The sequence below is a fragment of the Pleurodeles waltl genome, chromosome 3_1 (assembly GCF_031143425.1).
Source record: "Pleurodeles waltl isolate 20211129_DDA chromosome 3_1, aPleWal1.hap1.20221129, whole genome shotgun sequence".
Classification (NCBI taxonomy): domain Eukaryota; kingdom Metazoa; phylum Chordata; class Amphibia; order Caudata; family Salamandridae; genus Pleurodeles; species Pleurodeles waltl.
The window spans coordinates 683,340,533-683,484,711 of record NC_090440.1 but is presented as its reverse complement, the minus strand read 5'-3'; the positions used below and the strand labels follow the sequence as shown (position 1 = coordinate 683,484,711).

At 45.4% G+C, this 144,179-nt stretch overlaps 1 protein-coding gene across 1 annotated transcript; it reads right to left on the bottom strand.

Moving 5' to 3' along the window:
* Window positions 1–44,855: 44,855 nt before the first annotated feature.
* On the bottom strand, window positions 44,856–121,028 carry HCRTR1 (hypocretin receptor 1). The gene is made up of 9 exons (XM_069223291.1): window positions 120,426–121,028; window positions 93,725–93,871; window positions 79,049–79,383; window positions 73,838–74,016; window positions 64,723–64,966; window positions 57,933–58,048; window positions 55,809–56,029; window positions 53,395–53,516; window positions 44,856–45,695 (listed from the first exon to the last, which is right to left on the bottom strand). The coding sequence occupies exons 3-9, from the start codon at window positions 79,326–79,328 to the stop codon at window positions 45,523–45,525; spliced, it is 1,335 nt and encodes a 444-aa protein (XP_069079392.1). The 5' UTR covers window positions 79,329–79,383; window positions 93,725–93,871; window positions 120,426–121,028; the 3' UTR covers window positions 44,856–45,522.
* Window positions 121,029–144,179: the final 23,151 nt, after the last annotated feature.

Sequence of the window (144,179 nt, the reverse complement as noted above, 5' to 3'; positions counted from 1 at the left end):
ATGTTAGGCGGCCAGACAGCTAGTGTGGCTAAATCCACCCCACCCTCAGAAACTAGAGTAGCTTCAGTGTGGACCCTGATTTGCTCTGGGCACACTGTTGATCCCACTTGGAGACTAGCCATACCAGTGTTACCTGGATGGGAGTTTGGAGTGGAACCTTTCTTGGGACAGGCCTTGTCTCCAGTTTGGTGTCCATGCTGTTTACAGCTATGACACCAGGCCTTTTTGGGATCAAAGTTTTTACCCTTGTACCCATTGTTTTGTGAAGAGGCTCTGGGCCCACCCTCCTGTGCAGGTTTTTGGGGGCCTGTAGAAGACTCTTTACTATTTTTAGTTTTGGTTGTCTCATCACCCTTCTGCTGGGGAGTCTTTGTGACCCCTTTCTTTTGGTCACCCCCTGTTGAAGTCTTGGACACCCTTGTCTTGACCCAATGGTCCGCCTTCTTTCCCAATTCTTGGGGAGAAATTGGTCCTAGGTCTACCAGATGCTGATGCAGTTTATCATTGAAACAATTACTTAACAGGTGTTCTTTCACAAATAAATTGTACAGCCCATCATAATTACTTACACCACTGCCTTGAATCCAACCATCTAGTGTTTTCACTGAGTAGTCAACAAAGTCAACCCAGGTCTGGCTCGAGGATTTTTGAGCCCCCCTGAACCTAATCCTGTACTCCTCAGTGGAGAATCCAAAGCCCTCAATCAGGGTACCCTTCATGAGGTCATAAGATTCTGCATCTTGTCCAGAGAGTGTGAGGAGTCTATCCCTACACTTTCCTGTGAACATTTCCCAAAGGAGAGCACCCCAGTGAGATCTGTTCACTTTTCTGGTTACACAAGCCCTCTCAAAAGCTGTGAACCATTTGGTGATGTCATCACCATCTTCATATTTAGTTACAATCCCTTTGGGGATTTTCAACATGTCAGGAGAATCTCTGACCCTATTTATGTTGCTGCCACCATTGATGGGTCCTAGGCCCATCTCTTGTCTTTCCCTCTCTATGGCTAGGATCTGTCTTTCCAAAGCCAATCTTTTGGCCATCCTGGCTAACTGGATGTCCTCTTCACTGGAGTTATCCTCAGTGATTTCAGAGTTGTTGGTCCCTCCTGTGAGGGAACCAGCATCTCTGACTATTATTTGTGGAGTCAGGGCTTGAGAAGCCCTGCTCTCCCTAAGTAGGACTGGAGGGGGGGAATTTCCCTCCAAGTCACTATCTTCATCCTCTGAGTTGCCATCCTCAGAGGGGTTGGCCTTTTCAAACTCTGCCAAAAGCTCCTGGAGCTGTACTTTGGTAGGTTTGGGGCCCATTGCTATTTTCTTTAGTTTACAGAGTGACCTTAGCTCTCTCATCTGTAGATGGAGGTAAGGTGTGGTGTCGAGTTCCACCACATTCACATCTGTGCTAGACATTTTGCTTCTAAAAGTTGGAATACTTTTTAAGAATCTACAACTGGTTCTAGAATCTAATTCAAACTTTTACAAACTTTTAAACTCTAAAAGAAATGCTAAACAGGATCTAACACAAGGCCCTAGCAGGTCTTTTAAGAATTTAGAAAACTTTTCAAATTGCAAAAATCAATTTCTAATGACAATTTTGGAATTTGTCGTGTGATCAGGTATTGGCTGAGTAGTCCAGCAAATGCAAAGTCTTGTACCCCACCGCTGATCCACCAATGTAGGAAGTTGGCTCTGTATGTGCTATTTCAAAGTAAGGAATAGCATGCACAGAGTCCAAGGGTTCCCCTTAGAGGTAAAATAGTGGTAAAAAGAGATAATACTAATGCTCTATTTTGTGGTAGTGTGGTCGAGCAGTAGGCTTATCCAAGGAGTAGTGTTAAGCATTTGTTGTACATACACATAGACAATAAATGAGGTACACACACTCAGAGACAAATCCAGCCAATAGGTTTTTATATAGAAAAATATCTTTTCTTAGTTTATTTTAAGAACCACAGGTTCAAATTCTACATGTAATATCTCATTCGAAAGGTATTGCAGGTAAGTACTTTAGGAACTTCAAATCATCAAAATTGCATGTATACTTTTCAAGTTATTCACAAATAGCTGTTTTAAAAGTGGACACTTAGTGCAATTTTCACAGTTCCTAGGGGAGGTAAGTATTTGTTAGGTTAACCAGGTAAGTAAGACACTTACAGGGCTTAGTTCTTGGTCCAAGGTAGCCCACCGTTGGGGGTTCAGAGCAACCCCAAAGTCACCACACCAGCAGCTCAGGGCCGGTCAGGTGCAGAGTTCAAAGTGGTGCCCAAAACACATAGGCTAGAATGGAGAGAAGGGGGTGCCCCGGTTCCGGTCTGCTTGCAGGTAAGTACCCGCGTCTTCGGAGGGCAGACCAGGGGGGTTTTGTAGGGCACCGGGGGGGGACACAAGCCCACACAGAAATTTCACCCTCAGCAGCGCGGGGGCGGCCGGGTGCAGTGTAGAAACAAGCGTCGGGTTTGTAATGGAAGTCAATGGGAGATCTAGGGATCTCTTCAGCGCTGCAGGCAGGCAAGGGGGGGGTTCCTCGGGGAAACCTCCACTTGGTCAAGGGAGAGGGACTCCTGGGGGTCACTCCTCCAGTGAAAGTCCGGTCCTTCAGGTCCTGGGGGCTGCGGGTGCAGGGTCTCTCCCAGGTGTCGGGACTTAGGATTCAAAGAGTCGCGGTCAGGGGAAGCCTCGGGATTCCCTCTGCAGGCGGCGCTGTGGGGGCTCAGGGGGGACAGGTTTTGGTACTCACAGTATCAGAGTAGTCCTGGGATCCCTCCTGAGGTGTCGGATCTCCACCAGCCGAGTCGGGGTCGCCGGGTGCAGTGTTGCAAGTCTCACGCTTCTTGCGGGGAGCTTGCAGGGGTCTTTAAAGCTGCTGGAAACAAAGTTGCAGCTTTTCTTGGAGCAGGTCCGCTGTCCTCGGGAGTTTCTTGTCTTTTCGAAGCAGGGGCAGTCCTCAGAGGATGTCGAGGTCGCTGGTCCCTTTGGAAGGCGTCGCTGGAGCAGGATCTTTGGAAGGCAGGAGACAGGCCGGTGAGTTTCTGGAGCCAAGGCAGTTGTCGTCTTCTGGTCTTCCGCTGCAGGGGTTTTCAGCTGGGCAGTCCTTCTTCTTGTAGTTGCAGGAATCTAATTTTCTAGGGTTCAGGGTAGCCCTTAAATACTAGATTTAAGGGCGTGTTTAGGTCTGGGGGGTTAGTAGCCAATGGCTACTAGCCCTGAGGGTGGGTACACCCTCTTTGTGCCTCCTCCCAAGGGGAGGGGGTCACAATCCTAACCCTATTGGGGGAATCCTCCATCTGCAAGATGGAGGATTTCTAAAAGTTAGAGTCACCTCAGCTCAGGACACCTTAGGGGCTGTCCTGACTGGCCAGTGACTCCTCCTTGTTATTCTCATTATTTTCTCCGGCCTTGCCGCCAAAAGTGGGGCCTGGCCGGAGGGGGCGGGCAACTCCACTAGCTGGAGTGTCCTGCTGGGTTGGCACAAAGGAGGTGAGCCTTTGAGGCTCACCGCCAGGTGTGACAATTCCTGCCTGGGAGAGGTGTTAGCATCTCCACCCAGTGCAGGCTTTGTTACTGGCCTCAGAGTGACAAAGGCACTCTCCCCATGGGGCCAGCAACATGTCTCGGTTTGTGGCAGGCTGCTAAAACTAGTCAGCCTACACAGATAGTCGGTTAAGTTTCAGGGGGCACCTCTAAGGTGCCCTCTGTGGTGTATTTTACAATAAAATGTACACTGGCATCAGTGTGCATTTATTGTGCTGAGAAGTTTGATACCAAACTTCACAGTTTTCAGTGTAGCCATTATGGTGCTGTGGAGTTCGTGTTTGACAAACTCCCAGACCATATACTCTTATGGCTACCCTGCACTTACAATGTCTAAGGTTTTGTTTAGACACTGTAGGGGTACCATGCTCATGCACTGGTACCCTCACCTATGGTATAGTGCACCCTGCCTTAGGGCTGTAAGGCCTGCTAGAGGGGTGTCTTACCTATACTGCATAGGCAGTGAGAGGCTGGCATGGCACCCTGAGGGGAGTGCCATGTCGACTTACTCGTTTTGTCTTCACTAGCACACACAAGCTGGCAAGCAGGGTGTCTGTGCTGAGTGAGAGGTCTCCAGGGTGGCATAAGACATGCTGCAGCCCTTAGAGACCTTCCTTGGCACCAGGGCCCTTGGTACTAGAAGTACCAGTTACAAGGGACTTATCTGGATGCCAGGGTCTGCCAATTGTGGATACAAAAGTACAGGTTAGGGAAAGAACACTGGTGCTGGGGCCTGGTTAGCAGGCCTCAGCACACTTTCATTTGTAAACATAGCATCAGCAAAGGCAAAAAGTCAGGGGGCAATCATGCCAAGGAGGCATTTCCTTACACAACCCCCCCCCAAACGAAAGAGGATGAGACTAACCTTTCCCAAGAGAGTCTTCATTTTCTAAGTGGAAGAACCTGGAAAGGCCATCTGCATTGGCATGGGCAGTCCCAGGTCTGTGTTCCACTATAAAGTCCATTCCCTGTAGGGAGATGGACCACCTCAACAGTTTAGGATTTTCACCTTTCATTTGCATCAGCCATTTGAGAGGTCTGTGGTCAGTTTGAACTAGGAAGTGAGTCCCAAAGAGGTATGGTCTCAGCTTCTTCAGGGACCAAACCACAGCAAAGGCCTCCCTCTCAATGGCACTCCAACGCTGCTCCCTGGGGAGTAACCTCCTGCTAATGAAAGCAACAGGCTGGTCAAGGCCATCATCATTTGTTTGGGACAAAACTGCCCCTATCCCATGTTCAGAGGCATCAGTCTGCACAATGAACTGCCTAGAATAATCTGGAGCTTTGAGAACTGGTGCTGAGCACATTGCCTGTTTCAGGGTGTCAAAGGCCTGTTGGCATTCCACAGTCCAGTTTACTTTCTTGGGCATTTTCTTGGAGGTGAGTTCAGTGAGGGCTGTCACAATGGATCCATATCCCTTCACAAACCTCCTGTAATACCCAGTCAAGCCAAGGAATGCCCTGACTTGAGTCTGGGTTTTTGGAGCTACCCAGTCCAGAATAGTCTGGATCTTGGGTTGGAGTGGCTGAACTTGGCCTCCACCTACAAGGTGTCCCAAGTAAACCACAGTTCCCTGCCCTATCTGGCATTTGGATGCCTTGATAGAGAGGCCTGCAGATTGCAGAGCCTTCAAAACCTTCCTCAGGTGGACCAGGTGATCCTGCCAGGTGGAGCTAAAGACAGCAATATCATCAAGATAAGCTGTGCTAAAGGACTCCAAGCCAGCAAGGACTTGATTCACCAACCTTTGGAAGGTGGCAGGGGCATTCTTTAAACCAAAGGGCATAACAGTAAACTGATAATGCCCATCAGGTGTGGAGAATGCTGTTTTCTCTTTTGCTCCAGGTGCCATTTTTATTTGCCAGTACCCTGCTGTCAAGTCAAAGGTACTTAGGAATTTGGCAGCACCTAATTTGTCTATGAGCTCATCAGCTCTTGGAATTGGATGAGCATCTGTCTTGGTGACAGAATTGAGCCCTCTGTAGTCCACACAAAACCTCATCTCTTTCTTTCCATCTTTGGTGTGAGGTTTGGGGACCAAGACCACTGGGCTAGCCCAGGGGCTGTCAGAGCGCTCAATCACTCCCAATTCCAGCATCTTGTGGACTTCCACCTTGATGCTTTCCTTAACATGGTCAGACTGTCTAAAGATTTTGTTTTTGACAGGCATGCTGTCTCCTGTGTCCACATCATGGGTACACAGGTGTGTCTGACCAGGGGTTAAGGAGAAGAGTTCAGGAAACTGTTGTAGGACTCTCCTACAATCAGCTTGCTGTTGGCCAGAGAGGGTGTCTGAGTAGATCACTCCATCTACTGTGCCATCTTTTGGGTCTGATGACAGAAGATCAGGGAGAGGTTCACTCTCTGCCTCCTGATCCTCATCTGTTACCATCAACAGATTCACATCAGCCCTGTCATGGAAGAGCTTAAGGCGGTTCACATGGATCACCCTCTTGGGGCTCCTGCTGGTGCCCAGGTCCACCAGGTAGGTGACCTGACTCTTCCTTTCTAGCACTGGGTAAGGGCCACTCCATTTGTCCTGGAGTGCCCTGGGAGCCACAGGCTCCAGAACCCAGACTTTCTGCCCTGGTTGGAACTCAACCAGTGCAGCCTTTTGGTCATACCAAAACTTCTGGAGCTGTTGGCTGGCCTCAAGGTTTTTGGTTGCCTTTTCCATGTACTCTGCCATTCTAGAGCGAAGGCCAAGTACATAGTCCACTATGTCCTGTTTAGGCTCATGGAGAGGTCTCTCCCAGCCTTCTTTAACAAGGGCAAGTGGTCCCCTTACAGGATGACCAAACAGAAGTTCAAAGGGTGAGAACCCTACTCCCTTCTGTGGTACCTCCCTGTAAGCGAAAAGCAGACATGGCAGGAGGACATCCCATCTCCTTTTGAGTTTTTCTGGGAGCCCCATGATCATGCCTTTTAATGTCTTGTTGAATCTCTCAACTAAGCCATTAGTTTGTGGATGGTAAGGTGTAGTGAATTTATAAGTCACTCCACACTCATTCCACATGTGCTTTAGGTATGCTGACATGAAGTTGGTACCTCTGTCAGACACCACCTCCTTAGGGAAACCCACTCTGGTAAAGATACCAATGAGGGCCTTGGCTACTGCAGGGGCAGTAGTCGACCTAAGGGGAATAGCTTCAGGATACCTGGTAGCATGATCCACTACTACCAGGATATACATATTTCCTGAGGCTGTGGGAGGTTCCAGTGGACCAACTATGTCCACACCCACTCTTTCAAAGGGCACCCCCACCACTGGAAGTGGAATGAGGGGGGCCTTTGGATGCCCACCTGTCTTACCACTGGCTTGACAGGTGGGGCAGGAGAGGCAAAACTCCTTAACCATGTTGGACATATTGGGCCAGTAGAAGTGGTTGACTAACCTCTCCCACGTCTTGGTTTGTCCCAAATGTCCAGCAAGGGGAATGTCATGGGCCAATGTTAGGATGAACTCTCTGAACAGCTGAGGCACTACCACTCTCCTAGTGGCACCAGGTTTGGGGTCTCTGGCCTCAGTGTACAGGAGCCCATCTTCCCAATAGACCCTATGTGTTCCATTTTTCTTGCCTTTGGACTCTTCAGCAGCTTGCTGCCTAAGGCCTTCAAGAGAGGGACAGGTTTCTTGTCCCTTACACAGCTCTTCCCTTGAGGGTCCCCCTGGGCCTAAGAGCTCAACCTGATAAGGTTCAAGCTCCAAAGGCTCAGTTCCCTCAGAGGGCAGACCTTCTTCCTGAGAAGAGAGGTTCCCTTTCTTTTGCTGTGTTGCAGTTGGTTTCCCAACTGACTTTCCGGTTCTCTTGGTAGGCTGGGCCATTTTTCCAGACTCCAGCTCTACTTTTTCACCCTGTGCCTTGCACTGTGCTCTTGTTTTCACACACACCAGTTCAGGGATACCCAGCATTGCTGCATGGGTTTTTAGCTCTACCTCAGCCCATGCTGAGGACTCCAGGTCATTTCCAAGCAGACAGTCCACTGGGATATTTGAGGAGACCACCACCTGTTTCAGGCCATTGACCCCTCCCCATTCTAAAGTAACCATTGCCATGGGATGTACTTTTCTCTGATTGTCAGCGTTGGTGACTGTGTAAGTTTTTCCAGTCAGGTATTGGCCAGGGGAAACCAGTTTCTCTGTCACCATGGTGACACTGGCACCTGTATCCCTCAGGCCCTCTATTCTAGTCCCATTAATTAAGAGTTGCTGTCTGTATTTTTGCATGTTAGGCGGCCAGACAGCTAGTGTGGCTAAATCCACCCCACCCTCAGAAACTAGAGTAGCTTCAGTGTGGACCCTGATTTGCTCTGGGCACACTGTTGATCCCACTTGGAGACTAGCCATACCAGTGTTACCTGGATGGGAGTTTGGAGTGGAACCTTTCTTGGGACAGGCCTTGTCTCCAGTTTGGTGTCCATGCTGTTTACAGCTATGACACCAGGCCTTTTTGGGATCAAAGTTTTTACCCTTGTACCCATTGTTTTGTGAAGAGGCTCTGGGCCCACCCTCCTGTGCAGGTTTTTGGGGGCCTGTAGAAGACTCTTTACTATTTTTAGTTTTGGTTGTCTCATCACCCTTCTGCTGGGGAGTCTTTGTGACCCCTTTCTTTTGGTCACCCCCTGTTGAAGTCTTGGACACCCTTGTCTTGACCCAATGGTCCGCCTTCTTTCCCAATTCTTGGGGAGAAATTGGTCCTAGGTCTACCAGATGCTGATGCAGTTTATCATTGAAACAATTACTTAACAGGTGTTCTTTCACAAATAAATTGTACAGCCCATCATAATTACTTACACCACTGCCTTGAATCCAACCATCTAGTGTTTTCACTGAGTAGTCAACAAAGTCAACCCAGGTCTGGCTCGAGGATTTTTGAGCCCCCCTGAACCTAATCCTGTACTCCTCAGTGGAGAATCCAAAGCCCTCAATCAGGGTACCCTTCATGAGGTCATAAGATTCTGCATCTTGTCCAGAGAGTGTGAGGAGTCTATCCCTACACTTTCCTGTGAACATTTCCCAAAGGAGAGCACCCCAGTGAGATCTGTTCACTTTTCTGGTTACACAAGCCCTCTCAAAAGCTGTGAACCATTTGGTGATGTCATCACCATCTTCATATTTAGTTACAATCCCTTTGGGGATTTTCAACATGTCAGGAGAATCTCTGACCCTATTTATGTTGCTGCCACCATTGATGGGTCCTAGGCCCATCTCTTGTCTTTCCCTCTCTATGGCTAGGATCTGTCTTTCCAAAGCCAATCTTTTGGCCATCCTGGCTAACTGGATGTCCTCTTCACTGGAGTTATCCTCAGTGATTTCAGAGTTGTTGGTCCCTCCTGTGAGGGAACCAGCATCTCTGACTATTATTTGTGGAGTCAGGGCTTGAGAAGCCCTGCTCTCCCTAAGTAGGACTGGAGGGGGGGAATTTCCCTCCAAGTCACTATCTTCATCCTCTGAGTTGCCATCCTCAGAGGGGTTGGCCTTTTCAAACTCTGCCAAAAGCTCCTGGAGCTGTACTTTGGTAGGTTTGGGGCCCATTGCTATTTTCTTTAGTTTACAGAGTGACCTTAGCTCTCTCATCTGTAGATGGAGGTAAGGTGTGGTGTCGAGTTCCACCACATTCACATCTGTGCTAGACATTTTGCTTCTAAAAGTTGGAATACTTTTTAAGAATCTACAACTGGTTCTAGAATCTAATTCAAACTTTTACAAACTTTTAAACTCTAAAAGAAATGCTAAACAGGATCTAACACAAGGCCCTAGCAGGTCTTTTAAGAATTTAGAAAACTTTTCAAATTGCAAAAATCAATTTCTAATGACAATTTTGGAATTTGTCGTGTGATCAGGTATTGGCTGAGTAGTCCAGCAAATGCAAAGTCTTGTACCCCACCGCTGATCCACCAATGTAGGAAGTTGGCTCTGTATGTGCTATTTCAAAGTAAGGAATAGCATGCACAGAGTCCAAGGGTTCCCCTTAGAGGTAAAATAGTGGTAAAAAGAGATAATACTAATGCTCTATTTTGTGGTAGTGTGGTCGAGCAGTAGGCTTATCCAAGGAGTAGTGTTAAGCATTTGTTGTACATACACATAGACAATAAATGAGGTACACACACTCAGAGACAAATCCAGCCAATAGGTTTTTATATAGAAAAATATCTTTTCTTAGTTTATTTTAAGAACCACAGGTTCAAATTCTACATGTAATATCTCATTCGAAAGGTATTGCAGGTAAGTACTTTAGGAACTTCAAATCATCAAAATTGCATGTATACTTTTCAAGTTATTCACAAATAGCTGTTTTAAAAGTGGACACTTAGTGCAATTTTCACAGTTCCTAGGGGAGGTAAGTATTTGTTAGGTTAACCAGGTAAGTAAGACACTTACAGGGCTTAGTTCTTGGTCCAAGGTAGCCCACCGTTGGGGGTTCAGAGCAACCCCAAAGTCACCACACCAGCAGCTCAGGGCCGGTCAGGTGCAGAGTTCAAAGTGGTGCCCAAAACACATAGGCTAGAATGGAGAGAAGGGGGTGCCCCGGTTCCGGTCTGCTTGCAGGTAAGTACCCGCGTCTTCGGAGGGCAGACCAGGGGGGTTTTGTAGGGCACCGGGGGGGGACACAAGCCCACACAGAAATTTCACCCTCAGCAGCGCGGGGGCGGCCGGGTGCAGTGTAGAAACAAGCGTCGGGTTTGTAATGGAAGTCAATGGGAGATCTAGGGATCTCTTCAGCGCTGCAGGCAGGCAAGGGGGGGGTTCCTCGGGGAAACCTCCACTTGGTCAAGGGAGAGGGACTCCTGGGGGTCACTCCTCCAGTGAAAGTCCGGTCCTTCAGGTCCTGGGGGCTGCGGGTGCAGGGTCTCTCCCAGGTGTCGGGACTTAGGATTCAAAGAGTCGCGGTCAGGGGAAGCCTCGGGATTCCCTCTGCAGGCGGCGCTGTGGGGGCTCAGGGGGGACAGGTTTTGGTACTCACAGTATCAGAGTAGTCCTGGGATCCCTCCTGAGGTGTCGGATCTCCACCAGCCGAGTCGGGGTCGCCGGGTGCAGTGTTGCAAGTCTCACGCTTCTTGCGGGGAGCTTGCAGGGGTCTTTAAAGCTGCTGGAAACAAAGTTGCAGCTTTTCTTGGAGCAGGTCCGCTGTCCTCGGGAGTTTCTTGTCTTTTCGAAGCAGGGGCAGTCCTCAGAGGATGTCGAGGTCGCTGGTCCCTTTGGAAGGCGTCGCTGGAGCAGGATCTTTGGAAGGCAGGAGACAGGCCGGTGAGTTTCTGGAGCCAAGGCAGTTGTCGTCTTCTGGTCTTCCGCTGCAGGGGTTTTCAGCTGGGCAGTCCTTCTTCTTGTAGTTGCAGGAATCTAATTTTCTAGGGTTCAGGGTAGCCCTTAAATACTAGATTTAAGGGCGTGTTTAGGTCTGGGGGGTTAGTAGCCAATGGCTACTAGCCCTGAGGGTGGGTACACCCTCTTTGTGCCTCCTCCCAAGGGGAGGGGGTCACAATCCTAACCCTATTGGGGGAATCCTCCATCTGCAAGATGGAGGATTTCTAAAAGTTAGAGTCACCTCAGCTCAGGACACCTTAGGGGCTGTCCTGACTGGCCAGTGACTCCTCCTTGTTATTCTCATTATTTTCTCCGGCCTTGCCGCCAAAAGTGGGGCCTGGCCGGAGGGGGCGGGCAACTCCACTAGCTGGAGTGTCCTGCTGGGTTGGCACAAAGGAGGTGAGCCTTTGAGGCTCACCGCCAGGTGTGACAATTCCTGCCTGGGAGAGGTGTTAGCATCTCCACCCAGTGCAGGCTTTGTTACTGGCCTCAGAGTGACAAAGGCACTCTCCCCATGGGGCCAGCAACATGTCTCGGTTTGTGGCAGGCTGCTAAAACTAGTCAGCCTACACAGATAGTCGGTTAAGTTTCAGGGGGCACCTCTAAGGTGCCCTCTGTGGTGTATTTTACAATAAAATGTACACTGGCATCAGTGTGCATTTATTGTGCTGAGAAGTTTGATACCAAACTTCACAGTTTTCAGTGTAGCCATTATGGTGCTGTGGAGTTCGTGTTTGACAAACTCCCAGACCATATACTCTTATGGCTACCCTGCACTTACAATGTCTAAGGTTTTGTTTAGACACTGTAGGGGTACCATGCTCATGCACTGGTACCCTCACCTATGGTATAGTGCACCCTGCCTTAGGGCTGTAAGGCCTGCTAGAGGGGTGTCTTACCTATACTGCATAGGCAGTGAGAGGCTGGCATGGCACCCTGAGGGGAGTGCCATGTCGACTTACTCGTTTTGTCTTCACTAGCACACACAAGCTGGCAAGCAGGGTGTCTGTGCTGAGTGAGAGGTCTCCAGGGTGGCATAAGACATGCTGCAGCCCTTAGAGACCTTCCTTGGCACCAGGGCCCTTGGTACTAGAAGTACCAGTTACAAGGGACTTATCTGGATGCCAGGGTCTGCCAATTGTGGATACAAAAGTACAGGTTAGGGAAAGAACACTGGTGCTGGGGCCTGGTTAGCAGGCCTCAGCACACTTTCATTTGTAAACATAGCATCAGCAAAGGCAAAAAGTCAGGGGGCAATCATGCCAAGGAGGCATTTCCTTACAGTGGGTCATAATGTGGTGGACGTAGTTCTGTTGGCGTAACGGTGTGGATTTTGCTACCGCCATTTTAGCACTGACCTTTGGTGTGGCGGATTTGTGTATGTGGCTGAATACTGCCGGATTGATGTGTGTGTGTCATAATACGGTGAACGGATATCCGCCACGGTGGCAGTAAGTTGGAGGCCGTCAACATGGCAGTAAGTGGGTTTTACTGCCAATGTCATAATGAGGGCCTAAATGTAATTCTCTACCTCCAGGAGTGCTATGACACCTTATACTATATCTGCTAGGATATACCTGCCTGTTTTGGAATGTTTAAACCTCTATAAATATGTATATGAGTGGCTGAACATTTACCTCATTGACTCTGTTAGACTAAACAAGGGAATGTAAGTGCATCTGTAATTGCCTTTCTTATTTGCTAGACACAGAACTACTTAATCACTATATTAGTGAATGTGGAACTGTCTCTGTTTCTCTGTCACTAGTTGAGAAATAGCATTCATGCTATAAAAATATGAATGTGAATTTGTTTGTGAATGGTACACTGTATTGGGCTAGGACTGTGAATTCGGAGTACTACTTTCCCAAAACTAAAAAGTACATTTACTAATCACTTGAACACATTGCAGCAGGTTTGATGGCATACCTATACTGTGTAACACAGATAAGATATTTGCACTAAAACGGGAGTTTGAGACTTCACAAACTAGTTTTACAGGGCAATTTCAATGGCCAGTGACAGAGAACACACAACCTGTTCACTACTAGGCTTCATCCAGTAGAAAACTAGTTTCTGTCTAGATACATGAAAATATTGTGTCAATGCGTGCTTATATATCTGAGTGAACATAGGTCTCTGCTTCGAAGAGCATTGTGACACCTTATAGTATACCTGCCAGTATGTGAATTCCTGTTTTAAAATGTATATCTCTCTATAAATCTCTACATGAGTGTCTCAACATATACCTCAGTGACTCTGTTAGAGAATATAGAGGTATAAGAGTGTATTTACAATTCTCTTCCTTATTACTAGAAATAGAACTCCTTTGTCAGTATATTAGTGAACGTAGGGAGACACTGTCGCTGTTTCTCTGTCGCTGACTGAGACACAGCATCCGTGCTCTGAAAACATCCATGTCAGTTCCTTTGTAAGTGGTACACTGTATGTAGGAGTTGGAGTAGGGGTCTCAGACCACATCAGAAAGTTGCCAAAACTGGATAGTTCATTTTCTAATCAATTGAGCACACTGCAGCTTCTTTCATAGAATACCTACAGCATGTCACACAGCTAAGATATTTGCACTGAAATGTGACTTTGACATGTCATAAAGCAGTTTTACTGGGCAATTTCAATATCCAGTAAGGCACCACAAACATAAATGTCACATATATTCAGTATGTCACAGATGTGAAATATTTGCACATAAAGATGACTTTAAGACTTCAGAAAGTAGGATCACACTTCAATATCTAGCTTCAATGCCAAATCTTTATCACCTAAATTAATACACAGTTACAGTGCATATCATAAAACAGTTTTGGCTTTCACACCCATTACCAAATTTTTTAAACAAACCACTCCACAAACCACAACCACTCACAGATCTTCTTTCTATACTATTATGTATATTTTAATCATGTCCTATTTTTAATTTTCTCTTACAAAAATATATTTAAGATTTTTTTCTCCCAATAAAATACAATTATCTTACCTGAAACTTGGGTTAGTTGGTGAAAGATTTGTTTTTTCTCTCTTATCAGATACATTAATTGCTCTCAGCACTTGTGAAAACCAAGTGTAAAAATCGGTCAGCACTCTTACACTTAGCAACCATGAATGGCAAACTCTTCAACTTTGCACTGTGTGTTAATGTACGTTTCAGCAAATTAAAGTATATCTTTCATTTTTTACTTTTGCACTCTCCTGAATGGTTAATATGTGTTAAACCTTGCATGCACTTTTCTGCAGAAACTCAATATGGTTGACCTTTTTTTTTCTTTCTTGATCGCGAGTTAGTTACGATCGTCACGATCAAACCGCAAAACAAACAGGGGTTTAAAATACTATTTAGCTTACTACTTTTAAGACTTAAATTACATAGTACACTTTTTGGAACAATCTCTGTATAAGAAAGTAACCCCTACTCACACAATATTAACTACAAAGCCTTTCAGTTTGTCTAACTCTTTCTTTAAGACATTTCCCCAATACACTGTTAGCACTTTCTCCCCAGAAACCCACTAGAACCAGTGAGTCAAAAAATTGATGCACATTCTAGAAGAGGCATATTTGTTATAAAATGAACTGCAGCAGGTGTGGGTTACTGTACAGATTAAAAAGCATATGTAAGCCTGCAATACAAATTATATTTTTACTTCCGCCAATCAAAATAGATCTTACTTATTATTCCAAGATACTACCTAATAGCAGTGACCTGAATATTTACAGCATTCAATGAAACATTTTTTTTCAAACCAGCAGCATATTTACATTTTAACAGCATCCTGTTTTTAGAAGTGCTTATTCAGCTCCAGCCATCTCCTGATTGCTACCGCTGCTTCACTTCACAATGGTTAGAGTGTTGATTGTTGGACACAGCTATGTGTTTTGGCTTGGAGGGGCTGCATGAAGGAGTGGTATTGACAGGGACTTGGGTTTGCCTAATGTGGACATTAATTGGATTGGTCAGAGAGGGTTAAAGTGGCATAAGTTGCTGCCTTTGGTTAAAATCATTAGCGGTACCCAGCATCCTCACCTCATGATTGTGCACTGTGGTGGTAATGACTCAGGTACACTGACCGGGGTAGGACTGGAAATACTAATAAAGGATACCTTTGCTCAATTGATGAAACTTTTCCCACCAAACTGTTTTGGTATACTCCAACACATGGTCAAATCAATTCTGTCCTCAAATTGACAAAGCCAGGAAGCATACTAATAAAACTCTTCTGAATTCCTCCTGGACCATAACATGGACTGCACATAAAACAAAAACTTGCACTTTGACATGAACGATAAGTATAGAAGTTACAGTGTCCATTTTACAAATGAAGGCAACAGAGGTTTTCTTTCCAACCTAAAACTCTGCATCCGCACTTACATGTAAATTTAACATACTTTCAATGAACTCAAAGGCTCTTCTTAGGGCCACCCTATTACCCAAAGCTCTTCTTAATTGTCATTCTAAATTTCTGTGTTTTAAGTTTTGAAAAACAATTGCGACGACATCATGATCATCGCAATTATATTTTGAACATGCAAAACAAAAGTAGACATCCAATGCACACCAGCGCATTCAAAATTAATAAGCATACAAATATATATATATATATATATATATATATATATATATATATATATGAACATTTGACAAACATACATCAATTATTACTTTCTTAACAAATCAACAAACATGTATGTGACTCTGTCACTACATATACCCAAGTTTGAATGACACTGTCGTACATAACTAGCTCACAAACTCTTTCAGTGTGTGTTGCACTATGTCCAACTCCGTCTGTGAATGGCCACATGACTCTGTCACTGGATGGGTGTGTGAGTGGGTCTCTCAGTGGGTGTGTGAGTGTCTGGGTGGGTCTGTGAACTGGTGTGTGACCGTCACTGGGTCTGTAAGTGGGTGTTTGAAAGTCTGATGTGTCTGTGACTGGGAGCATAAAGGTTTGAGTGGTTCTGTGAGTGGCTGTATAAGTGTCATTGGGTATGTCAGTGAATGCATGAATGTGTCACTGAGTCTATGAGTGGGTGTGAGTGTGTGTGGGTGGGTATGTCAGTGGATGTCTTAGTCTCTAAGTGGGCCTGTCAGTGAGAGAATCAGTTTATTAATGCTAAAATAAGTGAATTAATTAGTTTACAAATAACTCTCTCATTTGAATTTTTTTGTTGTAGCCGTTAACCACTAATTCTTCGTGACATCACACAGTGGTCTTCGCTTTCTGTTGTGAAGCATTCGTGAATATCGGGTGTGTTGTCAAAAAAGTATGTTGATTTCATATTTACACCTCTATAGTTAGCTATATTACAACTCTGTGGTCGGGGTAACTCCACCCTGACCCCTTATGCTATTTTTCATAATTTGTTTCAGCCCAAGGGACCATGTCCAGGTCCCAAAAATGGCAGCTGCAACTTTCTACTCAGGTTGCGGCCAGCCAACGACAGCATTCCCATTGTCGCATGCATTCTCGAATACTTCGCGAATGTTCCAAAAAAAGTCATGTTCAGAGGTATACAAATTTATTTTCCCTTAAATATCCCACAAACTACACAACAGATTTACACCAAATAAGCTAAAGCACAATCTGCCTACTGAAAGCTAGCTTTCTGACAAATTTGGTGGAATTGTGTCTAATGGTTTGGGGTATAGCTGTATTCAAATGTCCTGTGGAACTAACATGGGAAATACTACTTTTTAGACCCCCATCCCCTTTTGCTCAGCACCCGCTTGACGGGTCACCCTGAAACTTTCCATGCACAACAAGAATCACTGGAACACTTTTTTTTGGAAAGTTTTGTTAAGATTCGGCAAATGGTGCCAAAGATATAGGCAAGTCAAAAAAATGTGTTTTCTATGGAAATATGGTCCTAACTATAACTACCTAGTTGCGACCGCCACTAGTTAATACATACATACATATATATATGTATATATATATATATATATATATATCAGTACCCAATATTTTCTCAACCATTCACACTTTGGATGCAAGTGGAGTAGGCTTGGTCCAGTACTTTCTCAAATTCATAGAAAAGCAGAGCAGACAGTTCCCTTTCATTCTGTTCACTGTCCTTGGCAGAGAGAAACTACTTGGTTATTGAATGTGAGGTGCTGGCTTCTGTGTCTGGTGCTAACTACTTCTGGGTGTTTTTGTTTTGGAAGTAGATTTGTCTTGTTTACAGATGATGAGCCACTTGCCTGGGTGTTGAGTCCTGGTGGGACCAATAAATGTTCTGGTAGGCTACCCAGACTGGTGATAAAACTTCAAGATCATGATTGCATAGTGTAGAACATTCTAGTGTAGAAGAACAGTGTGGCTGACTGCCTTGCTTACCTGATGGTGCAAGTGAAGCGTGTGCTCCAGAAACCCAAAAGGTTGTGGCTGGTGTGTCTGACGCAACTGAAGAGATGCACAAATGTGCATCCAGAGAGGATTAGATAGCTGCAATGTACGCTGACAGTGTGATGTCAGCAGTCATTGAACTTATTAAAGATGTTGTAAACAGAAAAGGTTCTGTGCCTCCTGGAGTGCGTCCTTTTGCGAACATAAAGATAAGTTGTTATTGTGTAGTGCTTATGTGATAATAAAGGGTACATTTATTTCCTCTTCCACTGCATGTGGAGTTTGTCAAAAACTCGTAGCTTTAGCCCATGCAGGGATTTTGGGTCAGACCATAACAGTTAAGGGATTAAGAGAAAGGTTTTGGTGGCCCAAAATTGCTGAGCAGGTGAAGGCTTGCATCACATATGCAATTCAATTCATGTATTGGAGAAGTTATGTTTGGATTTTATTGGACTTTTCTTCAGTTTGGGAGAACAAGAAAGATATGCTGGAGTCCTTGTAGATGCTGTGTCAGGTGGGTGGAGGTGTTATTCATGTGTAACAGAAGAACTTATTCCACCATTGCTGTTCTTGGGGAAATTTTCTCACAGGAGTCCTATCAATTTTAATATCTAACAATGGTATACACTTAGGGCCTTATTTATACTTTTTGGTGCAAACCTGCACTAACGCAGTTTTGCACCAAAAAGTTTTGCACCAGTTTGCACCATTTTTTAGCACCAGCTGGGCACCATATTTATGGAATGGTGCAAGCTGGTGCAAAGGGTAGGCTAGCTTAAAAAAAAAATACGTTAGGCAGGTTTGAGTCAAAATAAATGACTCTAACCAGATTAGCATCATTTTTTTATGCTAAGGGGCATATTTATACTCTGTTTGCACTGAATTAGCGTATTTTTTTTTTTTTACTGTAATTCAGTGCAAAACTAACTCCATATTTATACTTTGGTGCTAGACCCGTCTAGGGCCAAATTTATGGAGTTAAAGTCATTTTTTGGAAGTGGAAACCTACCTTGCCTTAATGAGATGCAAGGTAGGCGTTCCCGTGCAAAAAAAGACTCTATGGCCTTAACGCCATATTTATATTCCCATGCAAAAATGGTGCAAGGGAGGGAGGAGGGGTCAGAAAATGGGGCAAAGCTTGCTTTGCCCCATTTTTTAAAGCCTGGGTCAGGGCAGGTGTTAGGGGACCTGTGGGCCTATTTCCATTTTGGAACACCATGGAATATGCCCACAGGTGCCCTCCCAGGGCCCCAGGGGCACCCCCACCCACACCAGAGGGACTGCGGAGGATAGGGGACCCCATCCCAGGTAAGATTGCATTTTATTTTTGAAAGTGCCATAGGGGACCCTGAAATGGGCCCCCATACATGGCACAGGGTGTAATGGCCATGCCCAGGGGACCCCTGTCCACTGTGCTGGCCATTGGGGTGGTGGGCATGACTCCTGCCTTTTCTAAGGCAGGAGTCATGTGGCATGGTAGGTTTAGCACCATAAAATGACGCTAAACTGGTTAGAGTGATTTTTTTTTTACTCTAACCTGCCTAAAGTCATTTGTTGGTGCTAAACCCTCTTCTTCTATACTGCCAGCCCCACCCGACTAAAGTCATTTTTTTTTACTCTAGTCTACCCTTTGCACCGGCTTGCACCATTCCATAAATATGGTGCCCGGCTGGTGCACAGAAATGGTGCAAGCCGGTGCTAAACTTTTTGGTGCAAAACTGAGTTAGTGCAGTTTTGCAGCAAAAAGTATAAATAAGGGCCAATATTTTGTACGTTTGCGCCACTTTTGCGTAAAAAAATGACGTTAATGCGGTGCAAAAAAAGTATAAATCAGGGCCTTGGTGCTTGACGGGTCTAGCACCAAAGTATAAATATGGAGTTAGATTTGCACCGAATTAGAGTAAAAAAAATGATGCTAATTCGGTGCAAACAGAGTATAAATATGCCCCTAAATATGGCGTTAAGGCCATAGAGTCATTTTTTGCACAGGAATGCCTTATGTCTTATTATGAGCCAATCATACCACTGAGAATCCTATTAAGGTAGATTCACTGGTACCAAATGAATATCTTTGTGAATTAAAATCCCTAAGTCACACAGGGATAAGCAGCACAGTGGTAAGGTGACTGTCATTTGTCACACTGTTAGAGGCGATAACATGAAGGTCAACTTAGAAGGTTTGAGTAGGTGTCTTTCCAAATATAAGGAGTCATATAATGTGAGAGACACAGATGGCAATTGACTAAAACTGGATAATGGGCGAAGGTAATTCCTTGTTAAAAGGGGGTTTTGTTAGGAATAAGAAGATGCATAAGAATATAGAGGTTGGTTCCTGATGACAGATTCTGATTTTCAGCTTGACAAAAGAAGAGGTGTGGTGCTTTTCTCAGGTTCTGTGAACAACATGCTCAATGCAGCTGGTGATTCCCTTCCAGATGCTTGCAAATCATTTGAACTGTCCACTAATTCTGTGAGGAAACAGACCACCCATTGAATTACTTTGTGCGGAGGTAATGTCTTACTGTTTTTAGTGTTGCTGTGTGGTGTTCAAAGGTGTACATGTTTATTTCTTTGAGTTGGCTGTTTTTCCCTTCTGCTTTGTGAATTTAGTGAGTTGTCATGTAGTGTATCAAATGTGTTGTTGCGGGTATGTCGGTTGTGTCAGTAGCTCATTGTGTGCCTAGTCAGTGTTTCTTATTAGCGACGGAGAGAAAATATATTGGAATGTCTTATTGTGAAACAGTGGCTTACTGTTGAATACTTACTACATAATGGGATTTCAGATGCCTGTGTCACTGGATTTCATTTTTGTTTATCTTGGAATTGTATTAGCCACTTGAGCTGTGATGCCTGGCTTCAAGGTGTCACTCAGTTGTTGCTTATTAAACTACTTCTACAAACGGAGAAAATACTTCTCTACCAATTAATTGCAAGAAAATTACTTACCCACAACTGTTGATTCTTGTCGCTCGTCAAAGCAAAGTTGCTAACTTCTTTCATTATCCGTGCACATGCAAAAGATGGAAAGCTTTTATAAGATGCAGTAGTATTTTCTCAAGCTACATACTCACATGGATACCACACAAGGTCACACTGAACTTCATGATTAGCTATTGTGTACAATTGCACCTGTGGCTTATAAATCATGGTAATCAATGTCAGGTATTTCATGGATCATTAATGTGCTTGAGTCATAATATTCTGACATCATGCAGGATAAATATAAATCCTCCGAAAGTCTTAATCAGATAAGCTTTCAAAGAATTAGTTTAATGGTCCTCTTTAGAGCATTTGACAAGAACTGTCCTCTAAGGCAAGTGTGAAACTAATGGTTCAAAGCAATTTTCATTTGAGATACACCTTCAAGTTAGTTTCTGGAAAATAGGCTATCGCATCCTAATGTCTTGGCTATAATGGTCACTAATTTGTATTCATAATCAGAAACTTTGAGTCCCCATGAATGGTATTAATCAAAGAATAGTAAATTAATGAGGAGCCACACATTGAAAAAAGTTAGTCTGTAGAGGAACATCCTCTACAAAATGTCCATTTAACATAAGCTGCTCAACTGTCAATCGTTTCATCATGTCAGATCTATTTGGTACCAAAAAATTAATTATAAACAGTCCTGAGAGACCTACATAGTTAATATTCGATGGTACTTTTTCAAACTATTGAATAAATATACAATAAAATCCCAACTTTGTAACTCATATATGTTGGAATAATTCATCCAAACCTTGCCAACTGTCGTCTCTCGAAATAAAATCTACCATACATTAACCTAACTTGGTAGAAAATAAACCTACATTTATGGAAACCTTAAGGCTTAGTTTTCAAGCTAGCAATAATTATTTCCCCACTTCAACAATTAAATAGTTACTAAGTAAGAAGGCCAGGATGTGCTGAAGTATTGCAGCATACACGTGAAGATGATGAAAAGAGCATTTTATGTTAGCAGGCAATAATATAATTTGTTTGAAAGTAATTGACTTTTTATTAGAATTTCGGAAACGTTCTGTGGGTCTGAAGTGTATAACCTTAAGTGACAATATCAATGTCCTTTTTTCTCCTATGATAGGAATAGAGAGCATTGCTTTCCTGTTTTCATCTTATATGTTGACTTCAGTTTTCAATAACATTGTGATACGATTTTAATCTGACGGTTTTTACTGTGAAGAAGGCACTGTAGATACACTTCGAAATGCTAAGTAAGCACACTACAAAATGCAATTTTTCAGAATGCCTGATCGTAACATGCCCCATCATCTAAGTATTTTTTTATTCAGCAATATTACACCTCATTGTAAATCTGACAACTGCACGCTACCAAACTTCTGCATTCTGGTTAGCTTCTAGCCAGCCAAAATCTATCAAAGAGAGACATAACCAGTACCTAAGACAAGCCTAATCACAGTAACAACCTTAAATGACCACAAACGGACATGTGCTAATTAATAAAGCTGCTGCAGGGGATTAAGTCGAAGTTACCTTTATCATAGATTCATTACTCCATAGTCTATGTCTCTGGTTAGATATCAATACCACTCGGTACCATACCAGTCAACCATTTGGCTCTCTAGTGATGGGGAGTCCAGATGTTTAAGAAGGTGATCCCATTCAAGTTAATGGACAAACATGTTTGAAGGGTGTTACAGGTTTGCAAAGAGGGTGACCTAATGGAACTCTCTGGATGCATGTTGCTTTTTAGGAGAGTGTGTATTATTGAAAAGAGTGTGAAGCCCGCCAAATAAGGATGGTTTGATATGGATGTAGTAGCAGGACTGGAACCTAATCTGAGTCTTTTGAGGGGTTTATTCTTCTCAGTGATGGAATGGCAGGGAAAGCCACAGGTCAGGACTGATGTACATAAACAGAGCTGTGTGCACCTTATTGTTAATATACATAAGCAGAGCTTTTTGTAGCTCTCTGTTCTGTGGTATAGGGTCCATATATGTAAGGAGAGTTGGTTTTACATCTCCAGGAAGGGTTGGCCTTTACTCAGATAGAGCTGTGGGCGGAAACCAATTCTGGCACCCTTGATGAAGCAACAGGGTTCACAAGTCAGTTAATGACTGATCATATCAGTACAATGACTGGACTCCAAACACAAACATCCTGTATCCACACCACCTTAATCCAAATAACTCCCAGGTTAGCTCCTTCCCGCTGGTTCCAAGTTGTTGGTGAGGAGTGGAAGGGGAGAAGGCTAATGGTACTCGGGTGAGAAGGAGATGAGAGGGGAAAGACAAATGTGTTAAACGCAGATTTACATATGGCTGGGTCCAGACTTAGGTGGCATGGTGAGAAAAGAGTGATGCATTGTGAGGCTTCCCGAAATGATTGCCAGTGGTTAGACAAATTGCAAGCATTCCTCCCATCACCTTTTTTGTGTTTGATGTAGTGCCTAAGGGGCAAGAGTATGCCCAGGCACGATTCCCATCCTCACTCTGCCACTGGAACCAAGCTTTATTTGACTGATGATCCCTAATCAAGGCGAAACCTGTCTTGGGCTGCTTGTTTTCCAGTTCAGGGAAGACCTGGCTGGCAGTTCAGGCTGGACTGTTCCTCAGTGGTGGCCGGCAGTTTTAGGAGGGAGGTGGGCGGGCGGGAAGCACACTCACACATTCACACACACACACACACATGGACGCACATCCATTAACAACAATCATCAACATTCAAACATACATGCACGCACCAAACATTCATCTTAAAAGATCACACAAACTTACCTTCAGCCTCGGAGGTCCCAGGAGGATTAGGACTGCTGCCTTCCCTTACTGGCTGACCTTATGTCAGCCAATGAAGGAAGGCAGCAGTCACAGCTTCGTTACAGAGTGGGAGGGAGTCAGTGAGACTGCTGATCCCACCTCACTCTGTGACGAGGTGTCACTGATTGACACTCGCCCTGGGCACTTCAGGGCTTAAACCTGAAGCGTCCAGGTCGAAGTCAATGGGTGACGCTTCCCTCGTCAGAGGGCTTCGAGGCACCTTTGCTCAGCAGAGGAGGTCATGCCCACAGGAGCTGTGACCTCTTCAGCCCAGCAAAGTTCGGTTCAGGCAGCCAGGAGTCTACACAAATCATGCATGTCTTGCTCCTGGCTGCCTGACCTGAACATGAAGAGTGTCTGTCAGGCTGACCTTTGTTCAGCCTGACCGGCACTCTTCATGAAGGGCAAAAGGTGGGGGTGTGTGGCCCCTCCACCCTAAAGGACGGGCAGCACCTGCTGTTCCTACTGGAACAGGGTCAAAACGGATTTGCATATGGCTGGGCCGAAGCTGAGGTGGCATGGTGAGTAAAAGAACAATAGGTTGGAATGCTTCCTCAGGCGATTGCCAGTTAGACAAAATGCAAGCATTCATCCCATCACCATTTGTGTGTTTAGTTAAACATGGGTGTCAGCGGGTTATACTAAAACGTAATTGAAAGCATTTTAGGGTGAATCGTTGAATCCAACTTGAGGTGACTCTGTGCTTAATTCATATAAATATAAGTGCCATGAGCTAAAGAATTTCTGAAGAGACCATCAGGGTTGGCACTACCTGTTGTCATTGCCAGCATTATCAAATACTAAGCATCACACAATACAAGTGTAATGTTTTGGCCTATTCCAGTTCAACTCAAGCTAAAAGGATGACCAGAGCTCCCTAGTTTTATTATTTTTAGGTATGTTATACACTTTAGTGATGAGCACTGCTCAGACATAGATAACGCCATCATGTGGTAGTATGGCCCTCATTCTGACCTTGGCGGGCGGCGGAGGCCGCCCGCCAAAGTCCCGCCGTCAGGTTACCGTTCCGCGGTCGAAAGACCGCGGCGGTAATTCTGACTTTCCCGCTGGGCTGGCGGGCGGTCTCCTTCAGACCGCCAGCCAGCCCAGCGGGAAAGAGGCTTCCACGATGAAGCCGGCTCGGAATCGAGCCGGCGGAGTGGAAGCTGTGCGACGGGTGCAGTTGCACCCGTCGCGTATTTCACTGTCTGCGCAGCAGACAGTGAAATACATGTAGGGGCCCTCTTACGGGGGCCCCTGCAATGCCCATGCCAGTGGCATGGGCACTGCAGGGGCCCCCAGGGGCCCCGCGACCCCCCCTACCGCCATCCGGATCTCGGCGGTCCGACCGCCGGGATCTGGATGGCGGTAGGGGGGGTCAGAATCCCCGCGGCGGTGCAGCAAGCTGCGCCGCCGCGGAGGATTCAATGGGGCCGCGGTACACTGGCGGGACCCCGCCAGTGGTGCCGGTCCGACCGCGGCTTTACCGCCGCGGTCGGAATCCCCATTGGAGCACCGCCGGCTTGTCGGCGGTGCTCCCGCGGTCCTCCGCCCTGGCGGTCAAAGACCGCCAGGGTCAGAATGAGGGCCTATGTCTTAAATAAGTGCTGTTGTTTGGGAGTGAATGATGGTGCCAAGCACCTGTAGCATCCGAGCGACTACTGAATGATTTTAATACAGACAGCTCCGTGTTCTCCTCTGAATGTTGGTATCCTGGGCGTGGGCCCAACTCGCCCATGACAAAGAATGGTCGTGTTTCATTGATAGAATACAGGAGGTGCTGCGATCTCGTTGATGTATACCAGCAGAGTTCTCTGTGTTTTACCAGTGGAACAGCAGAAGGCGCCCTGGTGCTGTCTTAAAATACTGGCCATTTGTTTGTTTTTGCTATTCTGGAACAGAAGAGCTGGTAAAAATGTCAGGATTCTTTTGTAACGTAAATGATCGATTTGCTCGCTCTAATAACCATTATGAAACTACTTGGACATCTTTCAGATGCTTTTCCTTTTGTGGAATACTTTTAATCGATTTATTTGTGTTTGCTATTTTAGGTTTATGTTTCAGAAGGGAAAAAGTCGTCTTTCACTTATTTTCACTATTTTTAGCGGCCTGTGCCTGAAAGTCCACAGCGAAGTGGCAAGCCTTAGAGTCATATGTACATAAGAAGAGCAAGGAGGAGGTGATGCAGCTCACTGTGAAAGGGCATTTAAAGATAGTCAGGGCAAGATTGAGCTATATTAGCACAGGAGTCAATGAATCAAGGCGAAGTTAAAGCACGGGCAGAGATGTTTTTGTAGTCTCAGTACTGGAATAGGGGTGCGGCAGGTCGCACTTCGGGTGCACTGACAGAGCTCTGCCGGAGTGCCAGCTGGTGCTAGAATAGCAGGTGGTGTTGCAGGGTAGGTGTAATGTGCATTGACTTGGTAGGGCTTTGGAACAGCAGTGAATCATTAGTTCTACCTGTACTGTCCTGCTGGACACACACGTGCACTTGAGTTACATATAAATATGTGCATTAACGTGAGTGTCGATGCTCTTATTTGGGTTTATATAAATACAGTGGCGGCTTGGATAGTCCAGGCTTCCCTCGCGATGCCCTCTGACTCCACATAGACACAGAGCCCGGCAACATGCCATTAATTAGGTAGGGTAGCTGTGGACGGTCAGTAATACCTCAGTGCGTGCGTTGGAGAGCTGTGCGCACTGGCTGAAGGGAGCTTTATTACTATGGCAACGAGGTGCCGAGGAAAGGCATCGGCGCAGCAGAGGGCAGAGGTGCCCTGCCTTGCCCTGACCTTGCAAGGGAAAGTTGCAAGAGCATTGGGCCACTGTACTATCCCTGGGCCGCGCCGCATGTGGGGGACATAATAAGACACATGTACTCTGGGCTGCAGTCTCAAGGGGAACTGCGTCAGCGCAGCCCCAACTTTATTATGTAAGCTCGGTTCCGCGTTGCGTCCAGACATGCGGAACCTGACGCAAAGCAAAAGGAGAGCCCGGGAGGTGGGCGGGCGGGAAGCACACTCACACATTCACACACACACACACACACACACACACACACGGACGCACATCCATTAACAACAATCATCAACATTCAAACATACATGCACGCACCAAACATTCACTTAAAAAGATCACACACACACTTACCTTCAGCCTCGGAGGTCCCAGGAGGGTTGGGACTGCTGCCTTCCATCATTGGCTGGAAGGAAGGCAGCAGTCCCAACCTCGTTACAGAGTGGGATGGGGTCAGTGAGACTGCTGACCCCACCCCTCTCTGTGATGAGGTGTGACTGATTAACACTCGCCCTGAGCGCTTCAGGGCTTAAACCTGAATCGCCCAGGTCAAAGTCAATGGGTGACGCTTTCCTCGTCACATGGGGGGGCCTCGAGGCACCTTTGCTGAGCCAAAGAGGTCACGCTCATATGAGCTGTGACCTCTTCAGCCCAGCAAAGTTCAGCTCAGGCAGCCAGGAGTCTGTGCAAATCGCACATGTCTGCTTCTGGCTGCCTGACCTGAACATGAAGAGTGTCTGTCAGGCTTACCTTTGCTCAGCCTGACTGGCACTCTTCATGAGGGGCAAAAGATGGGGGGACGAGGCCCCTCCACCCTAAAGGACTGGCCGGGCCTGCCTAATGGACGTCAGTTCACCAAAAACCCAGGGGTAGCAGAAGTGACATCACACACCCTTTGACCTTCACTTTCACATACACACACATTCACATATACACCCTCTCTCATGTATACACACTCTCACGTGTAAACATGTACACAACATACATTTAAAAACATTTCTTTACTTTGCCAGGGAAAGTCCTATTTCAGCTCTTTTCTTCACTATTAGTGTAATAAAAACTTCATAGACAGCAAGGAGTATGACGCCCCAACGGATATTCATAAGGACGAGCTATGGAGGGGCTGGTGCTCTATTCCAGGCACTGATCTTGACCCCTTGAGGTCAGGGGTCACAAAGACAGTGGCAGAGATCGCGAGGGGTAAACCAGAGGTCACAGCTGTGACCCATGGCTACCCCTAAATGATGCCCATGGGATGCCTTCAGGCCACTTTGAGTCTTTGCGAAGCACACATGTGGGACTGGATATCAAACACTACCCATAGTCAGCACTCCCATAGTGAAACAGAAAACAGCTTAAATGCGATCTTGCTAGATTAAGCATGTTTTACATGTTGTGGCTTCTTTGTCGCCACCGTCCTATGCATGTTGGCACTATTCAATTGAAAACACTGGCTTGCGGAGAAGTGGGAAATGAATCTGAAACAACCAAGTCTCCACCACCTGTATCTCCATTTACATCTCCTCCGCACATTGGCCATACCTCCATCCAGATAACACTAATGCAGCCACCCTCTCATATGGCACCATTGTTTTTTTTTCTGTAATCCATATAATCTCGGGCCCGCCATACACACCCTTCACCTTGTACTTTATATCATACACCCACACCCCCTGCTTCACTCCACCATTGACACCCATCGTTCATTGGCACCTCTAGTGCTGCCACTGTCGACGGCAACCTAGGAGGTCGGTGAGAATGAAGGAACATGTTGGAGGACATAACTGGCTGGTTGACTTGACCTGCGCACAACCACGCCAGTGCCTTCTATTAGGACTGGTGTTAGCCAATACCGTTTTATTTAATTGAAATCGTATGTGAAATACATACATACTCATAGGGGTTTCCAGTACAGCCAGCCCTTTTCAACCATTAGTCTGATATTGTGCCAGTCACATTTTCCACCAACTAAAACATGGGGAGTCTCTATGCCTGCCTTCACCATTGACTAACTTCACTGTGGGTGACGGTGTTCTGTCCTTTCATGAGGAACACATCCACACATGAAGTAGTTCCATGAAGTGCCACAGATGACTGTGGCAATGTGTGCTTTTTGAGGCCAAACAGATATTGTTGCTTTTAGCCTAGTTTTATTTTTTTCAGATGGATGAGGGCTGAACAACTGTCCCAACAATACATTTTCGCAAAAACCATAACAAAGGAAACATTGACAAAGCCTAAATCTGGTAACTAACGCCAGACCTGTTGGCTTTGGCCAGTACTTGTTTATTTCTGGTTCCACTCACGGCATCAAGAATGTGTGATTGCGCACTGCACCAATTTGCAGAACACTACACCCTTCTTCAACATGGTTTATGAACACAAAACAGAACTTGGGCATTTACCTTCTCAGCTTGCAGTTACCACACTTAGGGCCTAATTTAGAGTTTGGCGGATGGGATTACTTCATCACAAACATGACAGACATCCCGTCCACCGTATTATGAGTCCATTATATCCTATGGACATCATAATACAGTGAACAGGATATCCCTCACATTTGTAACAGAATAACCTGTCTGCCAAACTCTCAATCAGGCCCTTATTCTGTCAGTCTCTGGGGTGGCCTAGGAGTGGGTCAGAGGTTGTATCACCGCTCCATCCTCACATCACAACTGTTGGTTGTTTCTTTTAGGTTGGGTGATGATGCCTCTGAGTGTGAGCAAGTTATCTCCTGTCATTGACTGTATCACTGCTTCACATTGCAGCCCAACAAGTGTCACTTTCCCACACTGCCTGTTCATCCATGGAACTCTTTTCATCAGATAGTCACATAGATGTCAATGGGTTGCTAGTATGGTAGTGTTCTTTCAGGTTCTCATCAGAGAGCTATTTGTGGTTAACCTCACCCCCTTGACGATGATCATGGTGGAATGGATCTCAACTACTTCCAAAGGATTGCTCTTGAAGTATGTTCTTGTCTGACATTCTGGTGTTAACACTGCATCTCCCCCTGGTCATTGGGTTGGTTCCTCTCATTTAGCAAGCTTTGTTGTTGTTATTTTCCCTTTTTGTTGGCTGATTGTGTGTTTCTTTGATAGAATAACAGGCGGTGCTGCGGATATCGGTTGATGTGTGAAAGGAGAGTTCTGTTTGTCTTACAGCTGGAACAGCAGGCGGTGCCCTGGTTCTTTCCTAAATTACTGGGAGAGTGATGGTGGCATCTATTGTGACTCTGAGGGTATGGTGTCATTGTGCAGATGCCCAAACAGCATGATTCCTGGTGTGATTCATTTGGGGGTATTTCAATGGATTGCCCAATTGGTGTTTTCATTCTATTCAATGTATATCTACAATGTCTTGTTTAATGTTCTCATAAATCTTTCTACCTCCTCGTTGTCTTGAGACCGCTGTTAAAGTTTTTGTGCATGTATATATTTGTGCATTGTTAACAGTGTGCAGAATGTGGATTTGATTTTGATTATATATGTGCACACTGATACACTATTACATTTCTATGACTTGTGTGTTTTCTTATCTATTGTCAACAAGGCCTCAACCTAGGACCAGTAGCCATCTTTTTTTTTTTTTAGATGTATGTCTCTCCTCTGCACTATTCAGTTTTCCTTATTTCTGCAGCATGTCAGTCAAGCAAAGGACCTTCCAATAGCTCACTGTATCTTGTTTATTCACATCAGCAAACTGTTGTTCATGTAACTAGTTTGTTCTGCCATTTCTGGATGACATTAGCATAGAGTGGGTGGAATCAATATCCATGTAGTGGAATAGTGCTTAGGTGCTAAGGCAATATGATAGTTAGTAAAGCTGTGCTCTGATTTGCTAAGAATGTAACACTTTTTATTATATCACAATGATTTTGCAGTTTTAATGATTTTATATGCAAAAATAGCGCGCATAAACCCTTGATTTTGGGGGTGAGCCTGAACCTTCCTGGTGACTTTCTGATGCTACCAGGGATATTGTTCATTTATTTATCAGTTTTAGTGCCCACTTGGGACTTAGAGTTATTCTGATTTTGTACTTTGTTCCACATGCTCTATTTGCTAAAATCATTCACGGAGATTACTTTATGCCAGTTCCATACCACATTCTTTGAATTTTATATTTATTCTGCTGATCTGGAACTTAATGTTTGAGTTCCACCTTATTCAGTTTACTGCATTTGTGACATGTTGGGAGGTGCCTACTTTGGGGACATATTGCCTCAGGAAATTGAACTTTAACACACTCTCCAATTCATGAACTCAATGGTGTTTTGTTGAGGTAAAGTTTTTGGGGTGTACATTTTTCACTGTCCCCCATGCCCACAAAAGTAGCAAAGGATAGTTAAGATTGCCTCCTTTCTGCTTTAGCTATTCCCTTTATGCCGTGTCCTTAGACTTGGTGGATTTTCCAGTGCAGATTATTCTGGTGTATTTTGCTAAGTTCCTGACTTGCTGGGCCAGCACTGTTCTTGGTTCATGAGCAAATAGGATTCTATAGGGTGGAATGATTCTGGTGATTGAGAATGCTCTGGTGTGTTATTGAGGTATTCTGCTTTGTGTAGCGTGGTGGATTGTTATGCTGTGTGTGGGGGTTTTGGCTATACAATGTTGAATTTGGGTTCAATTGGTGGTTTAATCACCGTGATTTTGATGCATTTTTCTTATTTGTGATTTGCATTGAAGAAGGTCTTCGGTGCACAGGAGTAAGTACACTAGCCAGAGGTGGATTGCCGCTGGACAAGAGCCTGCTTTAGTGTGATTTGAATTTCACAAGTGCAGCTGTTGTACTAGGCTTGTGGCTATTATTCACAAAATTTGTTTTATTCTAACTTGCTGATTTTCTCCTATTTCAGTTATGCAGACAAGACTTATTTTATTTATATGCGTGTGTTCATTGACAAAGGCTGTGTAATTGTTTTCCCATTACGAAAAAGCTGTGCTGAGATTGGTTAGTCATCCAAGGACTCACATTGGAATTGGTGAGATGTTACCACAGACTCATGGTTTAATTGGTTGGTTATTACCAAAGCCATTTTGTGATTAGTTTACCTTTAGAATAGCAACTCTGGGATTGGTTGTTGTCTGTTAGTTTGTTTTGAGATTTTCTGATTATTTTCATTGACAATAATGAATGCCAATTTGAAAAAAACATAATGGGCCTAGGGTACCTGCTATGGAGGGACAGAAAATACCTGTTGAGGGTTCACCTGTGTATTAGGTGTTGACAAATGTTGGGCTTTATATGTGTAACTGGATTTACAATTGCCATGAATACACCTCTGGTGGCAAGGACTTGCAATTTAATTTAGAGGGTGCCTTTAACATTAGAAAGATAGATTCATTTGTGGAGACAGACCATGAAAGAGAGCAAGCCAATACCCAAACCTACACAGTTTGAGCCATACAATCTAGGGGATCGAATGACTACAGAAAAGGAAACAAAGAAAATGAGGATGCAGGTGAAGTGTTCATTTAGATAGTGGTTGGAAGGCAGGTGGAATCATCAGGAGGGAGGATATAATAGAAGTAATGAACATTTTCCCTGCAGTAGTCAAAGAATCAACAGACAAAAAGAAAGACAGGGAGGAAAGACGAGTCAAGAAAAGGATTTGGATGAGAAGAATAACTTTTGAGATTATCTTTTGAATTCCAGACCTCCCCTATACACTGATGGGAATCCAGAGACAGGTGCATGGTTCTGCATTACTTGATATGGATGCAGTCGGGGAAGAAATGAGTGTACAGGCGCATGGATTGACTGAAATCACAGTTACACGTACTTCAGTGAGTGAGTGAGTTAGTTTGCATATATGCAGGAGCGTAATGTGTTGGCAGTCTAGGCATATTGCTGAGATCATGAAGTATACCAAATACAGTAGTAATTGTTTTGATGGGAAGGGGAAAAGGAGATGGTGACTGATGCTCAGACAAAGCAGTTTCAGAAAAATGGCAAGGATCAAATGATAGGTTCTGATTTGAGCTTTGTGTCATCTGATAGTTCAAGGTGTGAGAATGGGAAATGCGATTGTACAGATTCAAGGAGTTGTGAATAATTTTGAAGTCAATGCAAATATTGATTTGCTGAAAAAGAGCACTGTGTGCCATTTCTGTAAAATCAGGCTCTGGAAAAGGGAGTGCAGACAGAATACAGACTGAATTCAGAATGATTTTGTTCCCCAGAAGCAACGAGATGTGAATCAGATGCAGACAAGTCGATAACCCCTAGCCCAACCACATTCTATGCAGAAAATGTCAAACTGAAGGGCAGTTCCGTATGAATATGCTAATACCTCTGGTGATGCATCAAAACATGCAAAACAAAATGCATTACAGTTCAGGGTACCAGCAGAATCCATTATTTGTTTATAATAATTTCCCTCAGAGACTAATACCCAAATGAGAGAGAGGGTGAAGAATTGCTTGATTCTTCCAGTGGCCAAAGTGGCTCTAATGCAGATGGTGAGGTGAATGGCCACACCAGGTCATTTTTGATAGCGTCAAGAGCTACTCACTGTACAGTTCCTCCTATGGAGGTTCCAAATTGACTCCTCTCTGGAAGAGAAGACCAAGTTGTAGCCAGTAAGAATAAAATGGTAGTTAACCAGGTTATGAGGATGTTCCTGTTAAAATAGTATCAATGATGAGTAATAATTGGTTAATATCATGTGATTCAAGTCCTGTTAATCTATGGGGAAGAGACTTGCTTTGCAAAATGGGTTCTGTGATATACTGCACACCGGATGGTGTTGCAGTTGAAACTCAAGATGAACATTCATGGATTAAAATTAAATCGCAAGATTCAAGAGTTCATTTGTTCCCAGTTCTTACTCAAGATGACTTGCCTCTCGATTTAAGGCATACAGTCAAGGAAGAGGTCTGGGATTTACCAGGAAAAGAGATAATATTGATAAAAAGTGCAAAACTTGTCAAGATTGATGTAAAACCGGATGCAGTTCTCCATAGAATTAGGCAATACAGCCTTTCAAAAGAGGCAGAAGAAGGAATGAAGCTTGTCATTGAAAAAATGATTGAACAAGCTATTCTGCAGGAAGTGCTTGATAGTCCTTGCACTTCTTCTGTGATGGGAATTACAAATCTGTGTGGTAAGTGAATAGTGCACAGTCTTTGAAATATTAATAAAATAGTAATCACATGTTGTCTGGTGGTACAGAATCTTGCAGTAATTTTGTTCCAAATTCCAACAGATGCAGAATAATATACAGTCATCAACTTATACCTTCTCCATCATTGTGCATAAGAATAGCCCATTTCTTTTCGCATTCCAGTTTTAAAATAAAGTTCTTGGTTCATGTCTAATTCCACAGGGATACATTGAAAATCCTACAATTTTTAGACAGGTTCTAAAGAAAGATTCAGAAAGTTTGCTGTTGGCCTGTAACTCAGTCGTGGCGCAATACATAGATGGCCTATTGGTGCCACCTAAGACAAATGGCGATTGTGAACTTGATACTATTGCACTTTTGAATTATTTAGCTGAGAATGGTAACAAGTTTTCACCTACAAAGAGGGGGTACTGTAAAAAAGAAGTGATTTGATCTTAGTCACCACATTGAGAAATGAAGAAGGAAAGTCATGAAAGAACACATTTCTTCTTTTCTGAAGATGTGTCCTCCAACCACTCATAGCAAGGTGAGAATGTTTGTAGGAATTGTTGGCTTGTGTTGTCAGTGGATTCCATACTATTCCTTGGTTGCAAAGCCTTCAATAAAACCAACCCACAGTGATACCAAAGATCTGGTACCATGTGATGGCAAATGCTTTAGAGGCTTTCCACGATTTGCAGGACAAATTATGCAACCACACTTGGAATCCCTAATTAAGATAAAGATTTCTATCTCTTCTGCCATGAGAGAGCGGTATATGCTTAGTCAATTTTGATGCACCAACATGGGGGATCATAAGGCCAATAGTGTATCAGTTGTTTTGAATCCAGCAGCTGTAGCTCTTCTTGGTTGTCTGAAAGTGGTTGCCACTGTTTGCGTTGCAATGGAGCAAAGTGAAGAAATTGTCATGTGACAAACACAAATTGTGTTCGTTTAACATTCATTTGGGGGTTTGCTGACCAATACCTGCACTCAGCACATGACAAACCGTCATCTTATCAGATGTGAATGAGTCATACTGGGGCTGATAACATCTCTATCAGAAGATGTAGTTTTCTGAATCCTGCAACATTGCTTCTCGTTTCAGTTAGCAATGAAGACAAAGACAGAAGTGATAATGATAATGAACTTGAGCATGCCTCTGTGGATGTCACAGAGTTATGTACTGAACATCAAAGCAATTCCTCTCAAATTGTCTGATCTGAATTTATTTGTAGATGGTCTTTGTTTGAGAGACCATCGTAAAGCACTGAAACCTGCTTATGACGTTCCATTTTTGAAATTCATGAAGCATCATTCCTGCCTAATGTAACATCAGCAAAGTGGCAGGGTTTATTGCACTGACAAGAGCTTGTTGCCTTGCAGAAGATTTGAATGTGACAGTCTATATAGACATCCAGTGTGGTTTTAGAGTGGTCCATAACTTTTGGCAATTGTGGTCACAAAGGTATTTTATGACGCCTTCTGGAACTTCCATCAGTAATGGCTCCTATATGCCTGATTTATTGAAAGCAATACAGGAGCTAAAAGAAACTGCAGTGGTCAGGTGTACTGCCAATAAGACTGGAAATGATATGGTAATGCTTGGATATAAATATGTTGACCAGGTAGCAAGATACTGTGCTCTTGAGACTGAAACTGTGAGATTGAATTAATCAATTACGATTCAGGAGACAGGACAAAATGAATCAAATGTGAGATCTGTTGAAAGCACTGAAAATTTACTTCGTTGAGTGAATTGAGGGATGTCCAGAAGGAAGTACCAGAGGATGGGAAAGAATGTGGGAAATGTTGACTTTCTAAAAAAGAATTACTAAGTTGTGTGGACCACTCCTGAGTATGAATATATTCTATCAGACTCAATGTTGCAGTACATTGCCAAATACTTACATCAACAGACACGTGTGGGAAGGATGCTAGGACCTGACATTTTAATAAGTAATAGCCCAATTCTAACTTCAGAAATGTTGCAGAAGATTTTGGTCACAGGTGTATTTTTTGTCAGAGAAATAATCAAGGAAATAAGACTCTAGTTCTCATGAACCATATGGACAAATCAGAGGGCCCATTTATGAGACTTCAATCAGACTTCATAGAGATGCCAGTTTGTTATGTCCTAAAGTATATTCTTGTGATTGTCTGCTTATTTGCTAACTTGGTTGAGTCCCACCCAGAAATTAGACAACATGATAGTTGCAAAGCTTGTGTTAAGGGAAGTAATTCCTCATTTTAGCCTGCCAACCACTTTTGAGGCGGACCATGGTTCTCATTTTTCAAATTACATTTTAAAATTGATTTGTAGGACCATGAAAAACAAGTTCGCTAAGGTGTGTGCAACTAATAGACTGAAGTGGCCAGATGCTCTTCCTCTTGTTTCAATGAGTATTAGAAGTACCCCAGACAAAATGACAGGCCTTTCTCATCACAAAGTATTAATGGGCACAGCTAGGAGATTGGCCTACATTTCGTCAGCTACACTTGGTTACATTGTATTAGATCACTGCAAAAGTCTGCTTGATATGGTGAAATCTGTTTTTCCTCAGGTATATTTGGCAACAGCATAGACAAAAAAACTCAGTCTAACCCCCTGAATCCTGGTGATTGGATTCTCTGGAAGCACCATGTCCTCAAAAGCTGTCTTAAAGTGCATTGGAAAGGCCCTTTCCATGTTGTGCTTCTCACTAACACTGCTGTGAAGTGTGATGGAGTCACGCAGTAGACCTAAATTTCTCTCACCAAAATAATGAAGGCACAACCACTGATTGACAGAGTCAAGCTCAGGTTCGCAGTGTGAATCGAAAGGGGGAGCGGGTGTGAAGAAAATTTTGAAACTGATGAAGTTGCTGATAAAGGTGAAGGTGGAACTGAAGAACCTGGTGAATGCACCGGTATTAATGCCAGAAAGATGTAGTCTCTGATGCATCCAGTGAAAGACTCCAGTTGAACGTTTCAATCTCAAGAACCTCCAGAGGAAGAAAGCAGGCAGTTTACAATGAGCTGAGTTGCTGATACTGGTCAAATAACTTTTTTTGCAGGTTTATATAGTGCAAATGCGGGCGAAAGGTATTGGCTTTACATGAGCACTAGTTACATTACACAGAAACACAGTCATTTATGTTAGGCACGGGGAAATATCAGCGATTTGCCCACAATTACAGGACGTTGAGCCAATGTCGAGACTCAAACCCGGTTCCCCAGTTCTAAAATCAGCAGCTCTGGCTGTTACGCCACATCCTCTCTTAGTTAATCAGTTAAGTGGAGAAGATTCAGCAGTAGTCACAAGTAAAGATGCAAAAGTTGAAACATCAAAGACAGTGAAGGGAACCTGCAAATGAAAACACTGGTAAAATGAAAGCTTAAAGTAAATAAAAGAAGAACCTGAAATAATTGGAATTGACATTAAGAGCGAGCCACCAGTTTCTAATAGACCCACAAGAAAGAATTCCAAACAAACATACGCTTCTACTGAATGGGTGTATTTTGCAATTATGTCTGAAGAAGATTTAGATATAGACATCTGCAGTCAAGTAAACTGTTGATTCATTGTTTTAAATGAGCTAGAAGAAGAAGAGCCACCTTGAACTCTGAAATACGACTGAGTTGAAATTAGTTTTGAATATTGCAAAATAATCCAGATAAAGAAAATACTTTGAGAAAATTACTGTGTGAACTCAACAGAAGAGCTGAAAAACGTCTATTTTTTTTTTAAAGAAAGAAGTTCTATTGTTGTTTTGAAAAAAAGACTGTTGATATTTGGAGTTCCACGTTGTTGATCTAAGCAGCAATGGCTTAAAGCGGATGCTGTAAAATTGCGAGTTTGATATCCTTAATAATGATAATAATAGTCTTGGTTGGGTTTATTGTTGTGCCTTATCTTTCCATTGAGACATGTCTCCACAGAGTTTAAATTAACAATAGTACATAATTGAAATGAAAGTTTAGTTAGTATATTTAATGAAAATATCCATGCAAAAACATTGGGTGAGTATGGGGATATAATGGGGGTTAAGAATTGCTTTGTATGTCCTTTTCTCCCTTCTTTTGCAGATGAAAGCACTCACTGTAGCCACCAATGTCTCATGGTGTTATATGTAATCTATGCATAGTCTATTTAATGAACATGAATTTCAATTGCCATGCCTGTCGATTGCAGCATTTCGTTTGGAGAATCTTTCTGTTTCCAGAAATGCTAAAAATGAGGTATAATATGGTAGATTTCTGAATACAGTTGCACAAATTAACCATAACACTAAAAAGATTAAACAGGAGTATGTGTGTAGTTTGAGGAGTGTGAAATTTGCTTAAGGATACAATGAGAGAAGAGTGAAAATTATGAGTGATTGGAAAGATGTGGAGAAGATAAGAAAGCAAATTTAGGCTATGGATGAATTTAGGCTTTCAAATTTGCATCTACGATGGAGCATGAAAGAAGGGGTGAGTTGTGTATGATGCATTGTGAACCTTCAGGCGATAGTACTTATTCATATGAAGGGGGGACTAGGAGTTAATGAAAGTCCAGCACGTGCTCCAATTTTATAATACAAACACAAGGGAGAGCTTTTCCTCTAGAGAGAAAATAGAGAATAAGGAGGGTCAGTTGGAGCCCTACAGAGAGTAGGGGGGGATCTTTATGACCAGACGTTAGAGCCCTCACACTCCCAAATGGGTGTCATGCGTCAGGCTTCTCCTTGTTGAAAAACTTTCCAGCCTGGTCACAATAATGTAATGTTTCAAGGACCTTCCACCAGTTCGCTGTACCTTATTCATTCACAACAACAAACTGTTGTCCATGTAACTAGTTTGTCCTGACATCTTTAGACGGCATTAACACAGAGTGAGCAGAATCAATATTTGTGTAGTGGGATAGATGCTAAAGCAGTATGCTGTTTAATAAAAGTGACCTCTGATTTGCTGAAAATGTAACCCTTTTGATCATACCACAATGGTTTTACAGTTTTAATGATTTAATATGCAAAGATAGGGTACATTAACCCTTGCTTTTGGGGTTGAGCCAGAACGTTCCTGGAGACTTTCTGATGCTACTAGAAATGCTGTCCATTTCATTATTAATTTTGCTGCTCATTTGGGACTCAGAATGATTTGGGTTTTGCACTTTATTTGGAAGGATTTTACCATCCGACCACTAGGTGGCACTCAAAAAGGCTGTCTAGGATCCTGGCTTTATCCCTGAATAGGATTATGCACACTGCTACTCCTTGCATTCCCAAATCCACTTCATATTCTAATCCAGGCTTTTGCACCACCTTCCTGATGCATCATGGTCCCTGTAGTCCTTTTGTCTCCAAACCATGCCCTGATCACACCCTGGTGGCGGTACTCTTTTCTCTCTCTTGATTCCTGAAGCTCCTGGCCATTCTGATCTCTTCATACCCACCTTGTGGACTTTTCACTGTCTTGGCTCTGACCTGTTCTCCTTTCCTGGATTTCTTATGTCCTGTCTTGTGTCTTCTGGTTTCCATGATCTTCCCATTTCCAAGTCCTATTTCTGCTTTACCTTCATTGGTGGTTGCCTGATTCCTTGCACCTGGCTCTCTCCCTGTACCTGTGCTCTTCCCCCGAGCCTCCAGCTTTATTAGTCCTTTGAGCCCATAGTACAGCAATTCACAACTGACTTCTGCTTTGTCTCCTTGTGCTCTGTCGTGGTCCTGCTGCTGTCATTCCAGGCTTGTTCTTTGATCTTGTTCTTTTTTTTTCCTGAACCCATTTTCCTTTTTGTAGCTATTTTCGTAGTATCTGTTTCTGTTCCTTGTTTTCCTGCATCTCTGTTCCTGTATCAGCCACTGTTCATAGTCTCCTGTCTGCACTCTTCTTGATCTGCAGGCTCCTTGTCTTGTGTTCTGTCTTCCTGTTTGCATATTTCTGTTTTTTCTTGCTAGAGTGTAGATCTTTCCTAGTCTTCTTTTCAAAATTTAAGTGCTGTGTATCCCAGTCCTGTTCCTGACCATGATTCCAATCCTGCTTTTCCCTGAGCCCAGTTTCCGTGTTGTTGTTCCTTTTTCTGTTCCCTCTGGTCTTTTCTTGTGTGTTACAATACAATCTTGATTATCATTGCTGCCAAGGGTGCCAGTGTGTTTTTGATGCCTTGTGCCTCGATACAGAGATCCACCCAGCATTTATTTTCCGTAAGAGCTGCTGGGTGTCTCCCAGAACTCTGTGAGATTAATCTGCTCTTTGCCTTCTTGAAAGATCGTTCTCACCACAAAGAGAGATCACTTCTGTGGAGCACACAAATTATAATTTATGATAGTTTGTCTATTGTTTCCCTGCTTTAACTTACTGTTGTTTTACTTGTGTTATCTTCATAATTTTCCCTGCAGACTTTCAGTTCCCGATTCAGAGCCTGTTTCAAACTGCTTCAGTCATCAGCTTCTGTCTTGCTTTCCTTCCAGTCTTCGGGTTCTCTCTTCTTTACTTTACACCCCTTCTCAGGAAATCCCTTTCCCTTCATAGAACACACACAACACCAGCTATCCAGTCTTGTCCCAGTCTCACCCAAATAGTCAATGGACATTATTCTATATGCTCTGTTTGCTAAGAGACTTCATGGTGATGACTTTATGCTGACTCTGTACTGAACCTTTTGAATTTTTGTAATAAACCTTTACATTTATTCTGCTGATCTAGATCTCAGTTATTGATTGGGCCCTGATTCAATTTACTATATTTTTGATGTGTTTGAAGGTGCTTTACGTAGGGGAACAATTGCTTCATGAAACTGTGGATTAACACTGTTACCAAAACATTAATGTCTGGACGTTCAGTTGAGGTAAAGTTTTGGGGTGTACATTTTTCTGGGACCCAATGACCGCACCATCCTTGAGTGATTGATCTTCTGGGGGTGCACTCTAAGGGTGTCAAGAGATGTTTGGAACCCAACTCCTTCAAAGTGAAGAATTTTCTGAACAATGGATATCCTGTAGGAAGCTATGATTTTTTCAGGTTTTTGCTTGACACCCTTGAAACTGTTGAGGTCACTATCTGTACAGCTCTAAATTTCATGCATGCATCAATCAGAACTGACAGCTATCTCCTTTCTTGTAGCATGTAGAAGTCAGCACTAATGTCCATCTATAGTGTCTCACACACATATCAGTTGTCACCAGGCCAGCTAATCACCAGCTTGACACCATCAACATTCATTTATCATGTGCTCCACTAGGGTGTAGTTGTTGGGCAACCAGACCTTCTGTTGAATTCTCTCTTACGCTTTTGATATCCCTTGATGGTACTTCTGTGATTGCTCAAAGTACCAAAACTTCCTTCCTCTGTGTATTATATAAATTTTTTCTATACAGTGGCTTCTCAGTCTCTTCTGCTGTGTTTGTGAAGAGAGAGGAGTTCCTGTACCATCACAGATGGGGTGCGAAGAGCCATAGTCTGCTGGGGCTCATGACACAGTAGGGTAACGTCTAGTGTTGAGTGTACTTTAGCAAGGGCTGGTATGCTGAAGGATCATCCTTATCACCAGTGATGACAACCTAGGGCTTGTTAGACTTTCAGACAGAACACCTGGAGGACACTCCAGCTATAGTCGGAATCTGCTCATGTGGTGCAGTGGTCTTTTTTAATTACTTATTCCTGGTGCTTCATCAGCATCCAGAGTGCATGGGTGCCTGATTACACACTGTCAATGTGGTGTTAAACACTACATCACACCTTCACAACACAGGATTGTACATGTATAAAACAGCACAATTAACACAGTCACAGTCATGGCTCCAGTACAGTCGCATAGCCATCCTTCTCCACCTCCCATCTTTCCAGCAAATTAAACAACCTTTCCTCTGTGCCATGTAGTGCAAGAACATCACACAGCAGTCCTTTAATGTCCATGTTGCTGGTACATTTACAGCCTTACCTATCCTAATTGCCCCAGTGTATTGCACAGCCACCCATCCCTGTCCCATCTCTTCAGTCCATCATATAGTCCTCCATCCTATTCTATGTCTCCACTGCATCACATAGCCTTCTGTTCCCATCCTATGCCTCAAGATATTCACATAGCCTTCCATCCCATTCTATGTCTCCACTGCATCACATAGTTCTCCATCCCATTATATGCCTCCACTGCATCACATAGCCCTCCATCCAATCCATGTCTCCAGTGCATCACGTAGTCCTCCAATCAATTCTATGTCTCTAGTGCATCACATAGCCTTCAATCCAATTCTATGTCTCCAGTGAATCACATAGCCTTCCATCCCATTCTGTGTCTCCAGTTCATCACATACCCTTCCGTCCCATTCTATACCTCCAGTGCACCACATAGTTCTCCATCCCATTCAATGTCTCCAGTGCATCACATAGCCTTCTGTCCCATTCTGTGTCTTCAGTGCATCACTTAGTCCTCCGTTCCATTCTATGTCTCCAGTGCATCACATAGCCTTCCATCCTATTTTATGTCTCCAGTGCACCACATAGTCCTCCATCCCATTCAATGCCTCCACTCCACCACATAGTCATCCATCCCATTCAATGTCTCCAGTGCATCACATAGTCCTCCATCCCATTTTATGTCTCCAGTGCATCACACAGTGCTCCAATCCATTCTGTCTCTAGTGCATCACAGAGCCTTCCATCCCGTTCAATGTCCCCAGTGCATCACATAGTCCTCCATCCCATTCTATGTCTCCAGTGCATCACACAGTGCTCCAATCCATTCTGTCTCTAGTGCATCACATAGCCATCCCATTCAATGTCTTTAGTGCATAGCATAGCCTTCCATCCCATTCTATGCCTTTAGTGCATCATATAATCCTCCATCCAGACCCCGTACCTTCAAGGCTTAATTTAGCCCTCTGCTTCCATCCTGTGCTTCACGGCATCACCTAGTCCTTCCTCCCCTTCAGTATCTCTAGTACATCAGACTACCCTCCCTCCCTATCCCACATCTTCATGGACATTACACGTCCCTATCTCCACTGTTAACCTCTCTGGTGCATCACACGGGTGACCCGAGTGGAGGCAAAGCATGGTAATGTTCCCCAGGCCCTGCACTTTTTCAGGGTATGTGCTCATACTGCAAAATGAATTTACACTTTAGAAGCAAGCCTTCCCTCCTTATTAATGGTAAAGCACCACTACATGGCATCCGATACTGGCGCTGCAGGGCTTTCTCTTTTCTTGGAGAATTGTTTTTTACTTAGAACAGTGGTAAAACAGTGGTAGAACAGCTCCTGGTAGGAGGGGGACCCAGCATCATTTTTTTGACCTGTGCCCAACAAAAAGCTCTGGCATGCCTGGGAAAAGGCACAATGCTTTCTGTTCGGGAATAATGGAGACATGGTGGGAGCCTACAGGTGCTCGGTCGATGGCGCAGTAGTATAAAGCCATTGCATGGAACTGAAGGATTAAATAATTGCATTGTGTGACACAAAATGAAAAGGTTGTAAAGCGCAAGATCTCTTTCAATGTGCACAGCAGCGGTGCCTGACTGGATCTGATTGCCCTCCCGTGGCACAGGAGAGGCCAGGTACTCCAAGCAGGGCTGCGTCTGCAGAGGTATCATTGAGTTCAGAAGGGAAGGGACTCCAGTTACATAGCAGTCCAAAAAGACGGAAAGAAAGGAGGAGGCAATGAAGGCATGGGCTGCGGGCATGACAGGTTGCAGGAATTTAGCGGGTTTAGAAGGAGACTGCGCTGACCATGTATGCTGGCACAAGAGAGACGTACCCCTCTCCTTGCAGAATTAAAGGTTGGGTGCGGCATCAGAGCAAGTGGCAGGGATGGAGTGGAACGGGGAAGCGGCCTGTGCATTGACTCCTAATGATATGGATGCCATCAACGGGAAGGTGGTTAGAGATGTGAAGATGGGAACGAGAAGGCAAGGGTGCCACGCTGCCAGGATAGGGAAAGGGAGAATGGGAAAGGGTCTTCTATACAAGAGACTAGGGTCATGGCCACTGGTAAGTTCCCAAACATGGTGAGGGCACTCGAACAGGTGAACGAAGAAGGTGAGGAGTAGGAGATGATGGGCTTTGGAATAGCAAGATGCAGTGGAATGAGAGAGTAGAGCAAGTTGTGCTGCACAAGGTCAGGAGGCCTTTTAGAAACGGGGGACCGGACTCAAGCAAAGACAGTGTCAATGAACAAAGTGGTAGGAGGTGGGATATGAAGGATGGCCTCAGCATATTCTGACAGTGACATGGAGGGGGAGTGTGGAATACAGAGAATAGCCAGTACCAAATAACTGGGCGGCTGAGGGGAACCGGATTAACAGTAACAGTGGGGTGCAGGCAAGGCATGCAAGCAGAGAGAGAAGGTCTTTTCCATGGTGTGTGGGACATAGAAGGGGTCGTGTTTGGGATATGGCATTGTTTACAGGGATGTGTCGGGGGAAGACGGTGGTTAGGGGGGATGTAGAGATGTCAGAAGGAAAGAGAAGTCATGGGTAGGGAAAAATGGTGACTGTGGTGGCCTATGTGAAGAGACAGTGAGACAATAAGGGCAGAGACTGATCTTCAAGTAGATGTAGCCTAGAGGAGAGGGGTGAAAGGGAGCCAGATAACCAATTTGCAAACCATTAGATGGGAGGGTGGGATTTTTTAGACAAATACCTAGAACAAAGAGAAAAGGGGCAGGTAGTGGTGGGGGGATCCTGGGGGACAATTAGGGCAGTACCCAAACAGCACGTTCACAAGGCTGTGACACATCCACAGAAGGAAGTTTCTGAGGTGAAGGCCTAGCTGTGAGGACGAATTTAAGAGGAGAGGGCAGTGAGAGTATGGCAGTGAACAAAAAGTGGTAAAATGTGAGAACATTTCTTACACAGCCATAACAAAGTCACTTTGGGCTCATTTGCTGAAGAATACAAAGGAGGGTATTTGTGTGGTATAGTTCAGGACTGTTTTAAAACTTCTTCACAGGGAGATGAACTGCATTGAGGAGTCCAAGGAGAAAGCATAGGAGAGTTAGACCTGTAAACTAGAGGCCTGGTTCCTGAACTACACCATCTGTCTCAAGGAATTGCGTCACATAGGCGGGGCTTAGAGGGAGGATTTCATCTGCATTAGTGAGAGCAGACAGGAGGAGTGTGTAAATGGTCCAGCAGCCCCTAAATTGACACTGCGGCAGAGGGAGGAGGGGGAGAAGGGGCTGTGCGGGGGATAAAGTACTTGTGGCCTTTGGGTGGTAGTTGAAAGTGACAGGAGAACAAAAGTGATCAGTGATGTTTACAATTTATGGTGATTTGAGAAAAGTTGGTAGAGGAAATTGAAGGTAACAGGAGAGGATCAGCCGTGGTCCAAGTGTAGGCAGTCTGACTGCGAGACAGATAGGCCTGGGTTATGGAAGACCAGTACGTTGAATTGCTATAGCCTGTACTGGATTCATAGGCCTCGTGGAAGTTAAATGTATTGATTACGAATTAGTGGAATTGGAACAAGGCTCAGGGGTGAGTGTCAAATGTGAGGCGGATTGATAAACTCTGAGGGGCTGGGGAGTTATAGTACTTTCCTGGATTAGTTTGACAGCAAGGACATATTAGTATGTAAAGGCCTTCGGGATGGTGATGCTTATTGTTACTTGTATTCTGTGCGAATATAACTTCAAGAGAGTGTCCCCAGAGCCTCTCCCACTGTCTCATAGGTCTTTTGCACCAGTTAACTCCCACCCCCACCCTCTTGACTGCCCTTTTCGAACTCATCTATTTATACTCCAAATCATATTCATAGATAAAGCTTTCTTCAGAGCAGAGATGTTCATTGTTAGCCCACCATGACCGGGTCTATTCCAGATTAAAAAAATATCTACATGGATAAATGTAAATACAGTTAATCTATCTATGACTTGTTTACCTAGTCTGTGGTCATCCTGAAAATCTGGCGCAGATTTCTTCTTTTTGGTTCATCAGTGCATTCTAGTGTGTTATTCCATCGTCTCATCAAAGGCAAAGAAAGCTTAAAGAAAGGATCAGTGAGACAAGGAAGTTTGGCCATGGCCTGTCTGTTTTTAATCTGGTGCTAAGGGCTTCTCTATATGCCTTTGTTTACAGTTGCCTATTTACCATGTACAGGTTCATCTACTGAACAATCTCCAAGATGGCTACTACACATTTTGCTCCACAGCCAGCATTACTAGCCGCTCTTCTACATGTATTTGTAGGCGGCTTTCTTTTCCCTTGGGACTGTGCATATAGGTTAGCAGTCGCAGCATGAATTGTTGCCACTAAAGTGACACTTGCAGATGAATTTTACCCATAGAATTTGCATGTTCTCGAAGTATATATTTAGGTAACATTTTGTTTGTGCCAGTGAGATAAATTGACTTGTGGTGCTTGCCATCTGGGAGTCTCAGAAAACTTCTTGGCATTATGGCTATAGCCTCTTGCTCCTAGCTGTGTCCCTTTCTGTTGATGTTGCTGATGCATCTGGCTAGGACATCCAGTTGTGCTCGACATGACCTTCGCAATAGGATTATCTTGGTACCTGGCAACAGGCACATGGACTGAGGAGAAGAGGCCGGAGTACCAAATGCATGTAGTAGTGCTCAAAAGGAAAGCCAGGAATCCTTGCCATGAAGGAGGGTACTGACTGGAGGATCACAGGTGGTGGCTCCGCTCCACTTCCAGTCACCCAAGATTATGTAGAATTTCCATCCTTATGTCAGGCCAGCAGTGATGCTTGTTAACACCACCTTCTCAGAGGCTTTGGAGGTGCTGTCCATCTTGCAGTGTGTGGTGAGACTTTTCTGACTAGTAGATTGCCTACTCATTACTGCAAAGTAGCCGAAGCCGCCGGAAAACGCAGCTTTGAACTGTTGCCTGAACTTCCCTGGCAAAGGAAGGAAAAAAAATATGTGAGGCTTAAAGAAGGGTTTACATCAAAAGAAGTAGTACAGGACATGGGGTTAAAACTATTTCACATTCTAAATCAAACAAGCTCTTAACCTAGCAGGTGTTTTTTTAGAGAACACAGTCACCAGCACTGGATTTCCACCAGCAGCACTGGATTTCCACTGCAGATTCTTTATCTTTGAAGTGACCCTGCACCAGTCTGGGGCGCCAGAAACGTTTTTTTAAGTCAGTGCCACATTAGTCCAAGGACATCACACTTATGCTGCACAACCTGGAACAGATCCATTGTCCATAAATGGCTCCACTACCTTGCCCTACTCCTTCAGTTCCCTTTCAAGTGCTTACGTGTTGGGATCGCAGACATGCTAGAAGCACTAAACACACTCAATTTCGAAGACCACTTTTCTTTTTCCACTTTTTTAATTGTACTTTGGCTTCTAATCATAAGTTAATGTCTCTCATGTTTCAAGAGTTGCTGCAAAAGGTAAGATCTAAGGTTGACGCCCATGACCCATCTACCTCGTGTATGGCTGCTCAGTGTGACGGTCAGAAATGCAATGTTATGCTCTTTTTCACAGTCCTAAAGCTCAAGAGGAGAAAATGAATTATCTGTTAAAGTTTGGCCACAGATATTGAAGTGCTTAATGGCCCATGAGAGTGAAGAATGGGCTTCTTCTTGCCTCTTATGGGACTTCCATCATAAACAATGTGCAGCAGAGGAGGAGATATTAGAGGGGCTCGGTTACAAAGAAACATAATAAGAATAAACCAAAATCTCTGACTAAAGATTAATTTTCCAAATATAAGTATTCCGACCAAAACAGGGAAAAAAGTATTCTATCTCCGGACCATGAGGATGAACCAGTGATATATCTGGATTCACAAAGTGGTTAAGTCCTAAAGTGGGTGTCAAGACTGACCTCCAGCGAAGAGGAAGCACCAGTATATTTAGTGTAAGCTTTTCCCAAAAGGGAAGGACTTTTTTCAAGAGAAGGGAAATATTGTAATGATCAGTATTCTTTGTAGATCTTGATTGTCCTAAGGGGCATATTTATACTCCGTTTGCGCCGGAATTGCGTTGTTTTTTTTTACGCAATTTCGACGCAAAACTAACTCCATATTTATACTTTGGCGTTAGACGCGTCTAGCGCCAAAGTCCATGGAGTTTGCGTAATTTTTTTGCGTGGACACCTACTTTGCGTTAATGAGATGCAAGGTAGGCGTTCACGTCTAAAAAATCGACTCCGAGGCATGTGCGTCGGATTTATACTCCCGGACAAAATTCACGCCCGGGAGTGGGCGGGTCAAAAAAAATGACGTACGGCCGCTTTTGCGCCGTTTTTTAGCGCCTGCAAAAGGCAGGCGTTAAGGGACCTGTGGGCTCTGAAGGAGCCCAGAGGTGCCCTCCCATGCCCCCAGGGACACCCCCTGTCACCCTTGCCCACCCCAGGAGGACACCCAAGGCTGGAGGGACCCATCCCAGGGACATTAAGGTAAGTTCAGGTAAGTGTTTTTTTTATTTTTTTGTGGCATAGGGGGGCCTGATTTGTGCCCCCCTACATGCCACTATGCCCAATGACCATGCCCAGGGGACAGAAGTCCCCTGGGCATGGCCATTGGGCAAGGGGGCATGACTCCTGTCTTTGCTAAGACAGGAGTCATTTCTATGGGCATTGGGAGTGAAAAAAAATGGCGAAATCGGGTTGAGGCGAAAAAATTGCCTCAACCTGACTTGCCCCATTTCTTGACGCCCAAGCCCCATATCCCCCTACGCCGGCGCTGCCTGGTGTACGTCGTTTTTTTTCCACGCACACCAGGCAGCGCCGCCAGCTAACGCCGGCTAACGTAATTGATTAAATACGGCGCCCGCATGGCGCTTCAGAATGGCGTTAGCCGGCGCTAATTTTTTTGACGCAAAACTGCGTTAGCGCAGTTTTGCGTCAAAAAGTATAAATATGGCCCTTAGTACCTATGAGCTTGGTCCAGCATGCAAATTCATGGTGGTGACAACACATATGCCAGGGAGTTCAGTGACTTAAAATAGGTTTGCCATGGAGGAGTATATGGAGAATCTGCCCAAGGCTGACCTCAAGACGAAGGGTGGCTCCAGCTGAAGCTGCCAGTCTACAGGGACTGTGGGAATTTATCTGTTACACTGCACCTTATGGTGATCCCCTGATGGCACCCAGGTCACTGTCTTTAGTGCCATGAAAGAAGTCAGGGACAGTAATTCTGCCTGCTCCTAAAACTGATGTCACATTTTGATCAGAGCTACAGTTTAGGCAGTTTGGTGAAAGACAGTGCCAAACATACACTCAATAGCCTGTATAACTAGCACACTACACTTTTGAGAAGGACTCAGTCCTTTCTTGGTTTGAAATTGCTGTTTATGTTGGATGTGGAGATACATAACAAATGATGTGTTGCTCAAGCCACACAGTATCTGTCCTTCCCAGTTAAAGCAGTTTTCTGGAGTCCCACTGGAGATAAACTGGAGATGTGGTATGGACACTCATGCATAGTCTTTGCATAACTGTACTGCTGAAGTTTAGATCAATGGTGAGGAACCCCTTACCTTGCTAATCATCCAGAAGTAGACTTTTGCTTGGGTCATGTAGCGAATACAAGAGTGAGGCATAATGCTTTTCCAACATTGTCTCTGAATTGAGAGTCCATGAGGCTGGTCTTATTGTAAAGAATGCTCCCAGTTGATTAAGCCAGATACCAGTAGTCTTTGCAGCAGATCATTCTTATATCCTTAGACTTTGCAAGTTCCTTAGTAATTGTCTCTAGATGATACAAAATCAGACTGGGTGACTTAACATGGGTAGCTTTAAGTTTGATGTGGCTCCCCCCTAGCTGAGACCACTCCAAAGGTTACCTGTCTCTGCAAAGTTTCAACCAAAAATGCTCTATATTATTAATCAAAGAAGGTATGAAAGGTATGAAAATAAAAATGCAGTGCTCCTCTTCCCATATGGGCACTGTCTCATGCTGAGGGGAGTATTTAGCAGTTTTCACACCCCTTGGTGCCAGGGTTTTCTTGGTAGTAGGCGCATTGAAAACTGACCTGCCATTCTGCCCATCTAAATTAGGTGGGTGGAATGACAGGTCAGCTACCCATAGCCTTTACCCCACAGGGCCTACAGAGGGGATTAATCATGGCAAAGATGGAGTAGTCTCTGCAGTAATTAAACCTAAGTTCCACCCCATTTAAATTCGGTGGGCGGACTGCATTCTTGGCAGCAAGTATACTCCGTTGCCATTGTGGCAGGGTATCCTTAATGACAAGAATTAAATCAGCCCCTTAGGATTGATAATTTCATGGAATTTTTTTCTAGAAGTAGATATCTGCAGCTAGCCTCATTCTTCATGTACTGAATAAAATCTGTTTAAGTGTATTCTGAAAATTTGTGTTGGGTTTTCTGATGCAACAATGCTAGACACTTAAAACCAAGGAACTTCACTTCCAGAGATTTATTGGACCTGGATGAGGCATTATCCAGCCAGACCCAGGGCAGATGCTTTGGTTTCTCCACGGAGAAATCAGCAAATCATTCACACTTGTCTTACTGAGAAATTTTTACCAGAGTTTCAAGGATTTATACAGTGTGCACGTGGCCAGCCTTAGGGCGGTGCGAGCAGTGCTGCCGCACCGGGTGCTGACCTGGATTAGGGGGCGCTCACCTCAGGGGGGGTCTGTGTTTATCAATGACTTTCAAAACTTGCGATTTTAAAGCACCTGCTGAAAAGTTCCTTGTGCGCCCAGCCTTCAAGAAGTAATTAAAATGTCAAGATACCTCTTGTGATTAATGCTCTTGCTAGGGAGAGAGACAGGAGTTTTGTCTAGCAGCAGCTTTGACTCGTCATAAAGTAGCATAGAGGGTTAATATGCCTGCTGCAAAGAACAGAATGTGGATGGCTGGGTGGATTAGTAAAGCAGGCCTTTACAAGTGCTTTAAAACAAATGAATATATGTGAAAGGGGGGGCTATGGAGAGATGAAGGGCACATTTCCAGTAAGTGAATCCAAAGAAACGGCCATGGGGGATCGTTGCTCAAGGTGCCATCAGCGCTAAATGCAGGTTTATCGTTTTTAGATTTTGCTTCATCAGTTGTTGCCAACTCATTAAAATATATACCTATTGGGCTTTGGCTGCTCCCAGAGGAGTATTTCCTCTTCACCTAGTGCTATGAGCTTTGTGGTGTATCATCCTACTTCCGATGGAGTGCACTGCATTGCATGCAGAGTTTATTTACAATTCAAAAGTACTCGGAATCATCACACATTAAATTCATTATCTTGTAGATGCATTGTATACTGAACACAATATTTTTTTTTTGTTTTGTTGCGTACTGCAGCAGGCTTGTAGAATTTTTTTTTTTACTCACGATGTAAAATGCAAGTCAACCCTTTGGTTTTGTCGCTGCTTGTAATTTTACTTTCACAGTCGTAAAGTTCACCACAGTTGCCATTCTGAGATGTGGAAGTTTTCCAGAAGCATGCTGGTCATGTTGCGAGTTAGGGAAGCATGTCCACTGCACTCCTAAACCAAGACTGAGCTAGTGTGTGCGTTTATGTGAAAATGCCACTGCTAGCCATATGCACAGCATGTGTGTGTGAGAGAAATTAAGCTGATATCTGGTCAGTATGGACAATACTTTGAAATACTTTATAATTTGTCATAGCAGCTCACTGTAGCCCGACATAAGGAGACTGATTTCTGTCTTCATAATTCAGGAATTATCTAAATGTGCTGCCCTACACTAACCTTGGGAAAGCTACCAAGGTCAAGCAGCATCCGAAACTTTGGCTTTCTCTTCCACTTGCTCTAAATGGAATAGTTAATCTAATAAAAAGGATGTTCCTTCCGATGTATAACTTTCTGTTAAAACTTCATTTGGGAAGAGTGAAGCGGCCAAAATTTAGCGAAATCTAAATTGTTTCATCTGGGCATCAAAGAACATGAGATGGGCCTGGAAGAAGCAAAGGAGGCCTATGATGAAAAAGAAACTTGCACTACCTGACCTTCAACTGTACTGCTCGGCAACCCACATTAAGTTATAAGAGCAAGATATGGGATCATTAATGGTAGTGACATCTATTAGCTCTTTTTTCTTTAAGTGTGATGCACCGAAGTTTTTAAGAAAATTACATTAAAGATGTCATAAACAGCTACGCATTTATGGTGGGACATCAGGCAATAACTGGGATTCCCTCTTACAGAAAAAAACAACTTGTCTGTGTCTTGTCTGGCACCCAAAGTGACTCACTAAGTGATTTACTAAGCATCCTCATAAATCAATCTTACTAAGGGCCAGATTAACAAAAGTTAGTTTTTGAGATTGGTAATTGCAAACAAATATGTACAGAACTGTTTTTGACACTTTTTGTGATTCCCAGTGGGTCACAAATAGACCTACTTCATTAATATTCATGAGGTAGGTCTCAGTTTCTTTTCAATAAAGCAATGTTTTTGTTTTTAATTCAGCCTGTTTTCCTTGACAATGAAAAGTTTTCTTTTTGTTTTTTAAGGGTAGGTAGTGGTCTGTGGGACCACTGTCTACTCTTAAAAATATTTTTACATCCATTGTCAAAGGGGAAGGGTCTCTTAGGGACCCCTTCCTAATGGGTTACCATCTACTTGAAGTAGTTGGCAAAATGTGAATGTTTTGTGGCCGCATTTCATTTGCCAAACACTCACACATACCAGTGCAATTCGGTAGGGGCTCTAAACAAGCCCCTTCCTAATACCAACTTGCAAATCCTGTGTGCGATTCAGTAGTAGGTTACAAAATCGCAAATAGGGCCTTTGTACTTACAAAAATGCCCTGATTCTGCGAAAACATTTTACACATCTGTCTCTTACTACTTTGTGGAGATCAGGGTTCATGGAACAATTAAACTCAAGTCGCCATCAGGAGGCTATCAAGGGTCAAGTACTTACAACATTCCAGTGGATAAAGGAAAACAAACTTAAAAGCAAACTTTCATGTCCACCTCTGAACTGGAAAGCGTAATTATTCTTTTAAGTGAAAGAACACAGGAAACAGCAAAATAGTACAATGTTTGCAGAACATAAGTGAACTTGACATGAAGGCCAGAAAAGGTGGGGATGGATGATTGCAAGTGCTGGAGATTGAAAATAACTGACACATATTTATAGACCTTCTTTATAGCATTGTAAAAACTGCTCCATTGAAGCAGGATAATTTTTTCACTAGCCCATAAGCTAAACTGTGATAGAGCTAAAAGAAAGACAGCATGTCGAGCGTGCAAGCAAATGGAGGTAATTGAGATGCATATCTTCAGAGAGTGCTCAGTGCTATATACATTTTGGGAAGATGTAGGTAATATAATTTTCGATATCCTTACTGGAGAAATGTAAGGCAAGGTGAGTACCGAGTATTATTTGTGTGCCAAGGGATTATGCAGAAATGCATACCACCAAAAAGAAACCAGTATTGTATCTAATTTTTTCGATAATATCATAGATATTTACACATTGGACTAAGAACGTCTCACCGAAACTGAAGCTCGAGACTGAACAGTGAAATATACATATACAATGGATATACACAGACTTAACGAAGTAAGGTTAAGAACATTTCAACCTTAAGGTGAAAGAGAACACCTTTGATTGTACCCAAATATAACACAGATACCAGGGCGTACAAACCTAAGGGGATGTCTGTAACAGTGAGGGCCCAGTCAATTACCTATTGATGGTCCTCAAAGTTGACGTCCCAGATACGAAGGGGTGCAACCTCCGAGTTTACTGATCACCTGCGAGAGGATCGTCAACATCTAGGGACTGTGGCATATTTTGATTTCATTGTTATGTGTACGTCATTTTTTGTGACATCACCTCTTGACACTGTGAACTTTGAACTGATCCACTGCACCACATTTCTGAATTATTGGGGTGTGTGTTTATGGTGTTGTTGAAAACCCCTGCTGTAGAGGTATGTACAGTTTTAATGTGAGCCTGTAGGTCTCTGCCATTTGACTGCCAAAGAAATGCGTATACTTTTGTAAGTTTGGGGTGTAGACATACCCATTTTTCTAGCATTAAGTATCCTGTGTGGCGTTTTCGTCTTTAGGGTTTAGCTTTACCAAAATCTTTTTTGCTTGCATGCTTATTGCCTGGCCATTGCGTTTTATCTCTTTATTGTGTTTCTGCATTACTTATGCACTTGTGTATAAGGGGAAGCAAGAGTTCCTTCTCAGAACCATTGCTTATTTCATGTGCTGGCCTCACTCACCCCAGTTTAGTGGGATCTGTGCCTTTCAATGCCTCGACCATACTCATGCTGTAGCAATCTGCTGGTATTTTGGTTATATGTAGTCAAGTACCTTTGGCAACACTAGCGTAACTCATCATGCCAATAAAGATCACTTTGATTACAGTAATAATATATTCAGGTGATTCTTTTTGTCTTGCCAAATGATGCATGCCTTTGTAAAATGTGCAACACACTCAAAGAGCTTAGCGTGACTTAACCCTGGTACACCCAGGCTTCCAGCTGAGAAGCCTCTACGATTACAAGAAAGGCCAGCAGGGACTCAGGCTCGCAGGTTTTGCCAGAAGTACTGATACAAAAAAATGTCCTCTTTGATCTCCTGGCACCTGGGCATAGGTTGAGTTTCCCCATATTTACGATAGATCTATTTACCGCTCAGGAAGTTGTAGATGATGGGGTTGGCGGCACTGTTGGCGTAAACAAGCCAGTGGGAAAAGGTGAACCAGGCGTAGATGGCTTCTCTGTCATTGGTATTTCTGAACATCCCAAACACCCTGGTAAACAAGAGAATAGCAAGTTAACATATGGACTCTGTTGGAGGCGCTGAAACGGAGGAGTTTGCAATATAACTACCATAATCTGTGGTAAAGACTTCAGGCAGAGCCTACAAAGTGTGGAACAGGACAATAGCACAGAGCATACGGCTCACAAAGGGTTAATGGAAAGGGGAGAAACAAGGCAGAGTAAAATGTAGATTGTAAAAGGGTAGGGAACAACATCAGTACAAAAACTGAGCTGACAGATTATGGTAAATTGTTTCTTTGAATGCAGGGTGGTAGCTTTGATGGTTGCAAGTCTGCTCTTTCCACCCAGACGTCCATTCATAGATAATGTATGACTGTGGAGGTAAGGGTCTCTCAGAATGATCTCCTTAAGTAAGTTTACTCTTCTTCGTTATTCACTAACAAAAGATTTAATACTAAGTTTACGAGTGCGAAGCCTCCTCAGTCGGAGCGGAGAACTCTGCACATAAAAAGATACCACAGGCCTCTTTTCAGTTGCTAGTTCTCTGTCCCAACTGCAGAGCCTCTGAACTCGCAAGCTTTCTATTAAGTCATTTGTTTGTGATTAGCAAAAAAAGCATACTTATACAAAAGCGCAAGTTTACCTTAGTGAATCAGGCCCTGAGTCATTACCATCACAGAATGAGCCACTAATCAATCAGCAGGTTTGAGCACCTAGAGTTGACCCAAGCACAAAATGTAGAAGTTGCTGCACGTCGTGGCAGATCCAGACGGGCAGGAAGTCACATATGTAGCATACTACAGGGGAAACTGAGTGGATATTTTTTTACCTTTTTTGATAGGCGCGTCTGCAGGTTAGATTTTAAGGCTACAATGAAACAGTGCCTCTCCAAATCAAGCCTTACAAAAATATCGAAGTGCCTGGAAACACCACCCCTTCACTTATCTTTCAATTAAAACCCATTACTTGAATTGCTGAATGCACAAAGGGAGCTGTTACGCCCTCTTGCCCCACCCAAGTAAACTAATTCCTCTTGCAATCACTGCAGCTCCTGTCTGCCCAAACGGAGATGCTACACCCTCTTGGCTCACCTAAACAAACTGGACATACACTGCAACAGTTCACTCTCAATGGAGTACTTCAGCACTTCATACACTGGGATGAAAAGAAAGCCATCGAAATACTGATAGGCGTTCAAAGTTTCTCCATTAGACTGGCATAGGGCTGCAGGAAAGAGAAGGTGCCAACGAGCCCTGGCAGCTCTCTCTAGATAGAGGAAGAAGAGAGAGTTTCTTTTAGAACCTTGGCCCTCCTACAGACCTTTTTGAAAACAGGGTTCTAAGCACAACCTCTTCAACCTCTTCAATCACTATTGCATAGCATATAGCGTATATGCTAGGTCTACACAACCACCACTTTCTCAACACCAAACTAGAGAAATTCAAGACAATGAACTCTACAGGTGGAGAGATGCTTCAAAGGGAGCAGAGTCTAGAGTTCAGAAAGAGACAGAAAAGCATAACTTCATTCGTTCACATAACTAAAGGCCAATTTATTTGTAATTGCTACTAGTCTAAAGGGTTTTCTCATCTCTGAATGTAGGAGACATGATTGGAAGATTCAATTCTTCACCACCACACAGTTCATTTACCCAGATGGTGTGGGAAGGAGGGAGTTTGCTAAATCTGTGGTGGGGTGAAAACCAGTCTGAACTCTTGAATGTGGAAATAGAGTGACTCATGCTAAGCAAAAGCATAGCAACAGATCTGGTCGCCTGAGCATCTATGGCAACAGATCTGGTATCCAGACGTTCTATGGTCATGTTTATGAGTTTCTAGCAGTCTTCGTGTGGTGCTAGTGCAGGCTCTCCTATGACACTTTGCACAATGTCATCTGACTTCTCCTCAGTTTCACATTCCTTCTATATCTTTTACTACTTCTTCAAACTCTTTTCTCCTGTTCATTTCCATCTGTTAGCTTGTTCTGCCTGTCATTAATTGCTACAATTCCTGTGCCTGGCCTGGCGCTGCGCTTGCATCACTTGAGGGTGGCCATAGGGGGACATGTTGACGTTACATAAAACACTGAAAAATGCTTGCATTTTCATCAGATATTAAAACATAGTCTTACTGTTGCAAAACCCTTCACACAACCAGCAACTAAAGTGCTGGTGCAAAAGAGGGGGCTCTTGGTGGCTTAGACTAGGACTAAAGTGGTATTAGATAAGGCTCACCGTTAAAAAACTGTGCCCTCAATATGCTAAGACCAGAGTAACTGTAAGAGAAAGGTTAGCAGAACCATCGTACCACCTATTGTCTTACCTTTTCAGTATGTTCAGGACGCTGATGGGCAGGTAGCACAGAGCGAACACTGTTAGCACCACCATCAACATCTTGGCCGTCTTTCTGCGCGCCCGCATCTGCTTGATCTCTGCCAGGAAGGCACTGGCTCGTGGCATAGCATGTCCATACACCTGTGTGACTGACAGGTGCCCTGAGCCTGCCTTCCACTTCCTGCTGAGGGCAGATGAGGATCCAAGGATCTGACCGGGACAGAGATGGGACTTTGTGAAACAAGAAAACACACAAATTGAAAAGCACAATGGAGAATGTAGAACTGGGAAAGGCCAGATCTATTATGCATTGCTGGGAAAGGCTCTCGTTTCTGCCCTTCCCCGGTTGAGATAAGACCATCTGACCACTGCTGTAAATGACTCAAGCATCTTGGCATGACAGGTGCAGGCTGAACCATATTAACATTGTTGGGCAGACAGGAGCATCTCTGCTTTGCTGGCACATGATGAAGGTATTTGGAATTATCTTTGGAATAGAGAGCATTTAAGCATTGCTGGGATACACGTAGGGATAGAGCATTGCTGGAAAATATTTTATTATCAGGAAAGCTAAAGCATTTGGGCACTGCTTGGAAAACGAGCTTCAAAGTACTGTGGTGAGGACAGGGACATCTATTCAGAGCTGGTGAAAGAATTGAGTCTTAGGGCCATATGTACGAACACATTTTCCCATTGACACAGAATGGGAAAAACCCTTTGCTACAACTGGCCCTTAGTGTCTTAGGGGAGGAAATGGCGGGGCTAACTGGGCAATGTTAAGCGGTGAGTAAGAGCACTGGGGTATCTCTGAGAGCAGCAGGAGTATCGGGACAGTTGCTGATAAGTGAAGGACATTTAGATATTGCTTGGTCTTTAGTTCGGCCCAGGCTTGGTTCCAGCAGGGGCATTTAGCAGAAGGGATACCTTATTTAAAGGATCCGAGTAGAGGGCTTGGAGCCAAGCAGTTATTTGTTACTTTCAGTCACAGTGCAGTTAATCTCCAATTCATAAGCCCTGGAAAACTGGTGCTCAGAATGGAAAATGCTCCTCATTGTTGTTAAATCTGGGACTCGTGTAGCTGGTAAAAAAAAAAAAACATATGCTTGTGTATACTGTAAGCTGCCGCCTTCCTTATCCCACAGGTGCCCGTACCCCTGCCAGTTTGCTTGCTTGCATTTTTGCATTTACCTGCTTCCACAAAATTATGCTTTTAGTGATGTGCATCACGCCACTGTGCACATTGTTTTAATCGTTGTACAATTGCCCAATATATGCAAATCAATGCGTCAGCCATGTGTATGATGAACGTGTTCACTGAAACAAAAATGTCAGCATTCTGGCTTATAAATTGCAGTTGTCTCTCTGTGATTCTCCAACGTACCCAATTTTATCTTTCTCCTCTAGATAATCTTCTGGTGGAAGGAGTAGACCTCATGTGCCAAATATTGCTTCACAGATCGTAGCAAGGTGATACTCTGCATCTTGGCCTTGCTTTTTAATGCTGTGATAAATATATATATGTATATAATATCTGGATGGTCTCAACCTGGAAAGTTCAAACATCTGGCCTTCTTCACTGCCTGTCACCAGGAAGATGATGCTGGCTGCATTGCACAGCACTTGCACAGCACTTGTGCGGTAAGGTGGCCTGTGAGCCCGATGAGAAGGCCTGCTTTCTGCTCTTGGAGCAGTACTGGATAATGTATTTGGTTACAGGTGTTGGCCCCGGGCACAAGAGTGTCCTCCATAGCTGACAGATGGATAATAACTGTTTAGACGCAGAAGAGCATGCTTACCTACGTGCTGCTTGTGAAACGAAGTTTGAACTGAGGGGCTGAAATAAGGCAGTTCTGAAGATCCTTGTGCAATGATGTAAACACAAAGAGGTTACACTGAGAAGGAAACACTGGTTACTTACGAAGATGAAACCGCCTGTTTGTAACACACATCTCCGTGCTAAGGTGCCCTTGATCACCCATTTCAAAGGCTCCACACTTGGAAGCAGCATACTTTCTCTAAGCTTTCCTCTCTGCGGGTGAAGGGGTGGCTGGTCTGTGTGTGTGTCAATCAGCCTGACTGAGTTGCCCTCCCCGACCCTTAAAAGCCTCCTCACCTGTCGACACCAGAGCTTGCGGAAGATCTGAAAGTAGGCCACAAACATGAGGCAGAGCGGGGCCAGGTAGGTGACCAGAAAGAAGCAGATGTGGTAGATCTTCGGATAAACGTCATCTGGAAGAGTCCAAAAGAGAAACTTGCATCACGAGTAAGCTGGGTGAGATGGTTTAGGGTGTTGAATGAAGAACAGAATGACTCTGAAAATGTTTTACTATAATATTCCTTAGGCCTCCTACCATCATTGTAATCTAAGGCAATTGTCAATGTAAAGATTCCGCAATGGGAGAATCCTTTACGGATAGTCATAGTTATAGTCATCAGTCTGTAGATAATGGAAGTTTGGTGTTTATATTTTACATTATTATCAGTTTCCTCAAACTAGTCTATTTTCAATTGCTAAGGTACAAATATAATCAGACTACTAATTGCACTTTTGGACCATGGTTGGTAATTTGTTTTCAGTTTTAAATGTGTTTATTTGGAAACATTTGCCCCTAAAACCATATCTTACACATGTAAAAACAGATAAAAAATAAATTCACTTACATCACATCTATCACGCTCATTTGTTTCATCTTACTTATAACTGCAATCATAAATCTTCCTAATGCAATTAACGCACATAAAAAGTGCAGATTGACCATTATTAACTCCAAAGCTGACTTGCACATCAAGTTACAGTATTTTAAAAACACAGATTTTAAAATAAACCTTTTTGCATACATCCATAAACAAAAGACAATCTATCAAGATAGATGTGATATGAAGTGAATTTGTTGTTCAGTAGACAATAACATTTGCCATTATTCATCTGTATGAGGCCATTGAATTCCAGCACCAGAAGTATGGGATTACAGCCTATTCTAAATTTTAAAACCATTAAACGTAAATTGTAGTCCATTCATTTGTATAGACAGGGAAATCATTCCTAATCACCTAGCAGCTCTAGTGTTAGCTCCACTGATGACCTATGCTTCATATTTTCAAAAGTCTGCTTCTGCGATATTGTGATTTTTTCAGTTTTTTTTGTACAGGAGAGCAATTCCCATAACTGTATATTTCCAAGTGATTCATATTTTTGTTTACACCTGCCAACCAGTGCTTAATTTGTGCTTGTTGTTTCGGGTGCTGAGCACTGGCACTTATTTTTGAGGGCCGGGGCTTATTCTTCTGCCTCGAGCATTTGCTGCGAGCAAAAGACACTTATGGGAAAGACGGGTGAAGGGAAAAACGAAAAAGCGTCACAAAGAGAGAAAGTAGAATGCTGCGAGAGTGAGCTGAAGGGGCAGGGAATGGCTTTATATGGATTGGATAGGCCCGAGATGGCTTCAGGATTACGCTGCCTCAGTATTCCGTGCTCGCACATTCAGTTGCTGCAGCCGCGTGTTTGAGGAGGGCTTTGAGCACCGGCATCTTTTTATTTACAAATTAAGCACTGCTGCCAACCGTATTGATTACATTGATTCGCAATTATCTCTCATTAATAAGAGCTTCTTGCTAACAAAGAGAAGGCACCACATGTGGATTTTATACCATAGACATTTTATTAAGGAAGCTTAACAGGCTTGTTCATAGGAGCTCTGCCCATGGTGTACGGCCAAATTCTTGCCTACCTGCCTAAATTAGAACACATTTTGGTAAGCTTAGTACTCCCTTTAGGAAGCACTTTCAAGGGTATTTCCTACTCGTATGCAATTTGAGCTCCGTTTAATACCACTGGGCAAATTCTAGCTAGGTATGCAGCCATGAGAGGGAACAATGAATCACCACAATATTTCCTTCTGAATTTTAGCAGAGCCCCTGCCAATATTGTTGCTCCAATTTGTTGGCGCTGAAACTGACCAGTCCTCGAAGATCTTAGATCCGAGGTCAGTCAGTCTTACTAATCTATAATTTTTGGGTAGACTCCCATCACCCTTTTTAGATATGAGTTTTAGTATTGCTCCTTTCAAGGATTCGGGCATCGTTTTAGTCACTGACTTCTATCAGAAGGGTATACAATTTTGCCCACCATTCTATGTTGTTCTTAACCTCAGATCAGGAAGATTGTCGGGTCCTGCTGCTCGGATAGAAAAATTCAGTGGACAAATAATGTTTGTAGTATTAACCACATTAAACGAATCCTGAATTCCCTGATCAAGGACATGTTTTATTTGCTGTTTTTTTTAAATATTTGTCTTACCAGGGAATCTGGAGATGGGTATCCCACTTGTCTTTTATTATTGCATTTGTTAGCAAAGTAGAATATGTCTCGAATTCTCTACTCGCCAATATCCAGAACTGTTTTTGATATTATTATCTCCTTCATTTCTTGCTACTATTTCATATTAAAATAAGCTATTTGTTTTATATCTTGCCCATTTTTTATAACTTCTTTTTGTTGTTTTTATTTTCTCATTTATAACCTGGGACCCTAGCACCCTTTTTTTAGATTTTGCATTTTATGTCTTTTTTTGTTTTTGTTGTTCTTATCATGTTGTGTCAAACCACTTTCCTTTTTCATGTGTCGTTCTTCTTTTGACAACATATAGATTTTTTGGGGTAGGTGTTCTGTAGGCACCGAAATGAGACATACTTGCTTTCCATAACGGAAGGTTTTGATTGACGATGAGTCCAATGGGTATGCCCATGCATGCAAATGAATTCCTTTTCTGATCGCAGTCTACATATCTTTTCCTCCATTTTTGAGCCATTGGACAGGAAGAGGTCTGCCTGTGAGACTTTATGTAACTGTAATGTATACCCTATAATTTTAGCAGTTTGTCAGCCATTATCGAAGCCAATTTCATAATAGGATCCCAAATCTGCTACGGTGATTGCTTTGGGATAGTCTAACCTTAACTGTTCAATTACTAGTACTAATGTTTTCATCATTATTGAATTAGTGGGAATTTGACTTTTATGTATGTAAATATTAACCAAGAGGAATGTTTAATTTGGCAGTCCATTCGTATGCATTACTAATATCTGAGCAGATTGCATGTTTGCTAACAACATTTGTTTAGCGTTGGCAATTTTGGTCAAAATCAGTGTATGTAAACCCCCTGACAATTTTTCCTCAAAAAGGGTTGGTAAATGTTTTTCACTGCATGGTCTGAATGACCCTGTTTGCTTAACAGTATTATGATGTACATCTCTATACTGTGTTGTTTATGCATATATTATTCATTCCTATTCTAAAGAGATGGGTCACCGCAAGAACCTGAATCACTGTTGATATAAAGGCAGAATCAAAAAGTTCCACATAGACTAAATAAAGTCAAAGCTTTAAATGGGGATGAAATCACGTTAATCTTCGTTTAATAGCTGCTCTCAGTGGGGGGAAACCTCTGTAACTCAGCCTCATATTGGGATGCACAATTAACTTGACATTAATGCACTGACCGGAGGGCAACAAGAAGGTATCTGACAGTAGTAAATTCAGTGAGCATTTGGGCCATTTGTCAAGGTAGCTTTATAGATAGGACCACTGACAGTAGTAAATTCAGTGAACATTGGGGACATTTGTCAAGGTAGCTTTATAGATAGGACCACTGACAATAGTAAATTCAGTGAACATTGGGGACATTTGTCAAGGTAGCTTTATAGATAGGACCACTGACAATAGTAAATTCAGTGAACATTGGGGACATTTGTCAAGGTAGCTTTATAGATAGGACCACTGACAATAGTAAATTCAGTGAACATTGGGGACATTTGTCAAGGTAGCTTTATAGATAGGACCACTGACAATAGTAAATTCAGTGAACATTGGGGACATTTGTGAAGGTAGCTTTATAGATAGGGTCACTACTATGCATGCCTTATAATTTATCTGTGCATAGTTTGTAAATTGTAACAAAAATAGCTCAAATGGATAAAAAGTTTTTAAAAGTGATGCTGTGTCATACACTGGACACGTTCTGCTATTGCTTTATGTAATTAGCCATTTACAGAGGTGGCAATGTTGCCTACATAAAGTGAAAAAACATTGGATTGTTTTGGCCAAAGCACTAAACAAAAATCTTAAATACTTGAATGTGATTTAACAGGGTTACTAGAAATATGTCTTCTTTGTTGAGACGTTTTATTTCACTTGTATCACAAATTCATGTTCACAAAGCTGCAGGTATTCCAACATGGCACTCAAACTTTAGAAGACTCTCCAATATGTTACATCCATTTTAAAGTGCCATGTCTGAATCCTAGTGAGAGGCATACATACTAAATATGAACTGCACTATAATGTTCTCAAGAGCTGTATTTTATGGCAAGAGCTGCTGTATAATTACTACATACTTTACATTTCTTTGCTGCATAATTTAGTCAACCATGCAGGATAATTTAACTCTTCACAGTAGCTGTGCTTATAGCACCTACAGGAGAAGACCTTTTATATGAGACAGACTGGTCTACAGGGAGATACAGAGAATTCATGTAATGCAGGGTCCTCTGTGTGGCAGGTTTTGGGATGCAATTTACCCTTTCACAGCCCTCATCCTTTCAGATGCACCAGCTTATTGCTGGTTCTCCTGATTTCCCACTGATTTAGTCCCTCTCTGGTTGCGTCTATTCTGAATCAGTGTGTAGCTTCCGCCATATCTACATATGTGCTAAGCAATTTATAATAGCTGCAATTTATAGAAAATGTCTATGAATTCCGATCTCGTTATCAAAAGGACACAGGTTTCTAGCTGTGTTAAGAAATTTGTATAAAGGTCACACATTGACTATATTTCGTCTGCCAAAAGGAGTGTTCAGGCAAACAAAACAAGGCTTTGCCACTTCAGTGTGTTCGGTACAGGCATGTCCACGGATAAGCAAGAGAGGAATGGGCTGACGCGCTGATTAAACATCACAGCCCTCGAACAATCCTTCCATAATCCTGGCCCTGGAACAACACTAGAACCAAACGCTGCCTGCAAATAGACAGTTCCTGAAAAAACACCTCTCTTATCTCTGGGGATTAGGTTAAGAGATTTGACGAACATGTGACTTTTAGGGCTAATGATGCTCGTCTAAGGCACAGCAAAGGATTTTGTTTTACATCTTACTAGGAAATGCCTGATAGGCTTCGGGGTCTGGAAGGGAGTTTGGAGGGTAGGACCATGCGTTCTTCTATCCCCACTTAACCCATAGTGTATGCCTGTTGGGCTTGAGGTCCTGATAGGATGTGACAAGGTTAGGCCCCACTCCCTTATCTCCACACTCAAACCACAATTTATGCATGCCAGGTTTGGTTTCCAGAGAGGATGGTTTAGCTCCAAACCTTCTACCCATCCGTACCACAATTAATCCCTGCTGGGCTTAGGGTCCTGGTAGTATGAGGGCCACCCCATTCTCTCGCTACTTAAATCACAGTTAGCGCCTGAACAGTTTGAGTTGCTGGTGGTGGGCTATAGGTTTGAACGCACTGCCTCCTCTCTCCATTCAAACCATAGTTAATGTCTGCCGAGCCTGTGATCATAATAGGAGGGTTTGATTGTCTCATGCCGTGCCACTCTCTCCCAACTTAAACCACAGTTAAAGACTTTTATCTTGGGTCTTAGTGGAATCATAGTGGAATGTTTTGAGGGTTGGAATCCAAACCCTTCTCTCCTCTTTTAATCCAGAGTTAATGTCTACCGGACTTGGGATGGTTTGAGGGTTGGACTCACACCAATCAATTCCCAGCTAGGCCACAGGCAATGCCAAGCTGGCACGGGGTCCTTCTATCCTGCATAAAGTTTCAAGGGTGAGGCACTGGCTAGGTCTATTTTTTGTTTCTGTGCAAGTAATATCCATGACGTGTTCACCTAAATGTAAATGCCCAAACTTAGGTTATGTAATGTCAAAAAGTGAATGCAATTACAAAATCCATCAACTTATAGTTGCCCTTGCCTTGGAAGAACTACAGCCTTCTTTCCTCTCCTGGCTCAAAAATGTTTACAGCACGGTGGATGACACATTGACAGAGGCGATGCCTTACTACAGCCTCCACACTTCAGGTGTACTAAAAGAGACCATTCGCAGCACAGCCAGACTGACCTCAGCAGTCATAACTTTCCTTAGTTTATAACACTACACCACCTTCCCCCAACCGAACTCAAAAACTGAATGTTTCCAGAAGCAGGGAACTCTAACAGCTATTCATTATCAACAGGAGGTTCTTTAGCTTAAATCGCTACTAGCACATTCCCATTCATATTCTGAAATTGCTTCTCCATGATCCTTTCAGTGAACTCCTAAAGATTGTACCTCAGTTAAGTTTTGGAATAAAAATCAATGTAACCTAATCCCTATTATCCTCCTTTTCAACACTTTGCCTCGCATTCAGTTCCTATCCTCTGGTAGTGCCTTTCTTCACCCTGACAGTTGTTATTGTTTTCTCTGGTGGTTAACATGTTCTCTATAAGGATCCTACTCTTTTTTTTACTGTAAAGCACTCTAATGTCTTTTATCTTCAACCCTTCTAGATACAAGTGATGCAGCCATTATTTGGCAGGTTGTGTAGGTGATGACACTGTATAGCTGTAAGGCGTCTCTGCAATTATAAGCTTGAAGTTTCTGCAGTGTGTGCCTTTGCAGGTATGGGAAGATGTATGCTTGCGATGGTTAATGCTGGAATGCTGCGCTGGCTGTGTAGGTGATGGGGACCTGCAACGCATATCATTGTACTGTGTGAAGGTCTGGAGTCTTAACCACCATACATGCGGCCTAAAGGGACTTCTCCATTCTTTGCTAGTGTAAAGCACCTTCAAATATTAACACCTTCCAGGGCAGGGTTCCTGCAGTGTTTGCCAATGTAAAGCACCTTTAGATAGTCTCACCTCCCCAGTGCTCATCACATACAGACAGTAGGCGAGTCTTGTTCTCCAGTTCCGGAATCATGCTGCTGCACTCCATCACCACAGCCTGAGGAACCATCATGGTGCAGGACATGGCCCAGATTATCACAATGTTGGTTCTTGCCCGTTTGGCTGTGCTCTTAAACATTAGGGGGTGGCAAATGGCATACCACCGGTCCAGAGCAATGAAGCTGAGGGTCAGCACTGATACAGAAACTGACACAGTCTGAAGGAACAAAACAAGGAGTTAGTGGCGCTAAATGAGTTATGGCTTCATCATACACATTAGTGTAAATTTATGTTTAAGAGAGTGACTGCAGACAGTTCTATGGGTTTAAGAAGATGCCTCTGAATATGATATTACAAAATCCACTATGTAAGAAAGAACAGACTGAACATTTTCAAGCATAAGTAGGATTCTAGGCAGATGGGTTGGACGATCTTTGGAATCCTTGAGTGAAACCTCTACTGTTTGATGAGGAGTCGGTCTTGGGTTCCAGGAATGGACAATACCAGGGAAGAAGACTGAAAGTAGAGGTTTGGGTTTCATCCTGTCAGACAGAAAAAATTGGGACAGGGATGTCGAGTTTCTTACATGGTGGGTACCAGGGATGATTAAGTGAGAAGAAATAACAAAGCCTTGATGTGGTTGATGCTAGGAAGGAGATAGGGTTTCACAGAATAGGAAGAAAATGTGATGCCCAGAGATATTAATGAGAAGAGGTAAGAAGTATTAAAGATGTGGTGTCGCCTATCAAGAAGAGGGGATTGTGTCTATGTAAGGGGATATTAAGCAAAAGGAAGGGTATGCAATGTCCCTGATGTGTGAGATATCAGAAAGCAAGAGGGAGAAGGAATTGAAGATGACAGTACTATGTTAACTTTGGTGTGAAGGTCCAGGCTGTTGTACGTTCCAGTATAGAGGAGGGAGCAGTATGCAAGAACTTTGTTATGGGAGATATGAGGAAGAGGAGAAAATGATATAGTAACATTGGTACGTGTGGTACCAGGGAGAAGGGAAGATATGAGGTGTGGGATACATCAGGAAGGAGAACAAAAGAAATATGGAGGTATTTAACTAGACGATATGAAGAAGGCATAAGAGATTTGGTGGCCTTTCTGTGGCAGATACCACGGAGAAGGAAACTATAAGGGTCGTTGTTGGAGGAGACCAATGGGAAGAGTGAAGTGAATTTTGTCCTTAGTGTGGCCGCACCATGGAGAAGAGTGATGGGATATTTAAAATATTGGGAATTTCTCTTTTGTGAGACACACCAATTGATTTGGGAGCCATGGTGTGTGAGATATCATAGGAGGGAATGGGTGCAATGTCATAAAGTGGGGATTTTAGGAAGGAGGAGTTGAAACCAGGAAGAAATTCAAATTTTTTGTCTGTGAAATACAAAGCTTGAAAAGGGAAGGTGTTGTGTGAGGCTGGTGTTGGAAATTTCAGAATTAAGGAGGAAGGGCCAGGTCATGGGCAAATTTGTAAATGTATTGGAGTGAGAGTCCTAAGGCATTATATGGGATATCTGAACCATGGTGTGAGAGGTCTCAGGATGGGTGAGGGTTGAAGATATTTAACAGTCTTGATTTGGATGATGCACAGGAGGTTGAACAAAGGAAGACTATGGCCTTACTGGGGAAGATGCCTTAGAGGAGGACAAGACTAAAGAGCATATGAAATACGAAGTGGAGGAAGTGTAGAAATATAAGGGCATAGTTTCTGAAGAGGTATGCACAGGATATGAGATACTCAGTGTAGTAGATAGCCAGAGGGTGTAAGGTAAGAGTTATGGCGGTCTTGGTGTGGATGATGCTATGGTGGTGGATTGGAGTGATTTCAAAGAGGAGGAGTGGAAGAATATTGGATTCTTGGTTTGGGGTCACCAGGAATGAGGGAAGGAATATGAGAACCTTGGTGTGTACAGTTGGTGGGATATTGAAACATTTGTGGTCATGAATGGTGAACAATTGTATTTCCAGGTAAAATACAGTTTTGCTCCCTGATGCCCTCCACAAGCACCAAAAAACATTCTTTCATTCGAGTTGCAGACATTTGCCGTTACCACTTGGTGACGTGCTAAGGCTGTTTTGTGACTTTGCCTTATCGATTTACCAGACCTGTTTGTGGGGAAGATCTAGGATATGAACATTCCTGTGTAGTAGATATGCCTACCGCTAACATATGAGGTATAGAAACTCATGGAGGAGGTGAATTGGGTTGGGCAAGATCTTCTGTTCCAGGAGTTTGAGATAATGGGAAAGCAGGAAACCTTGCTTTTTGTAGTCCCCTCTTGGCGTGAGTGCATAGGAAAAGGAAGGACATTTGGGCTCATTGCCTGTTGACAAATCCCAGCTACCTGGCCATTTTTGGTGTCAGTGAGCCAGGAGCTCCAGTGAGGGAAATAAGCAAAGCTGCAGCCAAAGCAGCTAGTCTGAGTTTATACATCTATCATATGACGTTTTAATTATTGGTGATCATCCATTTCGTTTTAAACAATGAAAGGGGTTAGAAGGCCATCTACTAATTTTAAGTATTGTTGGAGCACAAACATTATTAATAAAATTATGCTACGAAAATGAAATAGCATGTTTGAACGGGTGTTTTTGGAAAAACGGGTGTTTTAGAAAACACGAACACTATGGTGGCAGCCATGATCTAGTTTGACATAATAATAAATACCTGACCAATGAAATGTATTTTGTGCATTCATAATTAAATGTACTGAAAAATGAATATTACTATGTACTAAAAGGATTAATTGTTAAATATTATGAAATCTTTTATTATTCATGTTTTAGCATTCGTTTTAAAAAGGCCTCATGTTAGTAAAGTAAAGCAGCAATTGTTCAAAATACTAACTAGCACTATGGAAAATGTTTTTCTAAGCATCCTGTGACTTGTTTGCTCGCAGTGGAAAAGTTAAGTTTGAGTGCTGTAACATTTGTTTGGCTTCCTGAAGATAATATGTAGCCATGAACTAAAGCTTACTGACTTTCTGAATAGGCTTATGTGTAATATGCAACGTTTATATTCTACTGTGGAAACTGGTGACTGCAGGGAGAGATGATGAACCGATGGTGACTGCAGAAAATGAAGAAAAGATACTTTTGGAACGTGGAGAAAATTTAATAGGCTCTGACCTAAACTACCCCATAGACTGACCAATAGAGTTTTGGCTAGTTGCTTCTTGGACTATAACAGAATTAGGGTATGTCAGTATGCCTTCTCACCGTTCCTGGTTGTGCTCTTTTATCCTGCTATTGTAATAATGTGTAATGTCTTTAGCTTTCTGCCACTGACAGTTCAGTTGCATTAAGGCCAAACATTACTGAACTGTTCCCTATTATGTCACTGCCCAATGATGATGACCAGAAGATGCCCCACTGATGAAGACATTGCTACCTGCTGATCCATATAGGAGAGGTGTAACCAAAATGTGCATTTATTTTTCTTGCAGATTTATATGTTTTCTCTTTTGGAAACCCAACCGCTATTTTGGGTTAGTGCCATAGTCAGATGTTTTCCAAATTATTTTTTGTCTTCTTTTCTTTTTTGCATGAAGCCCAAACATTCTTATCAAATTAGAATTATTTTTAAGGATGCCACAATCTAAAATTGTCTGTTTCATAGAAATGGATTGTAAACAGATGCATCTGTGATAAATAAATGTATTCTGTGTCAAACATTCATTGGCTATTGTTGTTATTCTGCATGGTGGTTCTTGGATGCTTAATGATAAGTACTTAGTCTAGGTTAAGATTCTTTCAGAGGTTTGGTCCACCTGTGTTATGTATGTACCTTTGATGTACTTTTATCATTTGGTCTTTTGTGTTTGGTGTACGTGACCTTAGCATTGTTAATCTAAAGGGCAATAAATGTTTGAACTTTACTAAACTGGTGTGGTGATTCATGGCACATAAGTCATGCTGCATATAAATTACTGACTCCAATATGAAAAGTGATGTTTATTGATTTGATTTCTATTGACCATCTCTCTCCTATCTGAGTCCAAAGATCCATGTCGACCTATAAGGGTAATTGATGGCTACCCTATATAGGTGTCACCTTCTAAATAAATTATCAATGTCAGTCGTATGTGTATCTAAATCCTTAAAACCCTTTGATATAGAAGAAAATATAAAAATGCTGTTTACCTGTGCTTGTTTTGAACCGGAAGAGTAATATAGTTATGTTGCCCTATGCAATTTGTTCTTAAAGAATCATTTTGATGAATGTGTTCTTTGAGAGAGTCCATGAATATTCTATTTAGAACTTCAACTATGGTGTTTTCAGCACCTTGGATCACTCCGAAGGGCTCGGCACTGCCGAAGCCGGTTTTTGAGGAAGCCTAGTAGGAGGTGTTGTGAGTGAAAGTCCGTTTCTTGTTTTGTTGTTGTTACTTTCCTAAGAAAACCGTTTTTTTGGTGCTTTAAGTCGCATCTCCATTACGCGACGTTGATGAATTAACGCGTAGGGTGTAATTGACATACTGACAGATGGTGCAAATAGGCCGTGGGGCAACAGGCCCCCTGCCACACTGCAGAGACTGCCTCTCGTAATTAAATTTGACCGACGAGGTTGCAGTTTCATGTCAGACTAGCTTGACAGAAGCACAAATGAATGTCGTTTTCACCGTTGTGTAAAAAGTAAACAACGCCAATCTCCAAGCCCCGAGGGAGCATGCACATCTTTACTACAAACTGATTGACTCCCAGTAACGCCGGGCGGCAGGGAGAACTTCATGTTAGGGCTGTCTTCCTGTTGCAGATTTTCCCTGCCCCGGTCTGCTACGCAATACTTGGTGGACCCGGGCAGGGATAGTCAACGAGGAACCTTACATGGGGGGAAAGACAACAAAGAATCCGCGAGGTGGGAGAAAAATATTCGCATGTCAGGCCCATTGTTTTTTCTTTCTGAGAAGCGAGCCTGCTCTTTGGGAGAGTTGTTTCTTCGAGACTCCGACAGAAAAAATGCAGATCATTAATTCACGACCAAGGTGGTTACGCCATGTTGGCTGAAACACTTGTACGAAATAAGATGTCACCTGCAGCAGAAACCTTATCAGCTTCAGCCCCAGGCTTGGCAGCTTCAAGGTGAGTGTAGGAGGAACATAGTTCGGGGAAGGAGCCTCAGCATACCAGGCTCCACCAGATGTAAATGACCTCTGGACTTGTATAACTAGGCTGGAGTTTGACTACTCAATTTCTTTTATTGGTTCTGAACTGTTCCTGCCCACCGACCGCCTCCACCCCAGCCCTGATCCTCAGTAAGCTGGCATTAGGTGGTAAAAGCCCCTTTGTAAGTTAAATAGTATTTGATGTTGGTGCCTGATGATCGTCGGGTCCATGATGTCGCAGAGGGGTCACTGCCCTCGTGGCTTGGGGCATGAACAACTAGACAACAAACCCTATTCATATCTCTGTTTCTACTCGACGCAGTAGAGATTCTTTGATACCTCAGAGACAGCTGGTCCCTTGGCCAGTTTGCAGTTAGGGTTAATTGCTCCTGCCTCTTTTGCAACTCTGTTGGGGTCATATGCGCCGGGGACGTCCTAGGTTTGGACTTTTTAAGCTAGTTAAAATTGTGTATACTCGTCCCGATGCAAATGGGTACAAGCACTACGCTTCAGGAGCTGACCAGCAAAACTGGATACGGAGTACCCCGAACAAACTGGGTCCATACTGCTGACAGGGGTAGTTGACCGCACTTGATGCCAGCTTGGGCAGAGCTGGTGAACTGCTGAATGGAGACCCAGGGAGGCACCCTTTCAGATGAAGGGCTGCATGCAGGCCGCCAGCTCCTTTGGGGGCTGAGATGGACAACAAGGGTCATTTCTGCAGGCAGATGTGCCCACCAGGTGGGTATGCACACCTTAACTACTCATCTGCAGTTTGTGCCTTTTGGATTCTGTGCAGGTTAGTTAGTCAGTCTCAACCAAGACTGGTCTGGTTTCCTTCTTCAAGCACTCGGATGTTCTTGGAAGTTCTGATACACTTTCCTCACCTGAAATGGGTGCCTTTTTTCACTCAAGTGCCTCACAGCTCATCGGCCACATAAGGCAGACATGCCAGTGGAAATGGGAGGACCTTCAGCTTGACCCCAGGTGGGAAAGGGGAACTAGTGCACATTCCATTCAGTATTTGTCCCGTCCTGGGTATCTGGACACTAGTCCAGATTCCATAAAAAGTGATAAATGTTCACAGTTCGAAAGTCGATGGCCACACTGCAAATAGCACTTTAGCCTGCTTCCTCGAAGGCTGTTTGGAAGGAACTTGGTTGGCTTGAAGGTTTCTTTATTCCAGCCACCTCACAGACATCTGAAAATCGGACCAATATTTGGGTTACAGATGCGCCATTAGTTATTCAGATGGGTAAGGGTGATGTGCACATGGCTGGCCCAGTGGTGGCATGCTAATCCAACTGTTGGCCGGAATCCCACTAGCAGAGATGATAGCCATAAATATAAGCATTTTAACATAACACCCACCACATGTTCAATCAAGGTGCAGGGGTGTAACACTAGACCTGGTGACATTGTGGCACGGCGGGGACAGACAACCCTTCATGGAATCACCTATTCAGCTGACGGCTAATTAATTTTCCTCTGTGAGGTATGGGGGGTCAGGGGGCTCCACATCTCATTCTGCAGGGGTAGGTGGCGTTTTGCATCACACCACTGACGAGGTTGAAGAAACAACAGCCTTGATACTCGGGATATGCTTGTATGTTGTACAGTGAGGCTGGTAAGTTTCACTCTGAGGACAGTAAAATGTAAAAAGTCATTAGCCTAAAACTCTGAAAGACCTCTGCCAACCAATCACTTCATAACCAATCAGGGGAAGATTATTCTCTTGAGGACAAAGAATGGGGTACTTTTTGTACCCCACTAGCCAGCTGAAGCCACAGTCTGCACAGGTGAGCAGTCATTTGACACCCTGAGTTCTCTAGGGGGAAGGGCCATAGAGGAACAACTAAGCTAGGGAAACATGTAGAGAAAAACAAAACAACACAAGGAGGGACTACTGGTGCTTTAAACCCCAGACTTTCAAGCTTACCCGGACCAACCACAAATTGCTTCTTAAATTACTCACCAGCTTTCAGTTAAATCAGACTATATACAGTGTGTGTCTTTTATCTATTTGTGAGAGGATGTTTAACAAATTAGGTGCAAAGCGCACCTTGAAGTTTTACACCAAGAAAACTGTTTTACTAAGGAAGTCAAGTCAATCCTAACTTTTTTGTCTAAATCGGATTGTGAAACCAGGTGATCTAAGTGTTTTTCCAAGTGGCTAATCCACTGCATCTCTGTTGTTATAGCTCTAAGACCTTTGTTTTACGAAGATTAAGGAGACGTAGTACTCGCTCCAGACCAGCAGATAAAACTCGAATAAGATCCAAAGCATCAGTTAAGGCCATCAGTACAACACTTATGGGGACCTACTAACACCTGTGCTGCTTGATTCTTCTTCCAAACCTTATGTAAAAGTCTTGCCTAGGCCCTGACACGAGGACAGACTTTGGGTTTAGCACAAGCGTTCCTCACAGTGCGTCCTGTAGGACACACCTCTCACGTTCATCTCATCACTGAATGCCCTGGGATTTACTACTGTGCAGATTTTGCTACTGTGCAGCAAGCTTGTGAACTTTAGTACATGAGGGGAAGCGATGACCGAGTCACCATAACTCTTGTCACCCTCCTGTTGATATTCAACCCACATGCCCATCCAAACACAGACAAGTGTGGCCAGTCTCACTGATTCTGACGGCTCAGCGTGGAATGTCTGGCAAAATGAGCAAATTTGTGGCTGAGATAAGATTCTTGAAAACAGTTAAAGGGCATTGAAATGAGGTTATAGTTGGTGAAAACGGCCTCAAATCGATCCCCATCTAAAGACGTATTTATTGCGCTCTCGACCTTATGGACCCAATTCAATTCAAGCGGAGTTTAAAAGAATATGTGCCCCAATTCCAGCAAACAAGCTTCAGCAACTACCTAAGACTAGGATAATGTTGCTGTGCATTTTCAGTGCACCACATCCTATATGGCCATTGCATCTACCAGACGATCATCATGGAAGGCATTGTCCCTGGTGTATCATCGTATCACCATTCCAAGATGGACAATACATTGGTTCTAAACTCCATGCTGGAACTTCAAAACAAAGATAAAATATGTGCAATACCATTTCCAGGAAGCCACCTGCTGCTTTGTTTAAATTTACTTGTTACTGCTAGCATATTCCTGCAAAGTTAGGCAGCAGCATGTTTTGTTTTTTTCTGCTTCAATTATTTTATTTTATGTTGCATAGGTTGTGTGTGTGTTTTATTGTGAATGTGTAAGTGGCCGAATGCAAGGCTTGAACGGATGCTTGAATGCAGGGATGAGTGACAGAATGCACGTATGATGATTTGTTAAGTGCCTAAACTTTTCAACGACTGAAGCCAGACGTATTGGCTTTGCCATTGCTTGGCAACGTATAAAACAAATCTTTGGGGAAACACCACAATACAAAAGAAAAGGGTACTCATTCTTTACTTTCTCACCATATTGCAGGCATTTTCCAAAGAATGTTTGCCCTCGAGCATTCCTCATATGCTATCGCTTCTGCCCCTCCCCCCCAAAAAAAAATATATTCCTATGGCTACGGGCCTGATGTTGCAAGAACTAACCAAACAGGGAAATAGCCTGTAAGCGTGTAGCTAGAGTGGCTAACCGTGTGAGACATGGACATACACACACCACTTTGGCATGCTTCGAATTATCTCACTATAACCAGTTATTTTGTGAGTCAATGTAAAACACGACATGTAAACACAAATCATTGAGCGATGTTAACACCCATAATTTACACGCATACAATATAAAATACATTTGAAGTGTTTTTCCTTTAACCTGCATGATGATGTGAATTATTTAAAGTAATACTTAAATAATTTTGTACTTAAAAAGTTGAGCTATTATAAAGGGTCTTCCGGAGCAGCGTCCTTGGCGGGGAAAGGAACTCAAAATGTTCCAGCCACTCTCAGTTAAATTATTGTGTACACCGACCTACTCAGCCCATCATACTGCTTCTCCGGTGAGCTTCTCACCTGCAGGTATGGTATCACTTTGCACATGGTTTGACCGAACAGCCAGCTCTCGGTGATGTCTACCATCAGGCTCGCCGGGAGGCAGATGGCCGTCACCAGCACATCTGCCAGAGACAAGTTGACAATGAAGTAGTTGGTGACTGTCCTCATGTGATGATTCCTCCAGACCGCCACGCAGACTGCAGAGAGAGGGAGAGGGTAGGTGAAAGAAGACCAAAGACATGCAGGGAAGGTAGGGTGGGATGAGCGATTCAAAGAGAACATAGGGATGCAGGGACTGGGAAAGGGTGGGGGAACAGAATATGTGTGAGTAAAACTACAAAAAACGTTAAAAACGCAGCAAGAACGAAAAATAAACTTGCCAGAGAGAGAGGGGTTTCTCACCCTTTTAGTATGTTGATGGACTCCCACAGTCTGTCTTGATATGAAAGAGTATTTTAGGAAGAAAAACGCCTTCCCTCTATAATTGTGTCAGTTAGGTAGCCTTTGCAGTCTGAGACAGTGTCTTTAAGGCAGTTTCATTAGTCTGTGCTGTTGTCAGTGAGGTGGTCTCCTTGGTCTGTGGTGGTGCAAGTGAATACGTCTTCATCTTGTCTGTTGTGTTGGCGAGGACGCAACAGTCAATTCTTGATGTCAGAGAGGTGGTCCCTTTCGTCTGTAGTGGTGTCACCCAGATGCTTCCCTCAGTCTGTACAGTACAGTGAGGTCCCTACTGTCTGCTGTTGGAAGAAAATGGCCTTCTTGGTCTCTTCTTGTGCTGTTTAAATAAGATGTTATTTCTTAACGGAGATAATAGCTTCTTAGATATGTAGCTTTAATTGACTCCAGAGATAATATGCTGGATGTTGGGATGGGAATGTTCCCTGCGTGGTAAACAAGCATGTACCCCTGCCTCAAATGACCTGACTGCATGTGAAAATGGTATCCCAATTTTTTGTTGGTCAAGCTGACATGCTAAACCAGCATGAGTGCTGAGGCATAGACCTGTGCATGGTGATTCCAAAGTCCAGAATCTTGTCTGTGACCTTCCCTCTTTATTGACATTGGGCTACTATCCATGTTTGAGTTGTTTATTTGAAGAGGTGATGGAATAATATTGATTTCTGTGGATTAATAATACTGAACATACCTTCTTTATGGTTCAGGAGCAGTGCGGTCTATCCACACCTCTCATGTAAAGTTCCACTTAAATGTGGCATCCGTACCTTTGAGCTGATATCTAGTGTGCATGGCTAGTGGCACATGTAAGGTATGGATGGTACCAAGACTATTTGTTAAGGTCAGAGTCTGATTGCTGACACAAGTGGGGTCCATTATAGTTAGCCCTTGGTATAACATGGCACAAGGTGGACGATGGATTACAGCTGCCCCAGACAGTGGTAGTATATTGTTTGCATTTCAGGAAATAAAGGAAGGAACCCCAGGGAATTCTATGAGGACCTCTTAGCAGGCGACTGCTGTTTAATCCTTCTTGAGCACTGCCATTTGGTTGATAGTAGGGGAAACAGGATGAATCAGCAGATTCAACGTTTTTAGTCAGAGTCTGCCCTTTTGCCTTTCATTCATGGCTATTTCTGGAAGGCTGAAGACAGCCAGGGGTGAAAAGTTTTCACACCTCATTGTGCTCATTTTTGAATCACTCCTTCTTAGAGCCAGTATCGTCACTGTCATTACCTTACACTATCTCTGTGCAGCATTGAAGCCAGAAAATTACACCTGAAAGTGAACCACCCCAAACCGGCACCTGAACTTTAGACAGTGGATCAACATCCCTGGTCAGGATAATGAGTTCAAAGATGGGACTCCAAATACCTTGCTTTGCCCCAGTTCTAAGTTCTTCTTGACTAAGGAAGGGAGTGTTCCACAGGCTACTCAAAGAGCTGCTATGATCGAGGGCTGGTACCTGCATAACAGCCCATCTTCCAGAAGTGAGGGACATCACCTGCAGCCTGGACAACTCTTTAGTGAAGCTGTGTATCTGCCTACTGACTAGAAGTCTACCTGTCTGCTCAGAGAGGAAAGGAGAGTGTCAGGTCTTGCAGGAGGATAAATCGTCCAGGAGGAAAGGCTTAGCCATGTTCCTGGTGTGTGGAGCTGGCTTGCACCTGCTTGGTTCATCTGGTAAACTGCACAAAGCATCAATAGCCCCAAGCAACAGTGTGCTGTCCAGCAACCTTGCAAAATGAGGGACTTATTCTGTCACTGCTCCAGCATGTTGTGCAGCCTGCTAGGATCAACAGACTGCTGTCACAGAGAACATTCCCAACAACCGGGAGGCTCCAGCTACCGGAGAAGAGTGACTACTGCCAAAGAATGCCATGCTGTTTTTTTCCAGCAGCAAGATCTGAAAGGTGAGGCCACTGCCCACAATCCTGTGCACCATCAATCTCAGTGCTGCTCTGTCCCAGCAGACAGATAACACAGGTCTGAATTCAAAGACTGAGAGACTGTGTGAAGTCTTTTGTTACAGATACGAACAAACTGGTCTATGATTTAAAGAACATAGTAGATGCTTGTATAGCCTGATAGTGACCTCTCACCTGTGTCTGATTCTGCATGAGGCTTTTTATTTCTGCGCTGCTAAGGCACTGTTGTAGTTATTGTGAGCACCATACGAATTGCGTTAGGTCATTGTTGATGGTGTGAGGTCTGTCGTATGGTGCTAGATCTCCTTAAATGTGTCAGTAGAACCCTTTGGCTGAATCCCCTTTGCTGTGATGTTAGAGTACTTTTCTATTTATGAAGAAAAGCACTAGGCTGGATAGTAATTGTGTGTGTTGTTTAAATGTTTGAGTTCTTGTCTCTAACCCCGGCACTACCTCCCTGAGAATTCTTTGACTGCTCCCCCTCACTACCCTGCGAGTCGAGTGAAGAAGGGCTGTACTGGCCCATTCTGCACAGCCATAGTAGGGTGGACCCTGGAACTCTAGAGGCAAATAACCTTAACCACCACTGTTGTGGCCCGGTAGCCACTGCCTGCCCTGTTCCACAACAGGGTCTGACACTGGTGTTCTGCTTGGCTGGTGAAGCCTCTACTGCAGAGAACAAGTGAAAGGTGGACGTGAGTCAGAAGCATGCTTCCAATTTGTTTTAGACCAAGATAAGCAAATCCAAGAGATCTCCCTTTGGGATTTATTGGCTTTGTCAATGGGTTTCAACCATGCTGTACAGCATCTCCAATGCTGTGCAGCATTGCTAAATGAGAAAAAAGCCTGTGACACAGCTTACTTTTATTATATATTTTTCAATGTAAGCTGAATCGGCAAATTCAAAGAGAAAAATGTGCAAAAACACATTTTTTAAGCATGAGTGAGCAACACAGAGGGCATGGGTAGGGGTGAGCAACATGGGGAGAGTGGGTGGGGAATGCAAGCAATGTAGGTGGTGGGGAGGAGAAGCAACTGGCAACAGGAAGGGATGGCCCAGGTAGGGGAAAGCAACACAGAGGGCAGAGGAACAGAAGCAACATGGGGAGGGTCAGGAGGAGAAACAACATGATATTGAAGGAGGGTGCTGGTGGGGTTAAGAAACAGAGTGCAGGGGTGGGGACGAGAAGCCATGGACGAGACAGCAACGTGGAGTGGGCACAGGAGAAGAACACGGGCAAGAAAGTAAGCGGGAAAGAAACAGCAAGCATAACATGAAGCGGGGCAGGGAGAAGCACATGGGCAACACATTGTGCAGGGTGAGTAAAGTACACTAGAAAGACAGCTGGCAAACACGTGCACAGTCATGAAGTGCTTAACCCAAATCAAAAAAGTAGTGCTTGGCAAGCAAGCAGTGGATGCATAGAAGCCATCCAATCAAAAGAGATGGTAAAGAAATATACTCTGTGGGAGGGACTAACACAAGATTGACGAGCTGGGACACAAAAAATTAGGCAATGGAGAGTAGAGATATAGCCAACTAATGGTAAGCAATGGACAGGCTCCAAGCCCCTGTATGTCCATGGTAAGCTCACAAAATGTCTTTTCCAAAGAGACAGCTGCCTCTGTGTCAATCACAGAGGGCGATTGTAAGTGTGTTCCTTTATTAGAAGCCCAGCAGTGGATCCCGTCCTCAACCCACTACTTCCCTACCACTATCAAAGCTGTTACCATTTTCTGTCAGTGCATGCTACCACATACACTTTCCACAAGACCTCAAAAAAGGTTTTTACATAGTTGGTAACATACGTCTTAAAGAATACTCCAGCAGGCGAACTCCTCTGGGCTGTTTACACTTTGACAGCTGTATTCAAACTTCAAACGAGTATAAACATCTCCAGTACAGGTAAAATGGTTTTCGAGGTAAATTGACGATTGACCCTCTAATAGCAAAAGCCCGTTGTTAGACTATAAGTAGCAGTTATATTCCTCTTTGCCCTCTTGAGGTAGTGTCATAAGGCATATGCCCAAAGCTTCTTTATTGAAGGAACAACTCTGAATTTTGTCTAGTGATGCACTTTTGTACATTTATTAAAAAAATCGACCTGACTGCATGTGAAAACGGTATCCCGAACACAAGCATGCATGTCTCAAACAACATTGAACATATTGTTTATAATAATTATAGTGTGTTCCTAATACAGGGCCTTTATCCTTAGTACATAACAGAACATTTGTGTGGAATTATTATTGATTAAACTAACATAGAACACAGTTTGTTGGACTTGAAAGGATGAAAGGGTAAGCTGATCATTCCAGAGTTTGAATCTGTAACAAGCACACTGATATCAGAGGTCAGTGCTTAAAGCTCTGAATTTGAATAACGCATACATGCATGTTTTCCATGCTAAGATCCAACATGCAGTGAAAAATCAGGAAAAAGTGTAAGATATCTATCTATACACATTTACCTATCTAAGTGGCTACAGAGAAGGCACCCTAAGTGAATATTTAGAATATTTTTTACTGGGAAATAGACCCACTCCCAATGAAATAGTCATTGGTATGATAGCTCCATGATGACATTTCCAGTGCATCAGTCACTATGACACCATTGAATGTTGTGTATCTTAATTAGCCCCTCACGCAACGCTCCTTTTTGAGTTGCAGGGAATACTTCACTTATAATTCTGATTTGGGGGCAACACAACGCTTGCATCGGCATCACTGCTTTCTTGCAACCTATAATGAGGTATTTATTTTTTGAGGTCTTATGCCATGCTCTACAGCATGGATGGTCAGCTGGAATTACCTGCGTGGGCACTGAGAGCTCTGTTCAACTTACCCAGCATGTTCCCTACAATAGCAATCAGGAAGACCACAATATACCCCACAATGAGTGCCCACTCATACTGCTTGGGGTACAGATAGTCCTTCCAGAGGTACTGTAGAAACTCGTCATCGTAGTCCACGGTAAATGCTGGCTCATGTGACCCATTTAGAGGAGATCCATCTTCAGCTCTTGTCAGCCAGGTGGCACTGCTGTTTGGCTCGGGTAGGTCCATTTGGGCCTTGGCAGGCAGGGGGCTACCAGGCACAGGAGGTCGTTGGATACTTGTGGACATGCACCAGCAGAGACCCAAATGAGTCAAGCTTAGATCTCTTCCTGTTCACCTGGTGCTTGGAGAAAGAGTGAAGATTAGTGTTATGATAGTACTGTACAGCAACAATAACAAACATTGGCTAATACATAATGTATATAATTTTTTGTTCATTAAAACATATCTGGAAAGTCTGAATTAAATGTAAAGTTCTGTAAAGCACTGAGGGCCAGATGTACAAAACACTGGTTGTAAAGTACTGGTCGCAAATTGTGAGTACTCTTTTTTGCAACTTGTGTGGAATTTTGCAAACCGATCTATGTACTAATAGATCGTTTCGCAAAATTCGAAATTGTAGTGGGTTGCAACCTTATCTCCCTTATCAGTATTCACGAGGAAGCTTGCAAATTATGACTTGCTTATATTAGTGGCCATCGCAGCGATAGTGGCCTGCTGGGGTCAGCAGACCGTCATGTCAGTGATCACTATTTAGATTTTTTTTTTATGTAGTGTAGTTTCCTTAAAGGAAACAGGGCTGCATTAAATAATAGTTTGAAAGTTTTTTTAAAAGCTCCCTGGACCACTGCGTACTCCCCCAAACCTTTTTTGCATCCACAAAAGGTAAGGGGTACCAAGAGAACCCAGAAACGTTTGCAAATTGCATACTATTCCATTTGGGGAGTCAGTAACATTTCAATGTGTTATGACTGTATTTCAGTTACAAAAAATTGTTTTATGCCATAATAAATCAATATTTGAAAGAGATGCCCTAAACATGCCCTTTCCAACTAGTGATTTGTTATACGTACAGTCTAATGTCCCCAAATGTTTTTGCAAGTTTCAAAAGTTCCTGAAAGAACATAGGCCTTGAAATGTAATTTACCAAGTCAAGAGAGATTATGTGATATAGCCGGTGGACACGCCCATGATAAGCCAAATAACAATCGTCTCGCGATGAGCAGAGTGTTCAGGCCAAGACTTGGTAAATTACATTTCAGAACCTATGTTCTTTCTGGAACTTTTGAACCTCGCAAAACATTTTGGGGACATTAGACTGTACTTACTCTTGGGCCTTGAGATAGTCTTGTTGACGAAAATACGTGTTAGCTGTTGTATCTCTGGATTCATGATGGCTGTTATTTCTCTGGATTTATTGGATGAATAAAAACCTCTACTATATACTTACGTATAGTTTGAACTATGATTGCTACAACAGAACAAGGAATGGATTTTATGACTACTGTTGTGTGCCTTGGTATAACAATATTGAATCTCTACGTGTTGATTGATCCCTCAACCGACACAACTGCACCCAAAGTGGTTGGGTACTTATCAGTTTGGCACCATCGGCAGAATCATCTGCAACATATGAACATTGTTTTCCCCATCATATTATACTCATATATAGGAGGTGTGAACCTGTTTGCATAGCCACTCTGTTTTGTATTTTACTAACAAGTCCCTAGTAAAGTGCACTATGTGTGCCCAGGGCCTGTAAATCAAAGGCTACTAGTGGGCCTGCCACACTGGTTGTGCCACTCACATGAGTAGCCCTGTAAACACCTCAGACCTGCCACTGCAGTGTCTGTATGTGCAGTTTTGCACTGACAATTCGACCTGGCAAGTGTACCCACTTGACAGGCCCAGCCCAAACCTTCTCTTTTTGTACATGTAAGGCACCCGTAAGGTAGGCCGTAGGTAGCCCTATGGGCAGGGTGCAGTGCAGTGTTTGTTAAAGACAGGTCACTGTTGCAAGGCCTATCTCTCTCAGAGGTTAACATGGGGAATACCTTTCAATATATTTTAAGTTTCCCATTGGGAGCAGATAGAGATGGGGAGTTTGAGGTCTCTGAACTCACAACTTAAAAATACATATTTTTTTAGATTGCCAGTTTGAAAATGCCACTTTTAAAAAGAGGGCATTTTCTTGCTTAACCAGTTTGTGCCTCTGTCAGCTTGCACATTCCACGTCTGAGTCAGACTGACAGTTGGGCAGCACAAAGGGAGCTGGGGTGTAGCCTGCATATCTTGATGAGTCTCCTGGTCTAGAGTGGAGAGGGAGGAGCTGACACACCTGAATGAGATGTGCCTGTCCTCACACAATGCAGTCTCCAACCCCCTGGAGTGTGTCTGGGGCCAGGACTGGGCAAAAAGAGACTTTCCTTTGAAGTTTGCCTACTTCAAAGGCAGAAAGGGGTATAAGTAGTGGACCCAAAACCCCAGTTTTTTAGAACACTTCTGGATCAAGAGGAACCTCTGCCAAGGAGAAGATCTGAAGAGCTGGCAGAGGAGTACTGCCCCTTTGCTGTGTGTGCTTTGGTGGGTTAGCCTGCAGTTGCTGCTTCTGCCTTAAAGAGAGCAAAGACTGCACTTTGTTGTGTATCCTTCTTGTGAGGTTTTTCCAAGGGCTTGCAGTAGAGCTTGCCTCCTATTGGAAGTCTCAGGGATATCAAAGACATCTGCCTACAGCACGGGAACTGTGTGTGTTTGTTCCCTCAACGACTCCGCTGACTACACCGTGACCTGCTGATGCCACATCGAGCCATGCCGCAGGTTGCACCGCAACCCTGGTCTCACTGCTACTGCCACCTGATGATGTCACCAAGGCACTGCTTGCACCGTGACCTGTGAGCCCCGCACTCCGCATTGCCTTGCTCACACCACAGACTTGGCATCCCTGATGCCTCAGCTCCGCACTGACACCAATGCCGCTGCCTGCACCGTGGCCTGAGGACACCGCTCGTAAGGTACACAATGCACCGTCCCATCCTGCACCGTAGCCCTGGTCCACTGGAGCCAGCGACATAAACTCCAGCAGTGTCAACAGATGCCCCAGTCTACAACGCGACCCATGAGTGCTGCACGTAGCCCGCCCCGTGCTACACTGCCTCCTTCGGCCTACCGACAACAGCGCTTCAGCAACAACAATGCCGCTGCCTGCACTGTGACCTGGAGACACCACATGTCGCACCTCCCCGTATCACACTGCAGCCCTGGTCTCACCGACACCGCAGGACGCTGTCACTGAGCCGCTGCCTGCACGTGACCTGTGAGCACCACACATCACATCATCCCCCTTGGCACCGCAGCCCTGACGCCAATCACGCCAGCGCTCCTGACTTCATCATCAGCCCGGAGTTTGATCTGCAAAGTGTGTGACTTCAAGGGCCCGACGACCCCTGCACCAATCTCCAGAACCTAAGCCTGCAGTGCCAGTGACGACGCCCTCCAGATCTCATCGCGAGGATCACAATGCCCAACATTTCCAAGGTACTGCTTGCGGGTTTTCCTGACACTGTACCTGGCTCGCAATGCCACAGCCGGCCTGAACTGTTGGATTTGTTGTTCAGAACACTGATAGCCCCAGGCAGAGCTATCAACTTCAAGGAACTGTGTTTTTAAGTTAATTCTTGCAAAAGTATTATCTTTATTATTGTATGTTGGATTTTTCTTGTTTTTGCCTTGTTTTACATAGATGAATATTGGCTATTTTTCTAAAACTGGTGTGGTAACCTTTTGTAGTATTTTCACTGTATCACTGTGTGTTATGTGCAAATGCTTTACACACTGCTTCTGAGATAAGTCTGACTGCTCGTGCCAAGCTAGCAAAGGGGTGAGCAGGGGTTATCTGAGCTGGGTATCTCTCTTATCCTGACTAGAGTGAGAGTCCCTACTTGTACAGGGTGCAAAATGAATGCCAACTAGAGATCCGATTTCTAACATTGGTTGTCAGCAGTGGGATGAGACTTGCATTTGAACTTGACTTACAGTGATTGATGCACACTACTACCATATCGCAGACCACTACGTACCACATACAGGTGTCTTGGTTTTTGATTTTTTCTTTGATTCTTTTTTTTTCTTGAGTTCAAGTTAAACTTCATACTACATCATGTCTCAGTCAAGAGAATCATCAGTTACATCCCTGTATTTGGTTTTTGAGGAGGATAGGTTGGAAAACCCTCAAAGTTCAAGTTAGAGGCCTCACCAAGAAGGAGGAGCTACAAAAGGCACTTAGGCCTGGGTAGCATCCAGAAATGCCAGTGGGCATTTTGTGGATCCATTTGGGGAGACCGTGAAGCCAAACCCAAGGGAAGATGTGCTGGGCTGCTGGAGCTGCCAGGGTGGGAGGTTCCCTCTGGGTCAGGCAGCAGTAGTGTTTCTAAGTGTCTGAGCCCAGAAGAGTTGGAGGACAGGAGGGAAGCTAGGAGACATCAGATAGAGTTAGAGAGATTAAAAATTGAGGACCAAAGGGAGAAGGGAGCCATGGAGATAAGGAAGATGCTTTTAGACCATGAGCTCAGAGTGAAGGAGCTGGATCAGAGGAGCAGATCCAGCAGAGATGGTGGCATAAATATATCAGTGCACTCAGATAGGGTAGTCCACATGGGAGTACAAGAAGGGAGATGATATCCAGAGGTGGTTTCAGGGATATGAGGCATCTATCCACATGAATGGGGTCCCTGTGATGAAGTTGGGAGCAGAATTGTGGAATCACTTCACAGAGGAGGGAAGGGACACTTAGTTAGCTTTGGGTAAAGGGTACAACCTCACCTATTCTGAAATGAAGGAGGCCCTTCTCACCAGGTATGGTCTCACTCCTGACAACTACATGGATCAGTTTAGAGAGAGTAAGAAAACTGATTCAAAGACCTGGTTAGAATGTATGGATTTCTTTTTGCAGAGCATTGAATGGTTGGGTGAAGGGCAGTAATGTCACAGATTTCAGGGGCTGTACAACTTAATTGCATGGGAGCACTTGTCTAGTCTGTGTTTTGCAGAGCTGTGCCAGAACTTGACTGATAGTAAGCTGACTGACCCCAGGAAGCTTGCTATGGAGGGGTACCACTGGGTGAGTACCAGGGTCCACAATATGATGTATGTGGGAGACTCAGCCAAGGGTGGGCAGGGTCCCCAACTGAAGAAGGAGGGGAGGTCAAGGGAGACACAGACAGGTCCTAGGATAAGGGGGAAGAAAAAGGTGCCATGTCCCTTCTTACAGGAAGGAGGGGTGTTCTGGTTGGCGGTGGCCCAGGGCATCCCATGTTCAACCCTGGTACTCTCAGTGTTCCCAGTTAGGACACAAGCAAGGAGACTCTGTTCGTCTTAGGAAGTCCCCCACTGGTGGCTCCTCTACAGGAGTGGCCAATGTGGCCTTAGGGGGAGGTACCCCCAGGGGTAGGTCATAGACCGTGCCATGATATCCCTTAGTGGGGAGGTGGACTCAGAGGGTGAGTTGGTGATCCCTGAGGGTGGGAGTTGTCACTTCCACCAGGTGGCAGTAAATGGAGTCACTGTTCTGAAGGACAGTGGGGCTCGCCATACGATGATGGTGAAAAGGCTTCACTCCCCAGAGCAGTACACCAGCCAGGTGTGTAGGGTGACACCAGCCAATGGGCAGGGCTTCTTCCACCATATGGCCCTGGTGACCCTCGAGTGGGGTGGGGAGGTGACCCAGAGGAGGGTCACAGATAGTCCCTAGATACCCATAGACTGCTTTCTGGGGAATGAGTTGCCCCTGGTGTCAGGGGAACTGGGATGGGTGGCCCTCAGAGGTGCCCTCACAGTGCAGTTGTCTGGGGGGTACCACTCCAAGGCAGAAGGTACAGGACCCCAGCAAGAGGCACAGGAGGAGGGAGAGCCCACCCCTGTCCCCTGCTCAGTCTGAGGGTACAACCCTAAGGTGAGTGGTCAGTCTCAGGATACACCCCTGAACTGGTGGGAGGTGAAGTGGAAAAGTCACCTGGGGTTACTGCCCCCACTTTTTGAAACCACAGAGGCTAGAGACCCCAGGATGGCCTTGGGCCTGGCTCTTGATACTGACAGCTGTCAGTGGCCTCTGTTGGTTGTTATCCTTGTGGTCAGAGTTTTGCCTGGGAGAGGAACTGAAGTCAGACCCCCAGGGGTGGCAGGGGCCCAATCACACTGTTGGCCATGGTGGTACTGTCCGCCTACTGGGATGAGATTGTGAGAACGGTAAGGTTAGGTGCTGCACAGATGGAGTCCTCAGATGAGGAGAAGGGTTCCCCCAGGGCAAGTTCAGTGGGCCCTGAGAGTGCTGACCGAGGGATCCACCTGGGTTCAGAGGAGAGTAGAACTGGCAAGAGCCCCTGCAATAGTGGGCCACTGTCCAGTTTCTATCACCCTTAGGGAATTCCAGCTAAGTATTGATTGGACTACCTTGGCTTTAGGTTGAGAGAGGGTTGTGTTGGAAATGGCCCTTTTTGCAGTGTTATCCCCAAACATTTCGCCTTCTTCCTCCTATTGTTTCTGATTTTTGTTTGCTGGTCTATTGTCATTGTGCACTTTACTACTGCAGATCAGTGCTAACATGCAGGTGCTCCCTATCTAAATTGTTTTGGTGATTGATTTATCCATGATTGGCCTATTTGATTTACTAACAAGTCCCTAGCAGGGTGCACTATGTGTGCCTAGGGCCTGTAAATCAAATGCTACTAGAGGGCCTGCAGCACTGAATGTTCCACCCATATGAGTAGCCCTGTAAACATGTCTCAGACCTGCCACTGCAGTGTCTGTGTGTGTGTAGTTTTAAACTGCCAATTTGACTTGCCAGGCCCAAACTTTCCCTTTTTGTACATGTAAGGGACCCCTAAGGTAGGCCCTAGGTAGCCCCATGGGCCGGGTGCAGTGTATGTTAAAGGTAGGGCATGTACTGATGTGTTTTACATGTCCTGACAGTGAAAAACTGCCAAATTCGGTTTTGTCTGTTGCAAGGCCTATCTCTCTCTTAGGTTAACATGGGGACTGCCTTTCAATATATTTTAAGTGCAGTTTCCCATTGGTAGCAGATAGAGATAGGGAGTTTGGGGGTTTCTGAACTCACAATTTAAAAATACATCTTTTGGTAAAGTTGGTTTTTAGATTGTCAGTTTGAAAATGCCACTTTTAGAAAGTGGGCATTTTCTTGCTTAACCATTCTGAGCCTCTGCGTACTTGTGTATTCTACATATGGGTTAGACTGACCGTTGGGCTGATGCGAATTCCCTCTAGATAGTGACACCAAGGGAGCTGGGGTGTAGCCCGCATAACTTGATGGGCCTCCTGGGCTAGAGTGGAGAGGGAGGAGCTGACACTTACACCTGAATGGGCTGTGCCTGTTCGCACACAACCCAGTCTCCAACCCCCTGAAGTGTGTCTTGGGCCAGGCCTGGGCAAGGCAGGATTTTGTGAACAAAAGAGACTTTCCTTTGAAGTTTGCCTACTTCAAAGGCAGAAAGGGGTATACGTAGTGAACCCAAAAATCACAGATTTTTAGAACACTTCTGGATCAAGAGGAATCTCTGCAAAGGAGAAGAGCTGGAGAAGGAGTACTGCCCTTTTGCTGTGTGTGCTTTGCTGGGTTGGCCTGCAGTTTCTGCTTCTGTCTTAAAGAGGGCAATGAATGGACTTTGGTGTGTAACTTGCTTGTGAAGTTTCTCCAAGGGCTTGGAGTAGAGTTTGCCTCCTGTTGGAGGTCTCAGGGATATCAAAGACATCTGCCTACAGCACTGGAAACTGTGTGTTTTGTGCCGCAACAGAAGAAAAACCACTGTGATGCTGTCAACAACTCTGCTGACTACACCGTGACTTGATGAAGCCACACAGAGCCATGCTCAATATTGCACTGCAACCCGGGTCTCATTGATGCTGCCACCTGATGCCGTCACCAAGCTGCTACTTGTACCATGACCTGTGGGCCTAGCACTCCACATTGCCTTGCTCACACCGCAGCCTTGGCATTCCCGATGCCGCCGCTCTGCGCTGACACCGATGCCGCTGCCTGCATCGTGGCCTGAGGACACCACTCGTGAGGTACACAACACACCACCCATCCCACACCGCATCCCTGGTCCACCGACATCAGCGCCACCGACTCCAGTGTTGTCAACAGACGTACCCTGTCTGCATCGTGACCCGTGGGCGCCGCACGGAGCCTGCCAAATGCTGCCGCCTTGCGCCTACCAACAACAGCGCTTCAGCAACGATGATGCTGCTGCTTGCACCGTGACCTGAAGACACCGCACAGCGCACCATCCTGCTTCACACCGCAGTCCTGGTCTCACCAATGCCGCAGGATGCTGTCACTGAGCCGCTGCCTGCACCATGGCCTGTGGGCATCACACGTTGCATTGTCCCGCTTTGCACTGCAGCCCCAATGCCATCCACACCAGTGCTCCTGAATTTATCATCAGCCCGGAGTTCAATCTGCAACACGTGTGACTTCAAGGGCCCGACGACCCCCGCACTGACCTCCGGAACTGATGCCTGCGGTGCTGCCCTCCAGATCTCATTGCGAGTACCCCGACCTCCAGCATTTCCAAGGTACTGGTTGCGGGTCTTCCCAACACCATAGCTGGCCTGGGCGCCGCGGCCGGCCTGAACAGTTGGATTTGTTTTTCATGACACCGTGATAGCCCCAGATGGAGCTATCGACTTCAATGAACTGTATTTTTAAGTTAATTCTTGCAAAATTCATATATTTATTACTGTATGTTGGATTTTTCTTGTTTTATTTTTGTTATACATAGATGAATATTGGCTATTTTTCTAAAACTGGAGTGGTGTCCTTTTATAGGTTTTCACTCTATTACTGTGTGTTATGTGTAAATGCTTTACACATTGCTTTTGAGCTAAGCCTGATTGCTTATGGCAAGCTACCAAGGGGGTGAACCGGGGATTTCCTGAGCTGGGTTTTTCCCTTATGCTGACTAGAGTGAGGGTCCCTACGTGGACATGGTGCACACCGACAGCCAATTAGAGACCCCATTTCTAACAATGATGAAGAAGAAGCAAGCAAATGAGAGTGACAATGAAGCCAACCAATTTTAACCAGTGGGCAGCCTCTAAGCCCCAGTAAGGTAACAGAAGGTGTTGTCTTAGGTCAGATCTAAAAATGCTTTTCACATCTGGCCCTATGTTCCTTGAACATATAAAAACCAACAGTTGCAGTGCTCAGAATCTCTTTAAGATAATATTTGGACTGAGAAATAAAACTCACCCATCTCATCATGGTTTCTTTATTAATATTCCTGAACAGTGAATATTTACACCCAACTGCAGGATGATAAAACACTATCTATAGGCAACATATTCCTTACACTGAAAAATTAAAGATGAGGTTAACAGCACAGACAGTGGTATTGCTGACTAAAACCTTTCTATTTTCTTCCTATTAAAAGAGACGTAATGAAAGGGAGCAGTTTGCAGGGACATTAAGCCCTATGTAGAAGCACTATTATCATTGTAAACCAGCTAAGGTCCTCACTTCTGTTTTGGTCTGGCTACAGGCAGCTTTATCTGTCTACTTGCATTCCTGTCAATGATAACAAAAACATACAAAGAGGCAGTGCTTAATTTGCAAAAGAAGAATTTCTGGGGCCAAAGGTTTTTCTCAGAAGTCTGCCGCTGCATCTGTCAAATGTCGGGGTTGCCGAATAGCTAGGAAGTATAGCCTCAATTCCACTTCATGCCTCCTTCATCCACCATGAGACACACCCTACCACAATTGCAGGGTCTTTTTCATCACTGCTACCTTACTTTGTCACTGGTTTCCCAGCTTTCTATTTCTCCTCTATGATGGAAAAAAAACTAAGGGCCTGATTTAGAACTTGGCCAAAGGGTTACTCTGTTACAATGGTGAAAGATGTCCTACCTGCTGAAACCTATATCCTGTAATATCCAATGGGATTTACATTTTAGTGGTTGGGCCATCCAGCACTGTTGTGAAGGACCCATCCGCCAAGTTCTGAATCAGGCCCTTAGTGCTGGTCCACAACAATGAGTAATGGTGGCCCCACCTGCAACCACTTTGGGGATATGGGTCAGGCCCCCTCAGATATTGCTTCATTTGGGTTAACTCAGTTCAGTTGTTGCATGATGAAAGTGTCATTCACATTTTGCATCAGTCCAAAGAAGTAATTCAGTCTCACCATTAACTATTTGATTTTTGGCCCCTAATTACAGGTTAGGAGGAACTCCATGTGGAGATTCCCAACAGCCATAATTTAAATTACTGGGTGGTATCTCTGCATGGAATTCTGCCTATTACAAGTTAACCCTCATGGAATTGCCATTTGGAATTCTGCATTATATTCCCTATTTTGTGGGGTTTTATGCACACATTTACCACCTATGAAAGCAGGTGGTAAATGTGTGTGGGGCTTTTCGTGTGGTGCTGGGTTAAGGGTAGGTAGTAGTGATGATACAGATGGTCAGGTGAAGGATAGTTTTGTAGGGTAATTGTTGGACCAGGCACTTTTTATAGGATCATCGCCTACCTTTTTGCCTTCCTCCTCCTATTTTTTCTGTCCCTTTTTTGTTGACGTTAGGACTCTGAGCACTTTTCCACTGCTGATCAGTGCTAAGATACATGTGCTCTCCCTTCTAAACTTGGTATGATTGGCTTACACCTGATTGGCACATTTAATTTACCTATAAGTCAACTGTACAGTGGTATTCCTATCCCCAGAGCCTGTAAATTAAACGCTACTAGTGGGCTTGCAGCGCAACTTGCGCTACCCACAGAAGTGGCCTTTCAAACCTGTCTCAGGTCTGCTACCACAGAGCCTGCATGTGCATTTTACTGCCATGTTGGCTTGGCAAGCCCAACTACTCACCTAGGCCGAAACTCCCTTTATGCTACACCTAGGTCAGACCTACGGCAGGCCCTAGCTAGCCCTATGGGAGGGTGCTGTGTATGTAAAAGGTGGGACATTGGTCTTTATGTACTACATGTCCTAGTAGTGACAAACAGCGGATTTGGGTCGTCACTAATGTGAGTGCTTCCTCTCTTATAGGATTGCATTGGAATTGCCCTAACATATGTCTAAGTGATGTTGTCTGATCTATGAGGGGTGGCATAGGCATGTTTGGTATGGTTGTGATGGTAGTGAGAAATGCTACTTACTGGTGTAGGTGCCATTATAGAAATGCCACTTTTAGAAAGTGAGCCTTTCTCTGGGCTAATGAATCTGGTGTTTTGCAGCTTACCTCCAATCCACATCTAGAGCAGAGTGACAGCTGGGCTGTGTGCATACTTTTTAAACATCCTCTACACAGGGAGGGTGGAGGTGTCACAAGAGTGCATCTGCATACTGAATGGTCTTCCTGGGCTGGGAGAAGTAGAGGCGGGGCACACCTGCATCTGTAAAGGCTGTGTCCTGGCCTCACACAAAGGGCTTGTTTACCCAACGCTGATATCTGAAGCCAGTATGGGAGGAGAAAGGGAACCTCCTTGGAACCGGTTAGTGATGGTTGGAACCCCTTTTGTGGAGGCTGCGCAAAATTAGTATAAGTACAGGAGAGCACTTTTGGAACTGGGATCGATCCTCTGCCAGGGAGGCTACTGGACTGCACAAAGGACTCATCTGGACTGCCCTTCTGATTGATGCCACCTGGTATCTGCTAGATAGCACAAAGGACTCATCAGGATCGCTTTTCTGCTTGTTGCCCTGCTGACCAGCTGCCCCCCTAGGCTTGAACTGGACTGGTTTTGTTGGACAGTTTGTGGTGATCACCCCTATCTGCCTGTTGGGTGCTGGTCTCCCCGTCCACTGCCTTCATGTACCCTTCAGTACCTCTGTGGAGCCCAGCGTGTGGGGAGCCCTGTCTCCTGTTTCCTGGGCGCACTGCAGTCTTAGAGTGTGAAGGGCTCTCCACTTTATCATTTGCACAAGCGCATAGTGAGCGCTGTGTGTAGCTCCTTGCTTTATTTTCAACAGCTCGTGGAGAGCACTTCATTTCTGCATCAGCGTGAGAAGAGCACTCAACTAAGCTTGTTTTGAAGTTCTTTTCTTTCTTCCCCTAGGATGCCAGGAAGCACCCCCGTGTCCCAACATATGAGACTCCCACAGCCCTGACAGAGGAGAGGCCGTGAGGAGCCCCCAGTGACTGCGAGGACGAGCATGCTTCGTGCTGTGCCCCGGGGGCACTCGCAGGCACTTACTTTGAGAGAATCACCTCCACGATCAGGGTGAGTGTGGAGAAGCTGCCACTGTGCATCAGAGCCACCCCACTGTGGCTAGAAAGCTCCCCCTGAGAGAGGCTACCTCCCTGAGGAGAGGGCAGGAGTCCAGGGTGCGCTCTCCTGTCAATCACAGCTGGAGCCGTAATGGTGCTACCCATAGCGGGATGGGATGAAACTCCGACGGAGTCCCTGTACCCGCTGAAAGGGAGCCCAGCACACCTTCACAGGAGAAACAGTCTCAACCCGCAGGAGTGGCCCGGTGAGGTCACCCTGCTCATTCGGCCAGGTTGGTCCTTCTTTGCCCTCTTCTGTGGTGGTGCCACCCTAATGTAAGAGTAGCGCAGGAGCTCCTGTGTGAACAATTCTTGAGTCGGATTACTGCCCAACGGAAAATATAAGCACAGGTGTACGGTAATTCCTGGACAAAGTCCCATTGGTGAGTGAGGTAGGGTGATTCCCGTACCTGTTGCAGGGCATTCTGCCTTCCCTGTTATGCTGGTGCCCTCATCCTTGTGTATGCTGCATTTCTTGTTATGACCTGACTCACGCATTGGGAGGGCCAGGTTTGTTTATGACTTAGGCAAAGTAGGAGGGTGTTTCATTTTATGTGCATTCATGAGGTTGTCTTGCCCTCTCTAATAATGTATTTTATGAAGTCATGTGCATTGTTGGTAACAATGATAACCTGTGTTGGGGAGAGTAACGTTCTATGACATATGCACTAGAAAGATGTTTCCTTTCTATGGGCTCTCCTGGGAATGTTTAATTTTATGTACATTTACGGGGATGTCTCAGCACTCCTGAGAACATGTTTATTCTGACTTGTGCATTTTTGGTGACAATGACAACCTGACTACTGCTTATTACTAGTAACATGTGTGATGTTCTGAGAACTGCTTATGTAGCAGGGTATTACTGATACATGTTGTGTTTGGTCTAATAAAGTTTTATGCAAGACAGTTTATTTTTATATAACTTGTGTTTCCTTTGTGGTGTGTTTATTGGGTCACTTGTGGTGTGTTTATTGGGTCACTTGTGTTGAGTGTGTTGTGCAAACGCTTTACAAATTGCCTCTGGGATAAGCCTGACTGCTTGTGCCAAACTACCAGGGGGATGAGCAGGAGTTATCTTGGGTGTGTAGCTCCCTTGCCCTGACTAGAGTGGTGGGTTCTGCCTGGCTTAGGTGCACACCCTAACCTACCAGAAAACCCATTTCTAACAGTAACATGTTGCATGCTCGCCCCTTTCCAGAGAAAAAGTAAGACAAGGACCAGAGGTAATGCTTGGCTTCTGATGCATCCGAAACCTCATGTGATTTTACTAGCCAGGATAACCAGGTAGCAAAATTCGGTCTAGTGTTTCCTCACACTGAAAAAACACCTGTGGGAACTCAGGGCCAGTCGTGATAAGTCAGAGATGTAACCCACGCAGGGACGCTGCTCCGTCTGACTTGTAATCTGGCCTTATGTGTGATATTTGCCTGCTTGAACAGTGTTTCTCATTTCAGTGCATTGATGGGTGTGGGAAAGTATTCATGGTCTTCAATGGAGTCACACTTGTGCTACTAAAAGTATTTCCATACGCCTCTTGATGCTGCATCAATAGTTATTATGTATCAAAGTGTGGTAGTTCACCTAAATGTATTGTGGTTGTAAATGATATTTATGCTTCTAAAAGTGTTTCAAGGCTATTGCTGAAGTTGCGCCAAGGGTGATTCTGCACATTAATAAGATTTTGCCCAAAATGTAGCTTTTCTTCTAAATATGATTCAACAAGTCTGCTTACTAGCACCAAACGTGATTTTACACCTAAAACTGATGTTACATTTAAAAGTGATTTTACATCGAAACACTATCTCTGCACCTTTAAGTTTTCTGTGCTCATGCTTAAGTTGCACCAAGTGTGATTTTGCACTTTAATGTGCTATCAACAAATATGATGTCATTCTGATTCGATTCACACTTTTGACACCTAATGTGACGTATATTCTTTCTGTATTGAGTGATTTTGCATCTAAATGTGATCCTACTGACTTTGCACCAAGGGTGATTTTGCACATAAATGTGTATGCACATTTAAATGAGATTGTTTTCCTAAGTGTGTTTTTGCGCCCAATAGTGTCTGCACATTTTTGTCAATGTTGCACCATGGGCGGTTTTGCTCTTAGATGGGATTTTGGACCTACCTGTGTTTTTGCAGCTAAGTGTGCTTCACACTCCTGCTAATGTCACACCAAGGATGTTTTTACACCTAATTGATTGTGCTCATAAATGTGATTTACATCCTACTAAAATGAATGCGCCCCCTTAATAGTGTTTCCTCACTCCTGATGATGTTGCACCCACATATAAATTTGAACCTCAATGTGATACCACAATTGTGCTAACTTTGCACTAAAGATGATTTTGCACCTCAGTGTGCTGTCAATCAAATATTAAGTCCCTGTGATGCATACCTTTTACATTTGATGTGACACATCTCATTTTCCTTGTGTAAGGGGTAATAATCCGTGGTTGAATATTGCAGCTGTGCCATTGTCAATTTGCTTCTGGATATCAATACCCCACAGGTTTTCCATGTGATACTGTTGTGGTCACCAAACCTAAAATAAAGAGAGCTTCATATCAGATCAAACTCATGTGCCATCATATTAGAAATCCTGTTCTCCCAACCTGTCAAATACCACAAAAACGAGCCATGACGGACTGCCCAGAATCCTTGTTCAGTGACGAATACCATAATCCCAGATGGGGGTTCATTAGGACAAACCAACTTTTTTTTATTAACAACATACCCTCTTTGACTGAAATACTATAGTTTTTCTTATTATTGTTAAAAAAAAATCTCAAAACATTCTTACAAGAATAAATTGCCATGTCAAATAACTACGACCAGAAATATGTACATCACATCACCTTCTCTCAAAATGGGAAGATCAAGATCTGATTCTTGAATATCAACTTGAATGTCCTAAAAACCTTCCCCATGAATAGGGATACTAAGACACCACCAGCTATCTTTTCCTCCGCTCACACTATTTCCCTCTGATCATCTACATGCCTCTAGGGGAATGAAAACTGACAGCATAAGGCCAGCATAGCTTGTACCAAAGCTACTTCTTTAGTGACACAGACTGAAAATGTATTGAGGACCAAATCCAGAGGTGAACTACCACACTTTGACATCACTGTCCCTCGATAGCCTGCCTCTGTCAACAAACCTCAAAGTCCACTTCAGCTACACTACAACATCAGCACTTGAGTTTACTCTCTACAGGAAGACTCAACTGCTCATATGCATGATTCACATGAGAGGTACAATTACTAGCCTCATAATTCATTACAGACATGGATTGACCAAAACACGCATTTCTTATCTCTGTTTCATCCATACTTCAAAACGAATGGCTTGACATCAAACTAAAGCTGAACTATGAGCTTGAGATGATACCAAGCCTACAAACCCCACTCTCCATCTCTCTCCACAACCACTCTCCTCCCAGGCACTGTTTGACCTCTCCTCACACACATAATTCTAAAGAGCCTAACATGCACACCAACGCCAATGCTTTCAGAGTGCCTTCATATACATCTCTCTAATGCACATCACACACCTGCATTCAGTTGTGAGAGATTCAACAACACTTCCCATTACTGCAATCTCTAGAGCTAACCATGATGAATGGTATTTCTTCCCAAGCAACCTCAAAAGAGTCATCGCCTTCCCACTAAGACACCCATCTCCTGCATATCACAGGAAAGCTCTCAGGGAAACCTCTTTCTGATCTTCCTCTGTAACACTGTCGTCGCAATAGAATACATTATCTGCCAAGAGCCTCTACCTCGATAGAACAGAAAAAGTGGTTGAAGTCGACTTTTGTTCATGAGGAGTCATTTACATGCAAACTGATTAAATCAACGATCCACCTTGTTCCATTGTCTCAGTCTGGAAACAGAAGTCTGGACCACCAAGGCTGAACTTCTTATACTGCCCTCCTTATAGCAAAAATCTGTACTACTGACAGTTTCCTTCATTATAGCACTGCCCAACTTACTTCTTCTTGTGGTCAGATTTTCCTGAGAGTTTTCAACCTAGAATGGAACATAGACACCAACTGATCCCCTTGAAATTCTTCTCATTGGACAACAACCTATTACAACATTGCACCTTCCTACCCACAATAGGAGCTCCTTCATTTCTTTCAAACTCCTGTCCTTAACTTGCTGCCATCTTGTTTAACTGAAGAAGGGAATAGTAGACTTGAGGGACCTTAAGCACATTGACAGAAATGAATAGAAAAGCCCGGCTTGAATGTGCTAATCCATGCAAGTAATGGCTGCTGCTTTTATTCTGTAAGCTTGCAGTGCTGGTGCCAGGTAGTTCTGCACGGTTGTGGAACAAAACATAGGTCACAAACAAAGGGAATCAGCTTGGACAGACTGGCAGCAGAAATAGTCTGTGTATACGTGTGCATGTATATGTTAGCATGTATTTGCAAATTAAAGCAAACATATGGTATTTGTCAGTTCGTTTCTACTCCCTCTCTCTTCCTCAATATACTAGCAACAGAAATCACGTTTTAAAACATTTTTGTCACTATACATAATAGTTTTACTTTTTACTATATACCCATAGCTTTCGAACTAACTTAGGTGTTGGATTTCATTTGTTTTCTCTTTCAGCTGAGGCACACTTTTTCACCAGGAATATGGTGTGAGTGGGACTCATAATAACTGCATCTGTATTTTGTTAGTAATTTTATCCCTCTGAGTATTTTTATTGAAAGAAAAAAAAACAGTTTGGTTCCTTAATGAGGACTTCAAGAAAACTTCAATCAACTATTGGTCTTCAGAAGGTGACTGTTTTTTTGCACCAGATGCCAGTGCAGGAAAGGGGCCATGGAGGAGCTGCTCTCCCAGCCACCTCTTTGTGGTATTCCTCTGATGCTTCTCAGAGGTACCCCAGAGGATCTATATCATTTTACAAAGCCATTGACCTCAGAAAAGTGGCCGAAAGAGGCCAACCGTGTTCATCCTCAACCACTAAGAAGATAGTTGCTGTCAGACAGATGCCTTTAACATTATTAAAAACGTTCTCGATTTTGACAGGGACTCATTAATGTCTAGAAAGGGAATCTGCAAATGGAAAAGCATGTGATGAAGACACTCAACATCCAGTGAGACGCATGATGTGAGACCAATAACCCATGACACCTAGAACAACCTCAACGTAGCCTGAGCATTGACGGTAGTGTGTCAGAATGCCTCACAAGGCGGTGAAGCCATGATGCCTGGCTGCCTGGAGGACCAGGAGCCCAGTAGCAAAATAATGTAGACCATGATGTAAGAGTACTTCCACGGGGCTATGCCAACAGAAGGCTGTGCGGGTTGTGCCCAGTGCTGACAGAGGGCCCATTGCCACTAGAAGGCTATGCTATAGGGACCGATGCATTCAAAGCGTTATGTTGCAGTTGTTCTGAAGCAAGAAAACTAAGATAATGAATGCTCATGGCACCAGATGAACACAATATTAGAAGAACGTTCTGCTTGGGAGGCCATAACTTCATGAAGATCCATCATGCCAAGTAAGTACGTGGAGTCAGGTGGAAGATAAAGTAAGAGGGTTAGGTGCACTGAGGTGCCTAAGGCAATACAGATGACCAGGATTGCAGAAATGGGTTTTATTTTTCCATATTCCTAACAAGCTATGAAGTAAAACACAATCTTGTGAGACAGTGTTTCCTTTAAGGGTTTGCAGAAGCAGCATGCTATAAGTTGAGCAAACCTAAGGCTATACTTCCTTGCAAGCTAAATCTAAAAGGCCAAACATTTCTGCTTTTTGAAAAAGTATTCTTCAATTAATTTTAAGCCAATTTCTACGAAATGGCAAGTAAAATTGGCCGTCCTTTAAGTCTAACATTTACATCATGCTCCTCAAACAGGTGAAAGAAGGTGTTACCTTTCAGAAGGTGAGATACCTGGAAGACTACCATTTTCTGTAAGAGAGCAGGGTATCAGGTGACTCATTCTCGTTTGCGAGCTGTCTTTTAACTTTTCCTCCCTTTAAATCATGGCTGACAACTTCCCTGGTATAAGGAAATCAGTTACTCACAACTGGAATATTCTATGAGAGGCAACTTCTAAGGAAATAATATATATTTTTCCTACAAACATAAGAACATCCATAGTTGATTCTTAATTTGATTGCCTTTGCCGTTCAAGCATGGCCACATATGACCTTCTTGCTGTTGTATAAAAGATTGTAGGTACCAGCGAATGGTCATGAGACATGGGTTTTCGCCTTTTCTATAGCCTTAAGTAACATTGCAGTAACCTACAGTACCATGCCAAATGTGTTTTCTTTTTTCACAAGTATATCTCATCTGAGGACAGAATTATCTGCATATCCTGGGAATTGTCATTTGCATAAGTTTGTGCACTTAAGTTGCTCTTATTTGTGCAAATAAATGTGCGATTCAGTACCTGTACGTGATAACTTTTAGTATTAAATTGAAGGTGTTCAAAGCCTATGAAACACAGGACTGAGGCCCTTCGCTACAACAGTCTGTATTTCACTAAAGTGTGCTTATTTTCCTTGCACGTCTGTTTGTGCTTGTCAGTGGCTTGCGGCATCTAGACGTCTGGTGGGAGGAAGGTGAGTGAGTGATAGAGCACATCACTTCATTGTTGTGCGCGGCTGAGCTGGTGTCTGTAGCATCCGCCCACCAGAGAGTGTCAGGGAAGCAGCCCATCGCGTGCACTGGATGCAGGGTACCGGTGCTGTATGAGGTATCCTGAGTGACCTCCAGGCATATAGTGAACTCTGCTGGTCATGCCAAAAGGTTTAATATCACCCAGGAGCATCCAAGGGATTGTACTTGAGAAACACAGAAATGCTAACATCCATTCACCCCAAAACCCGTTTCCACGGTGATTCCCGCTAGAAAGAGAGAATGAATGAGTGAATGAATACTTTATTCCCACAATTAATAAAAATCATCGTAATCGCCATATAAAAGATCATTGTCGTCAATAAGCACCTTAAAACAGCTGGCAGAACGCTACAAACGCTGTAAAACCGTAATAACATATTTGGACGCTCTATTGAAGCACTAAAATACAATAAGCGCAGAAAGAGAGATGAAGCCAGCATCCAATACGCCATGGAGGCAGGGTAGGTAGATGTGTACAGTGATGTGTGGATGAAAAGGGTAGGTGGGGTCTATCTCAAAGTTTTATGGGGTGGGTGGAACTGTTTGTAGAAGAAAGTGAGCGAAAATTGTATGTGACAATTGTATTTATGGTTTAGCCCGGTTTCCTGATTATATTCAGAACTGTCAGAAGGCAGAGGACAACGAGGGCAGTTCGACTCAGATGCCCGCGCGGTTTCAGCAATATTAAAGAAATATATTTCTATCAAATAGAAGCAGGTATGTCACCTTTGTTAATAATAAAGAGGCAGCTTGAATGTCCTTACCACGAGATGGCACTAGAAGCCACATTTTCTCATTACCTGGATTGTACTTTCGGTAATTCTTGTCCAGAAGGTTCCTTTCATTTGCTGTCTGAGGCCTCACAAAGACTTCAGACAATCCTGATTATCCCTCGGACTCTGGTCAGTCTTTAAAAGCTCTAAGAGGAAATTAATAATCATTGGTCTTTGCAAATCAATCTCCATTTTTTTTTAGCAAAACCTGTGTTGGGAGAAGCGGTTGCACTCACCTGAGGGCAGGTAATGTACAGTTTGTCGGAGCTGCAGCATCACCGTAGGTTGGTGGTGCTGAAGCTACGCCAATCCATTAATAGGTGGGACAACCACAGGATTTACAATGGCTGCTGTTGAATATATCTGACCTGGAGGCATGTCTGCCCCAAGGCCATCAGTGTATGGTGATGGCCACCCACCCTAATTCGGGCATCACTAGTTTTCCCCACAGGCATGGTTGCCCCAGGTTGGGGGATCACTCCCAGGGCCCGCACGTGCAGGGAAAAAACACTCCACACACGCCAGGCCATTGATGTTTTGTTCTTTAAGAACAAACGCAAGCTTCAATGTTTGTTCTTAAACAACAAAAAAGTTTGCAAAACGGATGTATCAAACATAGTGCTTGCTCGGCATCTTCTTCAGCCTTTGGAGCAAGTGCCCCACTGGCCAGGAGGGAGAGAATCTTTAAACACAGTGACTGCTCGCCCTAGTCATGAGCGGAGCCAGTGACTTCAGCTGACCTGATGGGACCGCAGCCCACCCACTGTAGTGTTGCATATGAGTGATGGAACTGGTACTGGGACACTACCATCCATGGGGGTGAACAGAGTGGAGGTCTTCCTGAGCCCCACGTGTTTTTCTCCCTATGTTTATTGCGTGATGTGTTGGTTTTGCCCTGGTGTCGTCAGGGCGACTTTAAAAAATAAAGGGCGTTGCCGTGGGCGGGGAGGCTGGCGATTTCGGAGCAATCCTGAGGTCACGTCCGTAAAGTTAAGTGCCGCTGCACCCGGCCCGGACAAGACTGCTGACAAAACGTAATAACGGTGTGTGGTGAGTTTTTATTACCTGTTGGGTATTAATGTCAGGAGGCGCCGATATTACATTGTCGATGAGCGGGTCTCAGATCCCCACTCCTTCCTGTGGCGGCCGCTTGGTCCTGCGTGCTCGAGCCACTGGTGGAGGCGTTGTCTGCCTGCCACGCCCTCTTCATTCAGAGGGAGTTTCCTGGGGCTCTACGATTCCTAGTTCCTGCTGTGTGGCTGCTCCGAGTCTCTCTGACTCTCACACACTGCTGCCGGTGGACTTGGAACAGGAGGCTCCGCCCACCTCGAGTTTTGTTTTGCAGCTCGTTTTTCCTGTGCTGTCGTCTATGGCTGGACAGATGATTTCTGCTTGTGACTGTTTTGGACTTTGTGGAGGTACTTTGTTGCTGCTGACTCCTGTGTAAAGGTGCCTCTGAGGTTGGTCCTGCTCACATTTTCTGTTCGTTTTGTGTCTGAAGACGCCTGGTGAGTCCTGCTGACAGTGACTTTTACAGCCATATTGCTCAATCCCAACAATTTCCTTGGTGCCACCAACGGTTCAGTGAGTACCCGATTTGGTAGTGTGAGGCCAAGACTGTTTTTGTAAATTGTGCCCATCTCTGCTGCTTACGTCAAGTCAACAATTCTTCCCGTCGAGCATTAAATCGTGGAAGGGGCCCCATCTGCCCGAGCCCCTAAGTGGAAAGAATGGGAGGAAAGGGTTTTATTATATTTTGAGGCCACCAAAGTCAAAGATGCTCAGAAACGCGCTTTAATTTTACATTTAGGAGGAAAAGATATCTACAAAATATCCAAGAACCTTGTTGAAGATGACCCAAAAACACATGTCACGTTAATTGCTGCTCTAAATAGACATTTCGAGCCCATGGCCAATACAGACTATGAGCGGTTCACTTTCAGGCAAGCCCGTCAGCTTGCGGAAGAATCAGTAGACTCTTTCCACATGAGGCTAAGAGATCTGGCCAGCACATGCAGATTCGTTGACGAAGTGGAGGAAATAAGAGGACAAATTATTCAAGGGTGTTCATCAGAAAAACTTAGAGAACGTATCCTGGAGGAGTCCGGAAGGTCCTTGCCCGACATTCTCCACATGGAACACACTAAAGAGTTTTCCAAAGTCCGTGCATCCCATATGGAAGCAGCCCTACAGAGACCAATAAAAGAAGAATCTATGAACACATTAGCCCCAGCTGCAAGCAAGACGAGATTCTGTGCTAACAAGCCTCCAACGAAACCCTGTGGGTATTGTGGCGGACCATCACAACGACGTCTGAATGCCCAGCCAGAGGAAAAAAAATTGCTGGGTGTGGAAAGTTGAATCATTTTGTGAAAGTGTGTAGGTCAAGCAAAACTCGGACCGGGAATGCTTCCATCAATGTGGTGACAAGCCAGTCTGAACATGGTAGCGACATGGACGATGATGAAGCGGAAGTGCATGTAGTTCATTCGATAATCTCTCTTGGAAATGCTTCTCATAGGTCAACAAAGTTGCCAAAATGCCAAGTTCAGTTAGGCACCCATGAGGTTCTGGCAGTAATTGATACAGGGGCCTCAGTCAACAATTTGGCTGCAAATGAACACTGCAAAATGTCCCCAATTCCAATATTGTCAAGATCAAAGGTAATCGTCTATGCCTATGGACTGACTACCCCACTGGCCCTCAGAGGAGTGTTTAACATGACCATTACCCATGAGTCCAAGACAATTCTAGCTAAAGTTTATGTGGCAGAAGAAGGACGTGGTATGTTACTGGGTTGCAAAACTGCTGAATACTTGGGAGTCATCACCTTTGCACTCAGTATACACCAAGAGTCGATAACAGAGCTTTTGAGCCAGTATCATGGAATTTTTGAAGGGATAGGTTGTTTGAAAACGAAAGAGGTGCAACTACACATTGATAAGACTGTGCAACATTTCACTCTGCGTTATAGACGTATTGCATTTCATCTACGACCCCAAGTGGAAAAAAAACTAGAGCACCTGGAGAACGCGGGCATTATTTTTTTTAAAATCTGTTTATTGAACACAAATTCCACACAACAATACCAGCTGTACATTCTTTTGCGATATATTTGCATACTTGTATAATTTTGCACAGCATTGCCACACCAAAAGGTGTAAGAAGAAAGGAGGAGAAAGGGAGATTGGAAGGGGAAAACAAGGGTAGCTGGGAGGGGAGACTTTTACAACTAAACCTAATAATACGTAGGAGTTAAGGGCATAATAAAAGGAGAGTGCGACAACATTTAGCATGCAAGCTATTGTGATAAACAATTACAGCTTGAAAGATTGGCCAATCATTGACGATATCCGTGATTAATATAGAAAACACTACCAGGCTGTAGAGGGTGTCTGTGGAGTTGACAGGTTCAGGGGCAAGAGCATTTTACCTGTTATGGTTGTATGTTTCATGCTTGTATGAACGTGTGGGGAGTAGTTAGGCGCAACTGAGAAATGTCTTTTGAGGAGGAAGAGGGATATTAGCAATGAGTGTATGTGAAGACAGTCAGAGTAAGTGCCGTGCGGCTAAGGTATTAGCAGTATCAGCACAGGCTGTAATGTTCGTGAGTTGAGACCCGTTCATGGGGGATACATGTCGTCTCTGGCCTCTATTGCCACCACAAATGTATCCCAGACCTCCGGGCCATCTAGGATGAGGCCTCTGTGTTGTGGCAGGTGAAGTGTCTGGGCTTCAGCTTGAGATCGGCTATGTAAGTCACGTAGCCATGTCGCGTGAGAGGGAACGTGTGGAGCTTTCCAATGTATTGCTATCAAGCGTTTATACACTACGAATGCCAGGTCAATGAATCTTTGCCTATGTTTGTCTGCTTTAGTGCAACGTCTTATACCAAGTAAGCAGGAGTCAGGAGTGGGCACTAGGGTGTGAGAGGAGATCTCTGCTGTGACCTCCGTCACTCGTTGCCAGGCCGAGTTTATTGAATGGCAACTCCAGACCATATGGTAGAAGTCAGCTGCTGGTGTAGCGCATCTAGGGCAGGTTGGTGTTGTATTGGGGTAGATTTTTTGAATGCGGGCTGGCGATAGATATGATTGGTGGAGGTAATTAAATTGAGTGTACCGCAGATGAGGATTGCGAGATATTGTTTTGATTGTTGCAAGGGCAGTAATCCAAGTCTTCTGTGGTAGTGGGGTAGGAAGGACAGCATCCCATCGAGCCTTTGCGTGTGGCAGTGTTGTGCATATTGCTCCGAGCAATGCTTTATATAATATGGTAATAATGCTCTTTGAGCTGCCAATGGTTAATATAGTGGTGAGCAGCGAGGACTCGGGAGGTTCTGAGTCTCCTGCGCCCCAAATATTATTGAGCAGCAGCTTTATGGCATTAAATGTTAGGAAAGCCCCTTTCTGCATAATGCCTTCTGACACCAGTTCGGTAAAGGTGCGCAACTCAGAGCTAGAATATAAGTCGCCCAGTTGGAGCGTGTTCATTTCACGTGTATCATGATGCATTGACAGGGCTTGAATGCCCGGCAATTGGAGTAGTGGAAACAGAGGCGAGTAGAGGGAAGATGTGGACTTTGTTTGGACATATCTACGCCAGCAAAATCGGGATACCTCTAGCAATATTAGTCTAGGAGATGTGTGGGGGGTGCTGGTTAGTATCGAGAGTAACAACTGCTGTGGTGCTATATGTGACTGTAACATCCTGCTTTCAGCTGACGGAGTGTCGCATAGCCATTTGGACAGCCATGATAATTGGGCTGCTGCATAATATCTTTCGAAGTTAGGCATTCCTAATCCGCCCATCTCCAACGGATGTTGTGTTATTGACAGCGCTACTCTGCGTCTATCTTTACCCCAGAGCAAATCCGTTAGTACTGATTGCAGCTTATGAAAAAAGGAATGTGGTAAGCACAACGGAAGTGCTGTAAAGTAATACAGAAACCTTGGAAGGATGAGCATTTTGGCTATTGCCACTCGGCCCATTGGAGATAGGGGAAGTGAACTCCAGAAGGGTATTGAGCCACGGACGGACCCAAGGACCCTGTCTATGTTTCCTTCTTTTAGATCCGTGATGGAGTGATAAATCTGCACCCCCAGGTATTTAAAAGTTATGTGTGACCAGGGTAGTTTGTATTGCGGCAGTAACATATGGTGTGCTACCGGGGACGGAGAAATCGGGAATACACTTGATTTGGACCAATTGACGTGTAGACCAGAGGCGACAGCGAAGGAGTCCAGTAGCTGCAAGACCTCAGCCATATAAGCCGAGTGGTCGCGCAGATATATTAGGGCGTCATCCGCATACATAGATATAATGTGGTGGGTGTTAGCTTCCGGGATACCCCATATGTGTGCGTAACTCCTACGTTTAATCGCTAGTGGCTCCATAGCAATAGCGAACAGCAATGGAGATAGTGGGCAGCCTTGTCTGGTGCCTCTGCCTATAGGAAATGCTTCAGAGATAATACGTCCATTTTTAACCCGAGCAGTGGGCCTAGAATAAAGCGTTTTAATCCAGTTAGTGAAGCCGGCACCAAAGCCGAATGCTTTGAGTGTGTGTAGAAGATAGTTCCAGCTGAGTGAGTCGAATGCCTTTTCTATGTCTAGAGATAGGGCCACTGCTTCCGAGTTTGTGTTACTGTGTATTATGTGTAAGAGTCTCCTAATATTCAGGAAAGTACTTCTGCCAGGAATGAAGGCTGATTGATCATGGTGTATTAAAGCCGGTAAGAAGGGGAGAAGACGGTTTGCGAGTATTTTCCCTAATAATTTACAGTCTGTATTCAGCAAGGAGAGCGGTCTATATGATTTGACATCTAAAGGGTTGCGGCCCATTTTTGGGAGGACGACTATCAGTGCTTTGCGCATTGAGTCCGGCAATTGTAGTTTATTGTGTGCTTCGTTGAATACTTCTGTGAGTGGGTGTAATAAATGGGCAGCGTGAGAGTTGTAATATTCTATCGGCAGGCCATCAGAGCCGGGTGTTTTATTACGTGCCATTTGTGATAATGCAAGACGCAATTCTTCAATAGTGATGGGACCGTCTAGTGCAGCAATATTATCAAGGATAAGTTGACACTTGGGGACCAGGCTTAGAGTGTTGATAATATGTTGTTCTGGAGGTTGTGGAGGGGACGTATAGAGGGTCTGATAATATGTGGAGAAGGCGTCATTTATGCCTGCCTGGGTATTAACGATCGTATCAGAGTTTAAGCGTATTGCACCAATGGGTGTTGATTGTGGTGATTGTCGAGTCAGCCAAGCTAATAGTCTGCCAGATCTGTCGCCTTCAGCGTGTTGTCTGGTCATATAGTGTCTGTAATCGTGTTTGCTCAATCTATTATCTAACTCCTTATGAGAGGCCCTAAGCAAGTGCAGTGTTGCTAATGCAGGTTCACTATTATCATTTGCATTTTCTGCGTTACGAAGCTTTGTTTCTAAGTCTTGTAGTTCCTTAATGAGTACCTTTCTGACCCCAACCGTGGCCGAAAGGCAATGACCCCTTATCACCACTTTATGAGCATCCCATTCTATGGCACGGGATGATGTTGTATTTTTATTTGATAGAAAATAATCGGTTATACTTTTGGAGATATCTTTTTGAAAAGGAGGATCTAGGAGGACTTCTGGTTGCAGCCGCCATGTTGGTATACGAGTATGTATGTGTCCCCATGCCAATGTCAAACATAATGGGTTGTGGTCTGAGATCGTGCGTGCTAAATATTCAGATAAGCATATTTTGTGATTAACAGTGGCGGATACAAAGAATATATCTATCCTGGTATGCAGTTTATGAACTGGGGAGAAATAAGAGTACTCGCGGTGAGTGGGGTGATGCACCCTCCATATATCACTCAGGCCATTGTTTGATGCCCATTGCGCCAAGGATTCTGACGCGCGATTGGCGGGGGCTGCTATGAGTGGGGGGAATGAACGATCCATTTGAGTGTCCGGAACGCTATTAAAGTCGCCTCCCCATATGCATTCCAATGTAGGGTCGCTAAGATTACCAGTAGTTAACGTGGATAAGAAGTCACGCTGGTTCGTGTTTGGGGAGTATAATGCGACCAGGGCTAATGAGGTCCCATCTAAAGCACCTTCCAATATTACATATCTACCGCTCGGGTCACATTGCGTGCGGGAAGGTACAAACGGGACATTGGGTGCTATCCAGATGGCTACTCCGCGAGCAAAGGACGAAAAAGTGGTGCCGTATAGTTGCCCCTTCCATTTTGAACGTGTGGTGTCCAGGATAGATTTGGTGAAATATGTCTCTTGTAGCAGAGCTATGTTTATTTGATGTCTTGTGAGAAAGGCGTGAACCCTTTGGCGCTTCCGAGGATTTGCCATACCCTTAACGTTCCATGTGAGTGTTTTATATTTTAGGGTACCTGGGTGCTTGTCAGTGGCCATAGTTGTTGTTTATGTGCATTACATAATTGGAATCATAATTATCTGGTGACCCTATGTTAACATTATTATGGGACTCAGTCGCTGCGATTGGCCAGCTATCAAGAGATAAGCTGCGAGCTGTGTTATTGTTGCTGCAATTGGCGTCGCTTGTGTGTCTGCTACTGCTTTTATGCTTGTCACGCCTACCATAGATCCCTACTCCTAATGGGAAGATGCACACTAAAGCGACACAAAACAAATAAACTATTAACATATAAAAAAAACAATACCGGAAAGTTCCAGTGTGAGGTAATTGTCCATATGGAGCTGGGGGGTGCCAGACAGCGTTGATGCAAAGGTCCGGTCTTACCCTGCCCGGGTTACACATGGTTTAAAAGGCGAAGCGCGACGGACGGGGGGCAACTGTTGACTGCAGGACAGCGTATAGAAGCCACGAAGAAGCTGTGATGAGGCTTTTAGGCAGTGAGTGAGCCAGTTCGTGCATACATCAGATGTCGTCCGCTGTGCGTGGTGTAAGAAGCGGACCACATGTGGACTCAGTTGAGTCAGAGTTTAGATCTTGTTCCTGTTCAGTTTCCGTTTGCAGAGGTAGAGCGGCAGAGGAAGCATTGACAAAATTGGTTGTCGTTCGAAGGAGCCGAGAGCGCTCGGATTTTGCCTGCTCAGGTGAGGGTCTGGCTCCCTGTCTCTTGCGTTGTTTACGGTGCGGCGTGGAGAGGGATCTATTGTCGTTTTGAGTGCTTGGGTCTAACGGGTCCGCCAAGCCCTTGGCGTGTAGCCAGGTCCAAGCATCTTCCGGGGTGGTGAAGAAGAGAGAGCGGGAGTCATCCTGTATCCGAAGTCTGGCTGGGAACATCAGTGCATATTTGATATCATGTTTGCGAAGGCATATTTTAACTCGGTAAAAGGAGTTGCGTTTTTTTTGCACTTCTGTTGTAAAGTCTGGATAAGCTGTTATCGTAGCATTTTCGTAGCACACTGGGCCTGATTTACGGAATTATTGAAGGATAAGATCTCTGTCGCGGTAGTTAAGGAGTCTTATTATCAGGGGGCGTGGTTGCGAACCAGGTGTTGGAGGTCTGCCTGGAATTCTGTGCGCTCGTTCAACTGACAAGAACTTAGGGATTTTGTTTTTAAGGATTGTATCTATGAGCCATTGTTCAATAAACAGTTCCGCACTTAAGCCCTCTGCGCGTTCAGGGAATCCCACTAGGCGTATGTTGTTGCGGCGAGACCTACCTTCTGCATCTTCTGTTCTACGTTTTAAGAGATCAACTTCTGTTGACAGCTGCGTTAGCTGTAGTTGCATGTCTTTCATGGAGCTGGGTAAGGACGCCGTGTCTTTTTCAAGTTCAGATACTCTATCAGCTAGAGCGTGTTGGTCAGTGCGAAGAATATTGAGTTCTTCTGTTACAGAGCCTATTTTGGCTTCCAAGGTGGTCTTAGTATCTAGAATAGCTTGCAGGATTTTCTCAAATTGTGAAGTATGTGATTGCAAGGTTAGTTCCAACTTCTGTAATGTTGATTGTGCATTGGGATGATTTTCCGGAGGAGGTGTTGTAGTGTGGTCCATTTTGGTAAGAGGTGCTCGGGTGGTCTTTGGTTTCACCATTTGAGAGATGCGGCAATGTCTGTAAGTTAGTATTACATTGGAAGACACTGCGATGAAAGCTACCAAATCTGATGGTGTGACAAGCCGGTCGAGCGGATCTTGCGTCTGGCGATTAACTGGGGGAGGAGCAGCTAGAAGTGTTAGCCAGCTGTTTAAAGAAGTTGCAGTTAGCGGTGTCAGCCGGATATAGCGGTGCTGAGGAGGCGTATATTTGGCGCTTTCAGGTCATGCAGGGGCTGTGTTTGTGCGTATTATAAAGCACCAGCTCGGGAAGTATCGCCAGGAGGCACTGCTAATGTTTTTATCTGCACTGCTTGCGTCCCAGAAATACGTGCACGATTTACACTGCCACTGGCGTAACGCCGCTGCACCAGCTACATTGGTTTCATTCAGACTGGCTTTCCTAATGCTCTATGGAGGTGCAGTGGGGTTTAGGGTAATGTCGTTGAGTAAAAGCGGTATTCCTGGGCTACAAGAACACAATCCCAACTAGGTCTGAGGCTCTCAAAATGGCGGCTTCCGTTTTTGCAAGTGTTCGGTTATAGCTTTTACCCGGACTGCCTCCCGGGCCATCAGCAGCGCCTATATTGTATTTTGAAGATCCCAGTTGTAGGGTAGCGCTGCAGGATGGAGCGCGGGAGCTCAGTAGGTGTCAGCGGGTAAAAGGAAATCAATCCGATCAGGCGCGCTCCGGCGCACCGTGCAGTGAGGCAGGGCTATGCGCAAGAGGACTCGGCCGGCCTCATGCGCACCAGGCAGCCCCCCGCGGGCTAGCGGACGGCTCCAACACACCCGACGGGGTAGCGGCGTCAAGCCCTCACCTCATTGCTGACGACGGGGTCCGGGTAACGGCTCCGGCGCGTCCAGAGCGCTGCCCCGTTCAGCTGGGCTAGGCGGTCACCGAGGTCTACGAGGTAAGCGCGGACCTCGGCGACGTTTTGTGTTCTTCTCCAGGACCGCAGCGTTCCCGGTCACGATTGTCGATGCCGCCCTGCGGGGCCCCCCGAACGGTCTCTCCACCCTGCCCCAGGGGGGGGCAAGGATCGCGATGGCAGGATAATTGTGCGGGCTGGGCGACGGAGCTGTGATTTACACAACTGCTCCGGTCGCCATCTTGGCCACGCCCCCCGAGAACGCGGGCATTATAGAGAAAGTAACAGTGCTCACTCCATGGGTCTCTCCCATTGTAGTTGCCCGCAAACCCAAGCAGCCTGGCGAAGTCCGCATCTGTGTGGATATGCAGCTCCCTAACGTTGCCATTAAATGTGTACGGCATCTGACTCCCACGATTGATGACATCTTTGGCGAACTTAGTGGGTCGTGCTGGTTCTCAAAACTTGACCTGCGATCAGGTTACCATCCATTGCTTTTGTCAAAAGAGTCCCGGTACATCACGACTTTCTCCACCCATGTCGGGTTGAGGAGATACAAGTGTTTAAATTTTGGGATCTCCAGTGCCGCTGACGTTTTTCAAAATGTGATCCATGAACTGATAATGGATCTTCCTGGGACCCTCAATGTCAGCGATGACATTCTGATACATGCGCCTACTGTCGCAGAACATCATTCCCATCTCAGAAGTGTTCTGCAGAGGATCCAGGACTCTGGTTTGACATTGCATCGTCAGAAGTGTGAGTTTTTAAGAAACAAAATACAGTTTCTTGGATACATATTCTCAGCAGATGGCATTACTCCTGACCCAGCAAAAGTATGTGATATAAAAGATGCACCTCCACCCACGTGCATAACAGAGGTTAGAAGTTTCTTGGGAATGGCAAACTACTGCGGGAGATTCATCAAGGATATGTCAAATCTCACCCAGCCGCTCAGGAATCTGACCAAGTTAGCTGAACCTTGGACTTAGGTCTTGACTGAACAGAAAGCATTCAATACCATTAAAGATGTTTTTTCAACCTAATTTTATTTAGAACATTTATTCAGTTGAGTCATGTACGATCAGGCTAAGCCGAATGTGAGATTTTTCTCAACATTGAGAGCCCCTCCCAGCACAGCATTCCCCATCGGAAATGGTTTGCATGACATTTGCCGATTATGGCTTCCAACAGCCTTCTTTCTCTCTTCCCTTTGGCTCTATTCCCCATTTCATTTTTGGAATTTCGTTTGCTTTTGTTGTATTTTGGCCATTGCACACACATGGCGTTAGTAACTTCAAAATCCAAAAAAACACATATTGGAGCAACTGACTTCAAAATCATTGTATCTGTATGAGGTCCGGGTGCAGATGTATGAGTGCAGGAAGTCTCCTGGCAGCACTTGATTAATGGAAAGAGCACAATTGTTGCAAACTCTTCAATGTCAGACATTGTGGCTGATAAGCTCAAGTAGATCGTGTACACCTTCTACACACGGAGGCATAGGAGTCTTTGTAATTGTTAATGAATCCTTGAAGTGTTTCTCTGTCAATGCCCCTACACTAAGCTGGACTAATGTATTTAATATAGTTCAATAGATTAAACTGGACCAGAGTTTATGCATTTCCGAAAAAATCAACCATAGATTAATAGATGCATTTTCACATTATGCAGCTATATAATATGGCCAGCGAGGCTACGATGTACAGCTTAATTAGAACTGACAATGCTAAGAGTATTTGGGAAAGGCAGTAATTGACCAATTGCACACCATGAGCTTAGTCACCACCATGTTCTGGGACTGTAGCTTTGCTGAAAGGTGTATGTCTGAGGGGAAAAAGTCCATGTTGGAGGCCCCCTTACACTTATAAGTCCTGTGCGCTACCGGAGCATCACTTTTTTTGACGCTCTGGCAGTGCAGACTACATAATCATGTCTACGAGGCCACACAATGCCACATTGTGTGGCTTTGCCTCATAGATATGGAGTAAGGTAGGCAGCACAAGTTTCTGCTTTGCCCCACTCTGTGCCAGGAAGGCATTCCATGGGTGTTGCAGTGGGTTTACCAATGCAATTCCCATGGGGTTTGACACATTCCCAGATTTACAAGGACTTGTAAACCTGGAAATGCGTCAAAACCTTATGCCTTCCCAGACAGGCATAATGAGGAAAAATATATATTTTTTTCTCCTCGTTTATTCCTCTTTCCATGTGTGCTGCATTCTGAAGCACACATAGAAAAGGGAATTTGCCTCTCAGAATTGTTTTCGTGCAGGAAGGTGCTCCTTCTTGCACAAAAACAATCCTGCATGCAATGGTGGAACCCCTGCACCCTGGTTCAAGCATGCCTGAGTTGGTGGTAGGCTTCTGAAACAGCACCAGCGCAGGGGGAAACAGTGCATTCCTGCCCTTTCACTTTGATGCAGGGCGGGGCAGACAATAATTTGAGAATTAACAGTCAAAACATACAAAATATAGTTTCTGCAAATTTTACCAGGCACCTGATCCTGATGGTTCAGCATGTAGGGCCACAGATTCCACATCAAAACACTTTCTTTTTAGTCTGAGGACAGACTATGTCCCTCTTCTGTTCCTGACAACCTTCAAGCAGTCAGAGGGTGCCTTGCCAGTAACTTTTATTTTTCATGCAACACCAGATTTGCAGACAAATGCCCATCTCTAGTGCATCAGCAAGTGGCATCTATAGATATTGGCAGGTCCCTTTGATGGTTACTATAGGGAAATCAATTTTCATGTCCAGTTGGAGCAGGCTTTCCCACTTTATTATCCCATAACACATGAGAGAGAGGTGTAGGGTAACAAGCGAAGTGGACACTCCCAAAATCATACACTAGTGAACATAAGTGTTCAAATTAGAAACAAATGCAAAAACAACAAATGCAAAACAACAGATGATGGACGGAATGCAGAGCAAATCCAACATTCACCGCCAGTTACAGATCTGGGTTTAATCCATCAGTTTTTTTGCTTGCCATTCCAGTTTGGACCCAGCCATATGCACATCAGTCTTGACCCTGTTCCCCGTGGGAACAATCCAGCCCCAACTGCCAGACCACTGCCTCCTCTTAAAAAATGCAACTGAAACATTTCACTTTTTTCTTTTTAAACGCAACCTGTTTTCCTTGAAGGAAAACGGGCTGCATTTAAAAAAAAGATTGCTTTCTTTAAAAGCAATCACACACATGGTGGCCTGCTGACACCAGCAGGCCATCCCTGTGATTTTTGCGATTCTTGATGGGTAGCAAATTGCGACCTACCTCATTAATATTAATGAGGCAGGTCTATTTGCGACCCACCGGGAATCGCAAAAGAAACTCAATGAAGTTTCTTACATTTGGAAATGCGATTCCCTAAATGAGATTCACATGTGATCGCAATTAGGGAATCACAATTCCAAAGATACATACATGTGGCCCAAAATTCTTTAACAACTCAAGTCAGTGCAATGTGTGATATTGTACATAAAAAATGAGGTCACAGATTTTTGTTTTTATACATGCATTTTAATAATGGAAGTAATTTGTGACATTGTACATTATGCGACATGTTTGATGTTGGAAAGAGTATATGGCCAAGTGGGCATTAAGTTTAAGTAAATACAGGGGCGCCGTGAGCTAAAGCGTAGGTAGGACCTTACCTTGAGAAATGAATTTATTGTGGAGTTTTGTGTTATAGCCACGGTAAACTCTGTCAACCTTATGTCCTGTCTAAGTGGGTTTTCATGGCATTTCATAGGTATTTATACAGGTATGGCTCTTGAAATCTTTGAGCATTGACTCATATAAAAACGGTTTTGTTCACTATTGGGATTGAGGTACTGTGGCAGTTGTCACCTCTCCCAGACTTTCTTGGTCTGACGAATGGTGCATGCAAAGGAAAAGCGGGGCAGCTGCCACCTTCTCCTTTGACCTAGTCGCTGCTGTGATCAGGATGCTGGGGCATCTGCCATCCTCTTTTGCCTCAAAATGGCGAGGGACCGTGGTAGCTTGTCCCTGTCCTGGCACACTGTTAGCTATTGAGAACTGGAAGTGGGTCTATCTGTCCCAGACCTTCTTCGCCCTGTTTCTTATAGAGTGAAGGTGTCTGGGACTGCTGGGAGCTGGTCCGGTGTCTTATTGGCAAGCGCAATCAGGGTGCCAAGACAGCTGCCCAATGGCCCTGGTATTTCTAGGTATGAGAACACTTTGGCACAGTGGCATCCAATAAATGCTCAGCTTAATTAATTTCCCACCACCCGTATGGGAATAGTAGAGGTGGGTCAGTAATGTCAATGCCAAGAAGAGGTAGACAAGTTATGGAAAAGCATTTATAAGCCTCGTGGTCCAGGAGTTTTTTTTTTTACATGCATGAACACATTATTCTTTTTATATTTTTTTATGAAATTGCTTTAGTCCCCCCAGCGTGTGCAATGGTGAGGGTGTTTGGTAGCTGCATTCCCTCCCACAAAAGCCCAGTTGCAGGAATGTTATTTCATCTACCCCTACCTTGTTCAATGGTGGGATGTAAAGTTTTCGTTGGGGTGAATACTTCAACACTCTCTCCCTTTACCTGGAACAAGATGAGTTGTTCTGTACTCCCTGTATATGAGCTGAATTTTAGTTTACAGTTGCTCATGCATGAGGGAGCAGAATGCCCTCCATCTTGCTCAAAGTTTGGAGGTGCTTGTTTTCACCCTCCTTCCCCCACCTGCATTACACAAGAGCAGGGGGAATTGCTCTAGTGCCCCTGCTTTGCATGAGAGTGTTTATTGACTGTCATACCATTTCTTCTCCACTTTGACAAGCATGGGGAGATTTATCTCAGCAGCCTCTCATGGATACACATATGCCCCAACACCATCCCATTTTGCCCAAAAGCAGAGCGTACCCAAGGGAAAAAGCACCCGCCTTGGGCAGGTGAACACCTTTGTCCCTCCCCCTCCATGCCAAAGGTACAATATTTACTACCACATACTGCCCAGTATGAGGGTGAGTGGATATACATTGGCCCCTCAACCTGACTTTCCCCAGGTGGCCAGCACCTCTCACTTTGATTAACAGCAGGGGGTGTCCTTTTGTCCCTACGCCTTACCCAAAGGCCAGGAAGGCTTAATTTAGGAACCCTGGTGCCCTCCTTCACTCTAAAAAACATGAGGCAGTAAGGAAGTACTGAGACAGCAACTGCTGCCCTGTTGCCCTTGTCTCAATTTGCCAAGGTGCCAGTTTGGACAGGAGAAGATCAGCGAAAGTGGACAGCCAGCAACCTGTCCCCTTGTGCATCATGCAGCACTGGCTCTCCTATTCTGCTGCTATGCATTTTATTTTTAGGTCACAGCCTACCAGACGGCTCTTGCTAACGACATCTTGGGGACATTCAGAAAGTTGACCTAGAAATACATTCTGCCCGTTGCTTGCCATTCGCATTGTGGTATGTAACTCACATTTTACTTGCTTTTCGTTTGCTGGTTTTATATGTTTTAAGCTGTCCAGCTGCTGTTTGGTCCTTCCCTTACCAAACTTTCTTACAGTTTTCTTCCAACTGCTCCCTTTCTGTAAACAGAAGCTTGTTCCTATCTTGTCACATGTGCTGTGGATTCAAAGAATGAGGTCAAATGACCACTGTCAGGTGTTGTCTTAAAAGGGCCCTTATTTACTTTTCTTTCTTTGACTTCAAAGTGAGAGGATTTATGTAACAATCTTGCTAGATACTCAGGTAGGAAAGGGTTTTTCTTCTAGCACATGACAACATTTAAATGAAGTGGGTAAGTCTTTCAGAATATCTAACAATTAGGAACACAATAAAGCAATTTTTTAGTTTTTTTCTGAAGTGTATGGGAAACAAATACTTTAATATGATCAAAACAAACCATTACCCAAAATCCACACATTTTGGTCTTTGCACTGTATAAATGTACTAGTAAAACTGTATTTCTGTGCAAATGTAATGGAATACCACATGTAATATAATACCACACCATGCATACTCCGCTCTACGCCACTCCCCTCTACTCTGCACCACTCCGCTTTACACCTCTCCATGCCACTGCACTCTATGCCACTTCACGCTACACTTCTCTACTCTACCCTGCAACACACTACTCTAACCAATACACTCTACTCTACACCACTGCAATTTGTACCACTACACTATACACCACTTCAATCTAGGCCACACCCATGTATTCTGCGCATCTCCACTCTATGCCGCTGTACTCTATGACACACTAACACTGCACTCTATGCCAAGAGACTCTACGCCAATGCACCTTACTCTGTAACACTCAACTCTACACACCTGAATTCTACGCCAATCCACTGTACTCCACTATAATCTACTATGAACCAGTGCTCTCCATGCCACTGCACTCTACACCACTTTGTTTTATGCCAATACACTACATGCCACTCTGCGTAACTGCACTCTACCCTGCATTGGTCCACTCTACGCCACTTCACTCTATTCTGTTGCTGCAGTCAATGCTACTCTACTCCACTCTGCAGTACTCCACTCTATGCCACTGCACTCTATGCCACTCTGCTCAAACACTACAATCTACACTAATGCACTTGCCACGACTGCACTCTACTCTGCTTCATTGTACTCTACACCACTGCTCTCTACGCCACTCTACTCCAGTCTTCTCCACTGCACTCTGACATCTACTCTGCAACAGCGCACTCTCTACCATTGAATTCTATGCCACTCTACTATGCACTACTCCACTTTACGCTATTCCACTCCACGCCACTTCACTCTATGCCACTGCACTGTACAAGACTATACTCTACTTTGCACTACTGTATGCTACTCTACTCTGCACCACTCTATGTCACTGACCTTTATGCTACTTGACTCTACTCTTCACTACTGCAGACACAGCTATGCTACTCTACTCTGGGGCAATGCCCGCTGCATCACGTAACTCTATGCCACACCACTCTACACCACTATACTCTATGCCAGTGGTTCCCAACCTTTTGACTTCTATGGACCCCCATTTTTTCATTACTGGAACTCAGGGACCCCCATGTAAATTATTATTGGAATCCAGGGACCTCCGACTAAATCAGTACTGAGAGCTGGGGACCTAATCTGATAATATAATTTCATTTTCTAAGCAGTCGCGGACCCCCTGAGGAGACTTTGCAGACCCCAGGGGTCCCCAGACCACAGGTTGGGAACCACTGCTTTATGCCACTGTACTGTACAATACTATACACCACTGGACTCTATGAAACTGCACTGTATGCCTCTCTGCGCCACTCTACTCTGTACAACTCCACTCTGCACCACTCCACTCTACTATACACCACTCTAAGCTGGTGTACAACATGGCTGAAGTGCATTTACAAAGTCAATAGCTCATGTATAGGCGAGACCTATTGGATTGCCAATACTTATCTCGCCCACTGTTCACAAGCACTGTGAATATGTGGCCATTCATTGTGCATGAGCTCAAATTAAAAACACACATTTTTAGTATTTTATGATGCTAACCAAGCATTTTCTGTAATTTCTCTGAGATTGCGAACTTGAGCACGCACCCTAGACAGTCGAATTGTGCTTATATTTCTAACATGGCTGGACTGAGTCATGGAAATGCTGCAGAGACGTAAAATTTGGCAGACTCCAGTTCCGCAGTTTGAGAGTTAAGCTTGAAGTAACTTCTCTATGGCAAATCCCATGTTATTTGTTAACATCATAAATGTTGGCCTAACACCTGCCCCTTTAAACCTGTTTCTATATCTTGACGATTGTTGAAGCCCTGACACAAGAAACAAGCATTTGCAAAGCAACGGGTCTCGGATTTCGTCGAGTTCGAGCTATTTGCATTGTAAACTCATATCAGGACTTTTCTTGCCACATTAAATAGAAAAGAAACGAGCGCGATCCCACTGTGTTTATCACGCTTCTAAATAAAGAGAAAAAGTAGTCCGGAAACCATACTGAAAACATGGAGCCTCCTATGTTTCCAGTAGTTGGTTGGTACGCTCCAGGAGGGCTAAACACCGGAAAAGGCATGGTGTATGCATGTCTCTCACTAATAAAAGCATGCGGATTTTAGAAGGCAAGCCCACGATCCAGTGCAAGTGACTGACGTGACATGGGCATGGTTAGAATCCCAAAGAGAGATTACAACAGGGTACGGAGCGCTTTGCGCTGGCCCCTAAAAACACCCTATCTAAGGACTATATACACCAAATTGCAAAAAACACTCTGTAGGCTGGAGCTAAAATGAGGTGCCCCAGCAACCAAAAATGAAACCCACCCCAGCTGGAACTAAACTCAAAGCAGTGGAACATCAGATGGAAGTAAACAGCAGACAGCAGGGAAACTCGGACAGGCTGGGTCAAAACATCGACCCTGAAGACTCGGGCTCAGATAAATACCTCTCAGCAAGAAAACTCGCGCCGGTTAAGACTGAACGTGTGACAGCTGTCTATCCTCGTAGGTGGCCCTCAAACACCACCAGTGCTAGCTGGATAACCCGCCTTGGCTAGCCTAGAGGTAAGTATGCGACAGCATAAAAACGAAACAAAAAAAAGGCCACCTAAACTGGTGCTAAATGCTAGAAACAGGGAAACCCACAAATACTGCAACTAAGAATTTGAAGTGTCAGAAAAACAATTTGGCTGCATCTAAAACTGAAACAGAAATAAGAGCCCCTGCTAGGCACGAACTGAACGCCACATATTAGGAAAACCTACCAAAGTTATAAATACGCCTGAAACCACAGGCAGACCCGCCATGTCCGGAACAGACCTCCATCCAGGAGGAAACCCCACAACATCTCTGTGACAGGTGCTCGATCCAATGAACTGTCCTCCTTGGATTCGACCTTGTGACCTCCAAGTCGGGTGCTCAGTGCACCATCTTGAAGGGCGTAGTGTCATTAGCACAACGGGGCAGTGGTATTTAGGCCTTTGGGCTTGTGAGCGGCCACTGCAAAATAACTATTTGTGTTTTTTTGCAAGCCAACCTGGAAAATCATTCCCATGTAAATTGTCCGCAGTAGTATCTATGGAACACTTGCTGCTGACTTCGTTGCCTTATCGTGAGTTAACGATGTGATCTGCAGGTTGCACACTAATCTCCTCTGCAGAAGCTAAATGCAACGAGCTACATACAGGATGTACATGATAGGAACTGATCTCGGCAGTAGATTTTTCAGCTCATTGAACTATCTCACTGCGGTGGTAAATTCTGCCTCGCAAGCCAAACGTAGACCAGTGCAGCAGGCACCTAGTCCACTGAGCTATGCTTCTATAGTGATTTAAACGTTAGGAAGAGTCTGACAGCTTAGCGGATTCGGACATGCACTTTTGAGATGTGTGTTTGGCCCCATTGCCATGTCTCTCTGGACCCACTCAGCCTTTCACTCTACAAAGGTGGATAAAATAAGTACCATTACTTTGGGTAACATTAAGGTAACATTAAACTTCTCATTTTTGTGAATAGCGCCAAGAGCCGCCTTCCGTGAATAATGTGCAATTAATAAATACGACTCAAACCTTATCTGGTTAGTTGGTTATGCACAGACCTGTGGCAGGTGTCAAATCCTCACAGGTAGTTCACCAATTTATATGGCCTTAGGAGCATTTTATATCAGACCCATGTAATACAATTCCTGGTTCATTCTTAGAAGCCTGTATTTCTACAGACGGCTTGCTTTTCCGATGTTTTGCCGTGAAAGGTCGTTAAAATATGGTAGATTTGAGAATTTAAAGAAGGCTTTTGAGAAAAAGGAAAAAATAACCCTCAATGGCTTTATCAATATAACATTTGTAATACTATTGATCACTTCAGAAACACTCTTTAAAAACCCTAATGCGTAAACAATGCTTGTTAAAAAAGCTGAATAATGCACGTTATCACCCTAACAAGATGAAAACCTGAGCCTGGCTGTCCAAGATCCGAAACTGTGACCTACAGATTGCTCACGGACCCCCCTCCCATTAGCCCCCATTATCCCGAACTGTTTTGTTAGTCCGAGTCGTCAGGTCAGGGTGGCCGTCCTCTGGGTGACGTTTTTCGATGTTACAAGTGGAATAGAAACTATTGTTTTGGGACAATAAGGAGTTTCCCTCCACGGCCACAGTCAGGTGCGGTGCAGTAATTTATTTTTTTGTTTTTATTTTTATTAATTTTTTAGGTCATGGGGCATCCTAGCGCTGAAACGTTCGTCTACAAAAAACAGAGAGGCTAATCCTTAGAGTCGAGAGACTAATGCTGGAATAAACGGGATTTCAGTGGCTTCTTGGGCGTAGATTCAGAGGCACTGGGGCGGATGTCGAGGGACAAGCTGTGGCTCTCTGTGGGGGTACCGGTGTACCGCCGATCTCAGGAAAGCACCGAATTATTATTACAACACCAGGCTGCCGCAAGGCGCTGGAACCCATTGGGCGATTGAGCTCACACTAAGTGCATGGGTGTATCACTGACATCCATAGCACTGGGGGCATTGAGGACTGAGCTCGCACCGCCTGCGCCGGTGTGGCACTGATATACATAGCACTGGGGGCATTGAGTGATTGAGCTCACACTAAGTGCATGGGTGTACCACTGATATTCATAGCACTGGAGGCATTGAGGATTGAGCTCACAATAGGGACACCTAACAAAGCGAAGCTAGTAGCTCACGTTATCAGGCCATCAATTAATCAGTGTGGAAACCAAACTGACCTCTCACGGGAAGGGCACCAATCCCTATTGTTAGTTACTGAACGTCTACCCATGTCCTATTCACGCCTTATCTACCACATACAGAGACGGGTAATCCGCAGACACTCGCTGGGGACACTGATAAGCAGCTCTTACCTGTGTCGGTACTCCCTCCTGCACAGAGGACTCTCCCAGCCTCCAGCAGGTAGCCTCTCCCCGGGTGAGGCTTCGGCTCTCACCCCTTTGCCCTGGTGCACAGGTTCACTGCTAGACAGCTGCTAGCCGCATCAGTCCTCCCTCCTGCTCGCAGGACTCGCCATCCCGCTCACACTGTCCTGAGTCCCGAGGAGAGAGCTTCTCCGCAGGTGACAGCTGTTAGCCCTCACTCACCCCCAAGGAGATGTCGTGCGACAGCCCCTATTTGTATCAGAGCTCCCTCCTTTACGGAGGACTCTGTTCCCGGACACACTGGCCGGAGCCCCTCCACGGGCGACAGATCTCAGTCCTCAGCTACTCCCACGGATCGTTAGATAGCTCCTACCGGCACCAGAGTTCCCTCCTGTAGTGTGTGAGAGCACACTCGGTTCTCGGATACGCGACTCCCAATCCCAAGCAGGGAGCTTCTCTCTACCCGTGTGACAGCTCGACTCTCGGCCATCAGACACTCACAGACACCCTGTTAGGCAGCTCCTGTCGGCTCCATTCAAAGCTCCCTCCGGCACGGAGGGAGGACTCTCCGTCCCCGCACACACTGCACTCAGTCCCGAGCAAAGAGTATCTTCCCCAGTGTCAGCTATCACCCTTCAGTCACTCACAAGGAGACGCCGTCAAATGGCTCCTACCTGTAACAAAACTCTCTCCTGTACTCACTCCTGGACACGCTGCTCGCAGTATTGAACAGAGAATCTCTCCGGTGCGGCAGCTCGCACACCTCAGTCACTCACACAGAGACGCCGGTAGACGGCTCCTACCTGTATCAAAGCTCCATCATGTACTGTGTAGGACCTCACTGCTGGACACGCGGCTCCATCTCCCGAGCAGAGCGTCTCTCCCTTGGGGTAGCTTTCATTCACTCACACAGAGACGCCGACAGACGGCTCCTACCTGTTACAAGGGTCTCTCCTGTATTGTAGGCACTCAGTCCTGGACACGCGGCTCCCGGTCCCGAACAGGGGGCTCTCAGCCTGAGGTGTTACCGTGCTCAGTCTCCGGTGTGATCGTCCTCATCCTGCAGTGTTGCAGTCATTGGGTCCTCGCAGAGGCAGTGGCGCCCCCTGGTGTGTGCGTCTGCCCCGCGCTCCCTTTAGCTCCAGTGAAGTGTCCGAATCTCCGGACCAGGCAGAGGGAGGTCCGTGTGCTCCCATCGGCATGGATCCAGGGTGGAGAAGGGATCGCACGAGAGTCCAGCAGTCTGTGCACAGAGCTCAGTGCGCACCCCGGGTGGGGATGGGGTATATAGCCCCTAGAAGGAGCTGAGTGCATACCATGGGAGGACAGTACTCAAGCCTAAGGAACGTGCTCAGCGTCCCCATGAGAAAGAGAATACGGAAGCCAATGGAAGGAGCTTAGTACATACACTGGGAGGAGAGTCAATCATTCTGTGCATCCAGCTGAATGAACAGTCAAGGAAGAGAGTGCATAAACCTCAACCTGGAGCTCACTGTACCCATCTAGAGAGGAGGGCTACTTCCAGATCGATACACAGGTGGGGGTCCTGCAATCATAGAGGACGGTGCACAAACTGGGGTGTGTGGGGGATATTACAACTGCGTAGATGATGCACTCACTGGGAGGAGGGCACTGCAAACTGAAAAAAATGTTTCTAACCCAGCCGCATCAAAATCACCTAAAATAAGCGTGCGGCGTGGCGCCGCACACAGGCAGGCCTCTTACAAAGCATAACTGGTCGCCTTTTAGCCTCTGACTGCACTAGTCAAATGTTAAACTGGTTTAGTGATGTGAAACATTTGCATAGGTAGAATGAACGCATGTGGAAAGGACAAATTAGTGAAATAGCACTGCCTCTGAATGTGACACATTATGCTGCGTAATGTGCAGAATGTTGACGTCCAATCTGGCCCTCTTTAACGCTTACTTTCAGGGGCCCTGGATATACTTTCTGAGATGCGTGCATAGACTGGGAGAATACGGTAACCCACACAGCGCGCTCCAGAGAGAGTCCTGCAGCGAGGGAAAGAGCTGAGTGCCCCACACAACCAGGGAGAGTGGTCTGCAGCCAAAGTCTGGGGCTCAGTGCACACACCTCGAGCAATCCACACAACCAGAGAGAGTGGCCTGCAGCCAAAGTCTGGGGCTCAGTGCACACACCTCGATCAATCCATACACCCAGAGAGACTGGCCTGCAGCCAAAGTCTGGGGCTCAGGGCACACACTTCGAGCAATCCACACACCCAGTGAGAGTGGCCTGCAGCCAAAGTCTGGGTCTCAGTGCACACACCCCGAGCAATCCACACACCGAGAGAGAGTGGCCTGCAGCCAAAGTCTGGGTCTCAGTGCACACACCAAGAACAGTCCACACACCGAGAGAGAGTGGCCTGCAGCCAAAGTCTGGGTCTCAGTGCACACACCTCGAGCAATCCACACACCCAGAGAGAATGGCCTGCAGCCAAAGTCTGGGTCTCAGTGCACACACCTCGAGCAATCCACACACCCAGAGAGAGTGGCCTGCAGCCAAAGTCTGGGTCTCAGTGCACACACCTCGAGCAATCCACACACCCAGAGAGAGTGGCCTGCAGCCAAAGTCTGAGGCTCAGTGCACACACTTCGAGCAATCCACACACCCAGGGAGAGTGGCCTGAAGCCAAAGTCTGGGTCTCAGTGCACACACCAAGAGCAGTCCACACACCCAGAGAGAGTGGCCTGCAGCCAAAGACTGGGTCTCAGTGCACACACCTCGAGCAATCCACACACCCAGAGAGAGTGGCCTGCAGCCAAAGTCTGGGTCTCAGTGCACACACCAAGATCAGTCCACACACCCAGAGAGAGTGGCCTGCAGCCAAAGTCTGGGTCTCAGTGCACACACCAAGATCAGTCCACACACCCAGAGAGAGTGGCCTGCAGCCAAAGTCTGAGGCTCAGTGCACACACCAAGAGCAGTCCACACACCCAGAGAGACTGGCCTGCAGCCAAAGTCTGGGGCTCAGTGCACACACTTCGAGCAATCGACACACCCAGGGAGAGTGGCCTGCAGCCAAAGTCTGGGGCTCAGTGCACACACCTCGAGCAATCCTCACACCCAGAGAGAGTGGCCTGCAGCCAAAGTCTGGGGCTCAGTGCACACACCAAGAGCAGTCCACAAACCAGAGAGAGTGGCCTGCAGCCAAAGTCTGGGTCTCAGTGCACACACCAAGATCAGTCCACACACCCAGAGAGAGTGGCCTGCAGCCAAAGTCTGGGTCTCAGTGCACACACCAAGATCAGTCCACACACCCAGAGAGAGAGAGGCCTGCGGCCAAAGTCTGGGTCTCAGTGCACACACCTCGAGCAATCCACACACCCAGAGAGAGTGGCCTGCAGCCAGAGTTTGGGGCTCAGTGCACACACCAAGCGCAGTCCACACACCCAGAGAGAATGGCCTGCAGCCAAAGTCTGGGTCTCAGTGCACGCACCTCGAGCAATCCACACACCCAGAGAGAATGGCCTGCAGCCAAAGTCTGGGTCTCAGTGCACACACCTCGAGCAATCCACACACCCAGAGAGAGTGGCCTGCGGCCAAAGTCTGGGTCTCAGTGCACACACCTCGAGCAATCCACACACCCAGAGAGAGTGGCCTGTGGCCAAAGTCTGGGTCTCAGTGCACACACCAAGATCAGTCCACACACCCAGAGAGAGTGGCCTGCGGCCAAAGTCTGGGTCTCAGTGCACACACCAAGATCAGTCCACACACCCAGAGAGAGTGGCCTGCGGCCAAAGTCTGGGTCTCAGTGCACACACCTCGAGCAATCCACACACCCAGAGAGAGTGGCCTGCAGCCAAAGTTTGGGGCTCAGTGCACACACCAAGCGCAGTCCACACACCCAGAGAGAATGGCCTGCAGCCAAAGTCTGGGTCTCTGTGCACACACCTCGAGCAATCCACACACCCAGAGAGAATGGCCTGCAGCCAAAGTCTGGGTCTCAGTGCACACACCTCGAGCAATCCACACACCCAGAGAGAGTGGCCTGCAGCCAAAGTCTGGGTCTCAGTGCACACACCTCGAGCAATCCACACACCCAGAGAGAGTGGCCTGCAGCCAAAGTCTGGGTCTCAGTGCACACACCTCGAGCAATCCACACACCCAGAGAGAATGGCCTGCAGCCAAAGCCTGGGGCTCCGTGCACACACCTTGAGCAGGGTATTGCAGCGTAAGACCTGGTGCACAGTCTGGGTGGAGAGTACTGCAGTTTGTTGCAGGTTAGTTCACAAGGAAGACAACGGCAGACTAAGGTTGGAGCAATGTACACCCACTCCCGTGAGAGGTCTGTGATCCTCAGAGAGGGCTCAGTGCTGCACACGCCAGCGAGAGGTCTGTGGAGGGGGCTCAGTGATGCGCACACTCCAGTGAGAGGTCTGTAGAGGGGGCTCAGTGCTTCACACACTCAAGCGAGAGGGCTGTAGTCTACATAGAGGGCTCAGTGCTGCAAACACGACAGGGAGAGGTCTGTAGACCATAGAGAGGGCTCAGTCCTCCACACAGTCCAACGAGAGGTCTGCAGAGAGGGCTCAGTGTTGCACACACTCCAGTATGAGGTCTGTGGTCTGTTGAAAGAGCTCAGTGCTGCACATCCTCCAGCGAGAGTTCTGCAGTCTACACACAGTGCTCAGTGCGGCAAACAGTCCAGTATAAAGTCTGTGGTCTATAGAACGAGTTCAGTGCTGCACACACTCCAGTGATAGTTCTGTAGTCTGCAGAGAGGGCACAGTGCTGCACACACTCCAGTATGAGGTCTGTGGTCTGTTGAAAGAGCTAATTGCTGCACACACTCAAGTGCGAGGTCTGCAGTCGACAGAGAGGGCTCGGTGCTGCACACACTCCAGTATGAGGTCTGTGGTGTAGAGAAAGAGCTCAGTGCTGCACACACTCCAGTGAGAGGTCTGTAGTCTATAGAGTCGGCTCAGTGATGCACACAATCCACTTTGAGGTCTGTGGTTGACAGAAAGAGCCCAGGGCTCCACACAATCCAGTGAGAGGTCTGTAGTGTACCGAGAGGGCTCAGAGCTGTACACATTTATGTGAGAGGTCTGTAGTATACAGAGAGGGCTCCGTGCTGCACACACTCCAGTATGAGTTCTGTGATCTAAAGAAAGAGCTCAGTGCTGCACACTCTCCAGTGAGAGTTTTGTAGTCTGGAGGGAGGGCTCAGTGCTACACACTCCATTGAGAGGTCTGTAGTCTACAGAGAGAGATCACTGCTGCACACACTCCAGAGAGAGTTCTGTAGTCTACAGAGAGGGCTCAGCGCCTAACACACTCCAGTGAGAGGTCTGTAGAGAGGGATCAGTGCTGCACACACTCTAGCAAGAGTTCTGTAGTCTATAGAGACAACTCAGTGCTGCACCCACTCCAGATAGAGGTCTGTAGTCTACAGAGAGGGATCAGTGCCTCACACACTCCAGAGAGAGGTTTGTAGTCAGCAGATAGGGCTCAGTGCAGCACACCCTCCAGTATGAGGTCTGTGGTCTATAGAAAGAGCTCAGCGCTGCACACACTCCAGCAAAAGGTCTGTAGTCTACAGGGAGGACTCAGTGCTGCACACACTCCAGTATGAGTTATGTGATCTATAGAAAGAGCTCAGTTCTGCACCCACTCCAGCAAGGGTCCTGTAGTCCACAGAGAGAGCGCAGTGCTGGACACTCTCCAGTGAGAAGTCTGTAGTCTACAGAGAGGACTCAGTGCTGCACACACTCCAGCAAGAGGTTTGTAGTCTCCAGAGAGAGCTCAGTGCTGCACACACTCCAGTATGACGTCTGTGGTCTATAGAGCGAGTTCAGTGCTGCACACTTTCCAGCGATAGTTCTGTAGTCTGCAGAGAGGGCTCAGTGCTGCACACACTCCAGTATGAGGTCTGTGGTCTATAGAATGAGCTCAGTGCTGCACACACTCCAGTATGAGGTCTGCGGTCTATAGAATGAGCTCAGTGCTGCACACACTCCAGTATGAGGTCTGTGGTCTATTGAAAGAGGTTAATGCCTCACACATTCCAGTGAGAGGTCTGTAGTCTGCAGAGAGAGCTCAGTGCTGCACACACTCTAGTATGAGATCTGTGGTCTATAGAAAGAGCTCAGTGCTGCACACTCTCTAGTGAGAGGTCTGTAGTCTGCAGAGAGGGCTCCGTGCTGCACACACTCGAGCGAGAGATCTGTAGTCTAGAAAGAGCTCAGTGCTGCAAACCCTCCAGAGAGAGGTATGTAATCTGCAAAGAGCTCAGTGCTGCACACACTCTAGAGAGGTCTGTAGTCTACCGGGAGGCTTCAGTGCCGCACACACTATAGAGAGAGGGCTGCAGTCTACAGAGAGGGCTGGTTGCCACCCGTCCACAGTGCTGGCGTGTGACTTGGCAGTGCCGAGGTTGCGAAAAGCTATTAGTATGTACCCAAAGACTGATATCCTCCAGGATGTGGGAGAGTGCACCCCACTTACATAGGGTGTCTGAGAGTGACTGCAATCCGCCATGCTGCAAAGGAGTGACCATTTTCTTTTCACGGTGCAGGAGAATGACTGACACCAGCTTGTGATTCACCACACTGTCTGGCACCTGGCCCTGGTGATGGATAGTGACTGACACCTGGCGAAGAGTGCCGGAAAGCGGCTGGCACCTATTCCTGTTTTAGCACAAGCTAGGGCCTGGTGTCTGTCCATGGTGCTGGAGAGAGTCTGGGAGCTCTCCAAGCGGCTGGAGTGAGACTGACTCCTGCCTGGGGGCTCGAGAGTGACTCACTTCTTCAACGTGCGTGACAGTGACTGGCACACACACTAGCTTCTGTACTGATGTGCCTGTGGTGCGCAACAGTGGGTAGTGCCTTATCCGGGTGCTTGAGCATGGGTGACTGGCAACTTCTCAGCGTGCAGAAAAGTGACTGGAACTTTCTCAAGATATAGGAGCGTGACACGCCGCTGGCCCTACTGCAAGGAGTTATTGATACCAACATAAGGTGCAGGAGAGCTATAGCATCGTCTCCTCCCTCCCCCCTCCTCGGGAGTGATTTGACACCTAACGAGGGGGCTGAAGACATTCATGCAACTTATGTTTGGGACTTACGAGCTCCTGCCGTCGCTGCAGGTGAGAGACTGACCTCTGCTCTAGGTGCTGGGATGTGATAGCGCCTCATCTGTCTAGCGTGCTGGGCAGCGACTAGCACACCCCTAGTTGATTGTGCTGAAGGGTAATTGCTCCCGCTATGGCCCCTAGGGAAGAATTAGCGCCTGGCTTTGGTATTCTAGGGTGGCATCTCCATAGGGGCGCTTTAGAGTGACTGACCGTGACCCTCCTCGTCGTGCTGGAGAAGTGGCACTTAACCAGGGTTCCGTAGATTGACTAACAGGTCGCTGACAAGGTGATGGACTGGCATCAGCCCCGGGTGCAGGACCGGGACCCTGTCCTGGGTACCCGAGAGGACCTTGGCTTTGTCCCATTTACACTGTTTTCTCTTTCTATAGATTGCATGAGTACTCTAAGCATGAAGTCCCGGCGGAGACGTTTCATTCTGTTCCTGTACCAATGAGTCACACGCCTAAGTATCGATTCTTCATTTGTCTCGATGTGTGATCTTTGGCGCAGCTCTGTTTCCCCGCGCCTCGTTGCGCCACAGCAAATGGTGCTTAGAAGGGGCCCTTCTTTCCTGCAGCATGTCTGTACATACAAAGCCGCGTTTGCTCAGCCTCCCACATGCCCATGAGTAGTTAAAAAAGCTGTCCCATTTTCTGCTTCCTCCTCGTAGTCGCGGTTTAAGACCCCGTTCCATTCCCCGTAGCACTCTGTCCCCATCACACTAAGGTGCGGATTTAAGAAAAGCGGCGCTGCACCCAGTGCAGCTCCACTATTCTTGCTCCACCTTACCTCCATCATGGCGCAGGGTAGGGGGCAATAGCATTAACAGTTTTGACACTATTGATGTACTGTTAAGGATTGGCCCCAAAATGTTGTTGCTAACCCTGAACAGTACACGGGGCCCATTGTAACCAATAGTATGTCTCCTCTTAATGCCTGCTCTGAGCAGGTTTTAAAAGTAGCTGCACAAAATGACGCAGTGGAATACCTTAGATTCCACTGCGCAATTTTTGCATTCCATCTAATGGGGGAACAATTTTGGTGCTAACCCTAAACAGTACATACGGGCCCATTGTAACCAGTAGTGTGCCCCCTTTTAACGCCTGCTTTGAGTAGGCATTAAAAGTAGCTGCAAAAATGATGCACACATGGTACATGCATATTGTGGCACAAAGGGTTACGAAGTGGTGCAATGCATGCGTTATGCCACTTTGTAAATATGGCCAAGTGATTTTTGAAGCCCAACGCCACCTTAGCATAAAAAAAAATGATTCTTAAATCTGGGTCTAAAGGTCAAATGGACCCTGGCCCCAAGTTTAAGGCCTCAGGTGAAGCGCTGCGCGCTGGCTCGTGAACCCACCGTGGAACGGGACTCGAGAGGTCCTGAATACCTTGGCTGTCAGTGACTGGAGCAGTAGGAGAGCTATCACAGAAATGGTTGAGAGGCGGTGGAGATTGGGGGTGGTGGGTGGGGCCAGGGGATGAAACGAGGAGCTATTGCAGGCAGGTCTGGATGAGGTGTCAGAGCCGTTCTATGTTCTTGTCTTATCTGGACCACTATCTCTAACGTGCTTTCCCTTTGTCACCAAGACACACGCTTGACTCCGCCCCGGACGTCACTCCTTGGGTATGGACTTTCAGTCGATCGGCGCAAGGCTGGACAGAAAAACACCGACATGGAAGAAAATTAGGATAAATTACACCTTTCCTCTGCCCACTACTACAATTCTACCGTAGGGAGCATTCCCAGTGTCACCTTCTGGGGGTTCTGAATACGCTGCGTTAATTTATTGCCATTGAATAGCTGTCATTAGGACGGCCCTAACGCTATCGGCTGTCAGGGAGTGACAAGAAGATCGAATGAGTTCCCCCAAAGCAATACTTGAACCATTCGACAGAACGAGGTGGGGTGGCCAACCTTCCATATCACTTCACAGAACACCTTGCGGCGCATGCACGCACTTTGCATACACAGAAATGCCTTGTACGAGAGGAGACACTTGACAGTATACTCGCATTAGAAGATGTTTGTTGGAAAACAAGGGAGATTTTAATTAGTGGACCTCATTTTTGAGGCTTGGTTTTACAAGTCCCTGCTCTAAATCAGTCCCTTTTAAAATATATCACGCGGGCGGATATTGAATTTATCAAATCTGATTACTGTGACATTCTGTATTGGAGTTCCATACCCATTAACACCTCCTGCTGAAAGCCTTGTCTGCCTTCTCTTCGCATCTTAAGAGAGACAACTGTACAAAATTAATAACTGTCATTCAGATGGAACACAATAGACCGAGGAAATGCAACACACAGTGCTTAATTTGTAAATAAAAACGTGCTGGTGCCCAACCCTTCCTCTTAAACACGGCTGCTGCAATTTAATGCGCAAGAACAGAATACTGAGGCAGCTAATCCTGAAGCCATCTCTGGCCTCTTTAATCAATTTACAGACACCCCCTGCCCCTTCAGCTCACTCCTGCAGATTTCTGCTTTCTCCCATTGTGACGCTTTCCCGTCTTTCTCTTCCTCCGTCTTTCCCATGTGTGTCTTTTGCTCGCAGGACCTAAAGAAATGATGTTAGAGGCCATCCGAGCTGTTTAGTCAACAACCTTTTCTCTCAGTTAACATCATATGTGCACATAACTGATAGTCTCACATCGAACTTTTGTGCCAGTAAAGGTATCTGATTATTATTTATTTAGTATATTTAAAATAAACTAAATACAATTGATTCTTCCTTTAAAACTTATCATGCAACCTTTACTCAGACCACGGGCACAAATATCACTGTACATCTTTTTCACATCAACACATCATTGATCATAATCATTCATTCATTTAGATTCTGCTAACTTAACATCAGCATTTCCTTGTGAACATATAATTCATCAAAAAACGACACTTTGTGTAAACAGTAATCTCCTTAGAACTCATCAACACCAAGGTTTCATCGTACACCCCCTTCCCCTCCACCTTCTTCAGGACATTATTTGAACGTATAAAAATCTCACTTCCACCGAGCATGTCATGAGTCAAATCTTCTGACTGATCTCACTGTTACTTTGGTCATTCCTTAAGAGTTCGCCCTTCTGCTATATATTCTTATATATGTAAGCCCCACAGATGTGGCCGAACACCAACCATTATATATTTTCTAAAACGTTTTCATTTGTTTCTAGTCCCTGTGTCACACCATTATCTCTTTTTCTTGAGTATATTCCCTCAGGGCCACCGTACTGGTGTCTCGGGGCTGCCTGCTCAAGAGCCTTCCCTCTTGAAGGGATGTCAGAAGCAGTTTCTGTATTTTGTACGGGACCTTCATTTAGCTCGTGTAGTCTTACACTTCTTCTGAACACTCTTGTTTTTGTGGAACAGAATCACTCCGTTCCACCGCAATAACATTGCGGATTCGTTTTATCTCTGATTGTATCTCGCCGACGTGCGGCTAAGAACTGGGGGAGGGTGGATAGCAGTGTCTGCTCTCACGGCAATAGCCTTTAAATCAAGCAGTTCTGCATTACAATATCGGGCCTCCATCTTGCCGAACTGTTTCATCTTGGACAAGTCATACTCCAGAGCTACCTCTGTCTCCTGACCTAACAGTATGTGAGCCTCTTGAAGGAGGTTTAATGGAGAAAATAAACACTATAGGCATATTTCAAGCACAGCCCTTCGTTATGGTTTTCATTCACACGTTTGACTGCAGGTGCCTGCATTCTCTATTAGCACCTCTAGAGGTCACACTGTCTTCGTGCAGGGCCCCTCCTGTTCTGCAGCTCGTCCATTACAGCTGCGGACACCTCTTTCACAACTCATAAATGGCTGAAATAGTAACGTGCACAACGTGCCAGGCGGGTCCAGGTGTCCTGCCAGGCTTCTAACCATCACGAGCTGCAAGAAGTGGGACATTTGGGGCCCCACACTACCTGATTGGGACATACCACTCAAATGTGAGACTTACCAGGAACAAAAACAGGATGGTTGGCTGGCTTTGAATAAGGTGCAAATGTGTAAAAATTCCCTACGTGCTGTGGTATGCCTTTGAGTTGAAGGCTCTACATTGAACATGCTACAGGTGTTTGCAAAGGGAGTGTGGCTTGACATCTACCATAGAAGTGGGGCCTAAAACTTTCCCACCCTTCATGGGAGCGAGGCCTTTCTCTGCGTCACGGTGAGGGTCCCTACTACATGGAATGCGTCCTCCTCACATATACTGCAGAGCACCAGTTAGGCTCCCAAAGTCAAGGTGTGTCTGGCTCCTAGTGTAAAGTAATTTAAAGTGACTTCTGTATACCGTAGGGCCGCCAGTTACTGTCTTCCGTACCACTTTGGAGTAGTGCTCATCTCCGATTGTGTGTTTGCCATGGAGTAGAGGATCCTTAGAGGGATGTTTTTAGACATGCCCGGCCGAATGAGTAGTGTAGCATAGGTGAGTGTAAGGTCTTCCCTTAGATTAGGGCGGATGGGTGAGTCTCACGACCTGCTGCATAACCTAGCAGGGCTGATATACAGGGAGTGCAGAATTATTAGGCAAATGAGTATTTTGACCACATCATCCTCATTGTCTTACTCCAAGCTGTATAGGCTAGAAAGCCTACTACCAATTAAGCATATTAGGTGATGTGAATCTCTGTAATGAGAAGGGGTGTGGTCTAATGACATCAACACCCTATATCAGGTGTGCATAATTATTAGGCAACTTCCTTTCCTTTGGCAAAATGGGTCAAAAGAAGGACTTGACAGGCTCAGAAAAGTCAAAAATAGTGAGATATCATGCAGAGGGATGCAGCACTCTTAAAATTGCAAAGCTTCTGAAGCGTGATCATCGAACAATCAAGTGTTTCATTCAAAATAGTCAACAGGGTCGCAAGAAGCGTGTGGAAAAACCAAGGCGCAAAATAACTGCCCATGAACTGAGAAAAGTCAAGCGTGCAGCTGCCACGATGCCACTTGCCACCAGTTTGGCCATATTTCAGAGCTGCAACATCACTGGAGTGCCCAAAAGCACAAGGTGTGCAATACTCAGAGACATGGCCAAGGTAAGAAAGGCTGAAAGACGACCACCACTGAACAAGACACACAAGCTGAAACGTCAAGACTGGGCCAAGAAATATCTCAAGACTGATTTTTCTAAGGTTTTATGGACTGATGAAATGAGAGTGAGTCTTGATGGGCCAGATGGATGGGCCCGTGGCTGGATTGGTAAAGGGTAGAGAGCTCCAGTCCGACTCAGACGCCAGCAAGGTGGAGGTGGAGTACTGGTTTGGGCTGGTATCATCAAAGATGAGCTTGTGGGGCCTTTTCGGGTTGAGGATGGAGTCAAGCTCAACTCCCAGTCCTACTGCCAGTTCCTGGAAGACACCTTCTTCAAGCAGTGGTACAGGAAGAAGTCTGCATCCTTCAAGAAAAACATGATTTTCATGCAGGACAATGCTCCATCACACGCGTCCAAGTACTCCACAGCGTGGCTGGCAAGAAAGGGTATAAAAGAAGGAAATCTAATGACATGGCCTCCTTGTTCACCTGATCTGAACCCCATTGAGAACCTGTGGTCCATCATCAAATGTGAGATTTACAAGGAGGGAAAACAGTACGCCTCTCTGAACAGTGTCTGGGAGGCTGTGGTTGCTGCTGCACGCAATGTTGATGGTGAACAGATCAAAACACTGACAGAATCCATGGATGGCAGGCTTTTGAGTGTCCTTGCAAAGAAAGGTGGCTATATTGGTCACTGATTTGTTTTTGTTTTGTTTTTGAATGTCAGAAATGTATATTTGTGAATGTTGAGATGTTATATTGGTTTCACTGGTAATAATAAATAATTGAAATGGGTATATATTTGTTTTTTGTTAAGTTGCCTAATAATTATGCACAGTAATAGTCACCTGCACACACAGATATCCCCCTAACATAGCTAAAACTAAAAACAAACTAAAAACTACTTCCAAAAATATTCAGCTTTGATATTAATGAGTTTTTTGGGTTCATTGAGAACATGGTTGTGGTTCAATAATAAAATTAATCCTCAAAAATACAACTTGCCTAATAATTCTGCACTCCCTGTATGTTTAGGTTGTCTCTTTGGAGAGTAATGCTTTCGGAGTGCAGGTATTCTCACCCTCTACCTAACCTGAGTCATCTGTGGAACTGGATCCCACCGATCGGATCACTCAGGACCCCGTACTACAGGGGCTGGATTGTCGGTGTTGGTGTGCTGTCGGTGGTTGATTGTACTGGTGAAGGAGAGGTGGTGTGAGTTTTCCTGTTTTATTGTTCCTTGACTGAGCCTTAAGTTGGTTTCTTTTCCAGAAGGACTTAATTGTCTTTCTCTCTGAGATTAGTTGCATTTTCTGTATTGGTTAAGATACTGTGATCATTACTGAATGGTATTCTACCTCACCCTCTGTCCCCAGTTCCTGTGATTCCTTGTACCTGTAATCCCCTGTATTTTCACTAGCCCTGTCCTCCTTGTAACACACACAGAGATGTGATGGGTATTCATTGTCTCATGGGATGTTGACTGGTGAGTCAAGGGATGTAGGGAGGGGTCAGTCTGGTGTGGTGAAGGCGAGTAGCCTGTCCTGTAGGATAGAAGCAGGGTAAGCACTGCTTGCACGCACAATGCAGCATTATGGAGCACTACTGAGCCTGTCTGTCTGATGCTTACTCCTGCGGTAAGGCTAAACTATGCTCACACCGGCCTCGGGGCTGTTGCATAAACACAAGAAGCGGTAGTACAAGCCCCGCCCCCACACAAACAACTAAAGAAGCTAGATTGCTGCCATCTTTCCCGTCTCAGTACATTACTGAACAATGACGCCGGGACGAGCGTGTCGAGCAGGGGTTCTCCAGGCCCCTCCGCTCAGGAACTGCTGCAGCTCTAAAGCTCCTGGCTCATATGTGGGTGTCTAGGGCAATAGTTAGCCCTGTGGCTGCCAGAAAAACCTGCGCCCACTGTGTTCTGGCTCCTGAGTTTTGAACCTGTTAAGGACCCTGCAGGGCCAGTCAGGAGCACACCCACAATTCATTTGCTCCTTTAGTTCTCATCCACGTTCCTCTTGTATTCCTTACTCACATTCACGCGATTCTAACTCAGAACACTACCCCCTTGTCATACTTCCCCTTTCACTCCCTTGACCAGCCCTCCTTTCAGCTACTTCTTCTTACACTTGCCCTCTACTCGTACTCACTCTCAACCTCACCCTCCACTCACCCTTAACCTTACCCTCCATTCATACACGTACTCATCCCCCTCTACACACGCTAACACTCGTCCTCACCAAGCACTCACACTCATTCTCAAACTCAGTTTAATCATCCAGTCACCTACCACCAACCTACACACACCATCTCACAATCTCAATATCCACTCAACTGACCCTCTACTCACTACTCATTCTCTCCCCGCCCTCCAGACAAGGACTCATTCGGCATACAGATCCCTGTCACACACCCACCCATCTCATCCCACACAGTACTCAAACACCACAGTGGATCTAAGGGTCTTGCAGCAGTGGATCCAAAGATCAGGGCTCATACCCATCAGGAAGGACAGATCACCACAAACAGCATGCTCCATTAGCGCCACGGAGTGTACGAGGCCCAGTGCTTAATTTGAGCCTGTGATTTATTAGTTCTTGGCACCAGCACGTAATTGTTAACACCAAAACTTATGCCAGTCAGCCATATGGTGGAGCTGCTGACCACAACACTTGTTGAATAATTCAGTATACATTAAAAATTACTCATACCTGAAAGTCATTCTTATAGCTTTTTGTGGCGTTGAATAGCCTGCATTGTCACACTTGTAGTGTTGTAGTTGGACTTTCGCTCTTAGGCGAGACTGCTGGTTTAGGGATGACAGCACTTTGTTTGTAGGCAACTAATCTATTCCTACAACAAGTCGCAACTGTCGGACCAACCCTCCCGGCTCACAAGTTGTACCTCACTGTTAGAAATGGGGTTTTTGGTTGGCAGTCAGGTTACCTCCTGTCCAAGCAAAAGCCCTCACTCTAGTCAGGGTAAGTCACACACTATCCAAGATTATCCTGTGCCCACCCTCTGGTAGCTTGGCACGAGCAGTCAGGCTTAACTTAGAAGGCAATGTGTAAAGTATTTGTGCAATAAATCATACAATACCACCATATAGCACCACAAAACTACACCACACAGTGTTTAGAAAAATATATAATATTTATCAGGATAATTGTAGGTCAAAAAGAATAAAGTTGCAATGGAAAATTGTAGAAATATCACAGGGAAGTGATATAAAGTGTCTTAAGTCTTTAGAATGCAATACAGTGTCTTTCAAGCACAAAGTACCTGGTTTCTGGTGGAAAATCTCCTCAGAGGGCCACAGGAGAAGAGATGCGTGGAAAAAGGGGTGTGTGCGTCGATTTCTCCTCAGCACACACAGACTTGCGTCGGTCTTTTCCACGCGGGGAAGTCGGGCGTCGTTTTCCGGCGCGCAGACAGTCTCTTTTTGTGGATCGCGGGGATTACCAGATGTCCCGGGACTGTGCGTGGATTCTCCTGCTTGTTTTCCGGCTGCGCGTCGTTCTGCGGGGCTGCGCGTCGAAGTTTCGATCTCACGGTAGGCGTCGCGTCGATTTCTCCTTGGAAGTCGGGCGGCGTTGTCCTTGCGAGGCCGTGCGTCGAAAGTTTGGTCTCACGGCAGGCGTCGCGTCGATTTCTCCTTGGAAGTCGGGCGGCGTTGTCCTTGCGAGGCCGTGCATCAAAGTTTCGCACTCACGGTGGGCGTCGCGTCGATTCCTCCTGGAAAGTCGAGCGGCTTTGTCCTTGCGAGGTTGTGCGTCGAAGTCTCGATCGTCCCGAGGGCGTCGCGTCGATCAGCGTCGGTGTGCAGCGTTTTTCTCGCCGCGAAACAAGCTGTGCGTCGAAATTTTCGGCGCACGGAGCGTCCAAGTGAAAGGAAGAAGTCTTTTTGGTCCTGAGACTTCAAGGAACAGGAGGCAAGCTCTATCCAAGCCCTTGGAGAGCACTTTCACAGCCAGACAAGAGTTCAGCAAGGCAGCAGGGCAACAGCAAGACAGCAGTCCTTTGTAGAAAGCAGACAGGTGAGTCCTTTGAGCAGCCAGGCAGTTCTTCTTGGCAGGATGTAGTTTCTGGTTCCGGTTTCTTCTCCAGCAAGTGTCTGATGAGGTAGGGCAGAGGCCCTGTTTTATACCCAAATGTGCCTTTGAAGTGGGGGAGACTTCAAAGAGAGGCTAAGAAGTGCACCAGGTCCCCTTTCAGTTCAATCCTGTCTGCCAGGGTCCCAGTAGGGGGTGTGGCAGTCCTTTGTGTGAGGGCAGGCCCTCCACCCTCCCAGCCCAGGAAGACCCATTCAAAATGCAGATGTATGCAAGTGAGGCTGAGTACCCTGTGTTTGGGGTGTGTCTGAGTGAATGCACAAGGAGCTGTCAACTAAACCTAGCCAGACGTGGATTGTAAGGCACAGAAGGATTTAAGTGCAAAGAAATGCTCACTTTCTAAAAGTGGCATTTCTAGAATAGTAATATTAAATCCGACTTCACCAGTCAGTAGGATTTTGTATTACCATTCTGGCCATACTAAATATGACCTCCCTGCTCCTTTCAGATCAGCAGCTGCCACTTCAACAGTGTATGAGGGCAGCCCCAATGTTAGCCTATGAAGGGAGCAGGTCTCCCAGTAGTGCAAAAACGAATTTAGGAGTTTTACACTACCAGGACATATAACTACACAGGTACATGTCCTGCCTTTTACCTACACAGCACCCTGCTCTAGGGGATACCCAGGGCACACATTAAGGGTGACTTATATGCAGAAAAAGGGGAGTTCTAGGCTTGGCAAGTACTTTTAAATGCCAAGTCGAGGTGGCAGTGAAACTGCACACCCAGGCCTAGCAATGGTAGGCCTGAGACAAGGAAAAGGGGCTACTTAAGTGGGTGGCACAATCCGTGCTGCAGGTCCACTAGTAGCATTTAATCTATATGCCCTAGGCACCTGGAGTGCACATGACTGGGGACTTATAAGTAGATTAAATAGTTCAATCAGGTATGATCCAAAGTTACCATGTTTACAGAGAGAGAGCATATACACTTTATCACTGGTTAGCAGTGGTAAAGTGCGCAGAGTCTAAAAACCAGCAAAACAGTATCCAAAACGAGGAGGGAGGCAGGCAAAAAGTTAGGGGTGACTACCCTAAGGCTGTCAGGTCTAACATGTGTCCCCCCCAGCTGAAAGTGGGGAGAGCTACCCGACCTCCTGGGAGCTCTCATCGCTAAGGCGGAAGTACCTGGAGAGACCATCAGCATTGGCGTGGTCAACCCCTGGGCGATGTTCCACCGTAAAGTCCATCCCCTGTAGGGAAATGGACCACCTCAGAAGTTTTGGATTCTCACCCCTCATCTGCATGAGCCATCTGAGGGGTCTGTGGTCTGTCTGAACTAGGAAGTGAGTCCCAAACAGGTAGGGCCTCAGCTTCTTCAGGGCCCAGACCACAGCAAAAGCTTCTCTTTCAATAGCACTCCACCTCTGTTCCCGTGGTAATAGCCTTCTGCTAATAAAGACTACCGGTTGATCTTGGCCCTCCTCATTTAGCTGTGCTAGGACTGCCCCTATGCCATGCTCTGAAGCGTCTGTCTGCACGATAAATTCCTGGGAGTAGTCAGGGGCCTTGAGCACGGGGGCCGTGCACATGGCTTCCTTTAGGGCGTCAAAGGCTTTCTGACAAGCCTCTGTCCAATTCACCAACCTAGGTTGCTTCTTGGACGTGAGTTCTGTCAAGGGGGACACAATGGTACCATAGCCCTTGACAAACCTGCGGTAGTATCCGGTGAGGCCTAAAAAGGCTCTCACCTCAGTCTGGGTTCGAGGTGGTTGCCAGGCCTTGATAGTTTCGATCTTGGCCTGGAGTGGCTGCACCTTGCCACCACCTACTAGGTGTCCCAAGTACACCACGGAACCCTGCCCAATCTGGCACTTACTAGCCTTGATGGTCAGGCCTGCCTGTTGCAGGGCCTGAAGCACCTCCTTGAGGTGGAGCAGGTGTTCCTCCCAGCTGGAACTGTAGACAGCGATGTCATCCAGGTAGGCTGCACAGAAGGCATCCTTGCCAGCCAGGACCCCGTTAACCAACCGTTGGAAAGTAGCGGGGGCATTTTTTAATCCAAACGGCATCACTCGGAACTGGTAATGGCCGTCAGTGGTGGAAAAGGCGGACCTTTCCTTAGCCCCCTCAGTCAGAGCGATCTGCCAGTACCCTGAAGTAAGATCAAACGTACTCAGGAACTTGGCAGCGCCTAGCCTGTCCACGAGCTCATCAGCTCGGGGGATGGGGTGAGCATCAGTCCAGGTGACTGAGTTGAGACCCCGGTAGTCCACACAGAACCGGAGCTCTGGCTTCGCACCTGGGGCAGTAGCCTTAGGGACCAATACCACTGGGCTGGCCCAGGGACTACTGGATTTCTCAATGACCCCTAGAGTCAACATCTTGGAGACCTCCTCCTTGATGCTGGCCTTCACCTTATCCGACAACCTGTAAATTTTGTTTTTCACAGGGAGACTGTCACCGGTGTCAATATCATGAACACAGAGGTGGGTCAGCCCAGGAGTAAGGGAGAACAGGGGGGAGAACTGCTCCAACAGCTCATAACAGTCTCCTTTCTGATTTAGAGTCAGGGTGCCAGACAGAATGACCCCGCTTACTGACCCATCACCTTCTTGGGCAGAGAGGAGGTCGGGGAGAGGTTCACTCTCCTCTTCCGTTCCTTCATCTGTGACCAGGAGCATGTTGATCTCCGACCTCTCACAATGAGCTTTTAGTCGGTTCACATGGAGCACCCTTACGGGATTCCTAGGGGTTTTGAGGTCCACTAGGTAAGTGGCCTCCCCTTTCCGCTCCTTTATTTCAAATGGGCCAGACCAGCGGTCCTGGAGAGCTCTGGGCTCTACTGGCTCCATTACCCACACTTTGTCTCCAGGTTGAAACTCTACCAGGGTGGCCTTCTGGTCATACCATTGTTTCATCACCTCTTGACTGGCCTCAAGGTTATCTTGGGCTTCTTTCCAGAAGCGGGTCATCTGGTTGCGGAGGGCCAACATATAGCTGACCACATCCTGAGGGGGTGCCTTTGGAGCTTTCTCCAATCCCTCTTGGACAATGCTTAAGGGTCCCCTGACAGGGTACCCATAGAGAAGTTCAAAGGGACTGAACCCTACCCCTCTCTGGGGGACCTCTCTGTAAGCAAAGAGAAGGCATGGTAAGAGGACGTCCCACTTACGCCTCATGGCCTCAGGAAGGCCACCAATCATGCCTTTCAGGGTCTTGTTGAATCTCTCCACAAGACCGTTCGTCTGGGGGTGATAGGGTGTGGTGAACTTGTAAGTTACACCACACGCATCCCACAGCGACTTCATGTATGCGGACATGAAGTTAGTGCCTCTGTCAGACACTATTTCCTTGGGGAACCCCACACGGGTAAATATCCCCATCAGGGTTCTGGCCACCACCGGTGCAGTTACTGTCCTTAGAGGGATTGCCTCTGGGTAACGGGTGGCATGGTCCACCAAAACCAGGATGAACCTGTTGCCTAAGGCAGTTTTGGGGTCCAAGGGGCCAACAATGTCGATGCCCACCCTCTCAAAGGGGGTGCCAACGACAGGAAGTGGAATCAGGGGGGTTTTAACCCTTTTTCCTGCTTTACCACTGGCCTGGCAGGTAGGACAGGATCTGCAGAACTTGTCTGAGTGTGTCCTCATTTTGGGCCAATAAAAGTGGGTGACAAGCCTGTTAAAGGTCTTGCCCTGCCCCAAATGTCCTGCCAGGGGAATGTCGTGAGCCAGACCCAGTAGGAAGGTTCGGTAACATTGGGGGACCACCAGCACACGTGCTGCCCCAAAGCCCGGAACCTTAGGCTCACTGTAAAGGAGATCATTCTCCCAATATAGGTGGTGATCGCCAGAGGCGTCGCCGGCTGCCTGGTTTGAGGCTTGTTTCCTCAAACCTTCTAGAGTGGGACATTCTTTCTGCGCCTTGCAGAAGTCCTCCCTGGTGGGTCCACCCTCAACTTGCCAACCAGCAAGCTCAGGTAAGTCACCTAGGGCGGCGATGTCTTCCCCAGTTGGCTCGGAAGCCTCCTCCTCAGGAGCCTCGTCAGACACTGTGGGAACAGCGGGGGCCGGTTTCCCGCACCCCTGGTCCCTCCTCCTGGCAGCTCTCTGGGCCATCGTTCCAGGCTCCAGATGCCCTTGACTTCCCTCTCGGTCAGCCATGGACCGTGTGGTCATGCAGACCCACTCAGGTAACCCTAACATCTCCAGGTGAGACCTGAGCTCCACTTCTTTCCAAGCAGTGTGCTCAAGGTCATTGCCTAACAGACAATCTACAGGCATGGCAGGACTCACAGCTACTTTTAGAGTACCAGAGACCCCCCCCACTCAAAGGGAACCAGAGCCACCGGTAGGTGACTCTCGCGATTGTCAGCTACTCTGACCTGGTGGAATGTATTAGGCATGATCTGCTCTGCTGACACCAGCTGACTCTTGATAGTAGTCATACTGGCTCCTGTGTCACGCAGAGCCTCCACCCTCTGCCCATCAATGGTGACCCACTGCCGGTACTTGGAAGTATTTCTAGGCATGTGGGCCTTGGGCACCATTTCTCCTTCTCCCAGGGACACTAGGGAAATCTCTACCTGTTCCCCAAAGCTAGTTGGGTCCATCTCCCCCCCCGAGTGCTACACTAGTCAACCCAGGTGCCTGTCCGGTAGTGGACGGTGCCCTCTTGGGGCACTGAGGATCGCCTTTGTAGTGACCATATTGGTAACATTCCATGCATTTGGGGCTAGATTTTCCTGACTTGTCAAATGTCCCTGGCTTTCTCCCAAATTTGGAAAAGGAAGGGTTGCCACCCCCTCCCTGGGAATTCTTTTGGGGGCCTTTAGAGAGTTCCTTATCTGTAAGTTTATCTCCCCCCTCTTTCTTCTGTTGGGAACCCTGACCACCTTTGTGGGAGTCCCCCCCAGGTACCTTTTTGGACACTCTGGTGCTAACCCAGAGGTCCGCCTCCTCAGCAAGCTTCCTGGGATCAGTCAGCTTACTATCCACTAGGTGCTGGCGCAAATCTGTATAAGTAACATTAAGCATATGCTCTCTCAGGATCAAATCATATAAACTTTTATAATCTGCTACTTTGTTGCCCCGCACCCATCCATTCAGTGCCTTACTAGAGAAATCAAAGAAATCTACCCATGTTTGTGTGGTTTGTTTGGTGCTGTCCCTGAACCTCTGACGGTATCCCTCAGGGGTCAGCCCAAACTTGGCAAGTAAAGTGGCTTTCTGGAGTGGGTATGTGTTTTGATCCGGTGGATCCAATGTGAGAAGTGTGTCCCTCCCCAATGGCGGCACATAACCCCACATAGCTACCCCCCATTGCCCTTCAGGAACCTCATGAGCCCTTAGTGCAACTTCATAAGCGGCTAACCATTTATCTATGTCATCTCCCACCACAAAACTGGGCACCACATTTTTGGGTATACGAACCTTCTTTTCTCCAGCAGGTCCTGTCTGTATGCTGCCACCATTATTGCTGGATTCAGACTGTCTTGCCTTGATCTCCAGCTCTTTGAGACTCAGTTCATGAGCCAACAATAGTTTCTTTTCAGCCAAAGCTCTTTCAGCTTCCACTTGTTTGGCTGCTCTTTCAGCTTCTGCTTGTTTGGCTGCCCTTTCAGCTTCTGCTTGAATCTGTTTGGCTGTCCTTTCAGCTTCAATCTGTTTGGCTGCTCTTTCAGCCTCAGCTTGTTTGGCTTCTCTTTCTGCCCTCCTCTCCTCCTGTTGCGCCTCAATTTTCAGTTTTGCCATTTGCAATTGGAACTCCCTTTCCTCTCTCCTTTCCTCTGCGGTCAGGCTTTGCATGGAGACACTGCTCCCTGGTCTGGAAGGGTGCACAATTGCAGTGGTAACGCCATCCATAGATAGTGAAAATCCTTCTGAGGGGCCATTTTCTGGCTCCCCTTCCTCATCATCCTCTAAATGGGCTTCTGCCCAGGCCCTCAGCGCCACTTGAAAGTCCTCCTTTCTGGAGGCCCCTTGGGTGGGTACCCTCAATGCCCTGCAGAATCCTCTTAGTTGTTTGACCGTGTATGTATCCAACTGGACTAGGTCAAAGTCCCCTGTCTGAGACCCAGTCAGAGACATGTTGAGTGAGGATTTAGTTTTTGAAAATTGTCAGGAAAAAACGGATTTTCAAAAAGAGATAAAAACCAAGTTGACCTTCAACTGTGGGTAGGTAGTGAGATACTTAGCTACTGTATGTCACTGCACAAATACAAGTCCTATCCTCACCGCTGATCACCAATGTTAGAAATGGGGTTTTTGGTTGGCAGTCAGGTTACCTCCTGTCCAAGCAAAAGCCCTCACTCTAGTCAGGGTAAGTCACACACTATCCAAGATTATCCTGTGCCCACCCTCTGGTAGCTTGGCACGAGCAGTCAGGCTTAACTTAGAAGGCAATGTGTAAAGTATTTGTGCAATAAATCATACAATACCACCATATAGCACCACAAAACTACACCACACAGTGTTTAGAAAAATATATAATATTTATCAGGATAATTGTAGGTCAAAAAGAATAAAGTTGCAATGGAAAATTGTAGAAATATCACAGGGAAGTGATATAAAGTGTCTTAAGTCTTTAGAATGCAATACAGTGTCTTTCAAGCACAAAGTACCTGGTTTCTGGTGGAAAATCTCCTCAGAGGGCCACAGGAGAAGAGATGCGTGGAAAAAGGGGTGTGTGCGTCGATTTCTCCTCAGCACACACAGACTTGCGTCGGTCTTTTCCACGCGGGGAAGTCGGGCGTCGTTTTCCGGCGCGCAGACAGTCTCTTTTTGTGGATCGCGGGGATTACCAGATGTCCCGGGACTGTGCGTGGATTCTCCTGCTTGTTTTCCGGCTGCGCGTCGTTCTGCGGGGCTGCGCGTCGAAGTTTCGATCTCACGGTAGGCGTCGCGTCGATTTCTCCTTGGAAGTCGGGCGGCGTTGTCCTTGCGAGGCCGTGCGTCGAAAGTTTGGTCTCACGGCAGGCGTCGCGTCGATTTCTCCTTGGAAGTCGGGCGGCGTTGTCCTTGCGAGGCCGTGCGTCAAAGTTTCGCACTCACGGTGGGCGTCGCGTCGATTCCTCCTGGAAAGTCGAGCGGCTTTGTCCTTGCGAGGTTGTGCGTCGAAGTCTCGATCGTCCCGAGGGCGTCGCGTCGATCAGCGTCGGTGTGCGGCGTTTTTCTCGCCGCGAAACAAGCTGTGCGTCGAAATTTTCGGCGCACGGAGCGTCCAAGTGAAAGGAAGAAGTCTTTTTGGTCCTGAGACTTCAAGGAACAGGAGGCAAGCTCTATCCAAGCCCTTGGAGAGCACTTTCACAGCCAGACAAGAGTTCAGCAAGGCAGCAGGGCAACAGCAAGACAGCAGTCCTTTGTAGAAAGCAGACAGGTGAGTCCTTTGAGCAGCCAGGCAGTTCTTCTTGGCAGGATGTAGTTTCTGGTTCCGGTTTCTTCTCCAGCAAGTGTCTGATGAGGTAGGGCAGAGGCCCTGTTTTATACCCAAATGTGCCTTTGAAGTGGGGGAGACTTCAAAGAGAGGCTAAGAAGTGCACCAGGTCCCCTTTCAGTTCAATCCTGTCTGCCAGGGTCCCAGTAGGGGGTGTGGCAGTCCTTTGTGTGAGGGCAGGCCCTCCACCCTCCCAGCCCAGGAAGACCCATTCAAAATGCAGATGTATGCAAGTGAGGCTGAGTACCCTGTGTTTGGGGTGTGTCTGAGTGAATGCACAAGGAGCTGTCAACTAAACCTAGCCAGACGTGGATTGTAAGGCACAGAAGGATTTAAGTGCAAAGAAATGCTCACTTTCTAAAAGTGGCATTTCTAGAATAGTAATATTAAATCCGACTTCACCAGTCAGTAGGATTTTGTATTACCATTCTGGCCATACTAAATATGACCTCCCTGCTCCTTTCAGATCAGCAGCTGCCACTTCAACAGTGTATGAGGGCAGCCCCAATGTTAGCCTATGAAGGGAGCAGGTCTCCCAGTAGTGCAAAAACGAATTTAGGAGTTTTACACTACCAGGACATATAACTACACAGGTACATGTCCTGCCTTTTACCTACACAGCACCCTGCTCTAGGGGATACCCAGGGCACACATTAAGGGTGACTTATATGCAGAAAAAGGGGAGTTCTAGGCTTGGCAAGTACTTTTAAATGCCAAGTCGAGGTGGCAGTGAAACTGCACACCCAGGCCTAGCAATGGTAGGCCTGAGACAAGGAAAAGGGGCTACTTAAGTGGGTGGCACAATCCGTGCTGCAGGTCCACTAGTAGCATTTAATCTATATGCCCTAGGCACCTGGAGTGCACATGACTGGGGACTTATAAGTAGATTAAATAGTTCAATCAGGTATGATCCAAAGTTACCATGTTTACAGAGAGAGAGCATATACACTTTATCACTGGTTAGCAGTGGTAAAGTGCGCAGAGTCTAAAAACCAGCAAAACAGTATCCAAAACGAGGAGGGAGGCAGGCAAAAAGTTAGGGGTGACTACCCTAAGGCTGTC

Coding starts and splice junctions, on each gene's coding strand:
- HCRTR1 (XM_069223291.1), bottom strand. CDS start 79,328: ATGTCCACAAGTATCCAACGACCTCCTGTGCCTGGTAGCCCCCTGCCT. Junction 74,017..79,048: donor TATTGTAGGGAACATGCTGG/GTAAGTTGAACA, acceptor CTCTCTCTGCAG/TCTGCGTGGCGGTCTGGAGG. Junction 45,696..53,394: donor CATCTACAACTTCCTGAGCG/GTAAATAGATCT, acceptor TTCCTTTGCCAG/GGAAGTTCAGGCAACAGTTC.